A 144,179-nucleotide genomic window follows, 5' to 3' on the forward strand; every position below is an offset into this window, starting at 1 on the left:
AGGGTGGGCGAGGACAAGGAAAATCTCAGGTGGCCGGCCGTGGGGCCGGAGGCAAGACAGAGTCTCAGGTGGCCGGCCGTAGGGACCGGCAGCAGGGCAGGGTCTCAGGTGACCGGCCGTGGAAACGGAGCTGAGGCAGACGCTCCGGAGGCCGGCCGCGGGACCGGAGTCTCAGAACCTGCAGGGGCCTTGGAGGAGGACGCCGCCTCCGCTCCAGCAGGAAGCTCAGAGGAGGACGCCGCCTCCGCTCCAGCAGGAAGCTCCGAGTAGGAGGCCGCCTCCGCTCCAGCAGGAAGCTCCGAGGAGGACACAGCCTCCGCTTCTGCTGCTCTGCAACAAGCTCAGACTGGGCCGCCCACTGCGGCTCCGAATCAGGAACTGAAGAGGCCGCCGATTGCGGCTCCACATCAGGAGCAGAGCAGCCCACCGACTGTGGCTCCACAGGAACACAGGAGGCCGCCGACTGCGGCTCCACACCAGGAGCAGAGGAGGCCACCGACTGTGGCTCCACAGGAACACAGGAGGCCGCCGACTGTGGCTCCGGATCAGGAACAGAGGAGGCCACCGACTGGGGCTCCCCATCAGGAGCAGAGGAAGCCGCTGATTGCGGTTCCGAATCAGGAACTGAAGAGGCCGCCGATTTCGGCTCCACATCAGGAGCAGAGGAGGCCCCCGACTGTGGCTCCACAGGAACACAGGAGGCCGCCGACTGCGGCTCCACACCAGGAGCAGAGGAGGCCACCGACTGTGGCTCCACAGGAACACAGGAGGCCGCCGACAGCGGCTCCGGATCAGGAACAGAGGAGGCCACCGACTGGGGCTCCCCATCAGGAACTGAGGAGACCACCGACTGTGGCTCCACATCAGGAGCAGAGGAAACCACCGACTGTGGCTCCTCACCAGGAACCCCGGAAACCACCGACTGTGGCTCCGACACAGGAACTGAGGAGGCTATCGCTTGTGGTTCAGATTCAGGAGTCTCAGATGACCAACTCCTCATAATGTCGACTCAACGCCACCTGCCAGGGTGGTGTCGGACGTCTTAGAGCGGGCCTCTCCAAGAGAGCGTAGAAGGAGTCTGCTGGGCTAGTCTGTTGGCCGGATTGTTCTGTCATGATGTAGCAGGTTTACTAGCCCAGATGCAGAACTCACAGAACACACAGGCAGGATTAAAGTCCAATATTTATTGACTCACACAACCTCTGGATCCCAACATATATATATATACCAGTATATATATACAGTGTTACAAGTTACAATATTAAGCAGACGAATAAAAAAATAATTATCTTGTTATATTATTATGCTTGTATTTGTTTTTGAACAAGGACATATAAAGCCTTTCAATCAACCAAACATTACCGCCAAATATCAGACTCCATTTAAAACAACTATTTTCATCAATGCAGAAATCAGACTGGTTAACTGTTAAACTTTAAAATGGACTCTGTATCACATTATTTTGCACTACCAATGTTTCTGAAATTTTATAATGCTTTTAAAAATAAATTAATGCCCTATTGCACCATTATTTAAACGGGTTTCCTTTAGTCCTACGTTGTTACATTCAGATCACTGCTACACTTTACATTCACAATGTTTATCTTACTTCATTTGCAATATCATTACACTGTTGTAAGCCGTATGAAACATTTTCTTTTTGGATACACTCTGTCCATACAAAATGACAATAAGGTTTGTCTAAAGTGGGTGGCATCTACTGGCAGTAGAGATTCTTGCCCCAAATTAAATCCGGAGAATATAATGCATCTCATTTGTAGATAATAACATTTATGTAAGTGTTGCATATGTGTTTTTGGTTTCTCATTAAAAATTCTGAGTGATTCACCCATGACACAATAGTTCATAAATAAAGTGAAATTTCTGGGTTTGTCATTCATGTGTTGTGTGCTTGGTGTACTGAATGCTTTTTGGATATTGTGCTTGGTGTAATAAAGAGGGTGGTTTTGTTACTTCAGGTGTTTTTATTCAAGAAAAGTTTTTTTTTGCTCATTAGCAGGTCTCAAACATCTTTTTTTGGCAACCCATAATTTCAGCTCAAGTGCAGTCTTTAAAAATCCTTCTTGGGAGGAGTTAAATGTATTTAGAAAACAAGACCTATTTTCTATAGCTCTACACTTTAAGTTGAATGTAATGAAACAAAGGGTGAAAAAAAGAGATGAAATCTGTTGTTTCAAACAAGCTGGTGGAAGGGGGACTTACCAGTCACACGTGAGAGCCTTGTTGCTGCTCAGAAATTGGATTCCTCACTGGTTAAATGTTTTCCTTTCTCTGAGACAGGAGATAATAATGCTTCTTATTTTCTTGATGATGGTGTCTTGAGGTGTAAGTGGATTACTTACCCAAATGTACAAGTAACACTTTCTGATGACGGTGAATAGAGCATCACTTATCAGATTGTTATGTATGTTGGATATGTGCAAGGGATAATATATTATTCCTTGCACATGACCATCTGTTTTCAGGACATTTAGGACTTACATAAAAAATACAATAAAATACTCAAACACTTCTTTTGGCCAGGATTGAAGGTTGATGTGGTAGAGTTTTTTCGTACTTGGTTACAGGAAAGCAAAACCAACCTGTTCCAGTTGCCCCTCTTCATCCTATACCTGTCATGATTTAATTAAAGATCTGACCAAAATGCCGAAGACCAAACTGTCAGGGCTCCTGTCTGTGTGTTTGATTTTGTGTTTGTCTCCCTTCCACCAACAGGAGGCGCCTGGTTCCGGTTCAATTCCTCACACACACCTGCTGCCGGTTACCTCATTAACGGAGTGCTCTTAAGCTGCTGATTGCCACTACCTCGACGGCAGAGTGTTTGCCAGTTTTTGGTACTCTAGCCAAGGTGTGTTTTTCACTGAGTAAGACTGAGTTCTTGTCTCCCTGAGTTTTAACTTTGCTTTTTGTCTTTGCCTCTCGGCAGGAAGTCATCCTGCAAACTGGACCTTTTCGGACCTCCTCTACCAGGAGGGATCAACTGAGTCTAAACTGAGCCAGGGATTCAAACCGGAGGTTTGGATCCAGTCTCGTTTGAGGAAGTTGAAATTACTCTCTGAGCAAGGGAATCATCTTCTCCACGACCCGTTCAAGTACCGCAGGAAATCTGAGTGGCAATCAGCGTCTCCGTTCCCCAACACCGTCTGAGTTCTTTGTAAACCCTGATGCGCCCTCCACTGAGTCAGACAAACTCTGGAAAACCAACACACAGATTGGAGTCAAGGATCCTTCCCTTCACTGGAAACGTTAGTCAACAAACAAATCCTCTCCTTCAAATCAACTAATCAAATTTCCCCCTGAGCCTGAACTAATAGTCTGCCTTCCCCTCATCTTCCAGTTCCGGCTGAGCAGATTTCAGAGAAACTCTGCAACGAGCTTAACATCTTCAATCAAATCCGTCAAACTTTTCATCCGTGTCTCTCTGTTTGGTTTCACTGCATGCGGGTCCGAGCTTAGATAAATCATGACACAAACAGAGAGACCACGGAAAAGTTTAACAGGTTTATTAGTATAATGAGATGTGTCCAGTGCTGCTCTGAAGACTGTCAAACCGGAACTGGAAAGTGAGAGGAAGACACTGCGGTTAGTTCAGGCTCAAAGGGAATTTAAATTATTTTACTTGAATAGGCGGAATAGGTTGAAGACTCATGTTGGATTAATTGTACATAAGTTATTCTACTTTAATCATATTATACACATTTGTTATCTCTATCTTACTTATATTACAAAGAGTGAACTTTGCTTGCTATGATTACTAATGTTTTGCTGTCAGTTTGTGCAGGAGGATGTTGATGTAACACAACTGGAGTAAAGCTGTTGAACTTTACTTGTTGTAAGCCTGTGCAAGGAGGTTGCTGGGGTCAAAGCTGGGTTAATGTTGTGAAACAAGGAGAGCTGCGCAGAGTTGCACACACCGCAGAGTTGCACATCGGATGTGGAGAGAAGCTTTCCTTATCTTATGATGTTGTACGAAACTTCTGGTTTCAACTGGCTTCTGTTGACCCCCCTTCCCCTTAGCGGTTGAAACCACATTGTAACCAGGGCATCCCTGATCTAAATAAATAGCCTGGAGAACAGAGACTGCTTCAGAGTGGTTTGGAGGATTGTAACTGAGCAGTCTCTGATCACTCTCCTTGCAAGTAAATCATACTCAATTCTCTGTGTCTTTCTTTGTGCAGGTTGCTGAATAAGGTGTTTGGTGTTTAAACCTAACAACTCACATTTCTAGAAAAGGTGTCTTTTATTACATCCAATCTGTGTGGGATGTTCCAGTGATTGTCTTGTTTGATGGAGGAATGGACAGGGTTTACCCAGACTTCGGTTGTTCCTTGGTAAAGGAGAAGGTGACTGCAGTACTTGAACGGGTTATTGTGGAGATGAATCCCCTGCTCAGAGAGAAGCCCCAGACAATCCTTGGGGGGAAAGTAAAGACAGCCCAATGCTCCCCATGGGGTTGAGTTAAATGCAAAGAGTGTACTTGTGACAGTGTAATGACAATGAAAGCTGGAAAAAAGGGAAACCTTGTACAGATGAAGACCAAGTCCTTTCAAGAGGGAGACAGGCTTTAAAACATTGGTCTCTGATAAGATCTTGGTACTGATGACTGTCTTGACTGTTCATTCCATACACTTAACAAGCTCTGCCCAGTTTCTCATCCCTATTCATCTGTGTCACCTGCTCCAGTCTCTTTACAACCTGCCTGCTTCCTTTCATCAGTGCCAGATTATTCGAGCCTCTCAGTTCTCTAGCGTACCGGATTGTGTTCTAATTGCCTGATTCTGAGCCATTCTGCCTTTGGACCTCTGAGCCTGCCTGTTCCTCTTCTGTTCTGTTAACCTGACCTGGCGTAGGACTCCTGCTGGATTCTGCCTGTTGACCGAACCTGGATCTGCTTCCTGACAGCGACCTGGATTTCCCTTTGTAACCTCTTCGGATCTTTGATCTTTTGGAGCGGACTCCTGAACCTCTTCGACACCGGCTTTGCCACCTGGATTGTCCTACCTCTCTTCTTCTGCTTGGATTTGATCTCCTGCCAGTTCTGCAGTCTTCAAGGTTTCAGCATCTGAAACTCTCTGGGCAGCGTTTGCCACGTCGTGTTGGCAGTCATCTGACTTGCCTATACACACCTTCCTCCATTCACAGACTGAACTTTAAGACTAGGTAATCGACTCACATGGTAATTAACATCCATTCCCCAGATAGATGTGGTCTCCTACTGCAGAGGTTCCTGCCATATGTTCCTGTTCTCTGCCATTCCATCTTAAACAAACGCATTGTTAAATCTGTCCTTCCGCTTTGAATACTTGGTCCTTGTGTTCTGAGCCTGACATGTTTATGTTTAGGGACCACACCAGAACAGAGAATAAAATAGATATTGGTAAGATCAATGTGTGAAAAAAAAACAGAACTTAAAAAAATCCTGGAGGAGCAAGATTCTATGAGGAACCCGATGGTTTCAGATCTGTTACCACATCTGTTAGAAAAGAGAGAGTCACAGGCTCGAAACATCATAAAAACCACAGAGCAAGCAACTGCAAATGAAGGATCAGAGTCATGAGGTTAAATTAGAGCCCTTGTGGACAAAAACTTTTGAACAAAATAAATTAAAAAGTTTTTACTGGCCTCAACTTGTTTCCATAAAAAGAGATTAGAGGAGCTGTAAAAACAGAGTAAATAATGTTAAACAGAACACAAGGATCGTGTCTGTTTGATGAAACAAGTTCCAGAAAAGTTTTTTTTTCTTCTTTAACCGTGTTTTTGTAATGACACTAGCAAAACACCAGCAGTTCTTCATGATCTGATGGGACGTGTGCTGTTTATTTTTTCCCCCACCTTTATTTATTCACTTTTGGCAGCCCTGGTCCTCTGATCAAACCAAGGCTTAGGTTTAGACTTGAGCTGTGTTGTTTTTAAAGGAGCTTCAGATTCTAGGATTGTCTTACATGATAAGTCGAATCAAGAGATGAGCTCCTTTACTCCAGAGGCGAACACCTCAGGAAGAACAGGAAGCTGAATAAAAGCCTCAGCGCACTCCTCAGCAGAGGATGGATTAAGAGTCTGACAGCGAAGTACAAAGACACAGGGTTTACTTAAGGCTGCTTAAAATTAACATAAAATAAAATCAACATATGGTCTGAGCTGCCAGAATCATATATTTTCACATTAGACACAGGCAGATTGTAACAGCTGTAATTGTGTACTGTCCCTTTAAGATAGTGTGGTACTGCTTCTATGTAGAATGCGGGGAGCTGATGCAGAGAGATACTACGGAGCCCCTCTGATGACATGGTCAAAAAAAAATTTTAATTGTGGCCACGAAGTAGTATTTCGTGCGCACGAAGTAGTATATCGTGGCCACGCAATAAGTATAGCGTGCGCACGAAATACTACTTCGTGGCCACGCAAAAAGTTTAACATGCGCACGAAATACTATTTCGTGGCCACGCAATAAGTTTAACGTGCGCACGAAATACTTATTAATAATATTAATATCATTCCTGGACAACTGGGTAAGCAAATCGAGCACGCCTTCTCTAAGATCTAAGGCACGCTCGATTTGCTTACCCAGTCGGTCTCCGCCAGTCACGTGACATTTGTTGCTAAGACGCCATTTTAGGTGCAAAAGGCGTAGTGTAAACAACCGCAGCATAGCTAAACGAAGGACTAAAGGCCCGTTTACATAGCTGCCTGTCCAAGATCAGTCATTACAGTTAACATAAGCCTGAAAACAGGGGCGGATTTATTGATATTATTAATAAGTATTTCGTGCGCACCTTAAACTTATTGCGTGGCCGCGAAATACTACTTCGTGCGCACGAAATACTACTTCGTGTGCACAAAATACTACTTCGTGGCCACAATTAAACATTTTTTTTGACCATGTCATCAGAGGGGCTCCGTAAGATACAGGTACTCAGACGGACATATAATTTTATCTTATTTTTCTTTGTAATTTTAGGGATTGTTTGGACTCTGCCCATTTGCCATGTGTGATAATACAGCAGCCGTTCAACCGGGCTTTGTATGGTTGGTGAAGAGCGCGTTTTATTAAATTAAGACACAGTGGAATTCCAAGTAACAGTGTGGCTTTGAGTTTTTGACAGCCCTCTCCTTCCTTAAACGCAATCATAAGCATTACAAGACCATGAGACTATTACACATCTTCCCTTTTAGCTAATTTAATTCAACCTTTATTTCCTAAAAAAAAAAACAATGGAGCAATAAAAAACAGAGATATGATTAGACTTAGTTCTATCCAGTTAGATCAGCTTCTTCTAAAACAATTTCTACCATTCACCCAAAAGTGCAAACATGTTTTTAAATCTGTGAAAGACAACAGAATTTTTAACAGCCGGTTTCAGGAGTCCAATCTTTTATGTAAGAGACTAAGGGCCGGATTTATCAAGATCCAATTTTGCGTGCAGTAATTTGCGCTCGCAAACTGGAATTTTGCGCGAGGGGCTGAACCATGGTTTGCGATTGATTTAACAAGAGTGATTGCTTAACTGGTGGCAGGTGCAAAACTGTTGGAGACGCCCTATTTAAATGATGGTTTTGCGCGTTTTGTGGTTTGCGGCAAAGTAGTTTGAACAATTTTTACAGTTCAACCAGAGACACGAGGTATATTAATATAGGTATACAGGTATATATATATATATATATATATAAACAAACTTTGGCAACCTTTATTCCCTAAGGTGGTATGTGGCTGAATTTCTACTTCACTGCAGTAAAAAAAAACAAAAAACAGGTGTTTTGTATTGGCCTGTAGAAAAATGCACATACCAAATGGCTCACAAGAAGTGACTGTGGATGAGAGTACTGCGCGTACGCATCCCCGCAGCATTGGCATGTTGCTCCACAAGCGCAGCGAGTCGGGGTTCTCCAGTAGGGCGTCAGGGCGACATGGCATTTAGAACGTCGGACAGCACTTCTGAAAAATGAGATTGGGAGATCCCAGCTCTCGCTGCAACCGTACGCTGGAATGACCCAGATGCAAAAAAGTGCAATGTTGCAAGGAGTTCTGTGATGTCTGGTATTGCGTGGGTCCTCCTTGTGACTGGCTCCAAATCCATTCGGAGTTCCCCCAACAGCTCCAAAATGGCAATGCTGGATAAACGATATGTTTTGATGATCGTTTCCTCGTTCATTCCAAAAATATTCACACGGAGTGAAAAAATGCGTTCTCTGCGTCTCCTTACTTCATTTCGATGTCTCCTTCTTGCGACAATAACCGCTGCCATGTGTGCGCAATTACGCATACAGACCATTTGCACCTTCTTTTGAAACGTGTTAAATATAGAGTCAGATACCGTTAGCAAAATTGCTTTCAGGTTTGATAAATCACTTTGCGAGTGCTAAATTAATATATTTACATGTTCTCCTCCCACAAGACGCACTTTTGCGTGTAAACGCCCCATATTGCATATTCATTGCAGAAAAAGTACTAAATGGATAAGAGGCGCTATTTAGCACGTTTTAAAGACCAAATCCTTTTAGCACGCTGTTGATAGATCAGTTTGTACATTTTTTAGGGTGCGCAGTGAAATAGCTCACGTTTTTATACACGCAAACCTTTGATAGATCCGGCCCAAAGAATTATATTCTAATTATTTAATATATTAATAATCTTCTGGTAAACTTTCACAACAGTTGTTACAACAGGCTATGGCAAGCCATTTTGATGTGTAGTAGTAGTTTGACTGAATATGTATTCCTGAGATCTGAAACAAAAAAACATTTCTTCCTTGTCAAAATGACAATCTCAAACAAAATGACATTCTTCACATCTAGATTAATTTCACATCTAGATCAATATTCTGGATGTGTAGAAATTAATTTCAGGTCTCCATATTCCTATTGTTAGTGGTCTGCATCTGTATTATTTTGACTATGACCATTTTCAGTCAAGATGATAAATGTCAAAATGGCCATATGCTGCTGATTCTCAGTCATCCAGGTCATAGTCAACGCTAACTCAACTTAACGCTCTTTCTTCCTTACATTTTGAATTGAAAAAGCTTCCTGGATGGGAAGCGAAAGTCTTCAAAGTTGGAAACAATGTCCAGTGGTTTGTTCTTTAACTTTTTTGGAAAGTCAAAATGGCCACTTTGTCAAGGCTCAGAAAATCTGAACAGGAATTCAGGCAGACAGAACAGGTTTGTTTGAAAGTAAAACACTTTATTGATTGGTCTGGATTGTGTGGCTGGTGAGCTGGGACCGGCTTGCTGGATTCTCTGTAGATAAAGATTCTCAGGATAGTGACCACTAGACTCATACTAGGAACAATGACGAGCATGAGAGTCACTAACCTGGTTGTTAGTTCTGTCCGTGTCCAGAGGAAGGAGTGGGAACCAGTTGGATGACTTATCCACAGCTTGCGGCTAGAGCCGCTCAGAGATTTCCAGGTGTGAGGCAGATCAGGCTGATGAGTAAAAGCCAGCTGACGCAGAAGATGTAGAATCAAGAGCGGCTGAAGAAGCAGATGTCCAGACCAGAAGATAAGAGAGATGCAAACGTGCCAAAGGGAAAATACAAGCCGAGGTCAGGGGACAGATCCAAAGTAGTTAACAGGCATAGTCCAAACAGCAGTCCAAACATAGGAACAGGCTGAAACAGAGCGGAACAGGGGCAAGCCAAAGCTCTAGTTCCAGTGGGGTGAAATAGGCACTTCCTGTTGCCTGTCGTCATGGTGACTCGTTGAATCGGGACTCCACTGATAATGGGTTTTCATACTTGGACCAACTTAGAGTTGATTGAACTAATTCATAGCAGCCATTGTGAGCTCCGTTGTGAAAGATGTCGTGGCTCAGATGTCCGAATCTTAGGTCAGATCAATTTAGAGGTGTAGATTTGAATCTAAGTATGCTAAACCTGTTTTGCGAAATGGACCCCTGTACTCAAAGACAGAGAAACCTGTTAATGGATGTTGTTTTTTCAGTTGAAGGGTTTTGTAGAGAAAAAAACATGAATGTTGCTTCATAAAGTGAGAAGTGATAAAGAATACTTCAAGACAGAGGGCTTTGAAAAGACCAACTGAATTAACAGACTTAGTAGTATGACACCTTTTGTCTTTATCTCATCTCCAGGAGGTATGTTTTTTTTCTTTCTTTTTTTGTTTTTGTTTTAAATGAACATGTTAAGACACTTTTCTCTGTGTCACAAATATAGAAAGATAAAACAGCCCTCTCCCAAACCTGTTTTAATGTTGGTTTTATAAAACAACCTAACCTTATGTTAAGTTATTTTAATCATTAATGGCCCTTTTTTAGCCTGTAGCAATGAGGAACACAAAAACTGTAATGCTACGTTCAAACTGCACATGCTTTGGGCAGAAAAAAAGTTGCTGCTGTTTCATTTTTGTAGCTTGTACACATTAATATCAGATGAGCTTCAGGAGCACCAAAGAAGCGTCAACCATAGACTTTGCATGTAAACCAGCTGCTTCTGCTGCCCAAAGCGCATGCGGTGTGAACATAGCATTAGAAATCAAAAAAGCCTACCTGTTAGCTTATCTTAGCATTTCCCTAAAGATTAACCTATGCCAGATAATGTTAATATTTGTATATTGCATACAGTTCAGAGGATTGATGACTCTGGTCATGTGAAATTTCTTTCTGACAAGTTTTAGCTCAGCTAAGCTACTGGATCACATTCACAAATACAACATTGTAACTAAAGCCTTCTACGTGGCGATATGTGGCTGGTGTGTGTACTTTCTGCTTAAAATAAGGGAAATAATTACTAAAAGTGATTTCTTGAATATAGGTGCAGGAGCTTTACCTGTTAGCCTTAATGACTAATAGCTACATTGGAAAAATGACAAATATATACTCAACATGTTTAAAACAACATTTCTTTTTAATTAATTTAGGAAAAATGAATTCTATTGAAGGTAGTTATATGGACCCCAAGCTGACATTTGTACCATACCTTTTAGTATGCAGTACCAAAGTGTATACCTCTGGTACTGATTATTATCAGTTTATAATCAAAGCGTCCAACATGCAATCAGTATAACTTATTGCTAGGTAAAATGGACAGAATATTTTATTAGATTCCTTTAGAGACATGTTTGAACCCAGTTACAAATGTTTCAGTATCACTTGTGTAATATCCTTCATCTGCAAAGGATGACAAAATGCTAATAGTAACAATTATCACACTTAGACTTGGATGACAGAAAAAAAGTGCATTTGCAGTAATAAGACAACATAAGTTAGTACCATAGAATAACTCATTTCAACAATTTGCACATTAGTTTTCATGCTTAAGTTAAACTAGTTGTATACATTTAAGCATTTCCACAAAACTTGCAGTTCTTCAATTTGTATCCCTTCATATTGTGTAAAAACAATGAAATTTTCTTACACCCTACACTGTGTACAGGTGTCCTCCTTTACATAATAACCACAAGTGCTTTAGAATAAGGAATCTGGACTCCAGCTCTTGTTTCATGAAGACGCTTTGTACAATACATTGGCTGAATGGCTGGTAGAGGTGACTCAAGAGTTTAAATACCAGGATAGTGACTCTAACTTAGAATTAACACTTGGACAGTGTGGCTGTTCTTCTAGCGACTTACAGTATAATCCAGTTACATCCAGCTATGTTCAGAAATGAATTAGCCCTGAGCTGACAGATGAAATGTTTAAAAAAGTTATGTTGTGTTATGTTCTCCTTAAGCATCCATTAGGAAAAGCTATTGTGCGTCTTCTGTAAGCACCAACCACAAAGTTTAAACCACCTTACCCTTAGCTTCAACAACATAGAATAGAATCTAGGAAGGAAATCCTTCAACAAACCCAAGATATAAACAGAACCAACTTCTTTTCCTATACTACTATTTTCAAATGACTGATTTTGTAGGTTAAATTTCACAAAGCTCCCCCACACACCAATAACATCACTTTTATAATCCTGTTTACCATGGACCCACTCCAAATGATCCTAGAAAAAGCCAAATTAGCGGCTTTAAAAAAAACGTATAATCAACCCATGGCGATCTTCTTCTAGTTCCCCACCATGTTTGGCAGGACGCTCGCATCCTCCTCTACATCCTGGGTCACAGTCTTCCCAACCAGCTTGAAGATCTCCCCAGCTGGGATTCCAATTGGCTCAGCCGCCTTAACCCCCAACATGTCCAGAGTTAGGACCGTTCCTTTGGGGATCTTCACCTTAGCCACCACAGACTTTCCCAGCTGGAGGCACAGGAATTAAGAGGAAAGTTTGTTATTGTCTGGAACTAATACACATCAGAATGTGTCTTTTAGGCAATGCCTTTCTGTTAATCCGACCAAGTAGAAAGCTAAACTGACCTTGCTGTGCAACACCTTCTCACCGGGCAACATCTGCTTGATTCTACTTCCCATGGCCTTCTCCACCAGACGTATGGAGCGAATCAGCTCAGCCAGTTCAGAGGGTTCAAGTGATGCCCCATGATCACTGCCTTTCCAAGTTTTATCCAGCGTTACATGTCGCTCAATCACCTTAGCTCCCAGAGCTGCAGCTGCCACTGAGATTGCGATTCCAGTCTCATGACCCGAATATCCAATGGGAATATCTGGAAACTCCTTCTGATATTCCTGCAGTCAAAAGGTTGATAGTGTATGTGGTTTAAAAACAACTTATGAAAGCACTTCCAGCTGTAGCTCTGTTTCTTTATCATTCCAATGGAGGACTGCCCTATATTGATATATTGATACGCTGAATAATCATGCACAATAAGCTATTTACCGTGATCACTCTGAGGTTGACATCTTCAGGGTCCAGAGGGTATGTGCTCGTGCACTGCAAGATGGTGAAGTTTTCATTGTGCTGCTTCACTGTCTTGTACACCTGACGGATTGTCTCCATTGACTGCATCCCAGTGGACACAACCATGGGACGGCCTGATAAGAGAAAAAAGAGGGAACATACCTAATTAGTATTTTCAGTACTATATACATAAAAACTAAAACAGAGAAAATGTGTCAATTTTAAATCAATGTAACTCCTCAAGGCTCTTTACTTTTCCTTTTCTGTCACGAGTTAAAGATGGTAAATATCTTGTACTTACATAGTGCCTTTTCAAGTCAGGGGACACTTAAGAACTTTACACTACATTTAGTCATTCATCCAAACACTCACAGTATCAAGCTACATTGTAGCCACAGCTGCCCATAACTCACTGACAGAAGTGTGGCTGCTGTGCAGAGGTCAACAGTGTTGGGCATGTTACTTTGAAAAAGTATTTAGTTATATTTACTAGTTACTTCTCCCAAAAAGAAACTGAGTTACTAACTGCGTTACTCCACCATAAAAGTAACTAGTTACTAGTAAAACTAACTATTGCCTTACTTTTATGTTTCTCACCTCCTAACCCTCACCACCTGGCCCCCACCTTCTCGCCATGTGTTTCAAAAGCCAGCTGAATAGAGTGGACGACAAAGACAAGAACCTGCAGAGTTTTGCATTTATTGCAACTCATCTATCTATCTATCTATCTATCTATCTATCTATCTATCTATCTATCTATCTATCTATCTATCTATCTATCTATCTATCTATCTATCTATCTATCTATCTATCTATCTATCTATCTATCTATCTATCTATCTATCTATCCATCCATCCATCCATCCATCCATCCATCCATCCATCCATCCATCCATCCATCCATCCATCCATCCATCCATCCATCCATCCATCCATCCATCCATCTAGATTTCTCCATATAGGCTAACATTTGATCCTTCACGCTCTCCGTAGTTCCCCTTCGTAGTGGTGCGAGCACAGGGCGGCTGTTGCGCATCTTTAGCGAGCATGCGCGTTTCCTGTCGCTTGCGCGGTGAATCGTGCCGCCTGCGCTGTGCAGAGATGCAGGGGAAACCGTATCTGATTGGGAAACGCAGCTCGACGTAACATCGGTATTTCCATCTGGAAAATGCTGTGTTGCTGCTGGAGTCATCCTCACTCTCCATCTCTCTGTGTGTGCTGTACGTTAACACCCGCCAGCGGAAACACCCACCTACCCAACTGACAGACGTAATCTCACTATACATCAGCCATTCTCATCCTCCCCTCTCTCATGACAAGGCGCGCACGAGTCCTATCATGAAAAAAAGGTTAATTGTGCGACCTGAGTAACGTGCAATAAAGGACTGTCGGCAATGGTAATTGCGTTATAGTTACAGTAAGAGTAATAATTTTGATTACTCATTACTAAAAAAAGGTAACAGCGTTAGAAACACGTTACTTTCAATGGCGTTACTCCCATCACTGCAGGTGACACATAGACCTCAGACCACCATCAGGGGACAATGCAGCTGAACTGTCTTTCTGCACCAGCAATGAAAGCTGGAGCTAGGTTTTAACCATTGCAGGGCATACTACTGCATCTGATGCCATAGTTGCTCCAGATGAACAGAGCACATTTTAATATTAGTCAAAGATAACATGAGCAAATAAAGAGATGAATATTTTCTAATGGAACAAAGCTTTCCCAACCAAACTTACCTAATGTAAAAAAAAAAGGAAGTCATCATCTGAATGACAACTGTTTGTGCACCACTAGCAGCAAAAACAGCAGTCAATAACAAGTGTCCAAGAGCTGAAGACTATTCTGGCAAAGAGCAGAATTTATGTTTCCATTAATTATTCAGGTCATGGAGCAGCAAAGCGGCGCAAGACCATCTCACTACCACCACAATCATTTACTGCCTATCTAAAGGTCTACTTCTGGAATGTTGACCCCTCACACCCCCACCATTGACTGTTCTCCCTTCTGCCCTCAGGGAAGAGGCTTTGCAGCGTTCGATGCAGGTCCAGCAGATGCTGCAACAGTTTCTTCCCCACCGTCAAGCTCGGACTGGTAATCTGAGATACTGCCCCAGCGGGCCGGTCCTTATTTCAGCGTGCGCCAGCCGGCCCTCCTTTAATCATACCGGCCCCAACACTTAATAGCAGATTAGCCTTCTGCAACTGCACACATCAAATGTCACTTGGGTCTGGTCGCAAACCCCTTTTGCTGGTATGCTTATGCACAGTCGGTCTGGAATTTCTAGGGACGCATGGCAGTTTCCTGCCAAAGAGCAAGTGGAAGCCTATTCGAGAACTCGCAAGAACTTTGGCGGACGATCATGAGAACTTCGCTTTGGTAGAGACCTTGGCATCTTTATATAATTTGTCTGAGGCATCGTACAAGTGGTTGTGCTTCCGAGCCTCCTTGATTAACCATTGTACATTGTAGTTAGTCCACGGTTTTTAAGAATGGTGCGCCCCTGCACCGAATCGAGAAGGACAATCACACAGACAGCCAGAAAGGCATACCAATGACCAATCAAAGCTGCTTTTGGTCTGTGCACTTCCTCTTGAGGTCTGCACGGTTTGCAACCGTCCGACATGTAGTCAGGAGGTGCGCATTGACGGTTGCAGAACCACTGCGCGGGGGCGTGGTACCGCACAGAGACAGATTTGACAGTTCCAGAGGCTATGTGTCAGAAGCATAAATAGGCCTTAACTCTGCAGCTGAAGCACCTACCTGTGACAGTAAATAACTAAAGGAGCTCAATAAGTAATACAATATCAACTACCTAAATGATACATGCAGTATATATAGCCCTTCCTTTTCATGCACATCCTTGTGATGGTTGGCATATGGTGTCATTTTATATTTCTTCAAACTGCAAAATCCTATTTCTAGAAAACTATAAAATCCTTACAACAAACTAAATTGTAATAAAACTAAAATGCTTTCTTTAAACCAAACTACAATGATCCTCTGATATTTGGCGAATTTATGTTAGAATAATTTACAAAAATATGTTGCGGCGCATGATGAGGTTTTGCATCTAAAGGCTAACGTTTCCCATCTTACGTGCATTATTGCCAGGTTGGGCTGTTTTCCAATCTGGCAGTTTAGGATGGCCATTTATGGGTAAAAAAAAGTTTTTCTTTAGATTTATGGCCTAATAGATCAATAGACTTTGTTTCAAATTGGGCCAGATTACATATATCCAGGCGGTTTAAGAACATTTTTGGGCTGGAAAAATTGAGTTATCCATAAGTGGGCTGGTAGATGGAAAAAGGCCAGGGCCGAAAATCGTTCCCAGACTGAGCCTGCCCACAACCATCAGACAGCTGAACTGTTGAAAAAAACTCTAAATCATGTCTTTCTAAATCTCTAAACTCTAAATCATGACTCTGCCTTACACTGATAACACCAAACCAAAACACTGCATATTTGCTGTCTCTGTTTACAAAATGACAATAAAAGTTGTCTAAGTTCATGCTCTATGCAATGGGATGCACAGCTCCCATAAATTTTAGTCCTTCTTTCTTGCATGAATTCACAAAATGTTCCTGAAAAGTTTTTAAGAATCAGGGCCGCTGTTTGTCCATTTAAAGTCCAAGGATTTGGATGACCTACAGGAATTCACTGGAATTCACGTGCAGTTGTTATTACCCTTAAGGCCCACGGACTTTGAGTCTGAGATAAACTGCACTACACCTTCATTCCAGCAGGTGACAGCAAAGACAACACTAAATTGCTTTTCCCTTTAGATCCACTGCTACGTAAATACCTGAGCAAAATAAGTTAAATGTATACATTAAAAGTTAAATGTATACATTTAACTTTTTGTATAAACCTCCATCTGGCATATACCTGCATGATTTATTTACAGTAACTATTAAGAGTGATATTGTTATTTTTTGTTTATCATAATAATTTGATAAACCTCATAGCTGTGGCAAAAATGGTTGACTGTTGTCAAAATGTAATTTATTAAAGTCAGTCAACTTGCACAAGGAATTAATACCTTGATCTTAATTAATCATAAGCAAATATGTATATGGATTTAGAGGATGTAGACAGTGTTGACCATGTGAGGACGTAAAATCAACAGCATAAAATCATGAATAAAACAGACCAGCCAAGAATTTTTCTATTTGTTTGACTTCTTTATTTATATGGTTAAATCTTTCTCAGGGTAGCTTAACTTTCGCTGGCAATTATTTTTTTCCCATAAAACCACAAAATCTATTTTCACTGTGTGCTTGTATGCTCATGGCTTTTTTGTCATCCATTGTTTCTCACTCCCAAATAAAACCCTTCAGCCTAATCAAGGCATTGTGCACCTTTCCCTTGTTTTACATTGGTCACTGCAGGACATTTAAACAAAATGTAGTAAATAAATACCCCAGTACTCTTAACATATACATATACTCAGATTGATTGGAATAAATACGCATTAACTGCATAGTGTGGTCATATTTCTCTGGATAAAATGTGATTAATATAATGAGGAAATGAGAACATTTATTAAACATCTTGTGTTGATTTGCTACAAATTCAAAAACCTTGTTTTTTCTATGTCATAACATCCTTTGATGGTTTGAACGTAATTTTATCGAAAAGTAACCGCTGTAGTGACCATAATCTCAACCTTTGCTTATTTAGTAATTCAATCTCACCTTTCTTGGCTGTCTTCTCAAGATATGGAAAGTTATCAGCATCTGCAGATGCTACTTTGATAAAAGGGACATTAATTTCATGGAGAAACTCCACAGCCATCTGAAACGTACAGATACAGGTTAAAGCTCTGATCAGATAAATCATGAGCTTTTAATCGAAAGTCTGTTACCTCGTCCATCCCTGAGGCAGTGAAGAAGATCCCCACTTCTGTTGCATATTTCTGCAGCTCCCTGTACTGCTCATGGCTGAACTCTAGGTGGCGCTTATGCTCACCATAAGTTTTCCCCCAGGAGTTCTTGGAGGTGTATGGACGCTCCAAGGCCTGCTTGTTAAACCTCACCTCCAACTCACTTTTCTGGAATTTGGCACAATCAGCACCACAGTCCTATAAAAGAGGAGGCAAAACATATAAAATATATGTCGGATTTGAGATTAAGATCAACACATGCATTAACATGTTAATATGTTGTTGTAGGCCTACTTGGAATAAATCTATAACTTTGCAGTTTTTCAAAATATTATGATACTTCAGCAAACAAGATGTTAAAGAAGCAGGTACACAAAATGATGAAAGAAACATCATTTGGAGCAAAATGAAAGAAAAGTGTAGCATAAAGCAATTTAATTCACAGTAGGACCTGTTCATTTCAAACAAACCATTTAAAAAGAAAAAAAGACTGGCATAGACTTAAAATTTTATCCTGTTATTTAGGATGAAAAGTGATTAAAAAATTAAAAATCTCAGGTACTTATTAGAGGTGTGCATTGGCACTGCCCTCACGATTCGATTCGATTACGATTCACCAGGTAACGATTCGGTTCAATTCGATTCTACGATGCATTGCGATGCATCAAAATCCCATTGACTTTGTAAAATCCGAAATGTGCCCAGATATCCGCTTTCCAAGCTTTTGGTGCGTTTTTAATTAGGCCTACCCGTCTATCGCGGTCATCTCCCTCCGCCTTAACCATCTTGATTGTTGTTGGTATGCCTCCAGAAGTAATTGAAACTTCACAACTTGTCCATTTGAGGCCAGAAAATAGGCAGTGACATGATGAGGCAGTGATTGATTATGGCACGTTGCCGCATCGATGCTGAATTCACAACAATGAATTCTGCTAAATTCGCCTAAATGTAAATAAACAATTTGGCTAAATTACTACAACACATTATAGAGTTCAAGTAGAGTGTTGAAGGAATTCCAAGTCATTGCATCAAATGCAATGATTCAGTTTCAAATCAATTTATATCTATAGCGCCAGTTCACAACACGTCATCTTTACAGTTCACCAGATCATACAGTCAAATTGATTCAAAGTTTTCAATCTAAGGAAAACCAGTTGATTGTATCAACTCATTGACTCGATATAGCATTTATTATTACTCTACGGGGTAAAAAGAAGTAAATAATGGCAAATAATTGGTTCTGAACAAGATAAAATATAGGTATAAATATATTGCTAACTAATGTATATTGCCTTATGAGTTCATTTCTTATTTTAAGTGTCCCACTTTTGCAATATAATTTTAATTTGAGAGATGTTGTCAAGTGAAATTATCTTGCTGGATGGACAGATCATTTAGGCTTAGAGACTTAGATAGACTTAGACAGATTTTATTTGGTCATTTTGGACACACAAGTGCATACAAAAAGAAATGTCATTAAGTACAGCTCGCTAGACTTGATAAAGGTAAGCAGCTTTGATAAAGGTAAGCAGCAGTGATAAAAACAATTTCAGTTGTTTTCAGTATCTTTCCCCTCAGATTTTGTGTTGTTTTTTTTTCTTCTTTTAGACCCCACTTACCGTGTTAACAATTAAACTATTTCACTGTCAATTTTTCGGGATTTGGAGAAATCATAATGGAGGATATTCTTTTTCTGGGTGGATCATCAAAATAAGTGGTTCTCCTAATTGTCATCATTCTGGTGATGTGTTTAAACAGGATGCGCACAGCAACTTTTAAACAGTGCATGTGCATTTTTTTAATGGAGAGGGCGGATTTTCTCCACTCTCCCTCCACAATATCTTTAATTATTGCATTTTTCACATGCTTACACTGCAAATACGATCTAGAAATAAGTAAAAATTTCTTAAATTAGGCGTATTTACCCTTAATTTGATTTGGTAAATAAGATGATTTTCCAATGAAATTAGTATTTTTTTGTCTTAAAATAAGATAACTAGATAATATGAACGTAAAATAAGACAACGCAATAGTTTTTTCCTTTTTTAAATGTAAATTGTCTTGTTCCATTAGCACAGTGTCTCACTTTGAGTAGGCTAATAATTCAAGTTCTTGAAACTTTAAACTTTTCAGTGCTCAAATATTCTGACTATTTAGCCCTACTGAAATTATTAAGGATATCTTTAAATGATAGTTTGTTAAATACTAATGTTTTTTGTTTTTTTTTAGATAAGCTTAATGTACAGTAATTGTGAGCCTAAATTAAGTGTTTGGCATTTTCAGCATTTAGTTTAATGTATTCAGCTCAAAGACTCAGTTTTGTGATTTTCAACGATTTTAAGAGAAATTATATAAATATTTGGTCTAATTTTTTTATTCTTGTCATACATAGGCTACTAAGGCTCTAAATGACTTTTTAGACTTTACCTGACCTGCGGCAAAATGGGGTTCTTATAATCTCTTATATATAAATCTGCTAACCTTAATCCTGTCCAGACTGATTTGAAGGGCTCCTGAGTTTTTTTTTTCTCTTCATTCTGTATAGTTATGGTTTTATTCAATTATCTGAGCTTTGCAGACAGCAAAGCTCTAAAAACCTCAGGAATAAATCAAAATGATCATTATCTGTATCCATGTAAAAAAAATAAATAATCACATTTGAGATTTGAAGCTATATACAGTATTCATATTATTTAGATTTTTGAGTTTCCACACATATTTGGAAGCATGAAAAAGACAAGAACCAAGGTTTTATATTCTTAATTAAATTTTGATAGGGTTAAAGAAGGCCGTGTATTTCAGCAGGCAAAGGTTACACAAAAAAACTTGACTGCACCTGATTTAACTGCATGTTAATATTTTATCTTGATTTTCTGCTACATCCTTGTTCCGTCTGTGGGGTTTAATTGCATAATGCACCCTGGAGTTCAGCCACTCATGCATTGTTTTATTTGCAATCAACATAGGATCTGTTAATAGTTTCAAGTGTTCACTTGGAGGCGTCAGATTTCCTCCCTCTGCAATGTTTTCTGCGTTTTCTTGATCAGGCCATACTCGTGCTCAGAGGGGTGGCCAGACAATTTTTATAAGGGTAGCCAGGCAATAACCCGAAACTTGATAGACACCAGAACCTCAGGGTCAATCTGCAATAGGAAAATTAATGAGCACAACATCCATATTCTGTAAATGAAGACAAACTATACTTTCCTACAACCTTTGCTGGCAAATAGATGCATAAATATTTAAACATCTGTGCTTTCTAGATAAAAGCTATAGTGGATACAATTGTTTAAGGTTTGAGTTCTGGGGCAAACATCTCTTCCGTTGCCATTACTTACCTACTTTTATCAGTAATCATTCTGCATAAAATTGATATTTACAAGTACGGATATCAACATAAATTGATTATTTAATACATCTTATTTAAATAGTTATTTATGAATAATTTTACTGAAGACTCTTAGATGACCCGCAGACACATAATTTACCCCATAAAACAGAAAATCTACTTTTGAAAAGAGCTTGAATTCTGTACTTATTATCTTATATGTTAGCATATTTATGCGCATAATTAACCACAGTGTTTTTGTTGTCAAGTAATTGTTAATATATGAAAAATTTAAATGTTTTGAACATTCCCCTTCAGAGTATTACTGCTGCCACTATCTGTATTAAAGGGAAAAAATAGTAGGGGTGGCCAATGATTGGCTAAGCCAGCGGTCCCCAACCACATGGGTCATTTGTTACCAGGCCGCACAGAAAAAAAAAAAAAAAAAAAAAAAAAAAATATATATATATATATATATATATATATATATATATATATATATATGTATATATATATATATATATATATATATATATATATATATATATATATATATATATATATATATATATATGTAATTTATCGACGATCAGAGTCTGAGTGATGTTTTATTTTGAAAAATATAAAAAATTGCGGCATTCTCTCCCAAGTACATCAGTCGGTGCATCTGTGCCTCTTGACACAGGTTATAATTCAGTTCAAGACTCATCCTATCTATAACATCCTATCTTTGTGAAGCGGGATTTCCTAGCTTTGTTTTCTGACCAAAACAAAGCTACGGAGCAGACTGGACATCAGGAGCACACTTCGTCTGTCATTTTCTCCGATTACGCCTAGATGGGACCGGCTTGTTGTTTTATTTTTATGCTGTTTGTATTTGATTTTATGCCAGTCGTATCATTTTACTTGATCGTATCTCCCCCCCGCCGGCCGGTCCGTGAAAATATTGTCAGACATATAGCGGTCCGTGGTGCAAAAAAGGTTGGGGACCGCTGGGCTAAGCCACCCCCTGCCACCCATCTAGCTTCACCCCTGCTGCTGCTTACCCTGAACTCTGGGAACGCTGACTTCAAGTTAGCTGATTGATTATCACTTGTCTGAAATCGAAAATCCTGAAAGTCTCAAAGCTGGATTAATAAATGCTCTATGCTAAGAATAGGTTAATCCCACTTTCTGAAGCAGATTACTGGTGACAAAAAAATTTAAAAAACCCTGTCCAGACTGATTTGAAGGGCTGAGTTTTTTTTTTTTATTATTGTTATTATTATTGTCCTCTTCATTCTTAAGGTTTTATTTAATTATCTTAGCTTGGCAGACAGCAAAGCTCTAAAAAACTCACAAAAGAAATGATCATTATCTGTATCCATGTAGACAAAAATCACATTTGAGATTTGAAGCTATATATCCATATTATTTGGATTGTTGACTTTCCAGACATATTTGGAAGCCTGAAAAAGACAAGAACCAAGGTTTTATATTCTTAATTAAATTTTAATAGGGCTAAAGAAGGCCGTGTATTTCAGTAGGCAAAGGTTACACATAAAATCTGCAGATAATTTGACCGTACCTGATTTAACTGCATGTTAATATTTTATCTTGATTACCTGCTAGGCTACATCCTTGTTCCGTCTGTGGGGTTACGTCGAAAATACGCACGCATACACGCACATTATTTTCTTGTCAAACAGATGGTGTTGAGGATAAAACTTTAATTTTCTATTAAATCTCACTCATGCATTGTTTTAGTTGCAATCAACATAACCTACAGGCGCTTACCCTGCAACCTGGGTACACTGACTTCAAGTTAGATGATTGATCATTACAAAATCCCTAATGTCTCAAAGCGGAATAAATAAATGCTCTATGCTCAGATATAGGTTAATCTCTTTCTGAAGCAGATCATTGGTGATTGAAAAACAGAAATTAAGAACATTTTGTTGCCTTTTGAAGTTTGAATTTAAATATTTTTCTCATCTTCTGAAATCATGTATCCTTTTTTGTCATCAGCATATATTTTCTTCAAGTTTTCACAAATTCTCACTTTAATCCAAAAACTTTAAAGCAAAAATATTAATGCATTAAAAGGCAATGTATATAACAATAAAATACAGTTATTATTAATACAGGATTCCGTATATGAAATTATTATTAAACCTGACCTTTGCCATTTTAATCATTTTCTTGGCTATCTCGATGTCTCCCTGGTGGTTCTGTCCAATCTCAGCTATGATGAAGCATGGATGGTTCCCTCCGATCATCCGGCCGGGGCACAGCTCAAACTCCACAGGCATCCTGGTGGCAGAGGAGGAAATAAATGCTGCTGATGGATGTTAAAACAAACGGTGTGCTGGTCAAGATCTCAAAGGAAGAACGGTGTAACTGAAATAAAGGATATATCAAAAGAAATCTCCAGCTCCGCCTTTATCTGACGTGTCCCCGCTTCTCTTCGGACCATTTTCTGCCATCTGTGTGCTGATATATGCAATATGACACGTATTAAAGTATATGTCAACTTGTGCGAAATTCTACTGTTTTACTCTCTGTTTCCTTTGACTTTAGCAGCTATTTATTCTCTAGTAACTTTTAGTCTGTATTTTTATGTTGCGCATACAAATTCATATTTCTGCTGCGTCATCTTAATTTCTTTCTTTTTAATATATATATAAATGTAGGCTATTTCAGGCTGAAATTAAGTTTCAGCAAGACTCTTATATTTTGGGTGATAGTTGAGCAGGGTGACCACCAGTATAAGCGGCCGGACTGACAGGTAAATTGCATTTTATTTTCCATTTCTGATGGCAACCAAATATTCAGAGGGAGAGGCGCAAACGGTGCGCTAAATATTATTTGGATGTGGAAACAGGCTGTGTATGCGGGCAGATGAGGGTTATTTAAACTATACACAGAGATGGTTTTTGTTGCTCCAGCTGTCATTTATTTTTTTTTGTTAGTCCGACCCTGTTTGGTGTCTTTTGTCCCATTGTTCACTTGTGCTTGAGGGCGGACTAACTATTTAGTTTTTTTTCTTATCTATTTACCATTAATTAATTTTTTCCCCTGGTCACTCTCCCAAACATACTGTGAGCTGGTAGACAATATTATATCTGATCTGATGGTTTGCAGTGTTTGTTTTTCACCTGATTGCTGCGAAACCTTAATAGAAATGTGCGACTTTCTTGTTCTGGTTATGCGGGTTTGTCCACCATCCACCAATGTCCGAGTGTAAATATTATATTGTCTACCTTAAGCTATATGTTGTAGAAGGAGAGAAAAAGGATTTTGTCTAATAAAGAACATATATTTTTTTTATTATATATATATATATATATATATATATATATATATATATATATATATATATATATATATATATATATATATATATATATATATATATATATATATATATATATATATATATATATATATATATAGGCTATATAGGGGAAACAAGATTCAGCAAAAAAAAAAACATGAAACTATTTAAAACCTCTATAAAACCAGCATTCTTTATTTTTCCTTATTTATTACTTAAACTGTAGACTCTACAACAAGCAGCCAACAGCTTAAGATTTATCGACAAAAATCCCGATAAGTGCTCAGAAGAGATTCGTATCCATAGCTGCAGTGCGCGCTCCCGACACACAGGTAACAGACTTTCGCGCAAAAGCTCGACTGAGAAAAAAGTTGGCCGATTAATAATCATCAGTGCCAGGATGCAGTGATACCTGGCCACCTGGTGTTGTTGCATACAGCATTAAAAACCTTTAGATGAAAAATATCCCATTGTCTCTCTCTCAATTTCTCTCTGTCATTCATTTGCAGAGAATTTCTATTAATTATTAGTTTTTTTATGGTAAAAAATATTTATATAACCTACAACTTGATCCATGGGTTTAAATTAAATTCCTTAAATAGTAATTAAGGTACAGTATCCTTTTTTAAAAAATATTTTACTGCAAATTTCCTCTACTTTAGACCAGAGTCAACTCATGACCTTGCATTAAAGGAATAGTACACCCAAAACATGATTAGCCTTCATTTTCTACTCACCCCCATGCTGAACAACACTCTGGAGTACTTTTTTGATATCTCAAATGCATCTGGAGATCTGGGAGGCTTCTTGCTGTCTGCTGACATTCAAATAATGGAGGTCTATGGTGACCAAGACAGAAAGGTCCATAAAAGTCCACAAAAAACGTGTCAATATTCCTCCATACTGCTCGTCCAATGTATTCCAAGTGTCCTGAGTGGGTAGCATCCAGAATTTACTCGAAACGAAGTCATTTAGAATGTTTTTAGAGCATGAACAGTAGTGTATAGGATTTCCTGAAAGCGCGCACATGCACGTTCACGACGCTACGGAAGCCGGCAGACCAAACCAGCGCATTCAGCTCGGCAAAGAACTCATGCTCTTCCTCAACACTGAAGTCCTCAGACATTTGTCTTTCGTTGTTTCTTTCTTTGCACAGGTAAACGGCACATTTCTTCTTCTACGCTTGCATTATCGGCAGAGCAGACGCTGAATGCGCACTTTCATCTGGTTTGGTCTGCCGGCTTCTGTAGCGTCATGAATGCGCCGGCGCGCGCTTTCAGGAAATCCTATACACTACTGTTTATGCTCTAAAAACATTCTAAATGACTTCGTTTCGAGTAAATTATGGACGCTACCCACTCAGGACACTTGGAATACATTGGAAGAGCAGTATGGAGGAATATTGACACGTTTTTTGTGGACTTTTATGGACCTTTCTGCCTCGGGCACCATAGACCTCCATTATTTGAATGTCAGCAGACAGCAAGAAGCCTCCCAGATCTCCAGATGTATTTGAGATATCAAAAAAGTACTGCAGGGTGTTGTTCAGCATGGGGGTGAGTAGAAAATGAAGGCTAATCATGTTTTGGGTGTACTATTCCTTTAAGGTGTAAGAGACGCTTCAAAGAAGGTTGTTCAACTACAATAAAATTATTAAAACCCTCACATTCAAAGTTAGCTATCAGCTTTTTAACGTGTTTTGGTGTTTTATTGCTATTCTGGTGTTTATTGTTTTTTATTGGTGTTTGCACTCACTGCCAATACATCACTTATCCTGAGTCATTCGGCTGAACTCTCTGCTGGTTCTAAACTTTTCTTCTGAGTTGCCACTAAATTACTTTTTTTTTCATTAAAGGCCTTCAGCTTTGGTGAATGTTTCTTCTGTGTAAATAAAAACTGTCCACATGATTAATTAAGGTGCTGCAAAATGTAAAGAGAATTTGAAATAATTGTATTTATTTCTGTTAATGCTTGATGTACAACACCTTAATCTGTCTTGCTACTGAAACAAGCTAAATAAATCTATCATGCAATTATAAAGACAAGTATTCTAAATATGTTCTCAAATTTCCCTTTACCAACCCATAATGCACAGCTCTTATGCACAAAGCAGGAGGAAAAATATCTCATAATTAAACTGTTAGATGTTGAAATTACTCAAAGTACCGATTGTGTTGTTATAAGAAAAGAGAGAAAATATGATTAAGTGAAAAATGATAGATTTTTAGTATGAAAGTAGAACAGTTATATTTTTTTAAAACAGAGTAGAAAAAATTTATCATTTATTCCTTTTTTGTTAAAGGCAAAATACTTAAAAAGAGCACATTATGCTGGTTGCTATGAGTAATACACTGATGTGTAAAATATTGCTCAATACTCAATATTACTGCCAAAGCTGTTTTTGCAGACTACTTCTGTTATGTTGATGTTCCCCATGCAGTCATCAGCCACATGGACACCTAGCAGGCTCTTCATACAGACCTTGTTTATTTGCACTGGGACGTAGTCTGTTCTTTTTTTTTTTTCTACACCCGATCACTATTTCATTGCTTTTACTATTGTTTTGCAAACTATTGATGACTGAACACCATGAGAACAGTACCTAAACTTGTGTTTTGGTGGGGTGTGTGTGTTGTCTAACCCTCATTGTTTGTGAACAGTCTGTCAGGAATGTAATAATCTAGGGACAGGTGATGGCTGGGATGCACTGTCAAATTTTTGGCTATGATATTTTGCTGAATGGTGAGCTAAAGTCTAGAAAAAGTATCCTGACATAGCTCCCTTGATTTTCTTTGTGGCTTATAGCTGCAACAGCTCATGACCTATTTGCTTTAGGCAAATTGGTGTTGGTCAAAGTCCCTGAGTAGGACTAGAGGCTGGGGGATAAAACAAGCCTCTCAAAACACATTTATGAGGAAAGTACTGCCGTTCTGTAGTCATTTAAGCTGATGTTGTTTTTAGTTACAGGTATGATGGCTGTAACTGTCCAGGGGATAGTTAAGAGTTAAAAATTCTGTCTATTTTTAGGATAGTACTATGATTTATGAACATTTCTTTTAATTGATTTAGAAAAGTTAATTTACTGTTTTTTTTATTTGTATGTGAATAAAGGTTACATGACTAGTCCAGTTAGTGGATTTGAACTGAATTATGGGTAATCCAATACGGCTGCAGAGACACATGCCAGCATTGCAGAAACGTTAATGATCCACTCAAGAGGAAAAGGCACTTCTGTTCTGGTCTGAAAAAGGTGCACACGGTAATTTGTTTTGATTATTTGAATGTTTCATATTGATATTTTAGATATATATATATATATATATATATATATATATATATATATATATATATATATATATATATATATATACACATATAAGGGCTGTCAATTGATTAAAAATATTTAATTGGCATTAATCGCATTAATTGGCATTCATCGCGTGAAAATAGTTAATTGCAATTAATCGCAAATGATCTTTAATCCGCTTATTCTTTATAAAGAATAGACAAATGCTTGCTTTATCCAAAAAAACATGTTTATTTATTGCTACAATTAGAAATACTCTCAGTTCTAATCACTTTCAGGTGCAAACATCATTGTAAAATAAGATGCTGAAATCATAAACTCAAATAAATGCCCAACAAAACAATTGTGGATGTGCATGCCATTTTACTATAGTGATGTTTCCTAACACAGAAGTGTGTTGACCTTTTTTGAACAATTCTACTCATCCCCATTTTTTTTAAGCAGCCATTTAATACAAAAGAATTTCCCCCTCAATGCACTGCATTGCAATTTGGAAAATCTGCTTCCTCTTTTTCAACAGACAAAACAGTCACCGGCATCCATTTCTTCTCTTATTTCAACAGACAAATGAATATAAAGTTATTTCTTTCCACTGAGCCAGTTGTTATTGTGCGACATTTAACGACCCTATAGCATGACTATAATTAACATAGAGGCAAAGCAACTAAACCAGAATGCTCACGGGATAGAAGAATGTACATTTACAAACCAGACCAGACAACAGGAAAAGGCCTTGGTTCTCGGTCTTCAGAGGGTTTACATCAGTTGAGTGCTAGTAAATGTTTGGCAGGATATCTACTTAAAATAACTGTCCCTGATTGGCTAGTGTTGGCCTAGTGGGTTAGAGCAGTGTGCTTGTGCTCTGAAAAGGCTTCCAGTACCTGTTTTGAATCCCACTGCCTCCACTCTGGATTCCTGAGCAAGACCCTTAACCCCCCACTGCTCCCAGGGCGCCGCACATTGGCAGCCCACTGCTCCCCAAGGGGAAAGGGGAAATGCAGAGGTTCATTTCTCCAGTGTGAGATTAATAAGGTTCAATATTATTATTATCCAAAATGAGCATCAGGAAAATTAATCATCAGTGTGAACAAACTGAAATCATTCATAAAAATAAGACGTAAACCAGTCTATTGCTGTTCCTTTCATTCCTGCAAAATATTAAAGTATTTCTAAAAGAATATTATGATCAACTGCTTTAAATGCAGCACTGAGATCTAACAGGATATGTACAGATACAAGCCTATTAGCGACTTTAACCAGAGCTGTTTCAGTGCTATGATGAGCTCTAAAACCAGACTGCAACTCTTTTAAAAAGTTCATTATGGTGTAAGTGGTTGCACACTTATTTGGCAACTACTTTCTCAAGAATATTTAATAAGAAAGGAAGATTAGATATAGGTCCATAATTGACTAAGTCATCTGGGTAAAGAGATGATTTCTTAAGTAAAGGTTTAATTTCAGCTATCTTAAAAGCCTGAGGTACATATCTCTGTAACAGGGTTAGATTAATCACATCTAAAATGGAGGAGGAAATCTAAGGGAATACTTTCATAAATAACCTGGTTGGAACTGGATCATTTTGCTTCAAAGTGCACAGCTCTGCATTAAACCAGGGAGCCAGCTTTCTGTTTAAAGTTTTTTTCTTTTTCAAAGGGGTTATATTGTCTAAGGCAGAATCCAGAGAACTAGCAACTCCATCAATGAAATCAGCCTGGCGTTTCTTGTTGACATTATACATATTACTGCCTTTTATTGGTTTGAAACATATCTGTATTAGAGGCCAATGCAACCTCTGGCAAAATGTATTTTCAGGAGTTTGGAAATTCAGAAATCTTGTGACAATTCATCTTGCTTGTATGCTCGGTATGAGGGATTGCTGTAGAGTCGAGAACACAGTGCTTGCTTATTCAGAAAGAGTGTGTCCTGCAAAGTCAAACACTAGACGCATTCACCTGGGTTTCCTTAGACAAAAACGTTTAAATACACTGACTGTATGATCTGACAAATGGTGTGCTGTGAATTGGTCCAGCCTCAGGAAAGAAAGTTTCACTAGATGCCCTTTATTTATTTCAAATAAAAAAATAACCTCTCTTTCATTTTTCTAGACTCTTGAAATCCAAGAAAATAAATACTAAATACAATTTATGTTGTTGTGCCATAAACCATGATAATAATTTTGGACATTAAGAACCAGCGTCCATGTTTAACCATAAAATGTTCACTGGAGAAGAGGAAGCAGGTTTGCTCATAAAACAGCTGTAAGACCTCTTTTTTCTGCCCTGCAACCCCCTCTTAGCCAACTGGCTACACTGGACCCCTCCCGCAGAGGTGGGCCTTGGTCCCCGCGGAGCTGGGAACAGTAAAAAACCACAGCATAGAGTATTTTTCTCCCTTTCCGTGAAGCTACCCTGGAGGTTCACTTTGGAAGAGGACTTCAAGGCTGCACTATTGTAATTCTTTACCATCAGGAAGTCCACAAACTGTAGTTAAAAGCCTTCAGCTGATCCAAAATGCTGCAGCCAGAGTTCTGATGAAAATTAAAAAGAGAGATCATATCTCTCCTATCCTAGCTTCTCTTCATTGGCTTCCTGTTAAATCCAGAATAGAATTTAAAATCCTCCTTCTCACATCTAAAGCCTTAAATGGCCAAGCTCCATCTTATATCAGAGATCTGATTGTTCCTTATGTTCCTAACAGAGCATTTCGCTCTCAATCTGCAGGTTTACTAGTGGTTCCTAGAATTTCTAAAAGTAGAATGGGAGGCAGATCTTTTAGTTATCAGGCTCCTCTCCTGTGGAACCAACTACCAGTTTTAGTCCGTGAGGCAGACACCCTGTCTACTTTTAAGGCTAGGCTTAAAACTTTCCTTTTTAATAAAGCTTATAGTTAGAGTGGCTCAGGCTATCCTGAGCTATCTCTATAGTTATGCTGCTATAGGCTTAGACTTTTGGAGGACATAGGGACCCCCATTTCATCATTCTGCTTCATTCTCTCTCTATTCTCCTATTCTGCAGAATCTGTTCAATCTCTAATGTTCTGCTCTCTCTGCTTTTCCTCAGAGTAGCTTTGCCTCGTCTGTTCCTGTTTGGCTGTGACGCCATCCTGGAGAGAAACATCAGCTGTGCTGCTTCCATCAACACCCTTGTTTATAGATGCTGGAGATCGGCCTGTATTCCAGTGTGGTCCTGTTTCTCTGACCGTGACTGGCTGGATGTGCTCTCTTCGTCCTCTGGCATGGGAGCTGGCTCGGAGCTCGTCTGCCTGGCTGTGTGTTTCCTGGAGGGGGCCGCCTTTTGCAGCTGCTTTTTGTGTCTCTGCTTCTGTCTCCTTGAACCCCAGTCGGCCTCAGCAGATGGCCGCTCACACTGAGCCTGGTTCTGCTGGATGTTTCTTCCTGTTAAAAGGAAGTTTTTCCTCTCCACTGTCGCTACAAGCATGCTTAGTGTGAGGGATTGTATTCGAGTCAATGAGTCAATGCAATCAACTGGTTTTCCTTAGATAGAAAACCATGTATCAATTTGACTGTATGATCTGGTTGAACTGTAAAGTGCCTTGAGATGACATCTGTTGTGAATTTGGCGCTATATAAATAAACTGAATTGAAAATTTAATTGACACCACCATGGAGACCCAGGCTCAAGGCGCAGATCTTAAGAATGAACATGGCAAAGTCATGATGATTCATATTCCATAACTGAACTCACGCAAAACAGACCATTTGTAACACATTTCTCTGAGTTTCAGAACTTACAGAGCCGGACTGGAGGTGAAAGCCACCTAAAGTAGCCTTTTCCTATGTGCAAGCTGCATGGGACAAATGGCAACCCCCAATGTCAGCCTGCCAAGCTGCTAAGTGCTAGGGGAAACTCAAACCTTCCAAAACGGACATGGACAGAGGTTTGCAGGTCTGGCGCAATTAGGGACAGAACAAACAATTATGTATTTTGATGATTTTGATCATTTCATGTGTTTACTGATGAGTAAAGACAAGCTAATAGGATAGATTGCATGCTACGCCATGCTACAGTAATATGTTTTCAGCTGTTGTTGAAGCTTGGACGACCTTTATTTCACTAAGGGTTTAAACACTTGTATAAAATTAATGTTTATGTGTTCCTCATATGCTCATTACACTTCAATTACCAGGTATGACCAAAGGTCATTTAGTAGAATGCTCATGTCTATTCGCTGCCAGCTATTTCAAAGAGGGTAAAGAATCATTAACTAAAGGTTATTAATTCCTGATAAAGCTGAACATTTCATAAAACATTATTTAGCCAAATAATGTTTTATTCACCATGAGGTGAATAAAACATTACTATTGTGGTAAATTACTATTGCAACAACACATTATCAGTAGGGTAAAACTAACCGTCTCACGACGGTCTAATCCAACTCACGTTCCCTATTGGTGGGTGAACAATCCAATGCATTTGCATTGTGAATTGGGCTGAAAACATTCCAATTTCTCTAAATTAGTAAAAAGCTAATTTTATCATATCCCAAATTCTTCCAAATAAACTTTGGTTTTCAAACACAAGATCCCTCTTAAACTGTAATATGGTTTTCAACCATGCTTCCCCTTCCTCTACGTACATAGCAGTTTAGTTTAGTTGGGTTTCACTAGTTTTAGCCAAGAGTTTTTAACTGAAATATGTTTGACTTGGTGCTGAATGATTTTGTTAATAAACTCTTATATTTTGAATGAAAGTTCTGCTGAACTTATTCCATGTATGTGCAGAATTATATGTTTGACCATGATTAGAGCTCGATTCACACTTTCATTTATTGTTCTAACATACAGCCAATAGGGTGTTGAAATACAATATATTAGAGTCTGAATAATATCTGATTAAAAAAAATATTTGCCACTGCTTCCGGGGAGGGAAATACACATCTTAAAGTATCACAACATAATATGGTGCACCGTGCGAGGGTATTGAATTTAACAATTATTCGCAACAATGTCTATATTCTATATAAGTGCATCTGAAAAGATGCACATACACAATGTTCAATCCCAAACATTTTGCATTTTCTTCACACATCATTTTACCATTATTGGGTCTGTTCAAAAATAGCATTTAGAGATTGGATGATAAATGTCCCGTACTTGTAAAGCACTGTTTCAAGTCAGGAGGCTTGACCAAAGTGTTTAATTTACTTTACATTTTTGATTTCTGTGTAGTTGTGACAACTTTGTTCTTATTTATGTTATGGCCTTCTGCATGGACAATAACACAGGTCTTCAATCGAATTTGAAACAAGTCAGTGTAAAGAGATATAGGAATAGAATGTTGCCTTTTTTTGATAGTGGGGATCTTCTTTTCCATCAAGACAGACGTCAACAAGTATTGAATCAAATCTCTTCTTTTAATTATCAGTATATAAGTATGGTTACCAATGACCCAAGATTTTATCCTGTCCTGCTAAAAACTAAAGATGAAGAGAGCCTCATTTTATATGCTTCTTAAGTCTGTTGCACAATAATTCTGCAGCTTATATCTGTGGTAGTCCACACGTTTTTGGTTTCAAGAGAGTCATATTAATACAGTACAAACCTAAAGGTTAATTTTACTCAGAAAGGGAGACTGTTGTTTTTCTAATTCTTAATAATACCATAGAATCACTTATGTAAAGTTTGAATTTAAGGGGTTCTGTCAAGAAGAGATCTGCTTCCATGATTATTTCTACAATTCATATAATAAGAAGAGCAACCAATATGTTTCTTTGCAATTGAGAAGGAAAAACTTTTTTTCATATTGTTTAGTCTTGCATATACAGTAAGTCTTGTGTATTTTGTCTATTTCTTTGTATAACAATGTCACATCCAAATTAACAGTGGCAAAGACAGGAATGTCTTTATGTGAATTTTGAACCATAAAAATTAAATCTTATCTTATCTGAAATCATTTTACGTGGTAGTCATCAAAAGACACAATAAAGTGTTATAGTGGCCTTAGCAGTACACATTTATTCTGGGTGTGCCTCAGCTTTCATCTTTCATGAAATGATCATGGTAAATTATGTCTTATGTGAGCCGTCAGATGAAAAAACCCGACCCGGAATATTTAAACACAAATCAAAGAAATGAAGCTTGTGTTATTTAAATCCAGGAAATAAATCAAACAGTGTCACTTAAATGAAAAAAAAGCACAAGCTTTTTGTCATAAAAGAGCAATAAGTCAAACTGAATTCCTGAATATGAAATATAGTTCTAAATTCTCAAAATGAATAGGCCTAACATTTCAATGCAAAAGTAAACTTGTCAACACCCATTGATTTATAGAGCAAAGTTACATAGAGCCTTTGTGATTTTGTATATTTGTCAGATAGGGAGTCTTACATTGTGTGAAACATAAATCCATAATATGAGTACTGTTAGAACTCTTTGATCTCAATTAGCCATCCCTTTGAAATTTAATAGAAGACATTGATAATAACACTAAATACACAAAATATTTAACTAATAATAATATTTAACCTGATCTATTCATAAAATGCTGAATATAATTTAAAACACAGTCATAAACAGAAACTGACACAATAAAGGAGTCCTGCAGCTGGTTGAGAAACAGGCCAACTTAACAATTAAGGTAAGGTACTGATAGTGATTTTACACGATCTGTTAGTTTACCTGACAGTAGGAAAATTTCATATAAAAAAACTGTTTCAGTTACAATCTTTGTTTTTCATAAGGAGGTAAATTGTGGCTGTGATTTGATGATGTTTCATATGGTTTCAAATGTAACAAGTTATAGTTTTTTAATTGCTTCTCTTAAAAAGTAACTGAGTTATTAAACTCACTCACTGCACCAATAATGTAGCAAGTTACTAGAGAAAGTACCTACAGTTACCTTTCAAGATCTAAAATGATAAATTTTGATAACTTTTCTGTTATCTGAACATTAAATACAAATTTGATTTCATCAATGAAATATAAGATGTATCAATATACATTAATACAAAAATATATAAGCCTTATATATCTTAAACCTTTCTTTCCCTACGTCATACATTTTTTATTTAAGTAGTGTGTCATGATTCTGCACTTTGTGGACTTCTGTTGAAGTTTCTTTATAAGTTTTCAGTTACACCTTGATTTATGTGTTTCTGTGTTTTCTTGGTTTCTTTTCCTTTTTGTGTTATATTTAAGCAGTGTTGTATTTTTTTTAATTAACTTTCTGTTTTCCCCTTGTGCCAGTTTCCTTTCCTGTAGCTCCATTCTAATTACTTCTATCCACACCTGCTCCTTATGAGCTGATTAGCCCATTCTTTGCATTGCATCCCATATATACACCTCCTGTGTAGGTGATGTCTGTCAAACTGTGAAATACTGTAGAATATACTCCAAGGTTAATCAGCATGTACATGCCAAGATGCCAAGATAACTCTCAGCTTGTCTGAATCACCTTTCACACTTCAGGCCTTAATGCTTATTTCTGATTTTATTGTTAGATCCCATTGTTTTTTGTGCCACTGTTCATATCACCGTCTCAAATAGTGGCCCTGAAGTGACCTCCATGCACAGAAGATCAAAAGCAAGACTTGTCAGACATGTCTTTAAAGATGGCTAGCTTTGAACTCAGTGTCTATCAATAGCTTTTAAAGATGTTACGCAGTGGAAGTAGCCAGATAATACAGCATGTTTGCTCACAAAATCAACTGAGCTGTCAAGCATCTCGAAGGGCCGACAGCTAGATTTACCTCCCAGTATTTTCTCGAGGTCCTTGTAAAAGGGAAAAGTAATCCGTTCCTGACCACTTTGTTGTTTGGAATCTTTCGCCACCTTACTGTATATTTTTAGGCTGTTGATCTTTTTCCTGCCTTTTTAAGCAAGACCTATTGGTGTCCCCTTTCCAAAATTTCAAAGAGAATATTTTCTTAAACTGATGGTATGACTCCTCAAGTTTCTTTGGGGTCATTGTTTTAGCCCAAATATTTATTAATTCCAAAATTGTGTTGGTTCTCCACTGCACATCCCCCACTAAGCTGTTCTTAGTTGACCTTAAGTTGCTTCTGTATACTCCTCATTAATTCCCTGTCTCCCTTCTTAAAGGCTTGTTTTTCCTTGTTAAGCAGTTGCTTCAAATCATTTGTGATCCATGGTTTATTATTTGGGAAGCATTTCACTGATGTAGTAGGGATGGTGTTATCTTCACAGAAGCTATGTGGTCATTCAGAAACTCAGTTACTGCATTGCTCTCCTCTCTTTGTGGCTGACGCAGTGCATCCCAGTCTTTGGCTTTAAAACAACCTTATAGGGCTTCTTCATCTTCCTTTGACTATCTCCTTACAGTTATTTTTAATGCCGGTTGTCTCTTATAAAATGGCTTATAACCTGAGCAGAGAAAGACAAGATTCTGATGTGATTTCCCAAGAGGAGGTCTTACTTCAGAGATGTAGGAGTGCTTGACATTTGCATTAAATATTTTTGCATAAAAGGTTTGGTTTTCTCTGCTACAGCAGTTGACACACTATTGCATCGTTGGCATTTTCGCAGAGAGTGAGTCGTGATTAAAATCCCCAGTTGCCACAAATGCATTTGGCTGTTGTGCCTGTAGCTTAACAATCATTGAACTGATTACCTCACATTCAGTGTCGGCAACAGCAGAAGGTGGAATGTAGATGGTTATCAACATAACACTGGTAAACTCTCTGGGTAAATAGTATGGTCAGAACCCATATGTCAACAGTTCAATATCTTGGCTGCAGTGATAAATCTTCACAGTAACATGGCTTAGATGTCACCATATGTTGTTCACAACACCGCTAACCCACCAATTTTCCAGTCTTCTTTAAATGGATGACACACTGCAGTCTGTCCTTGTCCTTGGCGGTGGCACCAGCATACCAGATGATGATGGAAGAGGATCACCATCTGGTGATGGAAGAGGATGGACTCAATGATGGAGAAGTAGAACTGCACCATCTTTGTCTTTGGCAGGTTGTATTTTTTCAGTCGTAGCAATAAGTACATCCTCTGCTGGGCTTTCTTGGTGAGGGACTTGATGTTCAGCTCCCACTTTAGGTCCTGTGAGATGATAATTTACAGGAAGCGGAAAGACCCCACAGTGTCAATTGTGGAGTCACAGAGGGTGACGGCGATAGCTGGGGCTGAGTTCTTTAAAATCATCAAGGGCTATAACTAAAGAGTCTGGATTGCTATGCTCCACTCTCAGTATCTGGTCTGCAAGGGAACGCTGTGTGACCTGCACATTTGCCTGTGGCGCCATGTAGAGTCTGACCAGAATTAATGAAGAAAACTTGTGGGGTGAATAAAAAGGTTTGCAGTTTATGATGAAGGATTCCAGGTCGGGATTTTTTCAAAGTTCGAGAGTTTTGTTATTTATGCAGACTCATAGTGAATGAGTGTGTGTTTGGTAAGTAATTTATTGAATATCCATCTATTATTAAATCAAACTCAAAAATAGGGAAAGATTCTGTTTTATCACTTGGTTACAACAATTATGGTCAGTAGTGAAACGAGATATCTCTTTTGACAGCCTGCTTCTCTTCGTGTAGAAGGCCTTTTTTCTGTATCTCTGCTTTTGTCTCCTTGAACCCCAGTCGGCCTCGCCAGATGGCCGCTCACACTGAGTCTGGTTCTGCTGAAGGTTTCTTCCTTTTAAAAGGGAGTTTTTCTCTCCACCGTTGTTACATGCATGCTTGGTGTGAAGGATTGCTGTGGAGTCAATGAGTCGATGCAAATAGCCGGTTTTTCCTTACATACAAAACTTTTAACCAATGTAACTGCATGATCTGATTGAATTATCTCTGTAAAGGGCCTCGAGATGACAGATGTGTTGTGAATTGGCGCAATATAAATAAATAAACTGAATTGAACAGAAAAGGCCTTCCTTATTCTTGAGCTACCAGGTGCTTAATGCTAGTGGTGATCACAGGAACTTTTTGCTCTGACTAAAATAAGAGCGAAAGAAAAGTAAGGTACCTTGCCATTATCAATAATTCCAATAATTGTTTTAAAACCAGTGTTAATAAAGTGTGTATTAAAGATTGTTTGTACTGCAGAGCTTTCAGGAAATAGATAGACTTACTAATGGAAATAAATGAAAATGACTGCATTTGTTAAGTACTTTTAAATTCCTATACACTTCCGCCATAGTACCATGCAGAAACATATTTTGTGCATAATTACTATCATTATATCCATATTGCATTATCTCACTCGATGGCCTGAACACTACAGGTAAATTTGTACAAGGCACATTGTTGGACACAATGTCCAGGTCCATGTCCTTCTTCTGGAGCTGTTGGGACATGATGTCGAAATGAGGAGTGGTTTAAAACCACTGCAGGATAATCTTTTGCCTGCAGCAATCCTCAGGAAGCACGATGCCTCCTTCACGGTGGCGTAGATGGTATGTGCTGGATTTAATGCTCGTATGCTTGTATGCTGTGAATTCATTTAACTTCATGTAGACATATTAACATATGTAGATAATGAATTATTATCATCATTATTATTTTTACTTTAGGATGTGTGTCTAAGGATGGAAAAGTAATGTAGGATGTATTCTCTTCAACTCCAACTCCTCTGAGTTTTATGACCCATTGAGGGACTTCACTACCAGGCAGCTGTGGGTTTTATGGCCGCCTGCTTTATAGCTCGACAGAGGTTCAGATATAGGGTATGTTTGCAAAGATTATCTTTGCTTTACATGAAACGAAGGCGTGGAACACATAGGACATGTTTTTTTTTTTTTTACAATTCTTTCCAACTTCGGTACCTTGTTCTGCTTGTTCTTTCATCTTATCTCAGTGACACCATCGTAAGCTTGCGCAAGAAGTTTACACTTATTATACTGATCTGCTGTTCAGACCTCTCTTAAACTGCATCGTCAATAAAGCCGGCTGTAGTAGACAAGCTGAGAATGAATTCCAAGAATTGTTCTTCCACTGCGTGTTTTCTGTCTATATATACCATCAAAAGCACTGAGTCTGTGTAGAAATGCCTGGTTTCATATGATTAGATTGCTAAAATCATAGTCAATTTATCTTCCTCCATGATGTGTCTTCTGATGATGGATGCTACGCAATGCAGCAGTTCATTCTATATATATCGTCTTTGACATGCCTTTAAATGCTATAGCCAGTCCTAAGTGCACCTTTAAGACCTCGTCCAGTTATACCACAAAATATACCAGTCTACAAAAACTCCCAAGGTGTACAGAATGCCTTCATCCTTGCCTTGCAAAATGGACTCAAAACCAACATAAAACTTTACACAGACAATAAGTAAGCATAGGATATGGCGATTCTTGTTTACCTGATTGTCCTGTCAAAGCATAACTGTCCTGTAGCTCTCATACAACTGTGTTGAACTTTTTTTCTCCCAGAGGCTGCCTGTATTTGGCAGTTGTCCATATAGATCTTTAAGGTTAATTTTTCTTAATCTTTTCTGAAAGATGACGCATATGAATGTCACCTGTCTTTGTAAAGACAGGCTCCATGTTGGAATAGGACACAGGCGTGGCAGAAGTGGGCGTTAGCCCCGGGTGACCAGATGTCCCAGATTTCTGGGGAGAGTCCCCGTTTTGGAAAACTCAGACAAGATCTGCATGATCTCAACATGATGGAGTAAGAGAAAACCACCTATCTAATGTTTGTTTATTATGATGTTATTGATTCTAGCCCCAAATATTATCCAAAATAAAAATTAATTACCATTTTTAGTATTTAATCAGATGAGATAATAGTCATATGCTTTCCTGTTATACATTCTAATGTTGTTGGAAGTGATTTTGATTAATGTCTCTGTTTTACGAATAGCGTAAGACTGATAGAAGAGGAGAGAGAAAAAGAGACATCTTCAACATTCAGTTTTTTTTTATTTGTCCCCACACAAAATATTTCTTACATATACATTGCACGTTTGTTAAATTTTCCATCAAGAAAAGTTTTTTTTTTCCCAGGGTGTAATCAACTCTGTCCTATTACTTCTTATTCGTCCTTTTTGATCTGTTATGGTTTGATAAATGTGTATTGCTAAGGTGCAAAACTCTGGCAGAATCGCTTAGCAGTTAATAAGGCTTTACATTTTGGCACATTTTTACTGTGTACTGAAAAATTAGAGGCAGGTGAGATTAGTGAAGAGACGAAGCGCTGCCTTTAACATCCAGAATGCAGCCGTTTCTCAATATGTGTACTTGTGGGTTCTCATGTGCTTGTGTACTCGAAAAACATCATCAACCTCAGCCCTAGTACTGTTCCAATTCATGACCAAGAACAGACAAAGTTCCCAGATGTTGTTTTCGCCCCTCATTCTTAACTGAGTATGCATCAGAGCAGACTTGTCCATTCTCGAGATTGACAGCTGCTCCAGCATGCGCCGCAGGAGCAGCAGCTTCCAGGGGAGCACCCTCAGAGCTCAGAGTGTTTAGTTAAAAGATGTGTTGCCCTGGATCTGTTGCCGTGGTTCTATAAATGTACGTTTTAAGATCATTTAAGGCAATAACATTACACTTTTAAGTGCCACTATATGGCGCATTTACTGATTTAGTGCATAATTTCAAAAAAGTTCAGATGTTGAGAGGACCGCTGCAACCAGTGGACCTCCAAGACTAACCGCAGCCACGGCTAATTTTAGCCCATCTGCAGCAGCCCTCATCGACATAACTGTGTATGAAGGACTATTCAATTCAATTCAGTTTATTTCTATAGTGCCAATTTACAACACATGTCATCTCACGGCACTTGACTTTTCACCAGATCATACAGTCAGATTGATTCAAAGTTTTCTATCTAAGGAAAACTGGTTGATTGCATCGACTCATTGATACAAAGGCAATCCCTCACACTAAGCATGCTAGGAAGAAACCTCCAGCAGAACCAGGTTCAGTGTGAGGACTGGGGTTCAAGGAGACAGAAGGAGAGATACAAAAAGCAGCTGTAAAAGGCGGCCCTGTCCAGGAAACACACATCCAGGCAGACGAGCTCCGTCGGAGGATGAGGAGAGCACATCCAGCCAGTCACAGTCAGAGAAACAGGACTACACTGGAAAAACAGGCCGTTCTCAAACACTAATAAAACAAAGGTGTTGATGGCAGCAACACAGCTGATATTTCTCCCCATGATGGTTTCACAGCCAACAGGAACAGGCGAGGCAAAGCTACTAAGAGAAAAAGCAGAGAGAGCAGTTAGAGATTAAACTAACTGATTCTGCAGAGTGGGAGAATAGAGATAGAATGAAGCAGAATGATGAAATGGGGGTCCCTATGTCCTCCAGAAGTCTAAACCCATAGCAGCATAACTATAGAGTTAGCTCAGAATAACCTGAGCCACTCTAACTATAAGCTTTATCATAAAGGAAAGTTTTAAGCCTACCCTTAAAAGTAGACAGGATCATCAGAGTCAGGGTTTACCACTGACTCTGATGCTGTTTATTTTTATTTTTATTTTTTGGCAAAATGTTTATTTGATTTGTGTTTATCTGACTGTGTTCTAGAGACTGACACAGGAGTGGATTTTCACTCCTGTCCCGTCCCACTCCCACAGAAAAATATTGTGTCCCGTCCTGGTCCCGGGCCAGAGTAGAAATCTAAATCCTGTCCCATCCCACTCCTGGTGAAATTACTCCCGCTCCCATTCAGAATGACTCCCGCTCCTGCACCACTCCCATTCTTGTTGTCTTCAATAAGATTTCTGCCAATACATTGAATCTGAATTTCTATGAAGGGTCAGTTAAGTTCCTGTTTCTATCTGTAGTAACTTTTGGTCCCTCCATTGTTGTTTTTGCGCGCGGGTGAAAAACTCAGAGCGGAAGCACTGTTGGTTTTTGGGTTGTGTAGTTTTTTTGACTCGCATTATAGTGTAGGCTTCAAGGAAAAAAACTACAAAATGGCGGCGCCAGTACTGGATTTTTTTTCTTTTTATTTTATTTTATTTTTTGGCATCGATCCTAGTTATTTTTAGTTACTATTGGTTTGCTCCCGCTCCCGTCTGCTCCTGTTAATGTTTAATCCTGTACCGTCCCAATCACGTGATCATTACTAATACTGACTCCCATCCCACGGGATTCCTGAAAAAATGTCAGTCTCTACTATGTTCACTATTATTATTCCCCCACTAAATGAAAAAAGTAAGAACTTATTTATATCTAGACACTATTAATAACAGGAGGTGAAATGCAGCTCCAGACGAGCTGAGCGTGTGGTGACATCAAAAGTATGCTTCTGGGCCAATTGACCAATATTTATCCTGTGTGCTCCCGTTCCCCTAGAGTCCATACTTTCCTGTGTTCTTTTCAAGAACAGACTTGGCGAGGACCATACTCGCATTCTTGTGAATTGAGAAGCCACCTGCATTTGAGAAAGACCAGATGTTTGCTACAAAGCCAACCTGAAGAAATGACTCACAAAAAAAGGTTCCGCCCCCCAACCCTGCAGCTTCCCCAACCCATTAAATCCAGGAAACACTAAATACAGGTGAAGTAATGTAGTTGGAGTAGTTGGAGTATTATAAAATAAAATTTTACCTTTGAGAACATTTAATAAAACAAATACAAAAAACTTACAACTAAGAAAAAAAACAATCTGGTGTAATTTCAAGGTACATCACACTAGCTATCCTACCCATTCATACCATCTCCAGGAAGGTCCGGAACTGTGTGATCTTCCTGCTTTAGTTAACACCTACTTGATACTTAAATTTGGTTTGGTGGTCTCAATTCTTTAATAGCGAATTAATCAAACTCACTTCATCAATGGCATGGTAGTTCTCTCAAAGAGACAACAGAATTTCAGTTACCAGTATTAATCAAGCCCTCAGCAGTGCTTGTGACAAAATCTCATTGGGGCAGGCCTTCCCAGAGCCCATAGAAATAAACTGCTGTATCCAAAGTTTGAGGAAAAGACACTTGACATGATAGTGTATAGAGACACATTTCAATTCAACTGAAATCACCCTAAGAGGTCAGGGCATGTGGTTGGAAGTCACAGTAACACACTCAGCAAAAGAAGTACCAAATTGTACCTTCTGTCATGGTCTTGGCACTGATGGTTGGCTTTTTCATTTGCTACTGCTCACCTGTCTAATTGGTCAGGTGGCTTATTAACGCAAATCGTTTACACCTGGTTCCCTCATCTTCTTATGTTGTTTGCCTGCCTAAAACCAGTGCCCTATTATTTGAGCTGTGGTGAGAGTAACTCTAGCATCAAATGAGTTTTGTCTGCAATACTGATTCTGACTTGTTTCTCATTTTGGATATTTGAGTTTTTGCCTTGCCCTTGTCTGCTCTGTGTGTTGTTATTTTGTTCCGTTTTCCTAGTTTCTGCTGGTTACCGATCCTGGACTGTTTCACTGACCTCGGTTTGGATTGCCCTCACTGACACCGTTGCTCCTTCAGCGTCGGCTGGCATCAGCTCATCATCACTAGGGGCTCTGGAAGAGGCCATGGCTGCAAATGGTGGACAATCTCCCTCCCAGATTCTTCCCTCTACTCCGGGAATAACGGCTGCCGAGAATTCGGTTATCTGCCCTGCTGATGCCCAGTTGCTTGCTGTGTTCTTTTGTTAAAAATAAAGCTTGTTGAAAATTGTCCTGGTCTGCCTGTCTGAATATTGGATCCAAGTTTATGAGGTTATTACACCTTCTGGGTACAAGGGCTTGTCACTTGGTTAGTACCCTCCAACCTCCTACTTTGGAACCCTCAACTGTTGGTACTTACTGCATCTGTACCCCTATAAATTGTACCTCATAAGTTAGACTTGTACCTTTGGTGGTCATCGTGTACCCTATTAGAAAAATAAAAAAACATATATAAATTCATCTATCCATCTTCTCCCTCTTACTTCCCCAGAGTAAGGTGCCTGTCTGCGATAGTCTATGTGCAAAAGGCAGGGTATACTGTGGACAGGTCGTCAGTCCATCACAAAGCAGCAAAGAGACACACAACCATGGACACACACTCACACCTAAGGACAATTTAAGGATGCCAACTAACCTAACACTCCATTTTATAACTGTGAGTAAAAATTGCCAGGTCCCGGACTCAGTGATCACGAAGAAAAACATTGCTTTTATTTTTTTACAGATTAATTGCATATTCATTAAAGCACCGCAAACTTATTAGTTTTAGGTATATAATGACCCCCCACACCTGTGGCTTGTTTGGTCATTACCTCCAGAGGAGTATATAAGCAGCGGACTGTCATCACCTTGACGCCAGAGTGTTTGCCAGTATTGGGTACCTCTCTAAGTTAAGCTGAGTCTAACCTTCTGAGTTTTTGTCTCTCCGGGTTTAAGGATTTAACCTTTTGTCTTGTTTGTGATTCTCCGGCAGGATAACTTCCTGATCCACTGGATAAGCCTGGTCCTTCTACCCCTTGGAAGGAAATATTCTTCTCTTTGAGCAAGGGGAAATCTTCATCTGATCAGTTCAAGCCCTCCTCAAAAAAAAAATTGATACAGTCCGGTCCACTGCTCCTCTGGACCCACCAAAAGTCTGCCTGTCTGCCCTCCAACTAAGTAACCTCCATTTCTGGACATCCTCTCCACAAACTGGACCTAAGGATCAACCAAAGACAATTTTCAGTCAGTCAAATGAAGCTAATCATCTTCTTCGGCCGATTTTCCTATGGACCATGAACTCACCATTTCTGATCTACCTCTAGAGTTTCCGGTTCCGGTTCACCAGTCCGCTGCATACTTCCTAGCTGACTTCCCTCCTGTATTATCTCTCTCTGAGTTTTGTCACATTCAATAAATTGTTAACTTTTCCCATGCCGTGAGTAGTTTTCTGCATGGGGGCAAGACATCTGAAACCCAACACGACAACAGTCTTATTTTTGTCTATCATTTTTCTATTTTCACTTTGTCCATCTTCTTAAAGCATAACCTAAAAGTATAAATAAAGAGTAGGTATATGTACCATTTACTACTTGGGAACCAAAATGTACCTTTCAGGCCCATAAAAAGGACAGATATGTGCCTTTAAGTTCATGTGCCCTATAGGGGTACAGATGTACCTCAGGGAACAGAATTGCACTCATCCTGCACCCTGTGGGCATTTCTCAATATGCGTTCTTGAGCGTTCTCGTGTGCTCGTGTACTCGTGACACGTCATCAGCCTCAGCCAGAGTACCGTTTCAATTCTCGAGAACGCAACAAATCCCCGGATGTTGTTCTCGCCCCGCCCTCTTTATCGAGCATGCATCAGAGCAGACTTATGCGTTCTTCATACTGACCGCTTCCCCAGAATGCCCCGCGGCCACAGCTTGATTCGAGACAGCGCTCACAGTGTTAAGTTAAACATTCCCTTTTCTGCTGCTGTTGTTCTTCAAAAGTACGTTTTTAAATCGTTTGAGGTGATAACATTATACATTGAAGCCTCCCTGTGTGGTCTGTTTACAGAGTTAGTGCGAAATTAAAAAAAAAAGACGTTGACCGGACCAGAGTGACCAGCAGACCTCCGAGGGTAACCGCAGCCAGGGCTAAATTTACCCCGTCTGTAGTGCACTTCTCTCGGTCTAGTTATGTGTGAACTACCGCTCGTTCTGATGGCGGTTTTTCGTTCGGTAATTTTTTTTTATGTTTTTTAAGCTTTAAAAATTAAAAATATTGTTTTCAAAATGTTTTGTGTAGGGAATAAATAGTTTTGACTGTTAAAGAAATGCTAAAGAACGTTGCATGTGATGACGTCACGAGTACGCTTCTGTTCCAATACACATACGTGCTTGCGTGCTCGCGTTCTCGTCAAGTCAGATCTTCCTGTGTTCTCGCCAAGAACGGACTTCACGAGAACGCGAGTACGTACTCGCGTTCTTGTGAATTGAGAAACGCCCCGTGTTTAGAGTGAGGCTCATATATGTCACAGCAATATTCAGGTTGTATAATGGAGCATGTTATTAAGACTTAAAAAAGCGAGATAGACTTCATTCTGTACCTTTTTCCCCCGATTATGTCTATAAGCTTATGTTTCTTTATTCTTGCAAGTACGATGATAAAGCTGACAAGGTGAATCCTTATTGATCAGTTCTTGATATGTATTTAATATCCAATAATATTTGCATTCAGGTAAGTAATTAAATTCAGTGTAGAGTGAGTTACTGTGGATGCCTTATCTGTTTAAGAAAACCCGACTTAAATCTTTAGACCTGTTTCTATGGGTCCATCCTTCCATCCTTCCATTTTCCTTTATGCTTATCCCTGCTGGGGTCGCGAGGGGCACCGGTGCCTATCTCCAACTGTTAATGGGCAAGAGTGTACACCCTGGACTAGGGGTGTCAATCACATCCATCATGGCGATTCAATTCAGTATCGATTTCCTACTACTGTATACTCAAGAATACACCACGATACGATTCGATTCAATTAATTGGCTCATTTTTTTTTTTTTATTACAAAAAATTTGTAATAAATCAATGAAAGCTGTAATATCGTTATGCATTTTTTTTTAGAAACAACAGCAAATAACAGAAGTAGAAAAGTTGCACTCAACCTATTCCTATTAAAACCTCATTTACTGAAAAATAATAATGCCCCTGCATTATAGATTCTGAAAGGCCTTCATCACAAAATACTGCACAAATCAGTGCAATGTGTGCAATTCAATAACTCGGCTCCAGACGTCCCGTCCCCTCCACAGACGCTCCGCTGCAACTCTCCCAAATTGTAGCTGACCGCAAACAGTGCCGCAGACAGGAGGCCGGCTTGTTTTGTTTTTATGACCTAAATTGCGGAAAACAACTCGTGAAGTTTGACCCGCTAGAAGAGCGAGGTGCGCGAGAACGCTGGGACCCTTTTTCCACCTGGATCTTCGCTCTTTTTGGCCCTCATGTCCCTCCGTTGTTGGACTAAACTCTCCCCCACTTCCTCACCGCCTCGGCCATATCTAGACCCACAGTGTGTAGCACAGACCACGCTTCAATATTGAGCATAATTTAAAAATGTCTGTGTCAAGCTTGCTGCAACACACTGCTGTAAGTGTATAACCAGGAAGCGAGGTAGGAGGGCTCCCTCCCGTGCTGCGCCACCACAGCACGGGAGGGAGAATTACGTCCAGGAGCAAATCGATAAAAATAGACCGGAGGGAAAAAAAACATGAATCGATACTCTTGCGGACGTATCGATGTATCGGATCGTGGGCTGTTGGATCGATGCATCGATACAAAAAGATTATTATTTACACCCCTACCCTGGACAGGTCGCCAGTCCCTCGCAGTGCAACACAGAGACAAACAGGACAAGCAAGCATTCACGGGCACACCCTTGCCTAAGGAGAATTTTGAGAAGTCAATTCACCTCACAGTCATGTTTTTGGACTGTGGGAGGAAGCCGGAGTGCCCGGAGAAAACCCATGTATGCTCAAGGAGAACATGCAAACTCCATGCAGAAAGACCCACTGCTCCACTGTGCAGCCCAGTTCTACGGGTACAAAATGTAATGTTATAAACATATTTAAGATTTTCTAATCCCCTTTACCAAACAACTTATTCTTGTCATCTTTCATATGTTTCCATAAACCAAAACTCTCTCTGAAAGTAACACCAATTCCCCCTAATTTGATTTATATGAAAGAATAATGACTCAGGCTTTAAATAACCATTTTTTATTGAACAGATTATATTATCGATATAATGACATTTTAATATAAATCAAAGTGTTTTTTTGGATTAATAGCCCCCAACCAAATGTAGTTCCACACAAATCCCTCAAAATTATCCTCCTGTTTTCAGCAGGGGGCAGGATGCAGACTCTTCATTACCTGTAAACCTGAAAAGAAAAGTAATAGAAATCGTTTTAAGGACCACATGTGGGATAGGTGTTACATTTGATCTACTGCTTGTGTCCCATTCTTTATGATGCTGCTATGACTACAGGTCATATTGCCAATGCCAATGAGTACACTGTAGATTGCCATCTTTATAGGTTATCATTACATTGTAAAAGTAAACATCCTGTTTTGACAAACTCTATTTTACAACTCTCTGCTATATTGAAATGTTTCTCTTATAAATATTTATCATTAGATTTCATATTTAATGATTTTCATGAATCAATAATTCCACACTTTAGAAGTTGTTACGGTCAATCCTGTCTTGCTTCATCTGGGTTTTGGCCTTCTCTTTCTGCAGGAGCACGTGTTCAGCAAACTCCCTCACTGCTCCCATCCCACCAGCTTGGCGGCAGGTGTACTTGGCAGCATCAGTGGCATCCCTCGGAGCATCAGCGGGTACTCCGCTCAGACCTGCCAGGTTAAGACAGGCTGCATCTGCTGTGTCATTACCTGACAGGAAAGGGGGGGATGAATTCAATTAAGATGCTTTCTTATAGAACGCAGACTTGCAATATTTTAAGTTATTCAGCCGGTACAGAATAAAACTTCTTCACTTAAAAACCACATTATTTTATATTTTTTTGACTCACTGAAATAGTGGCTCAAATTTTTCCTTTGACTAGGCCATTCCATTAAAGGAGAAGTTCACTTTTTAACACTTTAAGCCCATTTTCTATAGTGTCCAGGATGAAATCGAATGATCGACACCAAAATTTTGACAATTGCTCCTGTCTCTGCTTTTTGGCTCATTTAGAATCCACCCCTGGCTGCTTTAGAATGGCTTCCATAGAGCATGTCCGATAATGTCCTTAAAACAACCTTAAACGTTCTTTTTTTAAAATATGCTACTCACCGGGTCGTCAGCGCTGTTCAATGACGTTCCAAAAAAAGTTTCGTGAAGAAAAAACGTTCCTGTAGTGTTTTATTTAGCATTTTGTAAATCCCATTGAGTTCTGTTGGAATAGTCAATATTCCCCTGCCACCGGAAACGGAAATGGGGCCTGTTTACACAGTTGTAGTCTTTTCGCTTCACTCTGTGTACTCCGACGTCGAGGTGCTAACGTCTCTGTTAAACACTTTAAAAAACTCTGAAAATGGAATACGAAAGGTGGATTCTTGATTCTCGACGTCGGAGTACACAGAGTGAAGCGAAAAGACTACAACTGTGTAAACGGCCCCATTTCCGTTTCCGGTGGCAGGGGAATATTGACTATTCCAACAGAACTCAATGGGATTTACAAAATGCTTAATAAAACACTACAGGAACGTTTTTTCTTTACGATACTTTTTTTGGAACGTCATTGAACAGCGCTGACGACCCGGTGAGTAGCATATTTAAAAAAAAGAACGTTTAAGGTTGTTTTAAGGACATTATCGGACATGCTCTATGGAAGCCATTCTAAAGCAGCCAGGGGTGGATTCTAAATGAGCCAAAAAGCAGAGACAGGACCAATTGTCAAAATTTTGGTGTCGATCATTCGATTTCATCCTGGACACTACAGAAAATGGGCTTAAAGTGTTAAAAAGTGAACTTCTCCTTTAAATGACAGCTTGGTTTGAGCCATTCTACGTTAGTTCAAGTTAATTGTCCTGCTGCGAAGTAAAACTTACGGAGCCCCTCTGATGACATGGTCAAAAAAAAATGTTTTATTGTGGCCGCGAAGTAGTATTTCGTACGCACGAAATACTACTTTGTGGCCACGCAGTAAGTATAACGTGTGCACAAATTACTAAGGTCTTCTCTAAGGTCTAAGGCGCGCTCGATTTGCTTACCCAGTTGTCCAGGAATGATATTAATATTATTAATAAGTATTTCGTGAGCACGTTAAACTTATTGCGTGGCCACGAAGTAGTATTTCGTGCGCACGAAATACTACTTCGTGGCCACAAATAAATTTTTTTTTGACCATGTCATCAGAGGGGCTCCGTAAAAACTCCTACCAATGCTGTCCCAAGTCAATTTCTATGTCCCACCTATGGAGAGGTGTGTTCAGGAGTGACTAAACAATCTGTGATGCAAAAGACATGCTTCAAGGGCACATTTGGAAATCAAAGCAAAGCAGTAATGCGAGTATATTTGCCATGGAGAAAAACAGCAAAAGTTTGTTGTGGAAAAATCGGAACCTCTCTACAGGGTGTGTGACTGGATGTGGTTATAACGGGGGATTAATTAGTGCACCTGAGACTAAGCTTTTTTAAATCAAAACCTAACCAGAGTTGTCAGTCCAGTGGAGTAGCTAGTTTTAATAAGGGAGGCCACGAAGCAGGGAAAGCAGACAGAGTCAAGAACCGAGTCAGGGTCAATCTACACTGTACCGTTAGGAAAATGAGCCAAACATCCCTATTTTCTGAATAAAGACACACTGAGTTTTCTTGAAGTCCTTGCTAATTTATAAACACATATTTACAGTTTTGTGCTGTTTGAATGTAAATATGACTATTTCTTTCACCTTTAAGTTATGGGGGGACCGTCTTATATTATAATTTGGCCTGCTCTTCCTGTGTATTTGCTCTACTAGTGTTTGAATATCCACAAAACTTTGGTTTTATTTAGTTCCAGATCTCATTTTATACTTTAAAAATGGCTGAGAGTTGCAAGAAGCTGTCTTGCAAGTCTAAGAGGAAGGCTTCAGAGGAAAGAAGTGTATTTGGGCGACTTTGTATGTTATAGTGTTATTAAATTATGCTTTTGAATAGCAGGTAGGATGATCTTGCACATACACTATTATAAAAAATATAAAAAAAAGGCTTGGCATTACATTTCTGGAACAATATCCACGTTTATCAATACATTTTCTGCATAATATTAATATTTACAAATTAACATAATTCCTATATTGAATAGGTTTAGTAATTATTTATTTCTAATTACATTGAAGACTCTAGATGACTTAGAGACACATTTTTTTCTGTTCAACCCCATAAAATACAAAAACTAGAGAAGCATGAATTCTGTATCTATCATATTGAATATTAGTATATTGATATTACCAATTAATTAGTGTATTTTTTTTATCTTTTATTTTTAATATGCAAAGAATAAAAATGTAAAACTATTTTCCTTGACAGTATCACTGCTGCTCCCTCTTTTTAAGAACAGAAATACGTGATAGTTTTGTCCACATGGGATTGTCTGCCAGGTGTGGCAAATGATTGACCAAGGATGACCTTGGGCACCCCTGGCCCACCATCTAGCTCCGCCCATAGATAAGTCTTCCTGCAGCAGCAAAGCACTTCCTGATACTTAATCCTGTACAAGGGGAAGTACTGCTGGAATGGATGATCTATTGCAGTTCCTGGAGCAGCTGGTGGTTACTGGTCATACTGGGAGTAGATCTAGTGTACCCAGGAAGGAGGGTGCTTAATGACTTATCATATAACCAGAACACAGGGCAAATGCCAAACAATGCGAATGTGGCAATTCAAGAAATGTTATTAGGCTGAACAGAACTTACAGTATTCACAGCATACGAAACCCATGGTTGTCGACAACTGATGTTAGCTGGAGTTCAAAAATCTAAACCTTTCTGTTGTGATTTAGGGTGAGGGCGTCATAACCACAACTTTTTTTTTATGTGACACAAAATTCCTTCTTTATATTCCCATGGCTGAGTGAAGAAAAGCAGAGGATAACGATCATGGCCGCAATGTCTACCTGGCTGCAACTGGAGCAGACTTGAATTCTAACAGCAACACTTTAAACAGTCCTCACTACACAAGTTAAAGGAGGTCAGACTCATCTCCATAAATCAAAATGATATATACTTAACATACAAAACAACTAAAAGCGACTTGCTCACCCATGTAGGCCACATCCTTCCAGTCAAGCCTTTTCCGCTCCACGACTGACTGCACCTCCTTGAGTGGCTCCTCCCCTACATCCATAACCTCACACCCCATCACCTCCTTCAGTTTGTCAGCCATTGACTGGGTCACAGGGTCTTCACTGGAGGTCAGCAGCACCACCTGAACAACAGAGTCAGAACACTATGAAGTGCTAAATGATCATCCAACAATAAGACTGGAGCAACTGAGTAATCCAACCTCAACTCCATCTTTTTGCAGCATCCTGAGCCCTGTTGTGTCTTTAGTTTGGATAGACACCATGTCCTCTCCAGATGCAGACAGAAACACCCTTCCATCTGTCAAACATCTGGAAACCCTACAGAACATTATAGACACTCCCCGACCAAAGTAACCAAACCTGGTGAAAGAAGCGCAGAACAAACAAACAAAAAAAAAACTATAAAGAGATTCATTATTTTCTGATTTCTAACCAGTCCAGGCTGTCTTCCACATCTATCCTTGGTATTTTTTAATACAAATGAACATTTTAATATCACTTATTTATAAAACACTTTAAAACACTAATACTTTGCTCATGGTTGTCATTACAGGTAAACAATACAGCATGGGAATTCAGTCAGTTTGAATCTTTTTTTTTTGTCCCTGTATTGAAAATCACATGCAGTAAGGACAGAGGCAATCTCCATAAGCCAGCGAAGAAAAGTGTATCGTAGTAATTGGTTTTATAATATGAAATAAAGATAGAGTACATTTATGAACAAAGAACCTGAGGTGTTCTTTTTTCTTCAAAATGGAAATAGATGGGGATAGATGCTGCTGAGTATGAGTTATGTATTACTATAAATACAACATTTAGGAATCACAAATGAAAAAAGGTTAATGAAGGTAGATTCAAATTGGATAAGAGAAAGGTACTTTTGGGAACGACGTTTTCCCAATTTTTTTATTTTATTTTGTTTTCTCTAGTCTGATGAAGAATATAATTCTTTCAATTACAAAAATATTGTAAATGATATCATACCGGGCCTTGATGAATGGGCTGCATGGCCTAAAGCCATTTCTTACTGATTGCTATTCTGGCTGCAACAATTAAAACCAGAACAAGTGAAAATGATTGGCTTCCTCGGAACCACATTTCCCCAAATAATTGGATAAATGCAATTTTTGGGATTTCCTAGCTAACATAATAAATGTTTGCTTAGACGAGGTTAAGTTCTCAATCTTCCATAGAGATTCACAATATTTAAGCAATGTCTGTTCTAAAAATACACTGTCTCTTTACCGCACAATCTTGAAATAAATTAGAGTCCAGAATTAGTTTTATATGCACCATTAAACACTTTCAGAAGCTCATTATACAACATCCTCTCAGCATCAGGGATTAGATTGTTTATATGTCATACTTGCTTAATCTGTAGAAATCCTTATTTTTTAATCTATCCTGAGTCTTCACAGATTGAAAGTTACTTAGTACGGTACATCCTGACTAAAAAGGTACAACATTATGAAAGGCCCTGTGCCATCCACCTTGTATAGGTTGCATTGATATAAATCATATAAACACAATCTTAAAATCTTAATGTATTCTAGCCAACCTCCCTTAAAAGTTACATCTAGCCAGATCTTTAGAGGTAAATTGATGTATTTGTGACCTACTTTAATTGCTTTCTAAATTAGTGTTTTTATCCATTTGAAAGGCCTGAATTGGCATTGCCCCAAAATTTTTTTCTTCTATTCCTTTCCACCTAGCACAGTAATCATGGTTGTACCAATAAAACAAGATTCTTGTATAAAATATAAAATAAAACAATGAAATTTTGTGTTCTCTGCCTAGAATTTTGATGCCAGCTATGTTAGTATCCTGGTTGATCGTTGGACTTAGTGCTTCAGTGAATATTACAAAGGGCCGGATTTATCAAGATCCAATTTTGCGTGCAGTAATTTGCGCTCGCAAACTGGAATTTTGCGCGAGGGGCTGAACCATGGTTTGCGGGTGATTTAACAAGAGTGATTGCGTAACTGGTGGCAGGTGCAAAACTGTTGGAGACGCCCTATTTAAATGATAGTTTTGCGCGTTTTGTGGTTTGCGGCAAAGTAGTTTGTACAAACTAGTGCATTAAGAAATTTAAATCTTACAGTGACACCCCCACCCCCTCCAATATATATATATATATATATATATATATATATATATATATATATATATATATATATATATATATATATATAAAACTTTGGCAACCTTTATTCCCTAAGGTGGTATATGGCTGATTTTCTACTTCACTGCAGTAAAAAAAAACAAAAAACAGGTGTTTTGTATTGGCCTGTAGAAAAATGCACATCCCAAATGGCTCACAAGAAGTGACTGTGGATGAGATTACTGCGCATACGCATCCCCGCAGCATTGGCATGTTGCTCCACAGGCGCAGGGGGGAGGTCGTGGTTCTCCGGTAGGGCGTCAGGGCGACATGGCATTTAGAACGTCGGACAGCACTTCTCGCTGCAACCGTACGCTGGAATGACCCAGATGCAAAAAAGTGCAATGTTGCAAGGAGTTTTGTGATATCTGGTATTGCGTGGGTCCTCCTTGTGGCTGGCTCCAAATCCATTCGGAGTTCCCCCAACAGCTCCAAAATGGCAATGCTGGATAAACGATATGTTTTGATGATCGTTTCCTCATTCATTCCAAAAATATTCACAGGGAGTGAAAAAATGCGTTCTCTGCGTCTCCTTGCTTCATTTCGATGTCTCCTTCTTGCGACAATAACCGCTGCCATGTGTGCGCAATTACGCATACAGACCATTTGCACCTTCTTTTGAAATGTGTTAAATATAGAGTCAGATACCGTTAGCAAAATTGCTTTCAGTTTTGATAAATCACTTTGCGAGTGCTAAATTAATATATTTACATGTTCTCCTCCCACAAGACGCACTTTTGCGTGTAAACGCCCCATATTGCATATTCATTGCAGAAAAAGTACTAAATGGATAAGAGGCGCTATTTAGCATGTTTTAAAGACCAAATCCTTTTAGCACGCTGTCGATAGATCAGTTTGTACATTTTTTAGCGTGCGCAGTGAAATAGCTCACGTTTTTATACACGCAAACCTTTGAAAGATCCGGCCCAAAGAGTAGTGGACTCATAAGACAGCCCTCCCTAATCCACCCAAACATATTTGAAATTGTGCCATTTATTTTCATTGTTGCCTTTGTAGTCCTATACACTATTTGTATGATTCTAATCAATACGTGATGGAATCCGTGTTTATAGCATTCTGTCTTTCTGCATCCAGGCTCAGCAGTTCAGCCTAAAATGCATGTAAATATATTATTATCTTGGTTAAACACACTTTTCAGCCAGTCTTACCTGAGAACTCTCTCCTCAGCCACAGGCCAGTCAATGTCCACATCTATGTCCACACTGTGCTCTGGCTCCATCTCAAAGTAGGCCACTTTTCTCCCCTAAAGAGACACTAACTTTAACATCAGAATATCTACACAGCAAGAACATATTTGATCCCTCTATCCACTATAGTCAAAAGATGATACTGTTGCAATACCTGTGTTGAATTTTCTTTTAAAATGAGATCCCTGGTTCCAATGTAGAATGAGCCATTCTCATACAACTCTCCATCCCAGTCCTGACGCCGGGGGCGCTTTGCAGGAATGATATTTAAGGGCTCAGTGTATTCACCACCTGATAGGACAAAGGATCCATTCGTTTTAGTAGAAATGCATCACCTTGTCCTTAACACGCTTCAGTATTATATGCATTCTCTCACATGAGCAAAAACCCTTTAAAATGTCTCCCCTATTTTTATTTATTTAGCAGAAGCAAGAATCAGGTACTTCCTTTGACATTTCCTTTATTTTTGATATTCCCACAAACTTAAGCTAATGACCAGAGTCTTCCTGTAAGGTCTAGGCTTTGCTCCGATGTTTCCCATGGCCTCTCCAGAAATCAGGTTCTTTTTGTTCTGGGATCTTTTGGGCATTGCAGTTTGATTATAATAATGTTGTCCTGGAGCCTTTGTTTTTTTAAGGCATTCTACTACCTTCTAGGGAGCACAATACATTTGCATTACTGTAATCTCTGTATTGATGGTACTTTCTAAACATATGTGTAGCTCCAAAGTGAATATGTTCATATATCGCAAACCAATTTCATTTTCTCTTTGTTTCAGTGAACATATATATTTACCTTAAATATTGGTGATTTGATGTTATATCACTATCAATATTGAATACTAAAACTTGCCAGAGTTTCATATTAGTGCATCCATACTTTTACTAGGATAGAGGGAGGTAGACTTACTTCCTTCTTTAACCTCCTTCCAGCGGAACTGGTGTCTCCGGACCACAGAGAAGACGGAGTCATAGCCGTCCTCTATGATCTTCTTTAGGGCCTGCTGTAAGTGGGAGGGATGGAGACATGGAGATGTGCACTGGATGTGACAGACCACGTCTACCTCTGTAAAGATGAAGAGGTTTCCGTATTGCAGGTTGTGTAATGTTGAGATTCTTTAGACAGTTTGCTGAAGGTCTGGAATGATTTTCATACCTGGGTTTTTCCTTAGAAATTCCTGGATGGTTTCCACTGATGAGGAGCAGTCTCTGGAGACTTCAGGGCTTCTCCGGTGGACCTTGGCACCCCAGGATTTGGCCACTTTTTCAATTTCATCGTGATCTGTTGAAACCCAGACACTGGAAAAAAAGAGAGCTATAGCTGACTTCTACTATCAATGTGTTCTATTATAAGAGAAGTTTTTTTTTATTCTTTTTTCTTATCAAATATTTAATGTTTCAATTTGCTTTTTTTTTATTTGTTCTGTTTTCTAAAAATTAAATGACATGGATTAAACAAATTGTAAAATGAATTAAATATAACATAAGTCAATAGCATAGTTCAAAAAGAGTATAAAATTTATTTTTAGGCAAAAAAGGTGATAAATGGATCGATGGAATGACTTATGGAGAGAAAGATTGCTTACATTGATAATGATTTAGTGTTTTTTTTCTAATTAAATACTTCAGCAAGTTTCTTTTTATCCATCCATCCATCCATTATCTGACACACTTGTCCTAATTGGGGTCGCGAGGGGTGCTGGTGCCTATCTCCAGCAGTCAATGGACAGGTCACCAGTCCATCGCAGAAGTTTCTTTTTATTTATTTTCAATATATCATTATTTATATATATATATATATATATATATATATATATATATATATATATATATATATATACACTCACCGGCCACTTTATTAGGTACACCAGTCCAACTGCTCGCTAACACTTAATTTCTAAGCAGCCAATCACATGGCAGCAACTCAGTGCATTTAGGCATGTAGACATGGTCAAGACAATCTCCTGCAGTTCAAACCGAGCATCAGTATGGGGAAGAAAGGTGATTTGAGTGACTTTGAACGTGGCATGATTGTTGGTGCCAGAAGGGCTGGTCTGAGAATTTCAGAAACTGCTGATCTACTGGGATTTTCACGCACAACCATCTCTAGGGTTTACAGAGAATGGTCCGAAAAAGAAAAAACATCCAGTGAGCCGCAGTTCTGTGGGCGGAAATGCCTTGTTGATGCCAGAGGTCAGAGGAGAATGGCCAGACTGGTACAAGCTGATAGAAGGGCAACAGTGACTCAAATAACCACCCCTTACAACCAAGGTGGGCAGAAGAGCATCTCTGAACGCACAGTACGTCGAACTTTGAGGCAGATGGGCTACAGCAGCAGAAGACCACACCGGGTGCCACTCCTTTCAGCTAAGAACAGGAAACTGAGGCTAAAATTTGCACAAGCTTATCGAAATTGGACAATAGAAGATTGGAAAAACGTTGCCTGGTCTTATGAGTCTCGATTTCTGCTGCGACATTCCGATGGTAGGGTCAGAATTTGGCGTCTACAACATGAAAGCATGGATCCATCCTGCCTTGTATCAACGGTTCAGGCTGGTGGTGGTGGTGTCATGGTGTGGGGAATATTTTCTTGGCACTCTTTGGGCCCCTTGGTACCAATTGAGCATCGTTGCAACGCCACAGCCTACCTGAATATTGTTGCTGACCATGTCCATCCCTTTATGACCACAATGTACCCAACTTCTGATGGCTACTTTCAGCAGGATAATGCGCCATGTCATAAAGCTGGAATCATCTCAGACTGGTTTCTTGAACATGACAATGAGTTCACTGTACCCAAATGGCCTCCACAGTCACCAGATCTCAATCCAATAGAGCATCTTTGGGATGTGGTGGAACCGGAGATTCGCATCATGGATGTGCAGCCGACAAATCTGCAGCAACTGTGTGATGCCATCATGTCAATATGGACCAAACTCCCTGAGGAATGCTTCCAGCACCTTGTTGAATCTATGCCACCAAGAATTGAGGCAGTTCTGAAGGCAAAAGGGGGTCCAACCCGTTACTAGCATGGGGGACCTAATAAAGTGGCCGGTGAGTGTATATATATATACATATATATATATATATATATATATATATACATATATATACATACATATATACATATATATACATACATATATACATATATATATATATTTATAAATGTGTGTTTTTTTCTAATTAAATACTTCAAAAATTCTCTTTTTAGCATTTTTTGTATTTATTTGTAATATATTAATCAAAGAGTTGTATTCAGTTGTTATCATGTCAGGTAGAATTAGCTGTGGTTCACACCCTAAGGTGGCCACTAAAGCTATACATTCGAATAAATCAGACAACTCATCACATTTCAAATTAATATTTACATCATGCAATTAATTAATACTCAGGAGCCAAACTTCTTTATTGTTTTTACACTGTAGTAAACAAACGTAATTTAAAACTATATTATAAAGTACAGCTGGTATTTGTTCTTTTAGGCAACTGACAAAACTGCTTTGTGCCCACACAGGATATGAAAAAACATGTCACTTCTTTAAGCACCCTGGGGCCACTCCCAAAAACTGCTATAAACAATAATAATTTGCCCAAATTTGTATTAATTTTAAAGTGACATGATTACAATGAATGAGTTTGGTTAACCTAAATTGAATGAAATTGTATCGCCCTAATTACATGAGGACAATTTCATTTTATCATCAAGTCTTTTTGTTGTTTCCTTTCTCATTATGGCCAAAAAAAGAGCTTTGGGTATTTGTCTAAGTTTCCAGACGTTTTGGTTTATTTACATAGATTTAAACAAGTCAAGAGGGCAGAGAGGCCATGTGGGAAGGGATCAGTCAGAGAGGAAGGTGGAACAAAGGGGCGTGCGCACAGATAGTAGAGTGCACACAGAAAGCAAAACACGCACGAGAAGAAAGAAAGAAAGAAAACAAGTTAATGTGATTTGTGCTTAAAGAAAGAAAGAAAGAAAGAAAGAAAGAAAGAAAGAAAGAAAGAAAGAAAGAAAGAAAGAAAGAAAGAAAGAAAGAAAGAAAGAAAGAAAGAAAGAAAGAAAGAAAGAAAGAAAGAAAGAAAGAAAGAAAGAAAGAAAGAAAGAAAGAAAGAAAGAAAGAAAGAACATCTTCATGAAGCCACTCCCATCTCTGCACAAAACTGTCACCTTTGGAGAATAGCTGCTCATTTTGTATGTGGACTCGAAGATTGATTTCCTTTTTTTTTTATGCAGGTGTCTGCTGCGTTTCTTTTTTCTTCTTTTTCTCGTGCAACCAACCGTGCGCTCAGGTTGGCGGCACAAAAATGAAAAAAAAAACCCGCCATATCAACTAGTCATATTGAACAAAGAGCACTAAAGCAAGTAAACATTGAAAAAATATTATGGAAGTTTATACTTTACTCAAGTTCCTGTCAATTAAACCAGGAATGGGTTTGACACAAACTCGATTATAGTTAATTAGTTATATCTCTGTATTTATTGAATAACTTTTCTAAAGCAACAATGAATGATGGCATTGTGAATTCATTTTACCTGTCGAACATCTCTGAGTCAGTGGCAGCTCTCAGCACCCATCCAAGGAGGGGGACCCCAGCCAGTATCTTGATGTTCTTCAGTGGGATCCCTTTGCTCCCCCCTCTAGCCAGAACCAGGGCGGCAAAGTGCCTCCTGTCAGATGTTTTGGAGCTGCTCCCATGCTGGCGTTCAGCTTTTTCCCCCGAGGGGCCTCGATGTCTTGCAGCCATTGGTAGCTTTAGTGTGTTTAAATAAAAACGTGTTCTCTGGGAGCTCGCAGACGCACACTTATCTCACTGAATGGCTCTGTGCAGTAAATGATCCAAATAATGAGAACAGGTGTTATTTCATGTGCGCACCTATCAGGTGAACTTATCTTGCCCCGTGACACGTTACACAATCACTCATCTCTTGCATGGATTCAACTGTAACTTCCTTCTCTGGGAACAGTTTGCATGGAACAGTTTCCAAAGCCTCTGGCTTTTATCAGACATAGAGGAGTTCTTATTTAGTTAAACTTTGTTGTGCTGAATGTAGGATTAACAATAACAACAGAAAACTGTCACATATCTGTCATTTAGCTCATTTCCTTCACATTTAGTGCTTTTATTGTAACGTTTAGGGGTAAACTGCAAAATATGAATGTTAATATATCTAATTGCTGCCTACTGTATATGTTTAATTTACTGTAATTTATATGCTAATTTTAAATGTATGTACAAGTATTTAAAAGTATATGTTTAATATAGGTTATGGCTACAGTGGTAGAGCGGAGTGGTCTACTAGCATATCTTCTAAAGTTTGAAGTCTGAAATAAATATTTAAATTAGTGTTATAATATATATTTTTAGATTTAAGATTTAATATTTATCTGTCTCTCTATATAGGCTTACGTATAGCTTTAGGATTTAGATTTAACATACATAGTCTACTTATTTAAGATATATATTTAGATTTAATGTCTTTTTAAAATCTTGTTTTTGTTTAATAACTTGTCGAGATTTAAATTCAACATTTAAATTAAATATATATATATAAATATTGAGATTAAAAGTATAATTCCATATATTTAAAAATTACATATATATAAATTACGGCGTCCTTCTGGCACGGTATTTGTCATGTCTTTGGTCTTGTTCTAGTTTTATTTTGAGTTTTCATTGGTCTTATTTCGATTCTTGTGTTCTAGATATTTTTGATTGTATTTGAGTTCTTGGATATTTCCTGTTTGCCCTTTTGTGTCAGTCTCCTTTTTCATAGCTCCCATCTTGCCTCTGTTCACACCTGCTCCCAATCTGCCAATTAGCCTGGTCTTTGTTTCTCTCTCCCATATATTCTCCTCCTGTTCAGTCACTCTTTGCTGGTTTGTCGTCATTAGTTTGTCCCCTTCTTGTTGTGAGTATTCTTGGTTTTAAGGTTTTTGGGATTTTTGCTTCTATTACCCTTTTTTGTTATATAAAACATTCAACTAACCCACTCAAGCTTTTGTCTGCATTGGATCCTGTCAAACCACCTTCACTGTGACAGTACTTGTTATTTTTCGCCTTTAGTTTTGCTCAAACCAAACTAATATGAAGGTAATTTTGAATCATAGATATTACGCATTGTAATTGTGACTTTGAGGTTGTAGAGAGATATAAAATGTTTTTTTTTTGTTGTGTTTTTTTTTTTTGTCTAAAATTGCAAAAAAGTTGCACAACTTCAAAATGCTGTGTTCAAGTACACAAACTGTGTTCTGTGATCCACAAATCAAAAACCTCTTAAATTCTCAGTTTTGCACCAGCTGGTCCAAAAGTATATTTGCACTGTATATTTGGAGATTTTATAGCTGTATATTATGTTCTATGTTTTACGATTACAAAAAAAAGTTACACCTCTTCAAATTCTGGTGTACAAGTACAGAAATTGTGTTCTGTTAGTAATACATGAAACATTTCTTGCACACCCAGTTTTGCCAGTTGATCTAAAACAAATGGTGTACAAGTATATAAAATACAAACACCTTTATTAAAATGCTCTTTTTTTTTTATTATGTATTTTCTTTCTTAGCACTTCTACAAATTAGTTATACAGCTGCTGGAAACTGCTGCTGTGAGTCAGGAATACAGTTTTACAAGTTATAGCTTTCACTTTTACTACAAATGTTACGCTGAAGTAGAGCAAAAGATATCTATGACTATTTGGGTAGTGCACAGAGATAAGCAACAGAGGCTATACCATCATAACGCCTGACAGGAAAACCCATACTTAGCTATTGCCACTAAATGTTAGAAACAAATGTGAAAAAATACACTAGACAACAAAAATATGACTTTTTTTTTTTTCATGCTGCTCTCATAAGCTCCACATGCCACTTTTACTTCAGGTTGGCTCTTCATATCTTAAGTCCTTGACTACTTGGTTGCAGGAGGTCAGCTATGAAGCCATAAAACACTTTGTCTTCATGAAAGACTAAATATAATCAAAGACAGTTTTGTGGATGTATAGAAGTTTGTCAGGCCGCCTGTGTCACAATGACTCCTGAATATGAACAGATCAACATAATTACACTTCATGGAAATGGAATGTTAATAACACAAAGTAAAACAGGCTAGCCTTTCTTGATTTTGAAAAAAAACAACAAAAAAAAACATGATGGCCATTATGTTGGCAGCTATAGATTTATACTTTATAGAATCATTGCATCTACCTGTGATACTCTGATTACACAACTTCACTGGAGAAGCATTTACTTTGGATCAAAATGAGATAAATACCTTATTGCTTGAAGTTGAACACATATACATGTGCATGAAGTAAACAGTAAAGAAATAATGTATTTGTTAAAGGTATAGTGGAGGATTTATTGTGAATTTTTGAAAAGACCTGCACTCTCCGCACATGCACATGCACAAACCTTTACCTGTACCTTTTTATAGCCGTCCCACCTAGTTTCAGCGCAGTAACCTGACTTCTACATAAGAGAAACTTTAATTGTTTAAGCATTGTGACTCTGACCTATGGGAAACAAACTTAAGATGCAATATGGGAAAACTGAGATATTGAAGAGGATTAGGGCCACTGAAAAAATAAAAAAAGTTAACTGATTTTTACAGTTTATTTAAGATTAATATGCGATAAAATCTGAATTCGGACTTTTTTGTCAGAATTCTGACTTTTTTCTGAGAATTCTGACTTTTTTTCTCGGAATTCTGACTTTTTTTCCCGATATTAAACATAGATAAAATTTAAAAATCAGTTAACTTTTCTTTGTTTTCCAGTGGCCCTAATCCTCTTCCGTAGAGATATGATTTATGTTATACTATCAAAGTATTAATTGATGGATAATAGGAAATATAGGGGGAAAAATACCATGTCTGTTTATATGTTTTATTAGAATTTTTTTCGTAGATTATGTAGATAAAACAATGCTTCATAGAAAGAGAGAAAGGGAGTGGGGCCACCACACAAGCTATCACACCTCTGTGTAGAAAAGGTCATTTAAATGCTGAGAGAGTGTCTCAAAGCCATTTAATTTAAGTAGACATTTCTTCCATATCTTTAGTGAAGGACACTTGGCCTACACTGAAAATCTTATTTCCAAAATGCTTCTAGACGAGTAGATGTCTACTATTTGGATTCATGTCTTTTCTGATCTTGAAGGGGTTCAGATTTTCTAAAACTCTCTTGTTTTTATTTTTCCCTCTTTCATCTCAGTCTGTTGGTGCTAAACAGACATTTGAAAATCAACTTCTGACTAGGGTTGAAATTTAAAATCATGTTAGTTTAGGATTAAATGACCGTTTGCTGACATCTGCTGTAATATAAGCAGATCTACAAATTGATAAACATTTTTTAATGTAACTTTTGTCATCTTAAACATACAGTGACCAAAGCATAAGCCAAAGTGTAATAGAACATAAATAAAAATATAAACAAACTGCAGTAGTGGACTAAATAAAGTCAGTTTTTCTGTAGACTTTGTATGTGTAATCATATGTTACTATCTTTTTTAATTGATTGTTAATTGCTTGTTAATCAGAAACCTTTTTGTTGCACAATATATATATTTGTTTATAGAACTATATTAGAGTAAAACAATAGCAGAAGGACAGATGCCTTTACCTTTTGCTTCTCTCAAAGGATCAGTAATCTCCTGGTTGTTTCCTTCCCTTGCAGTCAGCTACATACATAAAATTTCCTAAAATGTAGTGGCTCAGTAATTAATGGACAGCCTTTTGATGAAGAAATATGCATGAGCCCCACTCCAAGTTATGTTATTGGATGCATTGTTTATCCTGCATGTCATTATTAATTAGAACTACACGTTAATGGACAGATGATTGTTGATACGTACAAAGGGCTTGCCAGAGAGGCTAATGGTGGACATACAGTATTAATGGCTCACTTGACCATAGTGGATGGAAAGCCAAAAGTGATATAAAACACCACTCCACTTTGACAACACATTTGGTCAAATAGCAATTAAAAAATTGGGATTGATGCACACATATAATCTCAGTTTTTTGAAAAAACAACAAAATGAATGCTTTGGACATAAAAAAACAGCATTCAATGAAGAGGAAAACACTGTTTCGGGATACAGCAAGTGCCCTTAAAAACCTGCACTAAATGCCTCTTCAGTGGCATTTCAGATGTATTTTATGGCATTGTGACTCACTAAAGTGTGTTTTCTGCATCACTTTTTAACCTATATAACACTTGATAAAAGTAGTGTTTTATGGCATTTCTGAAGATCTAGATAATATATTACAAGCTACATTATAAATGCTTGGGGTTATTTAAATAGTAATTTGACTTTTTGGGTTTGGTGAACCTGGTCTTAGCTAATGCTAATTAATCTTTCATTTGTTGTCAGCTTTATTTAACATTAATTGGAGACGGTGAGTCCCCTGGTCACTCAAGAGCTTTTAAACTAGACTTCATGTAATAAAAACGGTTTAATGTTTATTTGTTTCAATAGGCTCTATGCACAGCTCCACTACTTCCTGAATTTAATGCAGTTCTTTTGTTTCCTGTCTTTCATGATTGGATGCACTGATTAATCCAGGTGTGTATGACCTAAGTAACTGGCCAGACACACCTGGATTAATCAGTTCGTCCAGTAATGAAAGACAGGAAACAAAGGAGCTGCATTAAATTCAGGAAGTAGTGGAGCTGTGCATAGAGCCCATTCTTCCTTTATAGATGGCCTCAACAATGGAGAGTTTCATGGGATAATGCTTTCTTTGCCTGCATTTTTCTGAATTATTTTCTTTCCTCCCCCCATATATATATATATATATATATATATATATATATATATATATATATATATATATATATATATATATATATACATATAGTGCCAATTGTAAAGTTAATGAATGTGTATGTACATATACATACATAAACATATGCATAAATTAAAAAAGTGCTAAAAAGATATATACTGCCATTTGTAAAGTTAAGCTGTAAAAAATTAGGAGCAATATTTATGGTTATCATGGTTATATACAGCGTGCCTTAAGAGAAAAATAAAGGGGTTATTTTTTCAATTTTTTTATTTTATTATTTTTTTTAAAGTTGAGAAGAGATGAAGATAATCACTTTTTTGTGATTTAATATAACTGGAACAAAACAAATGTAAGGAGATGAGTGCTTCATTTGTGTTGTGGGTTCTTCAATAAACACACAGGTACTTGAAGAGAACAGGCTTTATCTATTAAACACTCATATTACAGGCGTACACAACTGTGTTCATACTACACTACATACTACATACATGTTCCAATACTAAGTTTTTTATACGCTGCACTTGCGCCACCTTTCTAGGCTATGGGGAATTACATATTTCAGGCTGACCAATAAATTGTTCATATTCCCTTCCGCAGTTCTGCTTTCCATCATTTCAATAATTCTTGTTCGTTCTTCTTGTGTCCTGAATGGCGATGCTTTTATTTTGAAAGTAGTTCCGGTTGCTACGTGGAACACGTCTGTCTCCAAAGGCGGAAGTAGTTCCTGCATTCATTCAGTCCGGTTAGTCTGATATCCCAACTGAAACCGCTTTCTTCAGTAATTTTTTTCTTCGAAAACCTCTTCTTTTGGTCACACTAGTCCTTCCTCTGCCACCAAGATGCCTCTGGAGTTTGAGCTGTGCCCCGGCCGGATGATCGGAGGGAACCATCCATGCTTCATCATAGCTGAGATTGGACAGAACCACCAGGGAGACATCGAGATAGCCAAGAAAATGATTAAAATGGCAAAGGTGAATGAAACTTTGGTTTATTTATGTGGCTTCGTGGTATATTAATATCAGTTTCCCCACGCCTCAGTTTTTACTGTTTTATTAATAAAAATGGGGCAAAGTTCAGTTCAGGTGTCAAACTAGTGGGAACTGCATATAAAATACTGTTTAATTAACAGATACATTTGGTCGAAATGCATTTAGCAGCACTAATTACTTATCATGCCAAACAATCCTGTAAGTTTTTATCATTACTCAGAGCAAACGTAATTCATTATTCAGACTGGGTGCAGTTGACTGATCCAAACGAACCAGTTTAAGTGTTACACATCACTAGGTTAACCAGGTTAACCAGTTTCAGGTTAACCTTTTGTCTTTGTGTGGTTTCTCTGATATGACTTTTTCTTTTTAAAGAGGAACAATAAACAAGGGAAGGAAAACACGGAAGGATTTCTCTTTATTCCATCTTCCTTTGAGCAAAGGGATACAATTAATCAATGAGTCATGAACTATCTATCTGTCTGTCTGTCTGGGCTCAAACAATTAGTTGGATTAATCGTGATTAATCAATTATTGAAATAATGGTAAACTAATTTAGTAACCTATTAATCATTAACTGGAGTATAGAAACTCTGAAACATGCCTATAACTGAGAGTGAACCACTTAAATCAGTAATTATACCAACATTTTGAAGAAAATATAAATATTTTGCATTTGAAATAAAAAGAACAACTTTTTCTCCTGTCAATATGATCTATCTAAAACTCCACAAGTTGAAAAGTTTTAATTTCACCTGGTTTAATTCAGAAAAAAATCTTTTAAGGAACCGATTATTTGGAAAAAATAATCTACAGATGAATCAATTAGCAAAATAATCCTTAGTTGCAGCCCTATTATATATATAAATGTTCATTATAGTGTTAATAGTTTTCTCTAATTTTAGCTTTTAGGATTATTTTAGTGTTTATAAAAAGTATGTCATTGTCCTACTTTCATAACCCTGGGTTGAAGCACACTAATTATTACTATTTATATATATATTTTTTTTATTTATATCTAATGTATTTCTAATGCACATATTTTCATCCACAGGACTGCGGTGCTGATTGTGCCAAATTCCAGAAGAGTGAGCTGGAGTACAAATTCAACAAGAGAGCCTTGGAGCGTCCATACACCTCCAAACACTCCTGGGGAAAAACCTATGGTGAGCACAAGCGCCACTTGGAGTTCAACCACGATCAGTACAGGGAGCTGCAGAAATACGCAGAGGAGGTGGGGATCTTCTTCACAGCCTCAGGGATGGACGAGGTAAGACGGGCTCTGATTCAGAGTTTCTCAATGATTTAATCAGCTCAGTGAATTAACTACAGTCCTCGCTTACTTCCCGTAGATGGCAGTGGAATTTCTCCATGAGCTCAATGTGCCTTTTTTCAAAGTGGGATCCGGAGACACCAACAACTTTCCTTATCTGGAGAAAACAGCCAAGAAGGGTGAGACCAAAGTACTGCTTGTGAGTTGTTTCAGGTTGTGGCTTTGGGTGTGTTTTTAATAAAGAAAGACAAACATTTACACTGTGTCAGAGACACATTTAGAGCAGTTGGTTCTGGCAGTGTGTGCACAGTATCCAGGTGGAAGAAAGCAAACTAGCTAAAATGGAAAAAAACAACAAAAAAAAAACACTGGAGCAATGTTAATTCAATGGCTAAATTTCTAAAAGACAAGATTTGTGGGGTGATATGTGCCTTTTAATGAAAGACTAGCTTTGACTGGGTGGGCTGCAGAGGCTGCATTGAGGTGAGATTCTGTCTGTGGAATCCCTCATCACCAGAACAGCTCTGGTTTGATTTGTTTGTTTTTTCCATACGTTCATCATCTTGTTAAATATAAGATGATGCAGACTTACCGGTAATATAAAGGATTACAATAACCTCAGGCTTCTTATAAGCAAACTAGAGCGTAATCAGAAGCTTCTCTGCAGTCATCTAGGCAACAAAGAGGAGTTCTTCTGATGTTTTATTAGCAGATTTATAATATAGTTCGGATTATTGCTCCATATTTTGGAGGAAATCAAATGTCTGGATCTAAACTGCCCGGCAACATAAACTCTCCTGGATATTCTATCCGTCATGATGTTCCTTTTGTCTTTGTCTCAGGCCGTCCCATGGTGGTGTCCAGCGGGATGCAGACTATGGAGACAATGCGTCAGGTCTACAAGACTGTGAAACAGCACAATAAAAACTTTGCCATCCTTCAGTGCACCAGTGCGTATCCTCTGGAGGCTGAAGATGTCAACCTCAAAGTGATCGCGGTGAATTGCTTATTTAAACTTTTTTTTTTTTTTTTATGCATTCAGCTTAAACGAGTTAAAACATGATCTTTTCCACATGTCGTCATTGCAACCATAGATGTGAATACATAGACGCCTCTTTGGGTGGGTTGGCCTGATGCTGGGATAAGTTAAGGCGTCCGCCATTTTGGATGTACACTCAGACACTCGGTATTAGACTGACTTTAATCTCATGTATTTTATGTTCATAATAGAAAACATGTATTTTTGTAATTCATTAGTTTATTGTCGTGTTGTTTTGCCTTTATTACCATTTCAGGACTCCGAAATGGTTCCGCAGTTGACTGTGTGACTTTTCTCCTAAACTTCTGACTTTATTCTCATGTTTTTCTCGTAATATAACCACTTCATTCTTGCAATATTACCACTTTCATCTCATTAGATTTTTACTCTATTCTCCTGACTATTCTTGTAATATTAGTAATTTAACCCCCTTATACCCTAGAAGTAATATGTCCTCAAAACTCCAACATAGATCGGTGTCTATACCAACTGTTGAAATGTTCACAAATGACATTTTAAAAAAAGTTAAAGACTAGAAATGTTTAGATTGAATTAATTCCAAAAAAGAAAATTAAATACGATCCACTGGACTTTGTTTCCAAATTTGAAGACGTTTTGCTTCCCATCCTGAGAACCTTCACCAGCGTAAATTAATTAACCCTTTTCTTCTCACTGCAATTTCCCGCTGCTTTCTTAAAGCTTTATCCAGAGTATATAACTCTAGTATGTAGATTAGAACATAACAGAGATGGTGGTGACTTTCACGCAGAGATGAGGGATCTGGAGTGAACAAGTCAACTCGATGTCGTGTATTGACCTTCCCAGCCACTGAACCAGGTGCGTCCAATCTACACACTGGTAAATTGACTAGTGATTGGACTCACCTGCAGCTAGGCAGAACAAATAAATTACATAGAGATTACTTGTTGACTCCAGATCTCTGTGTTCAAGCCAGCACACAAATGGGTGTCACAGTATGCATGTCTATGGTTACAACTGTGTTTTATGCTGTTGTTTTTACGATTCGGTGATCCAACAGCATAAATCTGTTAAGTGTAAGGTCTGGTTTGGTTTTCATTCTGTTGACTAAAATCTAATAAATTTGGTTTGCTTTTTTAAAATTTCTTTAATTTTACTTGGCCACATAATGTCAATACTTTATACAGTCTTTTGCAGTTACAGCTGCAGGTCTTGTAGGTTTTGCATCCACCAGCTTTGCAGATCTGAAGACGGACATTTTTGACCCTTCTTGTTTGCAAAGCAGCTTCAGCTCAATCAGTTTAACAGAAGAGAATCTGAAGATGCCAGACATTAGTTCAAATATTGGATAGATAGCTAAGGGTCCCTGACTTGCTGGGAGTTTAGGATAGCCTCTCTTTCAACAGCTAAAGAAAAATTATTTAATGATGCGAGCATCACCATGTTTCTTTTTTGTGTGATGCCAACTTTATTTTGGACCGTCTATGACTTTCCTTGTGCCAGTCTTCAAAGGAGGCCAGACTTGTGGAATGCATGGATGATGGTTGACATCTTCTCTCACCCGAGCGCTGCCGCCCCTCCAGAATTACCATGCATCCTTTAACTGCTTTATGCCAGTAAAACGGATTTACGTTCATGCTTCTAACCTGAAAGAAAGTGAGGAAGTTGCTGAGGCATGAACACACTTTCAAGCAGGACATACACCAGAAAAGGAAGACTCTATCAATGTTATCAGCAGTCTTCTAGGATAGTAATGTATTTGTTCTTATCCCTGCAGGAATACCAGAAAGAGTTTCCTGATATTCCAATCGGGTATTCAGGTCACGAGTCTGGAATCACTATTTCTGTGGGAGCCGTAGCTCTGGGAGCGAAGGTCCTGGAGCGTCACATAACCTTGGACAAGTCTTGGAAAGGAAGCGACCATGAGGCCTCGTTGATACCGTCTGAACTGGCTGAGCTGGTCCGCTCTGTTCGTCTGATGGAGAGGGCACTGGGAAATGGCATCAAGCAGATGTTGCCCTGTGAGAAGGCCTGCCATGACAAAGTTAGTGAAACTTTCCCCCTAGATGGAATATCTAATCTCACTACCTATAGTAACCATTCTCCCTGTCATTGCTTTTGCTCTAGCTTGGCAAATCTGTGGTGGCGAAGGTGAAGATCCCCAAAGGAACAGTCCTAACTCTGGACATGTTGGGGGTGAAGGTGGCTGAGCCGATGGGTGTCCCGGCAGAGGACATCTTCCAGCTGGTTGGGAAGACTGTGAAGGAGGAGGTGGAGGAGGATGAGAGCGTTCAGCCTGAAGTGGTGGACCGCTATGGCAAGAAGGCCAAGTGTTAGCGACAGCAACAGCTTCAGGATTGTTTAAAATAAAAAGGCACTTATTTCCAGAGGTGTTTTTTGTTTATTTCATTAAGGGATATAATGGATACTGAAATGTTTATAATAGGGGGTATTTTTTCTCAAAATGGCAAAATTGTTTCATTAACCTCATCATTATTCAGCAATTTATCAAATGGTTGGAAAGTTGGACTGAAGTAGCTTAAATCTTTATTGAATTACTTCTTTTTTACCAGGGAAAAAAAAAAAAATCAGAAAGTGGCCTTAAAGTGAGATTTTTCAGGGCAATCTTCAGGTCTGCTGTAAATGTGTTCAGAGGCGGCACGACCACCAGGTGGAGCTCTTTGGTGGGGGGGGAACATTCTTTGCACTGAACTTGAACTATCCACTACAAGAGGAAACTAAAACCAAATAAATGGAGAAACTTTGTTTAATTCATCCTGCTGAGATCAGAGCCAGTTAACTGCACTGTTTGTACAGCTGCTCCAGGGTGTGACCTAATAACCAATCGCACTGCAGAATTTGCTTTCTTTGTGCATCCCTGGCTCTCCTGTGATAGATCTCAGAGGAAAGCATTCATGATTTTTTTTTTTGACAATTTTACCTAAGATGTAATGTTCTTAATGAAAAGGTTTGAATAAAAAAGAAAATATTGGTTTTGTTGATATCAAGCCTATCAGCCAATCAATATGAACACTAAACATATGAGATAGTACGTATAAAGTATATTTTGTTTAATGCTTACAGTGTTTGGAAAATAAAATAAAAGGTTTACTAAATTTTAGCATGAAATCATGTATATAATGTGTTTGATCTTGTATACCGTTCTTTCAACTATGGGGCTCAATTTATAAACCTTTGTCCATCTTTTTTCATTTCTTTTTTATAAACAGTCCTGTCTGGCAATTTTGCAATAAGAATAATTATCTTGATGCCAAAAAGAGCCCAACCGATTTTACTTTCACAAGTGGTGCAGTACGGCTATCGCCATAGTGTTCCGCTTGATTTATGAATATAAATAGCTTTAGTATTACAGATTACACTCACCGACCACTTTATTAGGTACCCCATGCTAGTAACGGGTTGGACCCCCTTTTGCCTTCAGAACTGCCTCAATTCTTCGTTGTATTGATTCAACAAGGTGCTGGAAGCATTCCTCAGGGAGTTTGGTCCATATTGACATGATGGCATCACACAGTTGCCGCAGATTTGTCGGCTGCACATCCATGATACGAATCTCCCGTTCCACCACATCCCAAAGATGCTCTATTGGATTGAGATCTGGTGACTGTGGAGGCCATTTGAGTACAGTGAACTCATTGTCATGTTCAAGAAACCAGTCTGAGATGATTCCGGCTTTATGACATGGCGCATTATCCTGCTGAAAGTAGCCATCAGAAGTTGGGTACATTGTGGTCATAAAGGGATGGACATGGTCAGCAACAATACTCAGGTAGGCTGTGGCGTTGCAACAATGCTCAATTGGTACCAAGGGGCCCAAAGAGTGCCAAGAAAATATTCCCCACACCATGACACCACCGCCACCAGCCTGAGCCGTTCTGACCCTACCATCCGAATGTCGCAGCAGAAATCGAGACTCATCAAACCAGGCAACGTTTTTCCAATCTTCTATTGTCCAATTTCGATGAGCTTGTGCAAATTGTAGCCTCAGCTTCCTGTTCTTAGCTGAAAGGAGTGGAACCCGGTGTGGTCTTCTGCAGCTGTAGCCCATCTGCCTCAAAGTTCCACGTACTGTGCGTTCAGAGATGCTCTTCTGCCCACCTTGGTTGTAACGTGTGGTTATCAGTTCGAACCAGTCTGCCCATTCTCCTCTAACCTCTGGCATCAACAAGGCATTTCCTCCCACAGAACTGCCGCTCACTGGATGTTTTTTCCTTTTCGGACCATTCTCTGTAAACCCTAGAGATGGTTGTGCGTGAAAATCCCAGTAGATCAGCAGTTTCTGAAATACTCAGACCAGCCCTTCTGGCACCAACAATCATGCCACGTTCAAAGTCACTCAAATCACCTTTCTTCCCCATACCGATGCTCGGTTTTAACTGCAGGAAATTGTCTTGACCATGTCTACATGCCAAAATGCACTGAGTTACCGTCATGTGATTGGCTGCTTAGGATTAAGTGTTAACGAGCAGTTGGACAGGTGTATCTAATAAAGTGGCCGGTGAGTGTATATGGATACTGCAATGTAAGTAGAACCGGAAAAGAAAAACAGAAAAAAAGGAGAAAAGATGAAAGAGGAGATAAAAGGGAGATAATGATAAAACATTTTCAGTCTGCTTCATCACCTGCAAAGAGATGTAAAAACAGCACAACCAAGGGATATAGTATAAGAGATATAATAAAGAAACACCTTGATGCTATCGCTGAAGTATAAGTAGTATTATTTAATCTGACTTGGATACTGTGGTAGCTGAAGATAAGAACATGGGCTTTCTGTATGGAAGTAACCTCCGTCCATCTTCTGCCGCCTTTCCAGCAGCGTACTGAGGCCCTTACCATGAAGGGAGCTCAATGTAGTGGGATTACTCCCAGCCTGTCCAGCTAAACCGATCCATAACAATGATAATCAGCATCAGCGTTACAAAACTGGTTATCAAATCACTAACTCAATCATGATTTGATTGATCATTAATCTGTGAATGTACAAAGGGGTGGGTTCATGGTAGCAGACCAATAACAATCATAAGGGCAGAACAGAGAGCGCCATATTTCACCTGTGAGGAACAAAAACTCATCTTACAGAAATATGAAGATCATTGGCAGTTCTAGGATTTTTTTTTTTTACTGGGGTGGCCAAAGGATTTCCAGAGGTGGCCATCTTAGCATGGAGCCTGACCAGTGGTGGTTCCAGAAAATCTTTATAGGGATGGTCAGGCAGGGGCCAATGTGCACTGAGGGATAACCGATAAACGGATAGGTGGCAAAAACATCTTATGGACAATCTATACTGATTAATATAAAGCAACAGGAAAATGAACACGAACAATATCTACATTTTCCAAATAAATCACTGAATGCATGTTTATTTATTAGTGCTGTTTAAATTAATTTATGGTTCTACATAATATATTCATTATATGGGTTGAGCAATGATCTTTATCTTTAGAGAATACTGTTAGGTGACAGAAGAGACAACTCTGCAGTCACCTGAAACCTAAAAACTCATTTATAAAAGATCAAACATTCTTTATCAGTCCTCGTTATTTGTAGTATATCGTTATGAAGGATTTTTTTTCTGCAGTTCTGTATTCAGTTTTTGGTCAATATACCAGCGTTAAAATGTCAAAGATGGAAATTCCACATGATGGGATCACTGCTGCCACATCAGGCTTAGCGGAGAACTGCTTGTTCTCTGGGCTATTGAATCATATCCCAGGGAGAACAACAAATCACCTGGTAGGGGGGCTACAGGGGTGGTCCACTCTAGATCTGCTCCTTAAGAAGAGGAAAAGAAAGTACCAATGAAAAGTTAAACAAGATGGCAGCATGAAAAAGACACCAAATGACCTGGTAAAGGGTTGCTGACTGAAAAAAAACTAACTAAAACATAACAGAAAAACATAATTTGATCTGGTTAGTTGGACTTTTTAATTCAATAATGTTTGCGCTAGAATAAAGCTGGAAGCAATGCCACGATTGCATCATATAAATACAAGAAGTGATCAGTCTGAGTGAAGCTATCCTGGGTTTTACCCTTAGCCACAGTTCAGCAGACGAGGTGAAACTTTGTAGTGTTTCTGTTTCCGTCTCATACAGGATCTTTGATTTCCATGATCAATGTTTCATTCCACAGAAACATTACAGCCCTTTTCTAAGTGTTTTGTTTTTTCTTCACCTTGCGGTTTAATCGCCCATCGATTCAGCTTCAGTGTAACATTTCCCCTTCTCATCTATACTGTTACAGCAAACAAGAAAAAGAATATACAGTACGTATATGTATATATACATGTGTTAATCCAATACTTTATTCACTTTTCCAGTTCAACATTAACCATCATAAGCATTTTATTCTGATTATAGAAATTGCATTTTTTCCTGGTTTATTCAAAATATACATTTATTAATTGTCAAATAAATTTATTAACATATTTAACATATTTACTAACAAGAAATTGGGCAAACAAAGAGCAATACATGCTCTAACTCTAATACTGATCAAACATTTCAGTGGATTGGCTTAAGCAACAAATGTAAGCATTTTTTAGTTAAACAGCGTGAACCGTTTGATCTGTGACCTTTTATAATTTCTCTTTACACCTGTTGAAAGATCTCCTTGTGTTTCCTGTTCATTTGCTAACTCCCAAAAAGAGCAAAATGATGTGAAGGAAGGGTAAACAGACGCGGTCCATCCCAGGAGCTACTCTTCAATCTCACTCTGGACATTTATAAGCTGAAAAGATAGACTCCAAAATACTTTTTCCACAGCAGAAAAAAGTGGTTCTACAAAAAACAAAACAATTTATACTTTTATACTTTTTACTCTTTTTTTGTTATATAATTACACTACAATTTCATTAAAAGATTGAAATCTGTCAGTTTAATTTTCTAAATTATAACCAAGCACAGAGCTAAAAATGAATTCGCAGAGGAAGTGTAAGGGATTTCAGTTTTTAGATTTAGGTACATCCTTTATCATTAGACTCATTGTGATTCTACCTTCTTGATTTGAAGTGATTTATAAAGTTCTTAAAGGGCACATGTGCGTCACTGGTCAACCACATACATCCTGAGAATTATTATTATTATTATTATTTTTTTTTAAGGTAAGTAAGTAAGGTTTATTTATATAGAACCTTTCTCAGATAAGCTTAACAAAGTGCTGTGTAATATGAGGAATAAAATACAAAACAGCACCATGTAAAATACATATAGATAAAATAAATCCAATTATCAATAAAGGCAAAAAAGGAATGCATTTCATTAAATTTCTATATAATGCATTTTGCTTTCTATTTTGAAAATAATGAAATGTTTCATATTGTTTTCATTTTTTTTTTTCTAATCACTTTACAATGCACAGCACTGCTGGTAAAAAAATATCCTGCACTGATTTATTTTATTTTTTTTACTGTTTCCTGTCTGGCAATGTGGCAATAAGAATAATTGTCTTTATGCCAAAAAGAGCCCAACATCCTGAGAATTATTTAGGTCATCGCCATCTGTGAGTCGCTTACTTACCGGAGCAACATGTGAGAAGAAGCCTATCAGCCGAGAGGTCAAATCTCTTTAAGAACCGACAGAGGAAGTTCCGTTGCCTTCTGCTGATGTATTTTGTAAGAGCTGTTTGCAGGAAGTATTAAGAGAGAGACAAGTTAACGGTTTGCAAGGAGAGGTTTCGTCACTTTCTATCTTTCTGTAATGTTGCATAGAAGCAACAAAGCTACAGTTCCCAACATTTTGTGCAAAATAATCAGTCCAGCATAGTTTGGTGTGGATCAGATAAAAGCAGTGCTGCCTCTCAACGTAAAAATCTGCAGCTTCTTTGAAAGCAGAGTGATAGTAATATAGAGGGATGAGCTCAGTTACTAGTCAGTCCTGCTAAAGACCCATTATATTGATCTATCTGATTACCTGAGCAAGCCCTCCTCACAGAAATAAGGTCCCACTCTGTCTCCCTATTACTTAGTAGCCATTTAAAGCAGAAGCTTTGGTCAGTAAGCTGCTGCTGATCCCAGTTTCTCAAAGGAGCATCTTTCTTTTTGGACTTTCTCTTTTTGGGACCCCAAAATCAAAATGCAGTGTTGAATTATTATATTTTTCAACTGATCTAAATCAGGGGGCCTGGATTTACATTATAATTTTATTGGTTAAAGCTAAATAATTTTGTATTGTATTGTAATTTCACAATTATCTAAAGTCAGTATTTAATAATGCAGCAGAGAATGATGTGGACTAAATTAGTTAGTGAGGCACTTGTGAGCTTTCCTTTGCTTTGATAACATGAAGTTTGCCACAGATTCACCTCAGCCGTAACCAGCATGAGGTTTAGGTCAGCTTCTTAGCTTGTGTAACTAGTTTAGCCCGTTCAGAACAGTACATGGTGCTTAACATAGCAGATTACAACCTAGATTCATGGCTGAGGTAAAACTCTTGTGTCCCCAAGCAGTCGTCTCTTAGGTCATGTCCCGTTATTTCACAGTAGCAAAGGGGGTCAATTAAATTCAGAAATGGGGAAAAGACAGAAATTTGGGTGTTTTTTTGCACATTTGCATTAGTATATGCTCACAGATAAAAAAAGCCAAATTCTTCATGCATGAATTTATAAAACTGTGTACCTTTCTAGACAGTCATGAAGTGTTGGATGACATAGCCGAGAACTGTCCCACTGCAGCAAGAAGCCCCAGTATTGCCATCACTTTCCTGTGCAGAGTTTGCAGAGGTGTCAACTAACAAAGAACAAATACTCTGTTACCTTTCTTAAGTAGAAGTTTTGGCTATCTATCATTTACTGCAGTAATTATTTTTTAGACAACTTTTTACTTCTACTTCTTACATTTTTTTGTTTTACCAACTATCTCTATTTTCTACTCATTTCTACTCACATTTAAAAAATAGACTATTTAATTTGTGCCATTTAAGCTGTATGAGTTGTAACCTTTGGTATTAAAAAAATAAAAACAACCAAAATAATTTGTTACATCCAGACAATTTATTTGTGTTTGGACTTGGTGCTGCACCAACATGTTTGCCACATAACAAATTAAAAAGTTTTTCAAATGATGTAAAAGTATTTTTGACACTGTTACCACTAGTTATAAAACTAAGAAATGGATGTTTGAAGAAGTTATCATCCAGAATTGTAGAAAAATTTTCCTTTAATAGGGTAGTGCAGTCACCAGTATAAGGTTTAAAGCATCAAACATTTTTACTTTTATACTTTAAAAATGACACTTTTACACTTTCAATTTAATTTTCAAACCATCCAGCAGGTTCTCTGGTCTATTGTCATTGAAGATCAACCCTACCGACATTGAAGAAATTGGCACATATAGAAGATGATCTTTTTCTTTTCCGTTTTCAAAAACTTGTTTTCCTGTTTTTCACAACTCTGGTTCACCTTTTCTTCAATATGCTGACTTCAGAAACCCACCACAGATAAATCACTAAAGCAAAGCCTATGAAAACAAGAGCTCACATGTAACGTGTTTAGCTCCTGGCTTTTCTAGTTTATAAAATCATTTATAAGCTCCTAAACATCATCTCCATGGAGACATTCGTGTAGCTTTTATTTGCCCAAGACAGGGAATAAGCATAAATACTAGGGGAAACTAAATATTGTTGAAGCACTCAAGAGGTAACTTCTTATTAATAAGAATGAGAATCTACTGTAGATGGAATGAGGCTGTAATAGGAAAAAACTAAGCAAACAAAATAATAAAGAATTCTAACCCCTCTGTTAAATTGCCAGCTTAATATAGCAAAGAGGTTGGTGTTCCCAATGCTCTCTTGAAATGTTGTGGGGCTTACTGGTTGGTTCCTGGTAGTGGATGAAAATGTTCATACAGTGATAAAAATTACTGACAAGCCTAAAATCTTATTTGCCAGACTCTCGTTACAAAATAAAGGGCTTGACCTTCAAAGATTCAAAATGGGAGTGCTAAACTGTACGTCAAAAAATACATTTGTACATGTCATGACTCATGAGTGGGTGTTTTTCTGGTGATCTACAAAGGTTTTTTGCTTGGTTTTATCTTACTGAAATAAGCTTATTGGATTTGCTACTGTCAGTTTAAAAAATGGGCCATAAAATAAAGATGAGGTTCTAAACCACATAGTCAGAGGGAATAAGGACAATACGTTTTTTTTTAATGTATAAAGTACTTCGAATAGGTAGCCTATTTGAATGTGCTAAAAAAAAAATATTGTCATGGCCCCAGTTAACTAACTTGTATCTGTTCTTGTCCTGTTAGATCTTATTGCAGCATTTGATACAGTTGATCATAATCTTCTTCAGAAAGACTTGAATAGTATGTGGTCTGCTCAGTGGCACAGTGGGACTGGCGACCTGTCCACTGTCCATATATATATATTTATATATATATATATATATATATATATATATATATATATATATATATATATATATATATATATATATATATATCCGTCCATCTCCTCCTAATCAGTAGAATTATTAGACAGAACGTGATTAATTTCCACTGTTATGCTGATGATACCCAGTTATATCTGTCTATAAATCCAGATAGAGCTAACCCGTTACATAGATTACAGGCATGTCTTGAAAACATAAAAACCTGGATGACTCTAAACTTTCTGCTTATGAATGCAGAGTAAACAGAAGTTATAGTCTTTGGATCAGAGGGTAGACTTAAAACTTTCCTTTTTGATAAAGCTTATAGTTAGAGTGGCTCAGGTTATCCTGAGCTATCTCTATAGTTATGCTGCTATAGGCTTAGACTGCTGGAGGACATAGAGACCCCTTTTCATCATTCTGCTTCATTCTCTCTATTCTCCTACTCTGCAGAATCTGTTAGTTCAATCTCTAACGTTATGCTCTTTCTGCTTTTTCTCATAGTAACTTTACTTCGTCTGTTCCTGTTTGGCTGTGACACCATCCTGGAGAGAAATGTCAGCTCTGCTACTGCAATCAACAACTTTGTTTATAGATGTTGGAGCTTGGCCTGTTTTCCAGTGTGGTCCTGTTTCTCTGACTCTGACTAACTGGATGTGCTCTCTTCATCCTCTGACATGGGAGTCGGCTCGGAGCTCGTCTGCCTAGCCCTGTGTTTCCTGGATGGGGCCGCCTTTTTCAGCTGCTTTTGTATGTCTGCTTCTGTCTCGTTGAACCCCAGTCTGCCTCAGAAGGTGGCCGCTCACACTGAGCCTGGTTTTGCTGGAGGTTTCTTCCTGTTAAAAGGGAGTTTTTCCTCTCCACTGTCGCTACAAGCATGCTTAGCGTGACGGATTGCCTTCGAGTCAATGAGTCAATGCAAATTTTAAACTTTAATACTTTGAATTAATTTGACTGTATAATCTGGTTGGATTGTAAAGTGACTTGAGATAAGATGTGTTGTGAATTGAAGCTATATAAAAAAAAACTTAATTGAACTTAATTGAATTGATAAAGATAAAACAGCATAAAAAAGGGTTTGCAAACGTGAATAACTTTGCTCCATCATTGAGGATCTGTCTTTAAAGACAAAGTAGCCCAGTAAATATATATATATATATATATATATATATATATATATATATATATATATATATATATCCATATATATATCCATATATATATGGATAGTGGATTGTCTGCAGAGAGCAGGTGTTGCCCTCATAGCCAATTACAGACCAGAGGGAGAAAAAGGCGGAGTGATGTCACTCAGAAGCTTGATATTTTTAGGTAACATATAGCACTATCATGGCACTGTCTGAGCAAATTAGGCAGAACAAAGTTCATATTTATTTTAGAGAGCAAGGGTGAGTTTGAGTTTTTTGTTTTAGTTTTTTTAATTTGTTGTTTGTTTAACTTGCTCGCTTTTGGGTTGTTTGGCTCAAGCAGCTTTTGGCTCATGTTTTGTTTTTTTTTTTTGTTTTTTTTTCCAAAATGTGTTTGCTAAACGCTGTTGGTTATTTACTACACTAAGACTTCATTAGATCATGTGGAACATTTCCAAACATATCAGAATTTGTACATTAGCACCAGTTGATCCTGTCAAAGAGGAGGAACATGAAAGGAGGGTGTGTCTTGCTTTGAGCTGCAGTCTCTGAGCTCCACCTCTGCTCACAGATGAAAATCCACTATGGATTAAGTGTTGGGACCTTCAGATTGAACACTTGACATTTGGGGTTGATCTGTTCTCGGAGTCAATTTAGAGGAATATTCCTTAAAAAACTGGATTTGACGGAGCGGTGCCTGCTGGAATCCTTCCTGCAGTCCAGGGACCATCCGAAAGGGGTATGACACTCTAATTTGATCTAATCTTAATGCTTCAAATGGTTAATTTTTAATTTACCAAGACTTTCTTCAACATCAGATATTTATAAGATCCTCTGAGAAAACTACAAATAGTTTCAAACTGCTTTTACCATTAGTGATGAAAACATTGCACTTCACCTCAAAATTGTAAAGATATCTGCTTTATATTTTTTTAATGCAAACATTACTTATTTGGAGCACACATTAAGTTTAGCTTTTTTTAATGGTTGCGTAGAGATTATTTTGTTGGTGTCTGCTTTTTGACTTGGTGTATCGACACCAATGTGCACAGCCTCAGGCTTATCTAAGTATATCTTCTCAGGGATTAAACTGTGTCTTAATGAGCTTTCGCTAATGTCCAAGCTACAGTTAAAGGACAGCTCTCCAATAAAGATTCTCAGTATAAACACTTTGTCACTTTATCAGAACTTTAGTTAATAATACTTTCAATTCATCTTATTCTGTGGTCTACTTGCAGAATCTCAGATTTAAGTATAATTGAAAAGTTCAAATATAAATTCCTTTGTTTGGCAATGACCATGTCTATAAAATAGCATTTTTAATAATTGAAATAGCTGGGACATTTCCATGAGCTCTTAAATCTGAAGTCTTAATTTAGGATTACATTTTAGTGGCAGCACCTCATAATTCGATGTATCTGAATATTTTTTTCCACAAAGTATTTTGATTTATTGTATAAAGCATGGCGCAGTTGCCTCTGAGCTTTTTGTCACCAAGCTTTATTTCTAAACTGAAACATTTACATATTTGCAGAATATATTAATCTGTAAATCTAACAAATATCAAATGTCTAAACCAAGTTTTTTTTTTTTTAAGATTGAAGGAGCGAATGGTCCACTGAACTACTCTATATCTATAGGCACTTTAAACACCAAAATTGACGCAAGTGCTGAACAGATATCACACACAAACATTAATACAAAAATACAAGAAGATGCATAAAAGATGTTAGAAAGCAATTTATACTGTAAATCTTAAACAAGTCAAAAACCAATGAAAAAAGACGATTTTTCAGTGCACATTTCTAATTACAGTGAAGAGGCCTGTCTAATGTGCACTGGCAGTGGATTTCAGAGCCTTTGAGCTGCAACAGAAAAAGCTCTGTCCCCTTTGAACTTTTGTAGTGCTCTGCACTTCCAGAAAAAGCTAGGCCGCTGTCTTGAGTGAACGTGATGGGGGCTGGGGGGCCAGCATAACTGTAAAAGGTTTGAGACATTTGCAAAACATCCTAATGTCCAAACTGTTGATGTTATGATGTTGTGTAGAAATGTAGCTATTTTTAACTGAAGCAGACAAGGTCACTTTATATTAAAGAATAATGTTGCCCTGCCATATTAAAGTCAGCAAGTTCACCGGAACATCTGGAGGATGCAAGTCTCCAAGATTGGTTTATAATTGTTTTCAAATTGTGGAAGCTTTAAAATGACAATAATGCAAGAAACTTTGTCATATTGTGCACAGAAACATTAATCTTAAGTTTGAGTGCTTCGTGTTGACTTTACTGAGAGAGAACCCCCTCCTAAACCATCAGACCTTATGGTTCTGGTGGACCATCAAGGGGCTTAACTGCAATTTAAAGTATGTAGAGGCAAAGCTGTTTGTTATTTATCTGTAATACAACATGTCTGGTAAAACTCTTGTAAATTATATGAAACCACCATCCTATTTAGAATATCCTCACCGTGAAGTTTCTCATTTGTCCCTTTGGCTACAAGACTGAGTAACTCCTCTAAGCTTTGACAAGGATGCAGTAATGCTTTGAACTAAACTATTTTTATCTCAGTCCAATCTATCTATCTATCTATCTAGCTATCTATCTATCTATCTATCTATCTATCTATCTATCTATCTATCTATCTATCTATCTATCTATCTATCTGTCTGTCTGTCTGTCTGTCTGTCTGTCTGTCTGTCTGTCTGTCTGTCTGTCTGTCTGTCTGTCTGTCTGTCTGTCTGTCTGTCTGTCTGTCCGTCCGTCCGTCCGTCCGTCCGTCCGTCCGTCCGTCCGTCCGTCCGTCCGTCCAACATTTTTATGATGCAAAACCCAAAAATGTTTGTTGCAAGGTTTAGATTTTCATAAAAATTACGAAATGCTGTAACAAGTCCATTTTAGCAGCAAGTCATAATTTGAGGGGAGCAGATTTCAAACGTTGCAAATCAGGGCAAAGCGTGAAAACTGAACTGAAATTATCTCAAATTGTTGCCAACTAGGTAAGTGAAAAGAAAAGCAAACCACCCAGTGATTAGAGTTGGTAAGAACTGCAACATACAATTCAAAGAAAAGACTTTATTAATATTTATTGATATGTTTGAAATTTTAGGAAAGTTTTCTGACATAATGTGCTCTAATGCAGGCATCAATCCTATGCTCTTTTCTCTGTCTTGCAGTGAGTAATATGAGGAAGCCTTTGAATGTGCTTGATCCTGGGATAAGACTACGGGACCTTCAGGGTGTTTAGACCAGGGAGCAGCATGCAAATCAACCGGTGAACCGCTGCTGCCCACTGAACCCCTGACTTGAAGCTGCCAGCACCACCAGCTCAACTTCTGGGGCAGGAATTCCAGACACTCCAGCTCTGTCTGCCAGCCTGCACCTAAACACCATGGATTTCATGCTACCCATAAGAAGTCAAGAAATGATAGCTTTCTCCTGCTCTGATCCTTTCCTGGATCCCGACGGCATCAACACCCGAATCCAGCACCAGGTCGTAAAGAGAAAGCTCCGGCCTGGACGGATTCTCGGCTTCATCATCAGCCTGGTGGCTGTCTGCACAGTTTGTTCACTGAGTGCCTTGTCGTTGGCCACTGTAGTGGCCACTGACCTCAAATCAGTTGCAGAGACCTCAGAAGATGCAGCAGTGCCCCAAAGAACTCTCCTACAGCACCAGAACCTCTCAGCAGCCACAGAGGACACACCGGTGGCCATGAAGTCATCAGATTTGGAGATGAATCAAGGAGACTACCCAACAGACTACTTCAGCGTGGAGGACAGGCGCCAGGGCTATGTGCTTCTTCATATGTTTGGAATGTTATATATGTTCATAGCCTTAGCCATCGTTTGCGATGAGTTTTTCGTCCCTGCACTCACTGTCATAACAGAGAAGCTGGAGATCTCGGATGACGTAGCTGGGGCCACCTTCATGGCGGCAGGTGGTTCAGCCCCAGAGCTCTTCACTTCTGTCATAGGGGTGTTCGTGTCTCACAGCAATGTGGGCATAGGTACCATTGTGGGATCTGCAGTCTTCAACATCTTGTTTGTGATTGGGATGTGCGCCCTGTTTTCCAAAGAGGTGCTGAACCTCACCTGGTGGCCTCTGTTTAGAGACGTCTCTTTTTATATCATCGGGTTGCTCTTGCTCATCTATTTTTTCCTGGATAATCAAATCACCGTTTCGGAAAGTATCAGTCTGTTATTGTGCTACACTTGCTACGTGACATTTATGAAGTACAATGCTGAGGTGGAAAATTTCATCAAAACCAGGCTGAGCAGAAACCAGGTGGACGAGCTGGAAACTGCTCCAAAGGTAAACCCCATCCATCCATCCATCCATCCATCCATCCATCCATCCATCCATCCATCCATCCATCCATCCATCCATCCATCCATCCATCCATCCATCCATCCATCCATCCATCCATCCATCCATCCATCCATCCAACACTTTCACCTTTTCTTGTTGATCAAAATGAAATTTTGCATGATGGGTTATTTTTTTTTGGTGTAGTGCAGTTTAAATCATCTCAAGTTGACCAAAGAGTTTTATATATAAGCCAAAGAACCAAACAGCAGTAAAAACTGAGCATATTTTGTGATAAATGGAATACCATTGTTTCTGTCCTGGAAATCTAAAGGACTTTTTAAAGGGGATAAAGAGCAGGTTGGAATAAATGTTGATAGAATCTGATTCAAAACTGAACCTGGGTGGTTTATTAAAAAAGACTTAACAGAACAGAGCTGCAGATTCTTGATGCTGACTAAGCCTCTACACAGACCGCCTCTCCAGTCTCTTCTTTTTTTGACCTTGTTCAGTCCAGAGACTAATAAGGCTCTTAAGACTGAGGTGATGTAATAGTTCTTGGCCGTCTTCAAGTAAATCCGATTAAGATTCTGGAGACTTTTGGGCTAGAACACAACCTTATAAAATGGAGGAAAATATAAGTATTTCATCAAGGTAATGTATGCTTCAGGAAACATGATTATCTCTAATATTTTATCAACAGAAACATGCATATATAATTCACATTTAAAGGAAGAGAATTTTAACATTGTAGTTTTTTAGGGGTCAGCTGCTGCTTGCTTCTGCTTACAATATGAAATTCTGCCCCAACTGTCTGTTTACAAAGAGAAAGAACTGCCAAAATGACTATAAAGAATATTTATTATACAGTACACAGGCAATAAAGCAATAAAAAATAAAAAAAATACACACATGCAGTATTTGCAGCATGTGTGCTATTCAGCATTACATGTTGAATAGTAAACAAACAGATCAGGAACAACTCCACCTTGTTTGAAGCTAATGTAGTTGATTGGAATTTTCTTCCTGCAGTAATATATATATATATATATATATATATATATATATATATATATATATATATATATATATATATATATATATATATATATATATATATATATATATATATATATATATGTACTGCTTTACTGATGGTAACTTTTGAAAGCTACAATTAAATGAAAGTAGTTTGGATCATAATTTTTTATTAATAAACGTTGTTCTAAGGGTTAGGATATTTAAAAAGTAGACAATGAACTGTTCATAAGATTTTAAGGGATTTAACAAAACACAAATCCATATATACATTTAAGGAATACAAAAATTATGAAAGTAATCATTATAATTTATTCAGCTTGGAAATGATTGTTCATGAGAGTTTTAAAGAGCTTCTTTTCTAACTCAGCTGGCTGTAGTACAGCCCAAATGTTTCATGTGAATAAGAGGAAAAGGAAAGATTTAGTTTATGTGTTTTAAATAGAAATAGAACATTTCTCTCTATATATATTACAGATTAAACATCAATAAACATATAATTCTGTTGCAATACTTTTCAAATTCATGAGTTATCTAGCTGTGCTGCATCTGGGTCTCTGAGCAAGACCCTTAACCCCACACTGCTCCCCGGGGCGCCACACAATGGCAGCCCACTGCTCCCCAAGGGGATGGGTTAAATGCAGGGGTACATCTCTCCACTCTGAGATCAATAAAGTTTAGTTATGAACATGAATAACAGACAGATATCTGGTTTCAGATGTGCTATTTTGGTTTCTCTCCTCTTTATAACATCAGCTAAAGCAATAAAACATAAAGTTTAAATTTCTTGAAATTTTCTCTTAATTAGAGAGAATTAGAAAATAAATTCCTTGGTTTTGAATATGTCAGCTATAGTCTCTGGTAAGCAAAGTTGATATTTCATTCAGTACACCCACTAGAGGGTTTGTCTTTCCAAGAAACAAACAATCAGATTGGAGAGCCAAACATCCACTCTGGACAGACGCTCTTATAAATTGATTTTTACAAAGAAACATTATTACTGCCTGTTTAATCGATGCATTACATAAATGTCTCCATACGTCCACAAACAGTTCTTTTTCAGATAAGAAAATAAGAATCCTGGATCTTTCCGATTATCTTCGATCTCATCATCATACATTGGAGTTTATACCAGAATATTAGAAACTATAAAAAGTTGTCCTTTAAATGTTTCATTATTTACAATCGTTTGTTTGCTTTATTTTTGGGAATTAAACCTCCTTCCATCCATCCGTTTTCACTGCTTAATCCCAGTTGGGGTCGCGAGGTGTGCTGGTGCCTATCTCCAGCTGTCTAAGTCTCCAGTCCATCGCAGGGCAACACAGAGACAAATAATCATTCACACACACACCCAAGGAAAATTTAGGGGAGCCAATTAACTGGACTGTGGGAGGAAGCCGGAGTAGCTGAACAGAACCCATGCATGCACAGGGAGAACATGCAAACTCCATGTAGAAAGACCCTGGGCCAGGAATCAAGCCCAGAACCTTCTTGCTGCAAGGGTGCAGTGCTACCCACTGCACCACTGAGCTGCCCAAGAGAGTGAAACCTTTATGTTCATAATGGGGAAAAAGCTAATTCTTAATAGGCCATACGTACTTATGGGATTTTAATGAGGCATTCAATCTGCAGAGCTGCAGAAAAAAAAAGCTGTTGATAAAGTAATTAAGATGGCATTATAACTGCTGCACCAGGACACCACTGGAAAACTCATTAGAGCATAAAAAAATCATAAACAACCTCTCCGACCCTAATCATTGCCTATTTAACCTACTGGAAAAAAACCAGAGCAGTCGAAGCATCAATATCCAAGCTCTGAAATATTTATCTGCCATTAGCACACCAAATATATCTTCTTTCTGACTTTCCACTTGCTGTTATATTATGGTTTTTTACACTATAAGTGCATTTATTCTTATTAACATCAGTAGTACATTTCTTAAAATTTTCTAAATTTGTCATTTTTTTGTCGTTTGAGCAAAGATTCTAAAATCTGACAAAGAAGACTGTTTCTAACGTTATATGAAGTTAAAAAAATCGACCTTAAAAAAGTGAAACAGTTCTGTAGTATCTAAGGTTATAGCTCCCCACACAAACAATGCCCTGACATCTAAAAATTCCTTACATCTGTTTAGATTTATATGAACCATAAATTACATAATTCAAGAACTATTTAAATGTGGCATGATTGCCCCATAATATTCAATTTCTTCATATTTTTTGGCAGTAAAATGAAATAAAATAAAATAAAAATTAGGAAGAATTGAGCAAAAAAAAAAGCAGTTACAGTTTATTATGTTGTAACATTTTTAACTAAACAAGAGACTTCCTTAGAGAATGTCAAATATACAAACACAACTACTTGATCTCCATTCTTATTTTCCTAAAATGTATACTGCAGCTGCTTATACAAGGCTTAGAATTTTATTTCCAAGTTTTTGATGTAATAATAAAATCAAAGTCAATTTCTGTTTTAATATTCACTTAAATTCGGGTATGCAGAATGGCTTCAGTTAATGACTAGAACAAAAATACATAACATACATGCAGTCATAGAGAAAAATATTAAAGCCTGTTGGGTTCTCTATTCTTGTAAATTTTTCTTTTTTAGATTCTTTAGTTAATAATAAACAAGAAATTGAAGAATACAAGGGTGGTCTGATATTATTTCCATGACTGTATATACAATTCATAGAGCAAATTATTTCAGTTGTCAAAATTATCTTTATTATATTGATTACATTTAAAGAATACTATCTGGGGAGTACATAATAAACACATAATAAACTGAAGACCCATTTTTTTATTTCTCTTATGTGTTCAGAAGATGCTGAGTAGTAAACCTTTCATATTTAGATTTAAATAAAAAAGCATCAGAAACTCTCTGTGACATTTCTGTCCTTCTGGGAATCAGCTGTTCTCCAGCTCGTCTCTCTTCAGCCCTGAGAGCAGCTTTTCTCCTCCCGTTGTCCCAGCACTTGATGTCCAGATGCCTTGCCCTCATGTGTCAGTGGCTGCTAAATAATCCCTCAGGTTAATTCTTCCCAATCTCATTAGAGTCACTAATAATAGCCAGATGCTCCCTGAGGAAGAAGGAATCATCAGATCTTCTGTGTGTTCTATTCGTCTGTCTGCAGTCTTGCTCGAGTCACAGGTTTTTTTTCCAACTTTTGGCATCTGCAGATGATATTTTCAGAAAGCTGTCACTGCTATCAGTGATGCTAATGGCTTCTTTATGGTAGAAGGCAATAGAGATACCTGCAGGTTTGCTCTTTGCTGGCTGTAGAGTCAGCAATCCTCTCTGATCCCCTGATCAACTGCTTACCGGCAGTGACGACAGCAAACAGTCCACCACATCGCAGTTAGATAAGGCAAATCACAAACTGTTTGATATATTTATGAAATTTAGATTGTACGAAAAAAGTTTGCATTGCCTTTGCTTAAGTTCAGTATGGGTTTCATATATGTACCCAAGGTCATCAATAAGTCCAAGGAAACCAAAAGCCACTGGTTTAAAAATAAAACATTTTTTTTATATAAAAACGCAAAAACAAACTAGATGAATATGAATTGCAGGCAGATGATGGTAAGTTGTTTAACAGCTTGGTTACCTGAAGGGGGAGTGGATGCTAGAGTTCACACGCAGGCTTGAATATTAGCAATCTAAAAGTGGCGATCCCCGCGGATTAATCCTGGATAAGTCGCACAGCTCGACAGTGAGCTGGAGGGGCAAGAAGAGACAGAGAGAGAAAGTTGATCTGATTGCACCTCAGCGGCCTGATGGTAATTAGGATGAAGGGAAAGTGTGGTGTAAATCTGCTGACCCCCGGTCAGCACTTTTCACCCTGCTGGAGCGGTTATAGAGCATCCTGGCTGCAGAGGCAAGACCACCAGTATGAAATGAGAGCTCGGTGGAGAAAAGGGAAACAAATTGGACGTTTGCCTTGTTCATTGCAATTACTGATGGGATTTACAAGATTCAACTGATTATACAATGGGCATACTCATCCGCTTCTAAAGGGGCTTTCTTATGTAATTTTCTTTTTCATTTATGACATATATGATTAAAAGTTGAGTTCTTTCTTAATAACCTTTAAGTTAGCTGAGTTCTTTATTTATTTCTATTACTGTAGAACAGAATGTAATAGAATGTAATAGAATAGAATAGAATAGAATAGAATAGAATAGAATAGAATAGAATAGAATAGAATAGAATAGAATAGAATAGAATAGAATAGAAATATCCTTAATTTTTCTATAAGTGGGAAATCCGGTCAGTGGCAAAGTAAATAGGCAACTGAGAGCATCAGGGTACATACAAAATAAAATATATTAGAAAAAAGAAAATTAAATTGTTAAAATTTATTGCAAATGAAGAAAAAGCATAAACAGCAAATGAAAAAAAAAATATCTGTATAAAAAACGGTGCAGTTAATAAAATTGCAGATATCATATTGAATGAAAAACTTTTAAAGATAAAAGAAAATACCAGAAATTCACAAGACAAATGGGAAAAAAATGATGCAGATACTTTTTGAAACTTTGCAACCGGTATTTATCTTAAAAAAAAAAAACTGCAAAACTACAGAGTTTACATAAAAACTGTCTCTCACCTTTTAACCTAATACAGAATCCCTGAAATCCTGTAAGATAATAACAGAATCAATACAATCCACCCTCAGCTATCCTTCTCAAAAATAATATGTTTTAATTCATCATTTTTGTTTGTCCTTCAAAAGCATCTTAACTTTTGCATATTTCATTAGGTTATAGCCACAAACTTCACTGGATTTTATTATGATTTTTAAGGGATAAAAAAAGCTAAAACAATAGAGAGATCGCATAATTTTAAAGTGGAAAGTAACTAATGGTGACAGATATTTGTATTTAGCCATCTGTCTAAAGACTGTCAAGCTTTACTCACATCTCCCAACTACCAAGTCATCTAGATCTGCCGCTGCCATTCTCTTCCTGCAGCCAAAAAGCATCCTGTATGTCGCCTCATCCATGGCAGCCCACCTCCAGCCCCACCTCCACCTACCTTTGACTCCATTTAGATTCCATTCCACCACCAGTGTTCAGTACTGGAAGGATAGATGGCTCTATGCTTATAAATCTGCCCATTTTTTTTTATCATGAGCATTGCTCAGGTCTGAGTCTTCTGCCTGGGAACACATATTTATATTCATTCATGTCAGAAAACTGTCTCCTTGACAGTCTCTCCAGAATAAAATATAAGTGCAACCAATTTCAGAAATCCAATAAGTTTGTACAGTGGAATCGCCTTTGTGTAATTAAATCTGATAATTAAAGCTGCTCTTTCTACAAGTAAAATCTATTTACAAGATAACTGCTTGTTATACACTCCACTAAGAAAAATGGCCCAGGATTGAAGGCCATGAGGTGTAAATTGGTACTTTGGTCAGATGTGACTAAAATGCCATACATGCTAAATAGTATGTCAAGTGAATCACTAACACTGAACATAAACCTCAACACGGTGGCGGTGGGATCATTTGCTAGGGATTTTCTCCTTCTTCTACGGGGATTAGGAGGCTGCTCAGAGATAATGAGACCATAGATTATATAAATGTAGAACAACCCTGGGAAAGGGTCTGTTGAGTGATGAGAAATGTTTGACACTGGAGTAGAGGTTCTCTTTCCAGCAGGACAGAACAAGCTAGCCAGAGCCTCTATGTCAGAGGTCATGGATTAGCGGACTGGGGTCCGGATCCAGACCCACCTGCTGGCGAATCTGGACCCAATCTGATTTAAAACATTTTTAAATAACTGCATGTTGTCTGTTGACAGTGTCTAACTTCACTTGCACCGCTTCTTCTGTTATATGGTAAAGACTTCCAGAGCGCCGGGACCAGAGTACCCAAAGAGCTGCTGTCAGTCTGGGTTGCTGCTGCTGCTACTTTTAGACACAGCAGGCAAACCTGTGGCAAGCCAGGCGATGTGAAAGTAGGAGAAGATGATGAGAAAAATAGAGCAGAGAAAGTGTGGACTGCTGGAAAGAAAAGTGAAATGGTGTGCTCAGAGATGACCCTGCACATTTTGAGTATGTTTGGCTCAACCTGCTGCTGTGAAGCAGGATTTTCCAAGATGAACATAATATAAAATACATATCATTCCAGTCTCAAAATGATCATGTTGATATGTGCTTGAGAATGGCTTTGTCTGCATTTAAACCCAGGTTTAAAGCCTTGCAGGGCAGCATAAAGCCCACTGCTCTTATTAAGACAGAAAAAAGAAAAACAAAAATGGTCAGTTCAGGTGTTTTATAAAATATGTGAATCAGGAAATTGTCTGTATACCAAACTGAAAGATTGTTGTTCTCTACTTCAAAAAAACAAAAACAAATAAAAAACACTTTCGATTTTAAAATGGAAAAATGTTGAAAAATGCCAGATCTACTCTACTTCTTATACCTGTAGATGCACTCCAGCTACTTATTTTTTTCCTTCATCTTTAAATAAAAAAATGTTTCACATAATATTTTTGATCTCTGGTTGAAGACGAAGATATTTTTTGTGCCTTACATAAAATTATAGAGCTAAAGGTGTCATAAGCCAGTATTTTACTGCAGCTTTCTCTGTCTTATGTACACAGCAGCCACATTAGAATTAGAAGCCTGGTTTGATTAAAATGATGAACCATCACAGCAGAGGGACTGCAGCTTTAGGACTTTCTGATTCCCTCTGGTGCAAAAATTTCTACATTTTAACTTGAAGTGCTTGAAACCTTAGACTTCTTGTCTAAATATATCTTTTTCTAAAGGACATTTGTTAATATTTTTAGAATCTGATTATTGCCAAGTCATGTTTGTTTTGGTGATAAGCTACAAAAAGAGGCAGACACACAGCTGACAAATATGACTATAATTATATGAGTTAGAGCAAACAAAGGCAAGGATTATAAAATATTATGAGGAAAGAGATGAATAGTGCAGTTTGGCAGAGTAGCAACATGGCAGATATAAGAATCAGAATCACTTTATGAATCCGTTGCGGGAAATTCTTTTCTTGCAGTGCATCCGCTTACATTAGAGAGAAAATAAGATTGTAAGTACAGTATAATAGAGCAAAATGAAATATAATATAATAAGACAAAATAAAAAGTCAAGTTACAACCCATACAGTAAAATTACACCCTTTCTATATAAACATTGTAAAATAAAGTATAAGAATTAAATAAGGAATATTATTTTGCATGACCATGAATACAATAATATAATGTAATGTAATGTTAGAGGTTGATGACTTTATTTTTCACAACCATTTATCAAAAAGTCATATTCAGGCTTTCATGAATTCAGATGGATCCATTTTTACTTTATACATGAAGGCTGTGCTAAATTTTAAATTTAAATACATTATTGATGACTATATTAATATCAAAGCGTTTGGATAAGTTGTTTTCTAGCTGTTTTTTTTTTCTGTTTTACTGTTCTTAGATATATTTTCCCCTACCAAGACATTTTTAGACTCTCTAATGGATTTATAATCAGTTGTGTTTTACCGAGGAAATAGCTTAAGTCTAAATGTTTTTTTTTTTAAAGGAATAAGATAATATCACATTTTAATTTCTTTTACCAACCTGTCATATCTGGTGGACTGAATGTATCTGGTTAGTAAAAAGTATTCATTGAAAAACTGATTGTTCTAAATATAAAATTTATTTTTCCTACGGAATTAGCATAGTGTTTTTAAATTGTACTGATTTGATCGCAGATGATCACAAATACTGTTAATATTTCAGTCCTGATTTACTTCCACTTTAGTTTTTATATATTTTATAAAATAAGTTCTATGAATATTTCAACCTTTAAAACACTAGATTTTTCTATAAATGCCTTCTCTTTGTTTTCAAAGCATGTGCCTACAATTTTAGAAGCATATAGTTTTGTTTTAATTTTAGGTGTAATAATTAAATATAATTTTTTTTTAGACATTTTTAATTTCAGATCTTAAATTTGATGCTGGTTTTACTTTCATATTAAAAGATAAAAATATAAATTATATAAAATAAAAATATCTTCAATAACAGGAGTATCTTCAATAACAGCAGTAGTTTTTTCTAAGGAGCTCTGATTTTGTCTGATTTTAAACAGTGTTTTAAAATTTGTTTATAGCCTGAAAAAATAATTGAAGCAGTTTGACCTTCATATTGTAAGTTTAAAAGACTAAGATTATACCGGGGCCCATTTCAAGCTTGCTCTCTGTCACATCACAGTGTTTCTCTAGTTGCATAATTATCGTATGAAGCTTTTCAGATGAAAAGTTGTGCCAACAATGGATCCCCAAAGAAGGAACTTTAAATATAGCACTATATTGGCAGCACTGAACTTCTGTGGAGTTTTTATTATGTACTTTATTAGGGAATCGGATTTCTCACCTACTGGTAAATCAGGGTGTACAGTCTACCATCTTGAAATAGCTGCACCCTGAAATGCTCCAAGAAGTTTGATAAGAACTCTATGTAATAAATATCTAACCTTTAAACCAGCATATTTTCAATCTGTCCTTTGATTTTAAACCCAAGATCATTGTTTTATTTCCTCTGCATTTATCGTTTAACTGGGTGTAGTAATGTTTTAGAGAAGGCCTGATAGATGCATAGCTTGAATCTGATGGAGAATCTGTGAAAAAGGTAAAAGATTAGGGTAATGTTAAAGAAGCCTCCCAAACTCAAAGGCTCAGAGTTTATATTTAGTTGCTTTATTATTATTTTTTTTTACAGCTTCTTTATAAGGCAATAAAATAAATTGAAAAAAACGTTTAATTGATCAAAATTAAAAAAAGAGTAGCGTTTTTTTTTTCTAAATTGATACCTCCTGAATATTCCTTTATCCTCTTTTGAGAGATTCCTGTGAACCAGGGAATGAAGAAATTTGCAATGAACACTGTTCATCTCAGGTTTTTTTTATTTTCTATTATTGACTGCAGAAATGTGACGGTATCCATAGTCCACAGTGTGTGGCAGGAATTAATTAAAATGCTTGATGATTTTATTTTTGTTGTATGATAATTAAAAGTTCTTTTTTCAAGTTGTGAAGAGGTGATGAAGTATTAGGGCAAAAGGTTTCGGGGTTTGTTTTTTTTACATTAGTGTTTTGTATTAAGTCTATTTCTATCTATTTTTCCAGCTGTAAAAAAAAAACTAAATTTGAACCAGCTGTTCTGCTCACTGCTTTAGATGTCTTCTTTTTCCTGTATTCTTTCCGTCTTACCATTTAGATGAAACACATATGTGTAATAAAAACTAACAAAGAGAAAATAAGGTAATAAAAACAGTGTAGTAAGAATAACAAATGTTTCATAACCATAACTTACTGCTGTGTTTTTCAAATATTTTTTTAACACTTTATAGATAAAATGTATCATAAGCACAGATACATCATGCATACAGCATCAATAAGTAAAAAAATATATTATTGGATATTTTAACCCTTGATAGAGTCTCATTATTATTTTAATCCTCTGCTAACCTGTGTGAGCTACATCTGCGAGGAACGACTTCTAAAATGCATTAACACACATTTCCTCTATTTTAATTCTAAAGGTAAACGCACCAGGAGACGATGAGAACAAGTTGACAGTGAGTTTGCTTTGCATGTTTCTATTAGAGTATAATCTGGGTTTTAGATGAAAACTGTTCATTTCAAAGACATATGTATTTTTTTTTCTATAAATAATGTGAGATATATAAAGAATATATGTATATTAATTCTAATCTGTTTCTTTGTTTTATTGCTTATTTTACAGGCCAAACCCCGGCTGCAGAGGGAAGGCAGCTGTGCATCGCTGCACAACTCCCTGATGAGAAACAGCATCTTCCAGCTCATGATTCACACACTGGACCCCCTCAGTAATGAAGGTACACAACGAGAATAAATTTAACATATTAGGTCTGTTACAGGTGCTATAAATCAATTTAATCTGAAAAAGAACTACGGTAACATTAAAGGTATAGTGGAGAATTTTAACACATTTTTTTAAAAGACCCGCCCTTTTCACTTAAAATAAATGCACATGCACAAATCTTGACCCGCTCCCTCTATTAAATGCAAGAGCATGGATGAGCCCATTTCTCCTCGTGCACGCTCTGTTTAAAAGTTGCTGTTCTCATCGCTCATACACGCTTACTTCCCAAAAGAAGATCTGCAATTTTTCCACTATGTCAGACTCACAACCGGTAAGTGAAAATGGGGACGAGCATGTAGGACGGCCTTACGTAAAAGCATCCCCAGAATGATTGACAATTAGGAGGACCATTTACTTTGATGATCCACCAGGAAAAAGAACATCCTCCACTATACCGTTAACTAAGTAGACGCTGTGAATTATACATGTATTTAATAGTTTACTCAAGTAAAGAAAATATAGGTGACATTTGTTGTGTACATGTGTAAATAAAAACAACTCTTTGATTTTGTTGTTGATTAAAAATAAACTTTCTTCCCTAAATCCACCTCTCTTGCATGGCTCACACTCCTCATTCTGATCTGACAGAAGCATCTGTGTCCTCCCCTGCAGGACAGTTTAAAGAGAAGGCATCCATCCTCCACAAAATGGCCAAAAAGAAGTGCAAAGAAGATGCTGCCACTGCCAATGGTGTAGGTGTGTAACGGAACAAAAAGACACACTAGCTGATTTATTTGTTACTTAAAAAAACTCACTAGTTTGTTTTTTGTTTTGTTTTTTTCTCCTTAAAGTTGATAAAGCCTCCCAAAAAAGTTCAAAGGTTGCTGTGGAGGTGACGCCCCCCATGAATGGAGTGGCAGTAGGAGACCTGGTATGCTGTTTTTCTACATCTGTCTTTACACATTGATTCAAATCTGCATGACGTCTTTGAATAAATGAAATCTATACCTACAAACCTTGCAATGGGGATATTTGCTTAGAAGATGGAAAAAAATGTTTATCCATCATACAGTGTCAGACATTTACCTTCTCCTTAGGAGGGGGAGGAAGAGGAAGATGAAGACCAGCCTCTGAGCTTGGCCTGGCCTGATACCCTCAGAAAACAGATCACCTATCTCTTAATCCTTCCCATCATCCTTCCCCTTTGGCTCACATTGCCAGATGTCAGGAGAGAGGTGAGTAAAACCACATTTTTCCTACCAAATTCAATCTTACACAATAAGAAATTATACTTAGCGTAATCCCTTATTTTCTAAGTTACACTTTTTGGTAACTTGTCTATAAACACCACTTTGAAGCAAACAAGGCAAACATGTGAGGTCAAATGTGATCAGGGCATCTGCAAGTTTTACTTCTGTTTAAAGCTGAGTTTAACAGATTCATATATATATACCGGTACATATATATAAATTATGTAATGTTGCCTTGCTTTTTTTTATATGTTGCCGACTGAAATAGTTGTAATAAAAAGTCAATTAGTTAAATTAATAAAAAGTTCTTAAGTTGATAAGCTAAGTATAACAGTAGGCTAATTAAAAAAGTTAAAAGCTATAAAAAAAAAAGATGATAAGCTAATTTTAAAAGTACAAAAAGTCTAATTCCTGTATCAGCATTACTGTTCTGAGCAGTGTTAAAGGGTTGATGTATTGAGATGATCCAGCACCTAACACTAATTGGAAAATTTTAACTTTTCAAGGACAATTGAAATCATGAAATGATTTGAATTGCGCAACCCTGTACCTGCTCCCAGGGGTGAATGCCAATTAAAACTAGTGCGAGAGCGTGCACGTGCCCATTTCTCCTCGCACATGCTCTGTTTAAAAGTTGCTTTTCTCATAGCTCATTCAAGCTTACTGTGACCGAATGTCCGCCCTAACCCATAAAATCCCTCAATCACTTTATAGAGCGGGGACAATATAGTGAACTTTATAGTGAACGCAGTTGACTGTTCGGACAAATGATCACTTTGATTTGACAAATGATTACTTTTTGCTCCGTTGGTCACGTAACTCCTCCTCCACTGCGCAGTTCCTGCACTATGGGCCGGATCTATCAAAGGTTTGCGTGTATTAAAACGTGAGCTATTTCACTGCGCACGCTAAAAAATGTATAAACTGATCTATCAACAGCGTGCTAAAAGGATTTGGTCTTTAAAACGTGCTAAATAGCGCCTCTTATCCATTTAGTACTTTTTCTGCAATGAATATGCAATATGGGGCGTTTACACGCTAAAGTGCGTCTTGTGGGAGGAGAACATGTAAATATATTAATTTAGCACTCGCAAAGTGATTTATCAAACCTGAACGCAATTTTGCTAACGGTATCTGACTCTATATTTAACATGTTTCAAAAGAAGGTGCAAATGGTCTGTATGCGTAATTGCGCACACATGGCAGCGGTTATTGTCGCAAGAAGGAGACATGGAAATAAAGCAAGGAGACGCAGAGAACGCATTTTTTCACTCCGTGTGAATATTTTTGGAATGAAGGAGGAAACGATCATCCAAACATATCGTTTATCCAGCATTGCCATTTTGGAGCTGTTGGGGGAACTCCGAATGGATTTGAAGCCAGCCACAAGGAGGACCCACGCAATACCAGATATCACAAAACTCCTTGCAACATTGCACTTTTTTGCATCTGGGTCATTCCAGCGTACGGTTGCAGCGTGAGCTGGGATCTCCCAATCTCGTTTTTCAGAAGTGCTGTCCGACGGGGTCGGGGTTCTCCCCCTGCGCCTGTGGAGCAACATGCCAAATGCTGCGGGGATCTCATCCACAGTCACAGGCCAATACAAAACACCTGTTTTTTTGTTGTTGTTTTTTTTACTGCAGCACATACCACCTTAGGGAATAAAGGTTGCCAATTTATATATATATATATATATATATATACATATATATATATATATATTTATTTATTTATTTATTTATTTACTTATTTATTTTTTTTGTTGGGGGTCACTGTAAGATCTAAATTTCTTAATGCACTAGTTTGTACAGACTACAAACTACTTTGCCGCAAACCACAAAACGCGCAAAACCATCATTTAAATAGGGCGTCTCCAACAGTTTTGCACCTGCCACCAGTTACGCAATCACTCTTGTTAAATCACCCGCAAACCATAGTTCAGCCCCTCGCGCAAAATTCCAGTTTGCGAGCGCAAATTACTGCACGCAAAATTGGATCTTGATAAATCCGGCCCTATCTCTGTTATTAGTCGCCGCTGTCAGGTAGCAACAGCCTATGGTTACAGCGGGCGCTGTAACTGCAAATCCTATAATGTTTTACACTTTCTTTCTCTCTGAACCACGGTTAGAAAGGTGAGCTTCAATGGCTGTCTGAAACCGTAGCTCACCACAGATATACACCTGAAAGTACGCATGCGTAGAAAAAGATAGCTAATGGGACAAACACGTAGGACGGTGTTACGTAAATATATCACCAGAATGATTGACAATTAGGAGGACCACTTATTTAGATGATCCACTCAGTAATAAAAGATTGTCCTCTATACCTTTAAATGTGTCCAGATATACATCTGGAAACATATAGTGGTTCATATGTTTAGAGTTGGAGTGATAAGAGCTGAACCACCTGGAGGTGGAAGAAGGAGGAACAACACTTGCCATTAGGTTGACAGTTTACATCAGTAATAAAATTACAATTCAGTTTCATGTATCATTATTTAAGCATTTTCTTTTCTTTTCTGCATAAAACAGCATTGGAATTTGATAAGCCTAATATTTTCACCAAAAAAGCAGAGATATGGTTAAAAAAAAAAAAAAACTTGAATAAATAAACTGATTTACATTTAAACCAATACTTGTTTGACAACAGATATAGGAAATCAAGTTAAACATTTACAGCATTTTAACTGTTAAATGCTTTAAATAATATCTTATACCTACTCTAAGAGCTATGGTTTGTCAAAAATAAGACATAAGAAAAACAATTTAAAAAAGAAAGGCTTTTTGAAAACAATATAATTGTTTTCAAAAATATTAAAAATAAATCAAAAAGAGCTTCTGTGCATTTCAGGACAGATAGACTATGTTGAATTAAGCTGAATTCCCCATAAACATTTGAGGAGCGGTTTTCTGATGTATGGCTATGAAATAAATAAATAAAATCATAGGCCTTGATTTTCACAGCTCCAAGCTTTTTTTTGTTGTTGTTGTTGTTGATACTCAGTTAAAGTTAGAAATAAAATTACAATAAAACAAAAGTTCAGTTGAAGTTATAGAAATTCTGAATGTTTTTTCTAAGTGGTGGCGCCAAATATTTTTGCTGCAAAAACAGCCTATTGAATGAGCTGTTGTTGCTATGGTGATATTTTACAGTCATCAGTAAAGACAAAATTTCTGTAACATGCTAAGAATAAAATCATGACAACTTTTTTTAATATCCTGGATTGTTTCTCATTTGTATGATCATACTCATGACACTGACTTTAAACAATACAGGCAGTTCAAAGAGACACATTAGAGTCTCTTTACACATTGAAACGACCTGGAAATAAGTAAAAATGTCTTACATCAAGTGTATTTACTTATAATTTCAACAGGTAAATAAGATGATTTGCCAATAGATTACTCTTAAAATAAGATAATTAGATGATATGCACTTAAAATAAGACAATGCAATGTTTTTTTTCTTATTTTAAATGTAAATTGTCTTGTTCCATTGGCAAAGTGTCTCACTTACCTCCTCGATTCAAGAAAACATGCATTTATTTTAAGAAAAAAAAAAAAAAGTAAATTTTTTTTTTACAGTGTATGGTAAAAAAAAAACCAAATGCTATAGATGTTCAAGTACTTTGACCAAACTATTACTGTTCCAGCAAATACAATAAATATATTAACACATGAAATATGTGATGCTGATGGTAGAGGAACTATAATAAGCGTGAGATAAATGTAAAATACAAAATGTTTTAAGTTATAGACCTTCATTCAAATGTTAAGTTTGCATTATTTAAAATCCTGAAATATTTTAATTCCTTTTCTATAAAAGCTTCAGAAATAATCACGAATCAGTCAGGTTCCGTTTCCTGCAGCTTAAAGGTTTTAAAGTTATTGTTTTTTTTTTTTTTTCTAGACATCTCAGAGGTTCTTTCCAATCACTTTCATTGGCTCCATCTGCTGGATTGCTTTCTTCTCATACCTGATGGTGTGGTGGGCTCACCAGGTAACTGATCAGCACAAACACACTCAAACATCAATAGCAGAAGGTATTGGTCTCACACACACATCACATCACTTCTCTGCTGCATTACTCTAGCAGCTTATTCTGATTAAACAAAAATACTATAGATCAGCCAGAAAATTATAGATTGATGCACAAATAGAAGGAGAGAATTGTTTAAAAGATTGTCAGCTGAAAAGATCAGCTGTAGATGCAGAACATCTTAGCAAAAGTTTTTCATTTATGATTATAAAGTAGAGGGAGTAATTACAGATTTAACATTGCAGCCACAGCAGGATGGAAGAATTCAGTATATGTTCTAGATGTTCTTAGGGAGAGAATTGCAGATAACATCATGAAAATAGAAATTTGTCCTTGTATTGCATTAACCGGATAAAAGTTACTGTGCTTTAGGAGGAATGGCATCCTGCATCAGATTAGAATGAGCCAAATAACTCCGAGAAAACATTACCATGCCAACACAGTCCTTCATGGGGAGGAATTTTGTACTTTTTAAATAATTATTGCTTTACATATATATGCTATTTTATTCTGTTTATTCTCGGTTTACAAAAAGAAACTGCAATATAGCATCAATGCCCAAACTGTAATGTGAAGAAAAACAAGCCTTATCTCTACTTGTGCCACAGGGAAAGTTTGCAAACTATTGTGCAGTTATTTAAGATACCGACATAGTTTATTTGTTTAAAAAAGCTTAATAATAATAATAATAATACATTTTATTTGAAAGCGCCTTATCACAACACCCAAGGACAATGTACAGGCAGATAAAAACATTAAACACAGGAAGCTAAAAAGTACAAGCATAAAGATGCCACAGAAAACAAAACAGCAGGAAGTAAAATAAAACCAAAGGAAGAAAAGGAAGAGAACAATATTGGAGTGATGCGTAAGAACTAGATGGGATAAGACTGTCTGAACAGGAAAGTTTTGAGTCTGGATTTGAAAAGAGGGAAGGAGTCCAAAGTACGGAGATCTGGAGGGATCTCCATACTCTAAACAATATTAGTATAGTGGTCATATTGATTGTCATTCCTAGGGATCGAAGGAACTGAAAGTCTTTTTTGAGTCCTGTAATTATTTAGTATAAACTCATTAAGTTGTATTCTTTAAATCAACTGTCCAAAGAGTTTATTCAGTTAAAAAAATGTTCCCACAAATTACTCCAAAAGGAATCCCAAAGGCAAATAAAGTGTTCTAAAAATTCTAATTAAATGTGAACCTGTACAGACTGTTTTTAATGCTGAGCTACTGATTGAAAGTGTGAAAAAAGAATAGCACTGATGATTTAATACAGGAACGTTAAGAAAAATGTTTTCATCTTTGCTTTATTCAAGGTTGGAGAAACTTTCTGGATCACAGAGGAAATCATGGGTTTGACCATTTTAGCAGCAGGCACATCCATCCCTGACCTGATCACAAGTGTGATTGTGGCAAGAAAAGGCCTGGGTGACATGGCAGTGTCCAGCTCCGTGGGCTCAAACATCTTCGATATCACTGTTGGGTACGTCCCCCATTGAACATTGTCTAATAGATACTAATTAAATCTCTGTGAATACCTGAGCATCTATATTCTTCTCTCTTCCACCAGCCTGCCTTTCCCATGGCTCCTCTACAACATCATCAACGACTTCAAGCCTGTGGAAGTGAGCAGCAACGGCCTGTTCTGTGCCATCGTCCTCCTTTTCCTTATGCTCCTCTTTGTCATCATTTCCATCGCGGCTTGCAAGTGGAGGATGAGCAAGATCCTGGGCTTCCTAATGTTCCTGCTCTACTTCGTCTTCCTGGTGGTCAGCGTCATGCTGGAGGACAGAGTTATCGTGTGCCCAATCACCATCTAAATGAGGAACTCCTGCTGATGAACTGAAAGCTGAAATTTGCTCTTTAACAGTGCAATAACATACGACCAGTTGTATGTTATTACAACATGCTCATCATAAATAACTTTACTGCATACACACAAACACTATATATATATATATATATATATATATATATATATATACATATATATGTACACATGTACACACTTACAAGCTGATGTGGTTCAAACAGAAGTTTTCTTTTAAATGAATGCTGCTGGTTCAAGCTGTTGCATCATAGCAGTTTCACAAAGCCATGTAGGCCTATTGTTTAGGCCTCCCAATGAGGAGACACTTTGCACTGTGTGAAACATCCAGTCAGGACTGTCTGAGACCTGCTGAAACAATAAATGGAGAGACAATGGAAACTGGATGATGGGGAAAAACTTTTCTTTCAGAATGAATGACAAAAACTGCAACAGTGAAAAAAGAAACTCTACCAGTCAGTGAAGTCATTACGAATATAAATGATATGGACACTCGAAGAGACATGTTATCGTTTCAATGCCAGAGGAGCTTTGGCTTTGAGATCAAGGAAAGTGTCATAGAACAAAAAAAAAAAAAAAAAAAAAAAAAAGAATGGCCAAGGGAACTTATTTTTGATAGCTGCTTTTTTAGACTTTGAGATGTAAAGAGTATACAAAACTTCAGATTTTGGTTTGCAATATGATAGACTAATACAGTTGATTGTCAATGATTTGACGTTGGTTTCAGATAACGCTTCATGTTCACCCCATTCATGATTTACTATGCATTAAATATTGAATAGCTTAACACACCTTGGTTTTCTTTACATCTGCTTCTGAGTGCTAAAAATGGTTGGAACATAGCTCTCCATTCTGGCTGCCTTTAAGTGCACCACTGTAGAAAGGGAAACACGTCAATATCCTGGTTTTACTGAAAATACTTGATGGCAGAGATGTTTGTTCATTTGTTGTTGTTTTTGTATGTGCTGACCCCCACAGATGCTATTTAAATCGGGGGTGGGTTGGCCACCGCAAGTCTTGTCAGTGGGGAGTGGGTGCGCCCCCGTGAAGCTACAGTCCAAGCAGCTGGTTGGATACTGGTTGTTCACTACTGGAGGGTAAAAATATATTGTATTTTTTATCTTAGCTGATTGAAGGGGTCTCTTTTTTTAAGGAATCTGGATTATATTTCATCATATTATTCTTCACTTAATAGAGTTCCTCAGAAACATAGTTTAACATTTATGAAACATTTAATCTATATCTAAAACCTCAGAAATGTCATTTTCTTTGTTTTTTGGCTTCATAACCGGTCAAACCTGGACTGAAATATTTTTCTATGATTAAATATTCTTTATATCACAGTTTTAAATTGTGAGATCTGTAAAACATTGTGAAAAAACTGTTCTTCGGGTGCAGAAGGAGGTGCTCGCCTACGGTGCCCTTCTTCCAAGAACTGCCCCTGAGTGAGGGACCAAAGATTAGCCCCATTTTTTGTGTCATTCTTGTTTAATTGTTTAAATTTTCTTTTTTTTTATTAAGGATTCATAAAAAAAATTGAAGAGTTTCATATGAGCGAGTAATTCGGATTTTTTGTTGCTAATTACTTATGTTAAACAGAATATACGTACTGTAATTTATCTCCGGTGTTGTTCACTATGACTTCATTGCCATCTGAAAGAGGAGGTTGTTTTCTTTTGTGCACGTTAAGTCAGAAATATCCCTACAGTCAGTCTGTGACCCAGCTCTGATTCTGGGACTAGAGTTTAATGCGGTGAAACAATGTGTGCACGTAGAAAATCTCTGTCTTTTTCATCTTTTTCTTTTTAAATGTATACAGACTTTCAAAAGAGACTTAATAACAGCAACAATTGCAAATACTTTAAGCATGTACTGATGTTAATAAAAAATATGTTGATGTTCTACAATAAAATAATCCCTCTCTTTAAGTGCATTGTTTCTGGGATTTTTTTTTTATTAGGTTTGTGTTTTTATAAAGCCAGGAAAAACTAATCATGATATGATAACAAATAATTAATAAATAAATGCACTTGAATGAAACACATGCTCGGATTGTTTCCATATAAAAGCTTTAAGCACCGCTGATTTTCAGCAGTTTCTGGTTAAAAAGTATATATATATAGATATATATATATATATATATATATCTATATATATATAGATATATATATATATATATATACAATACATCAAGAGAATGTCAAGAGTGTGCGAAGCAGTAATCAAAGCAAAAGGTGGCTACTTTGAAGAACCTACAATATAAGACATATTTTCAGTTGTTTCACACTTTTTTTGTTAAGTATATAATTCCACATGTGTTAATTCATAGTTTTGATGCCTTCAGTGTGAATCTTAAGTTTGCATAGTCATGAAAATAAAGAAAAAGTTGAATGAGACTTTTGAATGAGAAAGTGTCCAAAAATAAAACTGGAGCAGAATCTGTTCAGATAGAGATACCCTCAAATTAATTGTAAGAAAAAACGTAGGCCCTTATATGATCTGATATTTATGGAAATGTCTAGAATGTTAAATTATATGAACCCTGGGATGAAAGTCATCAAAAATTCTGTTTAATGGCTGAATAAGACTTTTTTATTTTTATATTTGTGTTTTCCTACCACACTGCAAACTGATCTGTTTTATACACACTTAAAATTTTTGTTTTTGAACAAAATTGGACAATAGGCATTTATCATGCTTTTTCTTTACTGAATATGTTTTATTAACAAATAGAATAAACAGTAATTAATGTAATCACTGTTCTACCCATTTATATTCCACCCAATTTTTACATTTCCACACAGTTTAATAAGTCATGCTCGATCTAAGCAGATGTATAATCTAAATACCGGTAGGTATAAATACTGGTTTACTGTACATAAGTAGCTCTTTATGGTGAATATTTATTTTCAGAGGACTTTTACATTCACTCACTACATTTGATCATAAATATCTGTACTTTCTACTCCTTATTTTCTCAAAGTAGTCATCTTGCTAAAAGTATTTAACTGCTCATGCAGGATGTCAGTCCAGTCGGGTCTATATTCTCCTACCTGAAATTTTAATTCAGAACAAAACCTGTCAGTTTTTGATGTTCTGTCTACCAACACAGAGAGCAAAATAGAAAAAGATTGAATCCATTTTCTGAGCATATTTTTTCAGGAAGATATAATGTTTAGAAGTTATTTTGTATAACTTAAGACCAAAGTGTGTTGTAGAAAGTGTACTTCTTTAAAATTCAGTAAAGGAGTTCATTCTTTACTTTTACCAGTCTTTGTTTTTAAACAGGTATCTGTACTTTTACCTAAACAAGGATTGTAAGCATGTTTGACACCTTTGGATTTTAGGCCAATATTAAGGAAAGCATTTGTTAACTGAGTTTCAGGGTTTTAAGCTAATTGATTAGTTTATTCTGCAGTTTAGGCTGTTTTTCTACAACCCATTTCTCTTTATATATGAATCACTTGAATACAAGAAACAGTCATATGAAAGGGTGATAATGGGATCCCCGTTGTTCTTATCTATTAAAAACATATGGAAGCATATTTATGTAGTGTTAAAATCCTACTGTAAAAATAAATGTCTTATTTCGCTAAAATATATTAAAATAAAAAAAAAACGAAATTGCAGACAATTTATCCATTTATTGCATGAATCATGTCACCTGCCTTTAAACAGGATCTAAGATTAATTTAGCCCTGGCACCTGTGAAACTGCTGTATCTGTAGCATTGCATACCTAAAGTATAAAGTAAACATTAAGCTTCCTTTTAACATCAGTCAGATTTGCAGTGTCATCTACCAGTTTTCTGCAGGGCTTTACTTTGACACAAGCTCCTTACAGAGTTATAAGTGGCCTGCTGCCATAATGGGCACGATGGGGCAGAGATTAACTGGACATCTGAGGACAGCAAGAATACTCACCTGTTCACCTTTTTATCCACATGCCTTTTCCGTGACATCTGAGGGCATGTGCTGTCCTTGTCGTCTAATGGACGACATAACAACACAGAGGTTGTTACTGTGTGGGTTATTTTCTCAGGGGAAAGACCATTAGTTAAGACCATCTTCCCTAATATATTAATACAAAGGTTCTCATTAGCTCCCTGACAGATTAACTATTCCAAATAGGTCTGTAAATAATTACTGGTGCATATTCAGTTGGATTTTTCATTGTTTACAAAGAAGATTAGACTTAAAGTGCCTTATAAATTTCTTTTAGGAACATTAACATTTCCATATTTTTGATTATGGCTAAAATAATATTATTAAATAGATTGCACTTAAAATAAGATAATGGAGATGTTTTACCCTCTTTTTAAGTGCACAGATCATTTTACTTTACCTACTAAAATCAAGTGCACTTATTTAAAGAAAAACTTAAATAAGACAACACTTGGGTCACTTTTTACAGTGTATCTGAAACTTACAGCAAGACCAACAATCATAAGAAAAGTTACCAATAAACTTGTAACTCTGGAGGAGCTGCAGAGATCAACAGGTCAGGTGGGAGGATCTACAGACAGGGAAACCGTTAACTGTGAATATCAAATAATTTACCTCTATAGATATCAAGGAATATGAAAGCTATTGTAAAGATAAAGCCTCCTTTCTGTTTAAGCATATCACAGGGCATGTAGGCAACAGCAAATGGACAGAAGAATGTGCAGTTGTAAGGAAGCACAACTGATATATTTTCAAATATACTAGGTCTGACATTGTTATTGCAGGTCATTCTGAGCAAACTGTTGGTCAGGGTGGCTGCATTGTGCTGTGAAAAAGATTTTCTCAGATGGCACTGGAAGAATTGCCCAGAGTTCAGAGAAAGCTGCAGCATTACAGCCCTGTTTAGGTATTTTAGTTAACATACACTCTGTAAGACTTGTTCTATCAAGTTTTAGATTCAAAACTTAACCATGAATGATTGTGGGAGGTAAAGTTACAGTGTTAAAGTCTTCTCTTTGACAATTTTATAATATCAACCCTCATTTATTTAACCGAAAGAGTTAAGTAAAGTGGGGGTTTTAAGTTAGCAGTGAAAAAAAGAAGAAAAATACAGGAATGGGAAATGAATAAAGTCCGTAAGCTTTAATACCAATACTACAATATGTAGAGAACATCATCGATTAACATTAAATAAAAACTTCTCACTAAAATTTTCAGATTTCAAAACAAAAGTTCTTCAATTTGAAATGAAAAATTCCTTCCTTGGATATTCTGCCAAACCAAGGATGTTCTTCTGAGAAGTTTTTGTGTTTTGAGGCTTCTGTTAGCAAATTTACCATTTAATTGTTTAATCGTTTATTCCTTCTCATGTCTTTTTACAGATAGAGATGCAGGAAAGGCAGCGTTACATGGGGACAATTCTGCACCCTAAGCTAAATGTGTGATCTGTTTGGTCAGATTTTAATGTTGTGAACTCATTCTATTTTATTAAGACAAACAGTTCAGTCAAGAATTTTATGCAAGTTTTAACACAGGTTCCCTCATAATATGTTTAGTATAACCTATGGAGATATTGTTAACTTAAATTCAACAATTGCTTTGATACAGCTGTTAGGATGTAGTTGTCAGGTAAAAGGTGTGTTTGTATGTTTACTGTGACATAAATACTTACCTTACAGTTTAAAACTGAACAACTTGTAATTCTAAGTTAATCTTTAAGGACTTAAGCAAACAATCTTTGGGAAGCGTTTATCTTGCTGTCATTTTAACTTAAACAACTTAAATGTCTGTGTTTAAACACAGAAAGTACTCTAGTTTACATCAAGTTATTGAGGTAATGGGGGAAATATTATCTAAAGGTTAAGCTTCCTTCAAGAAATTAGCAGGACTGAACTAAACAGAGATGGATCTTGAAGAAAATCTTTAGGAAACTTAAAATACTGATGGGTCAGAAAACTTACACCACAAAAATAGTACATATTTCTTGAGAGAAGTTTATTTCCCCTGATTTGAGTAGGTAAGTAAGACAATTTCCAAATGGAATAAGATGGTTAAGGACTAAAATAGGGAGAGAAAAAAAACACAATATATATTTATCTCATTTTAAGAGCAAAAATAAATATTCCTTCAAAAGCTAATTACATTTATCTGCTCAAATCGAGGGCGAGTACACTTTTTTTCTAAAGAAAATCACTGTTTGATCTGTTTTTGTTGTGTAATGCAAAATAAATGTATGATGTGCTGTCAGATTGTAACTGATTTGTCCCTTGAAACAATTTTAATATTTCATCTTTACAATTTACTTTTTAAAATTATTTTAAAATTCCAGTTAGCTTTAAACTAGTACCACGATAGGATCACAGTTTTCATCTGTTACACCAGGGGTCTGCAACCATTTTTTTGGCTCACTTGATGCACTAAATGATGCACTCTTGGCCAGTTTCTTGCGTTGTTTTTCTTGTGCACCCGTTAAAATAATACTGGCCCAGCTTGTACATTTTTAGAACCATCTCTGTACAAAACCCAAAGAAACTGGAATAAATTCATTTGATCTTGTTTGCCAAGAACAATTTACAGTCTCTTAATTTGAAAAATCATCAAATTCTTGCTGATGCATTTTTAGTGAAAAGCTTATATTAATATATAAATCAATCGCAATGATATTTGTGTTACTGTAATAAAATATAGAAATGTTTTTTTTGTTTTTTTTAACCACTGTATCCTGACCTTGCATAAGTTTGCTGTGCTGTTCTCACTCCGAGTCGGCAGGTGGCAGCATTACATCTAAACTAAAACGGAAAAGAAAAAAAACAACGGAAGCCTCTAGCTGTCAATTATAAAACAACAAGATGCTGCACTGAAACTAAGCCGAAAACCTCTTTTCCAGGAGCAGCATGGATCCGTCCCAGTCAGAGGGGGTCTCCGCTGCTGCCCCTCCGGTAGATCAGAGCTCCAAACCGGAGCTTTCTGCCGCCATGCGCGCTAAAATCGAGAGGAACCGCCAGCGGGCTTTGATGCTCCGCCAAGCACGACTGGCGAGCCGTCCTTTCTCCTCCCTGGAGGGGGCAACCACGGCCAAAGTTTCCAAGACGATCGACTCGGGTGCTGGTTTCTTTATCGACGAAGAGGAGGACGGAGAGGAAGAGCAGAAAGCCAAGAATGTGGTTCATCAGCCAGGTGTGGTTGTGGAGGCAGCTGTCTGTCTGATCAGGTTGTTTCTCCCTAACATCTCCTTTTGTTTTTCTGTTCTCAGCCCCGGTGATTGAACCAGACTACCTGCTCTGTGATGACTGCCAGAAACCCTTCATGGATTCTTTCCTCAGCAACAGCTTTGACTTGTCTGTATGCGATAAATGCAGGTAGAAACACTGATATTTTAACAACACACAGTTCTTCAAATATTGTTCCAGCAGATCTGATGGAGAACAACACTAATGTTTTGGATCAAGGGCCGGACTTTGACTAGGCCATTCTAACATATATATTTGCTTTGGTTTGCTCTTCCCACTCTAACATGTCTGGGAAGGTTTGCAGTTGTTCCATAATCCTTATATTTCTAATAATCCATCAATAAAGCTTTTTGCCAGATGTTCAGGTTGGGGCACAGTTTTATGTAAATCTAAACCCCTCTGCATTAAACCCATCCCCCTGGGAAGCAGCTGCCACTGTTGGCGCCCAGGGAGCAGTGTAAGGTTAAGGGTCTTGCTCAGGGACCCAGAGTGGCAGTCCATGGGAGTGTTCGGGACTTGAACTCAGAGCCTCTTGGACCCAAAGGAAATGCTCTAACCACTAGGCGACCACTCCCCCTAATTGTAAACTGTGTGCAGAATAATTAGGCAAGTTGTATTTTTCAGGATTGTTTTTATTATTGGGCCACAAGTGTGTTGTGGATCAACCCAAAAGTCTCCTTAATATCAAAGTGTCATATTTTTGGAAGTTGTTTTGTTTTTTGTTTTTTATTTGGCCATTTTATGAGTATGTCTGTGTGTGCAGGTAAAAATTACTGTGCAGAATTATTAGGCAACTTAATAAAAAAAACAAATATATACCCATCTCACTTGTTTATTTTCACCAGGTAAACCAATATAACACCTCAAAATTCTGAAATAAACATTTGCAACATTCAAAAACCAAAAATAAAACAAATCAGTGACCAATAGAGCCACCTTTCTTCACCATGATGCTCAAAAGCCTTCCATCCATAGATTCTGTCAGTGTCTTGATCTGTTTGCGATCCACATTGCGTGCAGCAGCCACCACAGCCTCCCAGATACTGTTCAGAGAGGTGGACTGTTTTCCCTCCCTGTATATCTCACATTTCATGAAGGACCACAGGTTCTCAATGGGGTTCAGACAAGGTAAACAAGGGGGGGGGGCATGTCATTTTTTCCCCTTTTAGAGTTTTTCTGGCCAGTCAGATGCACACCACCTGATTTACTTAATTGGTAGCTGGCTTTCAAGCCTAAACAGCTTTGAGTAGGACATGTATGAAAAGGATGATGTGATCGAAATACTCATTTGCCTAATAATTCTGCACAAAGTGTTTTATAAGCTAATTGCTTTAAACGTCTGAGATGTCTGAAAGGCTGTGTTTCATATTTGTATAAGCAAAAATACGCCAATATTTTATTTGAGCCTTTAGTTTGTTGAAAACCTCGTGTCATGAGCTTTGGAGTTTTGGATGACTTTGCATTTGATCCTACAAAGTGAAGATGAAAGACTTTGTTCTCAGCAGAGACAATGAGGAAAAACACAAGCTGATCTCCAGAACGGAGGCCAAGCAGCACTACCTGCTGAAGGACGTGGACTTTGACAAGAGAGAGCCCCCTCTGAGGTTTATACTGAAGAAAAACCCTCACAACCCACGCTGGGGGGATATGAAGCTCTACCTTCTGCTGCAGGTGATCAGCTTCCTCAGGGGAGATTCACACTCTAGAATTACCAGAACTGCTCCTAATGTATTTATTCTTTAGCTCTTAGGATCCAAACAGTCTGTAGAACTTAAAGTGGTTTTTGATGAGAGAAGTAAGGCATTTATATATCTTTATGATGGACAGATCAGCAAAAGGAAGAAACAAAAAAACGAGCTGAATGTTGCGCTGTTTAAAGGAGCAACATTTTGATTGAATTAAAATGTTAGTAATGTATAACACTTTTCTTACAGAAATTCCAAGTATGGATTAGCATTAGGGCTTAACCAATTAATCAGATTAATCCATAATTGAAATAATCTTCAACTAATTTAGTAATTGATTAATCATTAACCAGAGTATAGAGACTCTAAAAACACGCCTTTAGCTGACAGAGTGACCAACTTGGAGCAGAAATTATACCAAAATTGTAAAAAAAATATATATTTTGCATTCAAGACAGAAAAATATTGTTCGTCTGTCAATACGCTCTATCCAGATCTCTTAAAGTGGAAAAGGTTTTAGTTTCACCTGGTGAAATTTAGTAAAAAGTATTTAAGTAAGCTTTGGCAATCTGATTATTAATCAAAGAAATAATCAACATAATTTGTTTGCAAAAATTCTTTATTTGCAGCCCAAATTAGCATTAAGGGTGCACTGACTGGTCGGCCGACAGGCCTCGATTTTGGTCTTTTCTGAGAGATTGTGATCGGCCAAGACTTACATGTGAAACTGATCTGTTCACCAAATCTAACCTACCTTTGTAAAGCTCTGAAAACCACCCACTCAATGCCTGAAACTTTATATTTTAGAGCAGTTATTTCAGAAGTTGTTTTTTCAGTAAGATGGGATTGGAATATCTTGTCTTCTGATCTTACAACTAACAGTGTCTTTTATAAGAAATCTATAACAGTGAAAATTTGAATCTGTATGTCAGGATGATCAGCAAGATACTTGTAATCAGCTGACCCCTAATTAGCATCGGATAGAGAATTTAAATTTTTCAATTTCTAGGCTTACTTTCAGCCAAACCATCCATCCTACTTATTTATCTCATCCTTTTCCAACACTCACTTATCCTGCAGGTTCTACATTTAAAGCAAGATTGCTAAAAATGTTCCATGCATTTATTATAGTCTTCTTTTAAAACAAGCAAACAGTATTTCGATTATTCCTCATAGTTTATCTTTGGGTGTACCTCAGGTCCAGAAAAGGTGTATGGAGGTTTGGGGCTCAGAGGAGGCGCTGGAAGAGGCCAGAGAGACGAGGGAGGAGAACAAAGAGGTCCAGAAACAAAAGCGCTTCAACAAAAAAGTCAAAGGTTGGATTTTCCGTTTTAGTGGAAAATCCCTCAGGAGTCGAGCCGTTTCACATTACGTGATGCTAAATATTTATGCGTTGTGTGTCAGATCTGCGCAGGGCCGTTAGAAGCAGCATGTGGACCAAAAAAACCACCGCTCACCAACACGAGTACGGACCAGAGGAGGTGGTGGACCCAGAGGAGGACCTTTACAAGAAAACCTGCACTACCTGTGGACATGAACTCACTTATGAGAAGATGTAGACATCTTCACTCTCTAAATAACAAATGGACCACGATATCTGGTGCTTTTTCAAAGAACAGTGTCATATTTATAACTCTTGAGTACAGCATTAAAAATATCCTGATTGGAAATATGCAAGATTTATATACTTTTATTAAACAAGGCTTGCAATCCACATATGGAATGTCAACCAGGACAAAAATAATGAATGCATGAATTTGAATCTAAAGAAACCCAAAATCTTTACATCAACCTGCTCCAAATTTATCAGTTTTTATATATATATATATATATATATATATATATATATAAATAAAAAATGCAGTTCTCTAAACCTCTAGAGCTACATTAATGAGATCAGATAAGCAGGTTGACTTTACCATCTATTTGACTGAAGGTAGTTTTTGGATTCAATTTAAATGAGTTGGATCACAGGATGGCTGGATTTAAATCCATGCCACTTTTTAGATAATGTGCATTAATGAAAAGCTTGACAGAAGAGGATTAGGTGTGCAGAAGTCCAACCAGTAGCCTCCATGTTGCTCCTACTCCACCACTGAGCCCATACCTTAATTGGTAAAAGTCTTAACTGCATTTCTTTACTGCCACTTCAACTATGCACTCCTTTGTCTATTACTATAAAATAAATGAACACTACAGTTTAATATAATATAGATTTAAGCAAAATCCCAACTGAATAATAAAACAGAATGTTGCAAAAGATTCTTTTTTTTTTTTAACATGCAAACTTAAATATTTTATCCAATAGACCAGGCATCCCCAAACTCGGTCCTCAAGGCCCCCTGTCCTACAGGTTTCCTTGCTCCAGCACAGCTGATTTTAATTGACAGCTGATTAACAGGCTTTTGGTCTACTGCAATCATAACCAGCTGTGCTGAAGCAGAGAAACCTCTAAAACCTGCAGGACGGGGGGCCTTGAGGACCGAGTTTGGAGACGCCTGGTCTATTGGATAAAATCTTTTGAAGTTTGCATGTAAAAAATGTAATTGTGAATCTTTTGCAATATTCTGTTCGATAATTATTCAGTTGGGATTTTGCCTAACAAATCTATATTATAATAAACTGTAGTGTTGGTCATTTATTTTATAGCTCTAAAGCAGGCATACTCAAAGTCGCTCCTCCAGGGCCGCTGTCCTTTAGGTTTTAGAGGTTGTCCTGCTTGAGTACAGCCGATTCTGATTGTGGTTCAGCAAAAGTCCAGCTATGCCATGGTGGGGAAACCTCTAAAACCTGCAGACATCAGCCCTGGAGGAGCGACTTTGGTCATTCCTGGTCTAAAAGTAAGGTTGCTATAAATTTAATGGTCAGTTTTTTGAATAAAAATGAATTTTTTCTTTGAAATAAATTTAATATAAACTTTTTAATACTGGCTTTTTGTACTTTGTTTTAGTTCAACTGATCAATTCCTTCAGAGCATTTGAGCAAACAGTAGGTAATGCCAACATCTCTGCAGTGTGGGGACTACAAATTTGACATTTGTGATAAGGGTACTGCTGCTGCACCTCCCCAAATGGACTTGTCACAGTAGTAGTGAGAAGTTCAGCATCCATTCTTTGCCTGCTTTGTGCGTCAGCCGTCAGTTGCAGACGGAGCATACAGGCAGTAGAAGCTGGAGAAATCTGGACCCGTTTGAATCCATAGCCAAAACTTGTCCAACTTATCTCCTCCCCCCCTGGCCACAGAAATCTAATTGTTTGTGTTCAGTCATACCGAGGCTACTTGAATGTTTAAATTTTTATTTTTTTGGTGCATTTGAACTTTAGATTTCCAAGCTTAGCTGCCTTAAAAATTAGAGTTCCAGGGTTTGTTTGTTAGAACAGAAAAACTGATTTTTTTTATAAGATTTGAGAAATTAAATGAAATAAATTTGTATTAGTTTACAAAGATGAGCTGCAGAAAACCTTGATTTTACGCAGCATTTTTTGGCCTACACAATCATGCTGGAAGCCATCAATTTGGCAGATTCTAGTTCTGAAAAAAATGGAAGATTGGGATGACAAATGAAAAAACTGATGCAAAAAACATGCTAGAGAAGATTCACAACATGTACAGGACACACAAGTAGGCATCTCAGACCCATCCAGGACATTATAGACTATCCTAAAGAAAATAGGTTGATTGTTGCCCTATGGTTCAATGTTTAAACAGTAAAAGTTGGATCTTATATCCTACATTAAGTTTCCAGTCTGCTGATTTGGAGACTGAAGGTGAGTTTTCTAATTTCAATAGTGCAGCAGGGGTCCTTCTGCAAATGTACTACTCGTCTCAGATGATTACAAACCTTTTTCATAGCGTTATAGTTAACCATGTAAGACTTTACTTTATAGGTCAGAAAGGTACCCCTATCCAAACAGTTTATATTGCCACTCACCATCTTCCTACCATGATGCAAAGGAGCCTCAAGAACAGATATAGTATATATCCACTTTAGAATTTGTTGCATGCGACATTCTACTTCTAAGAAATTAAACTACAGTTGCCATGATTGAAATTAATTCCTTAAATATCAAAGGGTGTTAATCAAGTTGCACCTTTATGCTGGTTTTCCCCAAACATTAGCTGGAGAACATAAGAATTTCCCCTCCAACAATTAAGCCCTTTGATCCACTCGAGCTGTATGAATCTATCCAGAATCAGCACCATAAGCTACAGTTTATATGCACAACTTTATTTACTTTTTCAAATTTATCAAAAAGAATTTAAAATTCAAAGGTTTTCTTTACATCAGAAGTCTGAAATAGATTCTGTGTTGCATCAACCTGGACTTCCTCAACATCATCCTAAAATAGAAGTGAAACAGAATTACTTAATACAGTACTGTCAGAATTTTTCAAGTTTCCTGTACAGAGACCTACATCGTTGAAGTACTTCTGGATGAGGTCATGTGCAGCCTGGTACACCATCTCATTGGGATGGTTCTGCAGCACCTCAAGCCGTTCCAGTCCTCCCAGCTCTTCTATCAACAGACAAAGCTTTTCGGTTTCTCCAAGCTTCTCTGCAGCCTGATGAGACAAATCAAGGCTGATTAAACATGTTGATTTTATGTACACATGTTGATTTTATGTATACACATGCATATTTTTATCCTGTGCTGGCAGTGCTTTTATTTTATTTTATTACTTTTATTTATTTTAGTTATTTTATCTTTTTGTGCAGCACTTTGGAAACCTTGTGTTTATTTAAACCGTGCTATATAAATAAAGTGGATTGGATTGATTTGCTTCTGATCTTCTGTATCACAGGAGTTCCCACTCACCATGAATATGTTGTTGACAGCTTCCAGTAGGACCAGGATGACTTTGGCATCCTTGACCTGTAGTAGGTTGATTATGGCTTCCAAGGCTCCACTCTGCACCAGCTTGACCACCTGCTCTACAGTGCCCCCACTGGTAAAGTTAGTCACTGCCCAAACAGCTTCCTTTTGAGTCTTGAAGTCACCCTTTAAAGAGCAAAGTCATAATTTGAGATTGTGGATAGTTTAATTGCACAAGAAAAACCTTTGAAGACTTGTGGGACTGTAGAAAAACGTTATCGCTTTATTAATCTCATTCACGATACATCTATTGAAAACTAAAAGGATAAGTCAACAATGTTATGAGAGAGTCATTGGGAGTTAATTTGACAATTTTCTCCATTGTGTTAAAGTGAAATCATTAAAGCTATAGGGGACAGGTAACTAAAAATCAGTGGGGTCTGAAGGAAAAAAAAAAAAAAAAAAAAACAGTAAATGTTTGGAGACATTTTTAATTATAATCTTACTTTAAACAGAATTTAACACTGAATTAAAATGAGGTGTTTAGGCATTTTGTTATACACTGACTTTTTAAATAAAAAAAATTTTCCATTTTAAAATGTAGAGTGTTTATTGAAATGGAGAACAATCGTTCAGTTTGGTATATAGACAATTTCCTGATTCACATCTTTTATAAAACACCTGAATTGACCAAATGTTATTTTTTTATCGTTTAATGAAAGCAGTGGCAACAAAGCCAATCTCAAGCACATTTTAAGGTGCTTGTTTTGAGCCTGGATTGATATTTTTGATAATGTTCATGGTGGCGAATCCTGCTTCACAGCAGCAGGTTGAGCCAAACATACTCAAAAAGGAGCAGGGTCATCTTTGAGGACGCCGTTTCACTTTCGCTAGTTCCCTGCAGTTCTTCCAGCAGTCCACACTTTCTCTGCTCTTTCCTCATCTTCTCTTCCTTTCCCCATCACCAGGCTTGCCACAGGTTTGCCTGTCGCGTCTAAAAATGTCTCACCACAGTGACCCAAACCGACAGCTCATTGGCCAATTCGTATCACATAGCCTTGTCCCAGACTATCCAGAGGGCTTTACCATATTAACAGGAGAAGCAGCACAGGTGAAGTTATACACAGTCATCAGACAACATGCAGTAATTTATAAATGTTTTAAATCAGGTTGGGTCTGGATTAGCCAGCAGGTGGGTCCACTAATCTGTGACCTCTGCTATAGGGTATCCACATTTAGCATAAATAGTCTTCCACTTGATCTTTCAGATATTATGGTACCAACAAGCCAATTTCTCCACTGTAGTAGAGCAGTGATTGGACATTTTGAAATGGCCAAAAAAAAAAAAAATCTTTACGACCACCAAAACAATAAGTGTGCACATTACTTACATTTCTGAGCACTTCTACAAGAGGAGGAAGCAGGCCACAAGTGATGAGCTGCTGGATTTGCTTACACGGTCCTGCTGCAATGTTTGACAAAGCCCATGCTGCCTCCTTCTGCACAGTGGGTTTTGGGTGCCTCAGCAAATTTGGTAGGACATTAAGAGCACCAGCGTCTATGGCCATCTGGGTGTGCAGGTTAGAGCCGCTCACTATGTTTCCAATGGAGCGAAGCGCTGGGGTCTAGAGATCAAAATAAGAGCAAGAAAATTCCATCTGGCACATTTATTAAGCAAAGTTAATCACTCCTCAGGCTTGGACTGTTACCACAATGCTGAGCTCCTTGCTGTTCATAAGTTGCACGAGTCGTGGGACGATGCCAGTCTTCACGACTACATCAATACGATCATTACTGCCATCTGAGAGATAAGAGATTGCCCAGCATGCATCAGACAATATGTCTTTGTCACTAAGGTGGAGCAGCTGGATAAGAGCTGGAAGCATCTGCAAGAAATACAGCAAGTCTCTTAAATACAAATTTCACACTGTAAGCAAATAAAGAACACCCCCCCCACACACACACACACACACACACCTGCTGAACTGCAGACAGTGGTGGACAAGGGTTCTTGTTTCGGCATAAGTTTGACAACGTCCAAGTGAGGTTCCGCACGTAGCCAACCTGCAGATAGCCATAGTTTTGAACCATTAGAGCTCTTGCCATCAAGTTGTTTTTAATACACTTTAAATGCGAATCCCAACTGAGTGACAATTATGAACAGAAAGTTGCATTAAGGATGATGCCTTTTAATATATATATATATAAATAAAAAAAGGCATCTAAAACATGGCTAAGATTGTTCTAATTTCCGTAATGATATAAGGAACAAGAAATATGAACATATACCTCTTAACCCTTTAAAGCCAAGTGCATCATGTCATACCTGAGTTTTTGTGACTTCTGCATAATCAGTGTGAAATTTTTGCTTTTGAAAACCCTGACTTGCAAAATCAGACACATTTAGTAAACAGCAAAAATTATACAGAAAGACTTAATGTAGCAAAATTGATGCAAATAATGCTCCAATTTAACCAATTCAAGAGGTACGTTTCTTTATTTCATATTTGAGAAAGTTTCTCAATTATTTCACAGTCCAGGCTTTAAAGGGTTAAGATGCCAAGCAAGAGATTACAATTGCAAGTTACCAAGCTATTGAATACTCTATGCAAATTAAATCAATTTCATGTTTACCTGCTTCCTTCAGTTAATTACATCCATCAGATGTGTCTGGGTCGTGTTTAACAGTTTAGACTAAAGGTAGTTAGACTTTAAATGGCGCAGACAAAAAAACTGGACTGTGTGTTAATGAAAGGTAAACATGCACAGCAGTTTTACATTTCACGCACCGACTCAAAGTTTTGAAACATTACAGGAGAACAACGCATGCAGCTTGATTTAAACAATGTTTTCTCACAAGCATCTTAGAGACTGACTCACTGGTGTGTCTGGGCAGATGCGTGCCAGCAGTGCCGGGATAACATTGCACTCGATGAGGATATCTCTATACGCTGCTCCATCACCTGTAAGCAAGAGTTTTAGAATTTTAGTTAGCCACCTCTACATTTCTTCAACACTTCACACATGATGGCAAACATTTGACCTGCAATGTTTCCCAGGGCCCAGACTGCCTGTTCACTGATGTGCAAAACTGGTGAAGCCAACAAGTTGATAAAAGCTGGAACAGCTCCATGTTCCACCACCTGAGGAGGAAAATGTAGATTGGTTTACAGGACAAATTATTTCTTTAGGATTACGGCCTCTGATTTTATTTGGTACAGACACCTGCTGTGTGTGCCAGGATGTTCCAGAGGCGATGTTTGTGAGAGCCCAGGCTGCTTCAAACTGCAGCGTCGGCTCATCATCCATCGCCAGGAAAGATACAAACGGAGAAAGTAGACCAGCATCAATGATCTCCTTTAGGGGAGGATCACGGCCCTTTGAGAGCAGCTTCCTGTGGGAAGATCAAAAAGTTACCTGACCTGCAGAGGCTGGACAGGGTGAAGAAAGTCCCCTCTAAACACCACCAGGCCAAATTATAAATTATGGCAACATTGTGCCCTTTCCTTTTTGTTGCCTGGTCTGGTCATTAAATATGGGCACCAACGAAAAGTTGTAATGGACATTCCATTAAGGCAGTGGTTCCCAAAGATTTTCTTCTGGGCCCCCCTTTGGATTACAATAAAATTTCCACGCCCCCCCCATCCCCCCCTTTGGCCATCCGTGCCATCCTAAGATGCTGATCTTTAAGTTCTTGATGCCCCAATGTAGTTTTTATTTCATTTATGCATTCATTTATGTATTTTATTTCATTTATGCACATAAGAAACGATAGGTAAGAGATACTCAAAGGGTGTAAAAAGAAAGGATAACGGTTGGACCGGGGGTTTCAACCACTTGCAGCTGCATAAATTAAACAACTTCATTGGAAAAAGAACCATTTTCTCCAATATTACATATTTACTTCCATTTATTTCACAGTTTTAGCCACTTTAAAACAACATCTCTACATTATGACATTTTGGCTCTTAAGGGAGCCGATTCAGCCTGTGGGCCTCGATGATCTCAGGTGAACAAAGCCAATATGGTCATGAGAACATCGAATAAAAACAAGCAGGTTTTTTTTAACATCTACACCCTACAGAAGCTCTGAGTAATTTAGTAATTTTTGTTTTCACTAATTAAGTTTAATCTTTACATCTACTCGGTCTTCTAGTTTTTTAAAAGATACTTTGACAAAAAAGTAAACTTGCTGCTGAATATGTCCATTCAGCCAACCAGTGGACCCAGTTGGTTTGATTGTGTTAAGGTTTTATTGGTAATACAGGTAACCCACCTGGCTGCCTGACAGCCTCTGGTTTGGGCTTCCCGGTCCTTGCTGTTCACGTCTCGGATTATATCCTCAATCCTGTAGCTCACCTACATGATCAAAGTGGTTAAAAAAACTCTCCTGGTTTAGGACTTTGAGGAATAATTACTGCAAACCGACCGTGTCGTTTTCAGGTGAGAGGGCCTCCTCATCAGGAAGAGAAGACAGTGTGATGTTTCTCCTCTTAAGGAAGTTCTCATTCTTCTGAGCTTTGCGCAGCTCAACACACTCACTGATCCGCTTCTCTCTGAGTTTCTACATTTTATTGTAAAAACATATTCAAAAGAAATACAATTTTAGAGAAAACCACCACCTTAAACAACATGAATAATGACTTACTGCTAAATCTTTCCCCTTGTTTTTAAACTTGGAGATGCGCTGGTCCACAACATTGTTGGTGGGCATGTTGGCTGCTGTGTCAGAAGAGTTGGGTTCAGTTCACATTTGGAAACAAAAGGATTTATAACCAGCATCACCAGCACAGGTGAGTCCAATTAAAAGTTGATTATCATCCAGATTTACTTTTAGTCTCCCTTAGATTTCCTTTAAACAAGTTTTAACGTGGTGACATTTTTTTTATACACACAAATGTATAAACAGTTGCTTCACATGAAATAGTTTGATGTATATTCTGGTCTCATTCACAAAAGTATTGGTGCAATACTGGTCCAGTAATGCAGTGATTATGCTGTGCCCCCTCCTGATCAACAGATGGCAGCACAGCATAAATAACTGCAACTTATCTGTTCTCTATAAGGTGTGTACTAACCTGACAACAGCCAGATGCATCTGGCTGTTGTCAGGTTAGGTGTGTACAGCATTTTTTTCTGAATCTAAGTTCCTACCAAATTCATGGGTTTAAATGAATCTTGTAGACAGGATACAGTTTATGTTTTGATTTTAATATTTCAATCCGAGTACACAGTAGAAGAGAGCTTAAAGGCTTTATTTTATTTACAAAAGGAAATAAGCAAACAAGAATAAAATTAGCAAAACACACAAAATTTATATATATATATATATATATATATATATATATATATATATATATATATATATATATATATATATATATATAGAGATTGTGAAAAGTTGAGGCGACTGATGCTTACAGGTTAATTTGTTGTGTGCTCACCCTTTAACCTGGAAGTGCTCATGGTTCCTCTGGGACACACTGGAGGGTGTAACCTGGTTCTGTTGATTGCCTAATCTGAACAATGTGAGGTGCATGCAGGAAATTCCATGGTGTAGGTTTATGGCATCTCAAAAAACCTCCCACCTACATGCAAAAACAGACTCCGAGGACAAGAATGTGATGTAAAATGATTAATTCTTAGTCATTTCAAAGTTTGCCTTAATATGAAGATTTTAATATTTTGTTTATTTTTTTATTTATTTGTTGTTGATTTCATAAGCTGTTTTCCAAATCTATGTTACCAGGATCTAATAATCCTCACATAATGTTAAGAGAAGTTTGGGTCCTTTAGGTCTCACATGGATCTTTAATGAGGAGGCAGCGCCGTCGAATGCAGAGATGATATAAAGCCATGTGAAGCTGTGTTTATGAGTATCCACCGAACTTCTTCTTCTATTAAAGCTGGTCCAGCTCTGTGTGGTTTCACCTTCAACTCAAAAATTTTAATGCAACTTGAATCTTTGAGAGCGTTTGATTTCCAAATATTTTTCTGTGAACCCCTATTTTGTTTTTCGATTAACATAGTGGCAATAGAGTGGTGGATTTGAAAAAAAAGCAAGTTAGGGACATGAAATCTGGAATTGTCACAAATCAATCTACGTTTTATATTAACATTATTCCACTTCAGTTATCCAGGTTGGCCGTCCAAAAACAAAAACAAAAAAACAACCCATCACATTTCTAATGAAAGGAAGAGCATGGTAGCTTTTAGGACTTACCTTCCCGTTAAACCTTGATTTCAACATTATTGTGGTTCCTGCATAAACACATAAGGGCAAAGAGGGATTTCACATCAGTTATCACAATTTTAAATTAATTTACCAATTATCATTTATCACCATACACCCTTCAAGGGCCTGTGGAGCTTGACAGTTTGCATCTTAGGCTCCATCTTGCAAAATTCTCTGCAAAGCAAACTCAAAACTTGTGCTTACTTCAGTATTATGACTTAAATGAATGGTATCAAATGATATGTTTGTACTTTCAAGATAAGTATAGTTTAATTGTCAAGCCTCTGCCTTTATCTATATGCACTTTTTTTGCTTGTGTTATCTTAATAAGTGCGATTCACTTATATTAATTCATCTATTTTAACAAGTACTTTTTTGTGGCATTTTCAGTACTTCAATCTGAAAAACTCACACGAAGAGAAAAGACAATTGGGAGAAATTTATTGATACAATAACTTTGTCTTTGGCACTCAGACTTCGGCAGGAAACACAGCGCTTGATTTTGATAGATATGCATGAACAGGAGCAAAGAATAGGGCTGTTTCCTCCCAGGCCTGAAACTGGTGGTGGAGATAGAGGAAGTTGGTCAGTCTGTAGACTGCTGGTTAGCGAGACGGTATGCTGAGCTTTATGGGGAGATCCAGTGAACTGCGTGAGCTGATAATAGAGCTTCACTCAGGGACCTGGAACATGGAAATCCAGTTGGATAACACAGGTTGAGAGAACCTGTTCATGATAAGCAAGCATGAAGCAATAGTGGAGAGGAAAAACTCCCAGTTGGGAAGAAACCTCTGGCTGATCAGGCTCAACATGGCGGTCTTCTGCCAGACCAGTTAAAATGAAAGAGAACGCAGTAAGAGTCTGGGAGGAATGACACTCTGATGAAGCTTTAGCTACAAAGGTGGAGGAGGGGCTGGAGGTGGGTTGAAAAGGGGTCATCTAAATGAAGTCACAGCGCATTCGCCGCCTGCGCACAGGAGCAGACAGGTGCGGATTGGAAGCAGACAGTTGTGGTTCAAAGCTGATTCGCTGTGTCGCAGGAGAGCAATTAGTTTCTTCAGTTGAACTTCTGCCTAGGCTCCATTTGTGTTTAATGCTGCTTCTTGTAATCATTGCAATTAAGAGATGGTCATTAATAACGAAATAAATAAATGGCTACTAACTAAAAATAAGTGACCATATCAACGCTTTGGTCTGTTACTTTTTCACGACAGAGCCGTTTCAATACAGCAAAGATATCCTTAGGTGTTTGCCAGATTTAAATTCATTCTGGGTTACAAAAAAAACAACAAAACAAAACACTAAACTACATTTTTTTGTTGTTTTCTTCATCTGAAAGGGTGTTTTTCCACCTGGCGCTCTGTAAATACTTCCTTAGTACATTAAGAAACTGTGCTGGAACTTCTTAATAACAAATACAGTGTGGTTATCCCATGATTTTTGGTTACTTTTAGGTTTTTAAGGTTTACTTTTTTATATTCCTATTTTTTTTTTTTTTTGTCAAATCAATGTGCCATGAAGTCATTTTTTACTCATTTAAAGTTTCTAGACTTTCATATCAACTTAAATCAGCACTGTACAACTTTTAGCTACTAGGGATGGTAGACCTGTAACTTCTGGGTTTAGGGCACTTAAAGGAACTGAAAGAAAACAGTTCTGTTGCAGAACTAAACCATCTCCCTCTGAGTATCATGATCTGACAAAAAAAAAACAAGCACTTTGGACCAGCAGATTGAGAAGTCATTGGAGTTGCTGGTAAAGACGGCCCATGTACATGTACAATAATGTTGCTTTTGATATAGAAATAAACAAGATCCGGAAACAAGCTTCTCTTACAGTATATTTAAAGATAAAAACTTGGAATTGGAAAATGACAATAAAGTTTGTTTTGTAATTTCTGATCATTGTCCATGACTTTCACTGGGCTTGACATGGAAAGTGTCCTTGTAACTACAAATTGTGTGCCTACATATGAAACCATTTCTAACACAGAAGAAATTTAGCATTAACCTGTCAAATGAATGACTCTTCAATGCAGAAACAATGACTTTCTATGGCTTTTCTGGTTTTATAAAGTTATAAAAGTATTAATGTAATGAATACTATTGTCTAAGAACAGTTTTTGGGGGTTATGACCAGCGAAATTCATGGACAGTAAATCCAAAATTAAAAATCAATCCTTGTCATCGTTTTACATCTTGAAATAAACTGTCAGAAAATATATTACACTTTGTTCTTTGTTTTCCATTTTTGATTTAGAATTTGGTCCCGACGTAATGGCTGCATTTTCTATGGTGGGAGACTCTTATTGCTTCACCATGTCCTAAATAGAAAGAGCTCCTACTTGCACCTTTAACTTAGAACTGCTGACATAGGCTTTACTGAGCAAGTCGTAATGCTTCATATTTGAGTCCCAGAGTCCACCAGCTCCTCCAGAGATGCTTCCCGTTCAGGTAGCCCAGTTCAGGGTCACTTTTCACAGTGCTGGCGTCTGACCAGGACCTGAAACTCTCCTATTTTAGGGGATGATCACCTGGACACCAGAGGTAAGGCGAGGCAGCATTCTGGAGATCAGTCAGGAGCAGCAGGAGATCAGAGCAAGAACCCTGGCAAAGAGTGCACCAGAGTGGGGCAGAGGCAGCCTGCCAGGACCTTCCCTGGAGCTAAGAGAGGAGGACAAATGCTAAATGATTTTAAAAGTCCTTGTAGGGAAATTTCAAAATGGCTTTCTCCAAAGATACCATCAAACCTTTTAATAGGATTACTTACTAAATCCTATATCAATATTATTTTTTCTGTCTTCTATTTGGATTGATAAAAAGCTTTGTTTCCACTGACTCATAGCCTCATCCAGTCCCTGATTGATTGTCTACATGCGACAAGACAACTCCAACTCCAGCAACTGTTGCTTCATATCCATCGCAGGTGTCGCATTACTGCAGCGTCCCTATGATCACCGAAATTGGGCCTGCTGCATTGCTGCCTGTTGCATTGCTCATCTGTTGCATAGCTCCTGAACGCATCTCTACATAAGAATGACATGAAGATCTGACACTCCTGTCACTATGGTTTGAACACACCATTTATTAGCTCTCATGTTTAAGAGGAGCTCAAAGTCCTATAAAGCTGTGCTGTGGGTCACATGACTCATTCATCCAACAGATCCGACCTTCTCAAGTTAAATAGGTGAGTTTTTAAGAGGGGAAGCTTGCACAGAAAAATTTTTTGTGAATCTCAAATCAATCAAATACTAAGAGTTATGCAGTGATGCTTTAACTAAGTATAAAATGCATTACCATAAACTATCCGGAAAGAACTGAAAAAGAATTAAATAAATCAGATGCTGTTCTTAACTCTTGGGAGGGTCTAGCCTTCCATTAAAACCACTGTAATGGTGGACAGTAGTCCTATTGTGGCAGCATGAGGCTGCAAATTTGGAGACACCATCTCTAGCCCTCAGATGAGACGTGACAGTTAATGGCTGACAGATCTATGGTGGTGATTTCATAGAATGTACCTGCTAAAAACAGAATTCTAATGTTTGGATTATCGCTACTCTCCAATTGCATATAATATTAAATAATATAAAGTTTTTCTTACACAGTCAGATGTTTGGTAGGTGCTCCAGCTGTATAGTTATTTCAGATCTCTTTCCGCTTGTTATTTTTTTTCTGTTTCAGCTTTTAAATTTAGCTCACATAAAAAATACATATATATATAATTTTGTGCTTATTTGCATAAGGTATTAAAAAGGTCACTAAGGTATTAATGTGATTTATAGGCTGTAAATTATGCAAGTTTCTTCCTTTGATCCTTTCCAGCCCCCCTTTCCTGCAATCCCCTCCTCTGTGGTTCACACACCAACCTAAGGTGTCCAAAGGAAATCATTAGTATAGATTCTCCTTCAGTCAATATGTGCATCCGCACATGCGTGCACACACATACACACAAAAAAAAAAAAACCCACACTAATCTGAGCTGAGGGATGCTTCGAACATCCTTTCTGTGGAAAGTGCATTACTGAGACTAAATTCTTGGCAAGAATTCACCGTGTTCTAGTGTGTGTGTGTGTGTGTGTGTGGGTTGAGGAAAAATGGAAAGACAAACTCACTCTGATTTACAAAAACGATGATGTGGTGTGGCAAAGACAAAGGTAGGCCTTGTCTGTCTGCAGGAGTCAGCGGTTCTCAGGTATCAAAGGAGAGAACCAGAATGACAACAGGATGTGGGCTGGAGTAACAAAAGGAGAATGATGGAGAGATCTTAATTTGTGTTGGAGTTCCCGTGTATCAAACTTGTTAGACATTTTGTTTTAGAATAATAATAGATTCCATGGGTATGAGTGTGTTTTTGGATTCTGGGGGCAGACTTGCTCCTTTATTGGCCTCTTACATTTCAAACATCTTTCTCTTTCTTTGACCTTCTCGCCAGTTGTTACAGCATCGTTTAGCTCTGGTCAATTAATATTTCATACTACTTCTCCAATACGTGGCTGTCGATAACTGAGACAAGACTCACCGCAGGTCCAATCCATCATAATCACCCCTGACGGGACTTCAGAGCTGTGTTAGGCCTGTGTGCGTTGATAGATCATTTGTTTGTGCTGACAAAGCCATAGTGGCTTAGATAAATGGTCTCAACAGCTTGGAGATCGAAACAAGCCATTCATCATTTCCTCACACAGTCAGATGTCCAAGTCATGTGAAAAAGCAGGGGCACTCCATGAAGTATTCACTTTTTTCAGAAGGAAGGTTTACCTGCAATGTATTATTTTATTCGGCTTTGGAAAATAAGGAGGTTGAATCATTAAATGATAAAAAGTTTGTTTTATTCAATGAAAAAATAAAAACCAGCGAAAAAAGAATGATTTAGGACACCAACTAAAATGTTGGAGGGGTTTCTTGCACGTAAAGTTTATAACAGCATCTTAATGAACTGTTTAACGACCCAGCCCAAGAATTAAAAATCATCTTCAGTCCTTTCTGGATTGAGAGCTGTGTTTTAGATTGCTATCATGTTCCAAGGTCCATTTCTGCTTTAGTTTGACTTCTTTTACTGACAATCTCACAATGTTGGCATAAAATATATGAAAGAAAAGCTTTAAAAGGTGTTTTATAGTTTTTTTTTTTTATATCATTTGACTTTTTCAGCATGAGTAGATTTGATGTTAGATGTCCAAATATTTTGAAAACCTAATTATTATTTAAGTGATAAACTAATGGGCAGGTGCTGCTAAACACATGCAGTTAATTCACCAAGCATTCTGTACATGTTTGCTATAATGCAAATAAATAAGTAGTGACGTAAAAGAAGCTACTTTTGCGGCTTATCTTAGAATAGGTATCCCACCATTTATAGATAATTTGAAATCCACTATTGTAGAGATTATTGTAGAGGTTTAAACTCAGCCTAGTCTGAATGATTAGGAGGACAATGACCCCAAACACATCAGAAGAGCCAGGTGTTTGTTTTATTACCTCAACCATTTTCTGTACTTGGTTCCTCCTCCAAACTCAACATGGCTAAGTCAAGAATGCCATAGCCTGTTTTCCTCTGAATTATTAAACAATGGGAGAAAAAGTTTAAGTCCCACAGACACCAAATCCCACAAGTCATTGCTTTCAAAGTTTGGACTACAAGCTCTCAAATCTTTTCCACTGCCGCTCTTAAGCCTGGGGCTTCTCAAAGGACCCAGGCTTTGCAATCATGCTCTGCTTTTCTTTACAGAATTTCCCGACTAAATTAACTGCTCTTTCCTTTGACAGGGCTTTTTGAAATTCTAACTGAATCTGGTCCCACTATTTTGCTCTGCTTATATGGGCTGTTGGAGGGTGCTGGTTTTCAAGGAGCAATGATTGGTGAACTGTCTGGGTTCTTTTTTGTTAAATCCGCCTATCTAGCCATCTTCAAACCAACATGTTTGTTTTCTTACGACATGCACAGTTTTTTTTTTTCTACCATTGTCTAATTTCTTCAATGATAGATGGAGCAGCAGAGGAAAAACTACGACTGCTGGATGGATAATGAGGTCCAGGCTTTTTTAAAGATTTATGCTGATGATATTTAGCAGGAGTCGGCGAAGCACAATGATCACATCTATACCACGATTGCAGCACGACTGGCCGAAATAAATGTTCAGCACTCAACAAAGCAGGTGCAGAAAAAGCTCAAGAATATGAAGCAGGATTACAAGAGGCTGAAGAACTATAACAATTATAGGGGAACAGACCGCCAGACTGGTATGAACACTGCATGCGATCCTGTGACACAGGCGTGCATACATGGTCACCAGAACCACAAAAGACTGGTCGGCGGCTGGGCTGGAAGCTGTTGAGGTCTTTGACATGGACAGTAGTCGAGATAATGGGCCCGTTCTCGCATGTTCCCATTATATCTTGCAGCAGGGAGGGAAAGTTTGTACCGAAACATATCTGGCGTGCCCACAGTGTGTTACGCTGCATTCATGAATGTGCTCTAACAATTGGTATTGTTTATCTTAATCTTTTTTGGCAAGAATATCGCCATGTTGATTTGCATGATTGTCCCAGGGCCTTTCTAAGTAATGGAAAAAGAACCAGGTAAATTAGTCAGGATTCCTGTTAGCCGGGTAATACCAAGCCTGGAGCTATAAAGCCTATGGCTTTCAGTAGAAAAGGGGTTATTGTATATTCTTAGGTTTGTTTTGGTTTTGTTGTTTTTTTGCATGACTTTTGTAAAACATATGTCAAATATTTTTTTTAATAAGAACAGCAATCTTTCTCACTTAAGACCAAATCCTCCAAATCCCTTCTTTGAGTAAGTTTCTGCTCTTGACAATCTCCTTGTTGTCCAAACGGCCATATTTTTTGTCTTTATGTAGTCATGTTTATTAAGAGGAAGGCTGGTTCATGTTAAGCACTTCAAATTGTTTATTTACTGAATTATGCTACACAAATAAACTTGTCTTGTTTGTTAGATCAAAAACATCTTCTGAAATTAACAACCTTTAAGCAGGTTTGAAAAATGCTTTAATAGAGCCGACATTTCTGTGTTAAAATATATTTTTTATTGGTCTGATATAGAAATCTGTTCTTAAATGTTATTTATTTATGAAGCCTACATTCAAAATTACCATAAATAACATAAAGGCTTTTTAACATCAGCCTGTATTCCACTAAGTCAATTCAGTTAGAGAAAATATTGACAAAAATATTCTAATTTAAGGAATAAGTTTATAGTATGCACACAAGTTTAATTTATTAATAACTTTCTTTTTTTTTTTGTAGAAATAGGTTTAAATTTTTGCTCTTTTCTGTTAATCTCTTTTGTTAAGCTCTTTTCGATTATCTGCCTGTTTTGTGGTAAAGATAACAGTCAGTTTTCAGTTTTGAAACCTCATGCTTTACATGCTATGAAGGTTTCCAGAAAAAAATTTTATTCTTTAAAATAACAAACAGTTTTAGTGATGAAACCCACTTCTCAACATACAGAATGTTAGACTTCTTTGACTGAAAGAAAATCCTTCTGTAAATGTTATTCAAGCTCTGGGTAAGAATAAGCAACTTGGAAATGTTATTTTACAACAGATCTTTAACAGGTATTGACATTAAGTCTATAAAAGTCACCTCCTCACACCATGACACTGATGTGTGGTTGTGAACTGTCGTGAAACTGCAGCTATTTGCGAATGCTGTAAAAGCAAATGAAAAGTTTTCCTTGTATTGTCCTTGAGCTTGTCTGGTCAGACTCCCATCTGCATGCAAACGTTAAGCTGTTCTTAATCCACCTGTGTCTCTGTAAAGCGACAGTGTTACTTCAGCACATAGGTGACATGCAGTAAAAAGTGAAAGCAGTTTTAAAATAAGCTGCGAGAACCAGTCCGTTGTTTGTTTTTACTTTATGCTGTTTTGCTTTGCTTTTCTTTGTAACGGTACAATATGTATAACAAAATGATTAATTCTTATTTAAACTTTTTTTTACTGTTTCATTTTTTCACATTACTGATACAAACTTCAGGGTTTCATGGGTTTTTATGCAACCAGAGGTTTGAGGTAAACAGGCCAATTTACATCACTGCATTGATTAAGTAATCAGAATCTGTACTTTAAAGAATTTCTTTTTTAATCCAGACTTTTAGTATTATTTAGTTACATCGAACGCATAAAATGGCAATTTAATTTCTCTGCTTAAAAATACGAGACACTGATAAACATTAAAATATTGTCATAATTTGTCATGAAAGGATTTGCTGATGTTTTTTTCCCTCTCCTGTCAGAAAAAAAAAGAAAAAAACAGAACAAAATTGTGTAATTATAGAAAGACAAAATCAAACAAAAATAACTACTTGATCAAATGAAGAACCTTTGCAGCTTGTTTGTAAACACCATTGAGATTCTTGGAAGCAGCCATGATTGTAGTGTAAAAACTGCTGGAGAGAAGGATCTGTGGAAGCGCTCCTTTGTGCATCAAGGTGGCATAATGTTATTTTTCTTACAGTCTTACAGCGATGGCAGATGCCATTGCAGAGTTAAAAGGGTACTTAGGACCTGTTTGTTGCAAGTACTGACATTTGCATATCCTCTACCCATACATTTGGTCATTTAGCCATTGCACAGAAAGATTACTTTGCACCATTCGGTGGGGATCCACTCGGTGTGTCTGCCTATGTTTTGATACTGAAAAACCTTTTGAAGTTCAAAAGTCAAAGTCATGGCCCAAAGCCTAGGACATCAACACCTGTGCTGAGGACAGCACTTGGCAGAGTCATCTGTGAAGTTGTGTAGATGGAGGACTGGGGAATCGCTGGGGAAGAAGAGGGTGAATAGGAAGGGTGAACCCTCCTCGAGTGCTGCAGATATGCAACTCCCTGTCACATACTGAAGGCGGTGAATTAGGTCATCCAGTATCCACTCTCAGTTTGGGTGGCCACCATGTTTAGGCTGGTTTGCGCCAGTTTGTGCTAGTTTTTTCATTTTTTTTTTATGATGGCCTAAACATTGCAGCACTAGATGTTTAGAGCTTCCAATGCAGTTTTTAGCTTACCTGCCTTTGAATCTTACACCAACTTTCTCCTTTCTGCTGTGTTCTTTAATATTCATGTGTCTTCTAATGTTATCTAACAAGCCTCTGAGGCCATCCCAACACAATTGGATTTATACAAAGATCATATCACAAACAAACTCTAATTAAGTGACTTCTGAAGGCACTAGATTCTCTAGTTATCAGTGAATGTTATACAGCTAAAAAGAAGTAAAAAGGGGCTAAAATTCAATGTAGTTTACAAAAATTTTGTTCATACATATAGACTGCTTTTCATTGGTCATAAATACAAAATCTCCATAAAATAACAGAGTAAAGTTTGGGGTTATCATATGAAAGAATGTTTAAAGATAAAAGGTAAAGAGTTACATTTTGGATAACCAAAATAAATTCTAACTCTGTTCGGTATTTATTTGAACCTTTTAGTTCAGCGATATTCAGATCTTGGAGTTGGATTATCTGTGAATCAGCTAAGTCCAAATCAAAGGGAATCAAAGTGGTGGGAGAAGTTGGGAGAGGCTGTAGAGATACACGGCTGGGAACTTCAAAGGTGAGCACGGAGTTCAGACAAATATGAAGCTCAGACAACAGCCAAGAGCCCACATCTACACTACAAAAGAGATGGAAAGAGGGTATAACCGAGAGCACAGTCCAAAACAACATCCTTCATTCTTGACTTTGCACACAAAAAAAAAAAAAAGAAAAAAAAACGCCAGCTGGAAAGTAGACATGCAGAGTGGGGGGCTTACGGCGTTCAGGCAGGACATTAGAGGGTGAGTGGATGATAGTGTGGGGGTGCATGAGACGGGTATCAGGTGTATCTGAGCAGAGAGGCCCCTGACATGGGCATCCTTTATTCAGTCAGCTCCCCGGCCTGGACAAAGACTGGATCTCTGGAGCTTCGCAGTGTCACAGACAGTCCAGGTAATATTAGAAGGACTTAATGGCTCCAAGATAAAGGGAAGGTGCTTAAAAAAGATTGTAACATGGGAAAATGCTGGGTTAAAAAATAGTTTCCTGATGTTGTGAGCTGCTGTCAGAAACTCAGGACATTCTTCCCACCAATTAAAACGCTTGTTCTCAAAAACACACATTAATTGATGGGGATGTTTACCCATTAAATTTGGATTTTTACTGATCTTTTCACTAACCAAGAAGCCAATAATAAATGTAATTATTTAGCTTTTTAAAGGCAACACAATTCACAATACATGGACTAATCTATATAAGTACTCTAACCTAATTGTATTATTTAGAAGGTCACTATAAACCTCAGGTAAATTACAATATTTAAACACTTTGTTATTCTCTCTATATATAATATTATAATGATTACTTTTGCATAAACATTTTGGTTGGTATGAAATCAGAAATAAACAAAGAATTGTTTACTTCACACATTTATTCTGTGAATTTAAGTGACATCTGATCCATAAGTTTTTATGTGATGGAAAAGGTTATTATGCATTTTTTCTATTTTTTTGGGCAGGGGCTGAAATAAACCAAAATAAGGGCCCTTTTTACTCTCTAAATGGAAAAAAGTTGAACAGTAAACATTAAAAAGACAGGGTAGTCTCTTTAATTAACTGAAGAGCATCATCATCTTATCCATAAGGTCACAGGATCTCCTGAACTACTGCAGACATTACAGTACTTGTCCTACATAAGGTCAGTGAGGAGGATTTAACCGTAACAATAAATAATTTTGGTTGAATCTTAGATTCCAAATAAGGAGTGCTAAATTTGCCATACAAAATATTTTTGCATATGCAATAACTGAGCATGTTGCAAGTGAATTATAAAGATAGCTGCGGGAAACGATATAGCACGAAACTGGTTTGTGTTCACCCTATTTAAATAAACAGATGACATCTTCTACTGACAGTTCTTAAGGGGCTGTAAAAGAAAGACGAAGTTCTAAGCCATGTAGTTAGAGGAAACAATGACAATGATTTTCTAAAATATATAATAACCAAGTACTAAAAATACCAAATACTATTGATAGAGCATCTAACAAGGTATCTTTTCCAGTTAGGTATGAACATAAGGAGAAAATAAATTCTAAAATTAATGATAAAACATATTTGGCAGTATATGCACACAGACTCTCCATTATCTGTCATTGTACCAAAGCCTCTTTTATGGCAACAGTGACTGCAGAAAGTTTATAGATTGTAAATTAATTTCATAAGTGCTTCAAAAGATGACGTCTCTGGCCACAGTTAGTTCCAAGTCTCAAAACTTGCTTTGCATGCTTTTGTAAATATTTTTAAATTTTCAAACTTCCACCCATTGCACTGTTTTTTCACTGGAATATAGCCTGCATGAGGGTACAAATGCACTGCCTACTGAATTTTATGCACAAATCACATGCTACTTTACAGAAATGCTCTTCATGTGTTTTATTCTGCAAAGCCTTTTAAAGATCAGCCCCTTTATGTAACCTTCGAAGCATTATGAAAGAAAAAAAACAACTGTGACCAAAAAGAACACAAGGTGCAGTGTTACAAAAATAAAAACCCGAAAAAAACCTAATCATCCTTTGTAAAATTTCTTCTGTTATTGAAAAGCCTAGAGCAATATTGGGGGTGTACATAGCTACATTACAACAAAATTTGAGTCTAGAAATAGTTTTAATATTTTCGCCAGTTAAAAGTTCTGAAAAAAAAATGAAAAAGAAGCCTATAAAGATCAGATTGTGGTAGAATATCAGAAAGCTTCTCATTTTTAAACTGTGTGCCAGATTTGTGATATTCAGAGGAATCCAAAGTATTATTTTAAAAAGAAAAAAAGAAAGAAAGAATATGTGGATTAAGGTTTTAGCCAAAATAGTCAGTATATTTAACTCCACCTCAGCCTTGTATAAATACTTTAAATACTCACTGGTCTTTAAATGGCGGGGGGAAAGGTTGAACACAGTTCAGCAATTTTACTTAGTATGAGTTCCTGACAGGGATAAAAGTTATCATATGAAACTGATCCCTGCTTTATTCCACAGTATCTGTGCACAACAAAGCAACATTATTAAAATTTACGGAAGAAAAGACAATTTTCTTCATTGTTCTGATGAGTTTGCAGCAGAGACACTGAGCCAAATCTAAACAATAATTATCATACTTAGCAGACATGAGGATACGTTTGTGACTGTGCACTTGCAAATTTTTTTTAATATTTGCTATAACTTGTAAATATTTTTTTTTTTTGTACAATGTTCATTTGATCTGGCGGATGCCATTTTCACATACTGTTACTGTTCATGCAGTGTGGAACATTTGGTAAGCTACAAAAGGTGTAACACCCATAAAAATGACTAAACATGTTAACAAAAATTCCCTGTAGCCATTTGTAAACCAAAATAAAAACCATATAATAACAAATGCCCAGTTTGAATTAGTCCTCTTATGGACTAATTGAAACTGGGTTATGACATTAAGAACAAGAGGTGCACCAAAAAAATTATTAAATATTTTAACCCAAAGCAAAATGTTCCCACAGTTCACTCCGTTAATATTACAGTGTCTTTCAAATGTCTAGTTGAACATTTTTACAAGTAAAAATCTAAAAAATTCAGATTGGGATTTGTCGTTCTGGTTACCATGAGTCACAAATGTTTGTTGGACCACTTTATGCTGCTATAACAGCAGAAAGTGTTTCAGGGCCCCTTACAGATGGAGACCGAAAATTCTACTCACAAATATTTTAATATAATGCAACTTGGTTTGCAGAGAAAGACCACCATGGCAAATTATAAAAAGATATGCAGGAACATCATGAAATGAGATGAAATAGCATTTTCATTTCTAAAGCGACAGTGTTAGTGAGGAAAACCAGATTCTGCAGCCTATAACTATGTTTTCTCACCATGTTTTTTCCCAATCCACGTTTTAATTACCAGCTCCTGCCTCTCTGCTTAAGAATAGCTTCCAAACATGATGCTGTTGTCTTCATAATTTACCACTTAATGGGTATGTGATGATCTGTAAATGTTTTACTTACTGTAATATGTTTTTTTATGTACCTGTCGTTTTATTTAATGTATCCATTATGTAACTTTGCTGCCTCTTAGCTAGGACTCCCTTCAAAAAGAGGTTTCTCATCTCAATGGGATTTTTTCCTAGTTAAATAAAGGTTAAATAAAAATAGATAACAATGTGCAAACTGAATGAAAAGTTTGATTTTGGACCCACCTGTTCAGAGGAAATGGTCTGAACTTGCCCTTTATGAATTCCAAGGACTCTGGACGACACAACACACACTGCATTCAGTCATTCACCCATTCACACACAGGTTCATACACTGATAGTGGTTAGCTACACTGCAGCCATGGCTGCCCTGGGGCAGATTTACTAAAGCAAGGCTACTATACAATTGGTATTATAACCAGATAACTTACTTATGGGCCTATATACCTTCTGCTAGCTGTCTCCACTACATGGCTTCTGGTAAACTGCAAAAAGGACTTATTGCTGTTTTTGTTTCAATAATGAGCCTCCTTCATACAGTAGAAAGCACATTTGTGAAACATACAACTCACTAGTGCTTGTGACGGATCACACCTAAACTATTGATCTAGAGTATTCAGCTCTTCCAAAATTACAATTTCTCCCTGTCATTTAGTGGAGATTAATCCCCCAGAGGCTTTGGTTGATGACTTGACCTGTATACAATATTGCCTTATAACCTTATACTGCATTAATGTTTCCATAATTTCTCCCTGACTTATTTGCTCTGTTTCTTGGTCTTTGTGATGCTGTTGGTTCAATAATGTTCTCCAACTAACCTCTGTTGGTAAAAAGCTGGTTGTGATTCAAACATTTTACTTCATGTTTTCCCCAAAGCAAATGTGTTTTACTTTGTCACTGGTCTGTTTTCCTGTCTAAGTCTTGCCATTCCTATTAAAATGCTGCATAGATAAAAATAGACCAGCTCAGTTGGAGCTGTTCAAGCACAGTTGCAGAGAATGGTGTTTTAACCAGCCCCATGTATTTCAATGAGATGTGATTGCTACGACTTCATAAGATCCAATTTTACATCAGCTTCGACACTTCTTCTCTGCACTTCAGAGAAGTTGTGCAAACTAAGATCTAAGATCAGAGTACTGCTACAACCAAGCAGCAGAACAGTATTTTATTTTATCCTATAAATGCTGGTTTTACACATCCTGCCATATTTCTAAACTGTTCATAACTGATGTTTGTACAATGAATTAAACTAGAGTTCCGGTTGACTTTGGATTATTGAATTTTAACAAAGCACTGTCTCTATTTTGTGTAACACTTGTCTCTCCAATTACATCTTTAATCACAATATAGTTTTAGATATTGGCCATTTTTTTCAGTATCAAAATATTTTTATTCCACTACCTGCCTTTTTTCAGGTTTGTTTACTGTTATTACACTGTCACAAGTACAGAGCAACAAAATGAGCTCTCTGCATTTAACTCATCCACTTGGGCAGCAGTAGCCTGCCATTGTGCGGTGCCTGGAGAGCAGCATGGGGGTCTTGCTCAGGTACCTAGAGTGTTAGACCTTGAGAGTAAGGCTTGAACTGAGAATTTCCAAGTGCAATGCTCTAACCACTTGGCCACCACTTACCTACCAGGCCACACTCCCCTAAAATACTACCTAGATGGGCCTCAAACCAACAACCTCTAGCTCCGGAGGCTGAGATCTTATCCTTTAGGCCACTGGGTCATGTGTGGAAAAATGTCTATCAAAGTAAACAGTGGTAAACACCAATGTACCCCACGCTAGTCATATTTTGTAACATTCCTTGGTAATCCTGTATTACTTTTGCTGGTTAGAAACAAACTTCCCGTACAAATCATGGAGGCTTGTGGTTACACCACGACCCATTGTTGCAGAGATAATGAATATAGTGTATGTGCATCAGATTAAAGTCTGTCCCATTGAAATCTGGTTTGCACAGTTTTATCTTTTGCGGGTTTTAGTCCCATTTATGCTACGCTTTTGCATGAAAGATGCTATCTTTATCTGAATCATTTTTATCTGTCAGCTATATTGTCTAAAAGGTCACATATGACAATAAGCATAAAAAACACTGCATGAACTGACAGTTTTTCTTTAATTGTCAAAGAAAAAACCTTTCTCTGTAACAGTAAAATCTGCACATACAACTGTGTAACTTCGTTTGCAGTCTTATTCATTTCGTTTTTGGAAAGCAGCATGGATATCTGCAGTTTTTGTCAACAAAACGTCTTTGTGGAAAAACAGAGATTATTTCAGAATTTTTCAGAAATGTTTTTCTATCTCTTGTATTATTAGAGAATGAAGATTTATGAAGCTATAGTAAAAACAAGGACACAGAGCTGCTACTTTGGTGCAAAAAGCAGAGACATCAAAGAGAAGTGGAAGAGAGAAACAGCTGGTCAGTGCATGAGTGTCTGTCTGTGTACATGAACACACCTTCAAAGGGGTCCCTGGTGGTGCTGGCCCACCTGACTTCAAGCACCAATGTGCGACACACACACAGTCTCTCTCAGATGCAATGTATATGCTCAGCCCACCTGTCATTGAGCCTTGGCGTGTGCCTGCATGCATGAGTTTCTTCTGAGCGATTAAATCCCACAAAGTCACACAGAGATAAATCACAAGCTCTGTGGATGCTCAGAGGTTGCGCTTGTGCTAACATGTCCAGGGCTCAACACAGATAAGCAGTGATTTCACCCCTTCTACTGGAGAGTTGGGAACTTTAAAGAGGAAACCAATGGCATGTCTATTTGATGCAGCTTTGTAAAAAAAAATCTACTTCTCATCTTTGTTTTTCTGGAGTAGAAAAAGTTGTTTTTATGTGCAGCTCTCCCAGCTGTCATATGTTGAGGCCTCTTCAAATTGTTGCTTCAGCTTATCAAGGTTTGTGGGCCTTCACTTGAACAATAATGAGATCTTGACCTTTACAGCACTTCAATTCTTTCCTTTTGTAACCCTTCTGTCACCATCCTGCAGAGAAATATAAGTTGGACTGCTGCCATCAACACATGTTTTTCAGTGTTTAGTCCTGTTTTTCTACTAGACATAGCAACGGGTTCAGCTTCTACTCTAACTGTCTGACTCTGTGTCCTCACTTTCATCCCTTGACATGCAAACAGACTTATTGCTTGTCTCCTTACCTATTTTTTTCTTATACCCATTTTTCACTGGCCTAAAAACCCGTTTGAACCCAGGAACAATCAGCTTTAGTGGCAGTGACAACAGCTCACTGACGTTTGTCTATCCGCGTCAAACGAACCGGCAAGCAACCGCATTACCACATACCACACGGATGTCAACACATCGCATCAGTCGCGTCTGATCTAACAAGCTGAAACAATTCTGTTTATATTCGGTAAACATGGCGCAGCTCTGGTGAGAGGGATTCTGACAGATAATAGAGCGAAGCAATAAAGCACACTTACTATGCTTTGGCATCCTTACATGTTGTTCACCATTGTTTACTTTCTCGATTTTAGTCTCGCTGCTGACATCATCAATGCTAACTGTCCGTGATGAGGTCACCAGACACACAGCTGCAGGGGAACAGAGGCCAACCAGATTGCCAGCGAGGGGTTAGACCCAGAATCTTTACCAGTGGGAAGGAAGTCAAATACCGATGTTAGCGGGTTGCACCATGTTTGAAAATAAATGGGTTAACGGGCTAATTCAGTGGGAAAGAAGCTTTAGCCACACCCCCTGTGGAGCTAGTTTAATGTTACCTGTTTTATCTCTGCTCTTGTTTCCTTGAAACCCACTTTTGCAGTAGACCCGTCCTACTGAGCGTGGCTCTGCTGGAGGTTTTTTCCTTTTAAAAGGGAGTTTTTCTCTCCATGTTTGCTACATGCATGCTCGGTGAGGGATTTGATGTAGAGTCAATGACAAAATGCAAGTGAATATCATGTCTTGCAAGTCAATGTCTCAATGCAATTAGTTGGTTTTCCTTATATAGAAACCTTTTTACCAATCTCACTGTAAAATATGATTGATTTGTCACTTTAAAGTGCCTTGAGATGATGTGCTGTGAATTGGCGCTATATAAATAACCGAACTGAATTGCTTAGGTGACTGTGGAATGCTCTTGTAAGATTAACTGGATCATGTTGACGGGATGTAAATCAGATGAGAATCCTAGAGAGGAAAAGCAGCTACTGATGAGTCACACTGCACCCTTTTAAACTGATTGACAGCTGCAAAGTCTGTGCAGATTTACTGCAAGAGACAGAAAGTTCAAGCTGATTAGGAATAAAACAGTTGCTACATCATAAAAATTACCACAATATGATTATATTGAAAAACAGGCTTTGGCATATTTAAATGTTAGCTTTTTTATAGAGATATATATCCATAAAATCTATAAATACAATAATATTTAAAAAAGATCCTTTGGGAAGCAATTGAATTATTGATTTATCTCTATCTACCATATTTGAACAAAACCCATTGACACAATTTAAGTTAACTTTAAGAAACCCTGATATAGCTTACAAATAAATGGATTTTTTTTTATCTATTAACTCAAAGATAAAACAAAAACAAAAATTGTGGAGGATTTTCATGAGACCTACCCTCTCCACTTTAAAAAAATGCACACTCACAACCCTGTTCCCGCTCCTAATAAATGCATGCGAGAGCGTGTACGAGCCTATTTCTCCTCATGCACGTTCTTTTTAAAAGTTGCTCTTCTCATAGCTTATACAAGCTTACTGTGACTAAACATCTGCCCTAACCTCTAAATCCCTCATTCACTATATAGAGTGGGGAATATATAGAGGACTTTATAGTAAACTCAGTTGAATGAGTTCAGACCATTCAGACAGATGATCACTGCTTTTTGCTCCCAGTTGGTCACATTACTCCTCCTGCACCGCGCAGTGCCTGCGCCACCTTTATTATTAGTCGCCGCTCTCGGGTAGCGACAGCCTAAGGCGACAGCCGGCCACTGTGACAAGAAATCCCATAATGCTTTGCGAGAAGAGCTCTCTGTGCAAAGCAGTCTGGGATATGTCTCCCTCTTCTGAGGCCTTTCTTTTTTTCACATACACTTTCTCCTCCAACCTCTGCAATTTTCTAAGAACCATAGTGAGAATGGTGAGCTTCAATGACTGTCTGAAGCTGTAGTTCACCACAGATATAAGCCTGAAAGTGCGCATGTGCAAAAAAGGATAGCTAAATGGATGAGCACGTAGGACGGTCTTACGTAAACATATCACCAGAATGATTGACAATTAGGAGGACCACTTATTTTGATGATCCAACCGCAAAGAAAATCATCCTCTATACTTTTAACTATTTGCATGGTTTAAGAACACATTCAAATCATGTCAAACTGATCCTTCTAGAAGCATAAAACTATTTGAAGAAGGAAAAAACTAAATGTCAGGAAGATATCCGAGGAACAACATGACCTGACACCTGACACTGTTAAAACCTCTCAGATGTGGCAGGATGAACAATCCCCCACCCCACGCCCCCAATACACACACACACACACACACACACACACACACACACACACACACACACACACACACACACACACACACACACACACACACACACACACACACATTAATACAGTAATTTAGCATAGCAGCAGCCAGGAAAGGAAACTCCCTGGCTTGAAAATGCAGCCATCCTTTACATCCTGATCTTCTGATAACAGATTGTGCCTGTGTGTGTTTGTCGGTGTGTGTGTGTTTTCTTGTGAAAACTCAAATACATTGCTAAGACTTAGTTGCTGTATGTATAAGACATCATTTGATGGTTCTCCTATCAACTGTTCTGCAAACACACACATTCAGACAGTGATGCTTTTCCAAATACTGTGTGTCATCTCCGCATGCCGTAACTCCTCAGGTATGGATGCTGTCATCACTAGAGACACCTAAGGTTCCTTCCTCAAATCTCTCTCCATTTTAGCAGATACTTTTGGTAACATAATAAGACATGACCAAACACTATACATCTGTGTGTGACCATTTTAGTTTTCCAGTTTGGTAACAAGATTCTTAAGAGTAAAGATCATAGTCAGAAGAAGGATGCATTAGACAAGAGAGATGCCTAACAGCAAAGAAAAATATTTAACAGACATGAAAAAAATTCTATTTATGCGGATGATACAAATATGGTATTTGACCTAAACGTGTTCCAAACCCGATTTAGCAACTTCATAAAATGCAGTGACCAGTGCGTACTAACATATCTATGAAGATTCACCCTCATCCAGGTCATGGTTAAGCTTGAAAAAGTTCAGTCTAGGGCAACTGGATGTGAAGTTTTCTACAAGATGTTTCACCTCAAATCCAAGAGGCTCCTTCTTACAATGATCAGTGTCAGAACAAAAGGTTACAAAAATGAGATTTAAAAAAATATTTAAATTTTTTATATAATTTTCATTGGCATCACATCAATCAAAGCTGTCTAGTATTTTTATCAGTTCTTTGCATGCTTTTTATATTCATTATTTCTATTCAGAGACGAACTAGGATTCTCTCTAGATTATTGACATCAAAGAAACTTGAGGATAGAGTGAAGAAATGTAAAAGATTGCTTTAATCTTAAATTTGCCATAGCTTTGAGTAATTTATCACTCAGCTATTTCCATGACACTGAATTTATTAACTTCGTTGGTTCGCTGTTACTCAGTGTCATCAACTACAAAATCCCAAATTGCTTATTCTGGTAGCAGGGGAAAGCAAACTAAAACCAGACATACACAAAAATTACTGTAAATAATTACAACGAATAAAGGATGAAGTTAGCAATTGATTCAGGTGCTGAAATTAAAGCTACTTTCTTACAGTATTTTATTGTTTTGACAGCCTGTCCAGGGTCTAATAGGCTCTAACTTTTCTTGTCCCAATGCAAAGAAACTGGGTATAGCAAATAAAGGAGAGCAAATCTGGTTAAAAAAGAATTTACTGGGTCTGAGCTCTGATGATCTCAGCGTGTATGAGGAGTCGTCCCTCTTGTTCTTGTGTCGGAAAAGACGTGTGCCCTGAGGAGGCCCAGGTTGCTGTTGTTGTGAAGTCGTGTTTTGCTTTTAAAAACTTGGCAGGTTTTCAGCCTGACCGCTGTCTACACCTCTCTGAAAAGAACAGTCACACACACACACTCATAAACACCGACACACACAAACACATGCATTCCCACAGTTGCTTTGAGGTGAGGTTTGGTTAAAAACTTCCCTGCCTGTCTTTCATGTGTGAGGCTTAAGAGCTGTCACAGTAACAGCAGGAAACCGCGATGCTTTGATAGGCCCTCCACACTGGGCAGAAACCTGTCAACGGCAGGTCTGGACCTGTCTCTGTGAGCCTGTGTCGATGCATCTGGGTCTGGGTCAGGTGCTGCCTTTTAAGACGGATGGATCATTTAGAGATGTGGGACATTGTGATCTGAGTTCAATCTAGATGCTAGTTTGAAGTTGAGGCAAAGTGAAGCTACAGGTGGGATCAAGCCTGACGATACTAAAGTGGCCGTGGTGCAGTTATAATCTAAATAGAGATACACTCTTCATGAAAACTTTAATTTGACGAAGGAAGGATTTTGTTATGTACATATCTAGCACTTAGGATGTAAATTAGTCTCTGTGATGATGAGTTCCTTATGACCCACCTTCTGGATTCACTTTTAAAGTATAGGCAGGTAACAAGCCTTTACATTTCTTTGAACCAAGTCTTTGTTCTCTTTCTACCTATAGATGAGCATTAACATGGATTTACAGACTTTAGATATTCAAACCAGAGTTACAACACCCTTCACATTTATCCCCTTAAAATAAAAGCAAGATACAGTAGATTTCAATCTGAACTTTTAGGTTTACTTAAACTGATGTGTGCTAAACTAAGCTTAGGCTTTGCAGAAAACCATCCAGCTGTTAAGTATGGTTAAGTAACTGTGATGCTGTGGGCCCTTTTCTCTTCATATAGCCTTGCTAAGGTGCATGGCACACAAGCCTTCTCTCCACACACCTTGAAAACTGGGTCAGCCTTTGTGGAACAGCCCTGGACAGCCCCCTAACCCTGATTATAATAAACAACATCATGAATTACAATAACACACATACCTGAACATTACTAGGTCACCAGGTGACTATGAACCCATTCAATTGCAAGGTATTTGCATTCAAGAAATCAAAGAATAGATGTGTCAAAAATTTATTCAGCTGATTTAAAACATTACTAAAGTAATATTTTTTTGGACCAAAATGAAGAATGCTCAAAAATTACCACACAGCTTCAGTTTGTACTGCTTAAAAGCAGCAATCAGGCTCTAAATCCGGTTCAGAGAGGAATCTTTAGATGCTTAGAAAGACAGTAAAAATTGGTCTTTTATGACGTAAACAATACATTGAGAATTAAGGAGTATCATCTCAGCAGAACCTTGAAAAAACTAATTCATGCATTCCTGTTTAGTCGAAAGGTTCATCACAATTATGTTTTTACCAATGTGCCCCAAACCATTCAGTGTCCTCACTAAAACTAAGAAAGTGGAACACGTCATCCCAGTTTCTAAGATCTTACTGTCAGGAATCCAGTTTTTGTGGGTTGTTTTGTGTTTCCTTTTCTCCTCCATCAGGTGGTGCCCCGTCCTCATTGGGCCTCCCTGCACACCTGCAGCTCATTGTCTCATTACCTGAGGTATCTTAAGCTGCTGACTGCCACTACGTCGGCGCCAGAGTGTTTGCCAATTTGGGGTACTCTAGCCATGCTTAGTTTAGCAGAGTCTAACCTGAGTTTTTTGTTTTGCCAAGTTTGGGTACTCTAGCCAAGCTGAGTTTTGCTGAGTCAAACTGAGTTTTTGTCTACCTGAGTTTTAACATTGCTTTTTGTCTTTGCCTCTCGGCAGGAAGTCATCCTGCAAACTGGATGTTTTGGACCTTCGCCCTGGAAGGATTCTCTGAGCACCAAACTGAGCTGAGGATTCAAGCTTGTGGTTTGGATCTACTTTTCCCCAAGGATTGTTTGGGCATCTCTCTGAGCAGGGGATTCATCTCCACAAGAAACCATTCAAGTAGGAACAGTTTCTTGTGGAGAAAACTAAGTGGCAGGAAAACTAAGTGGCAGTTATCTCCTCCTCCTCCAAGGACCGACCAAGGATAGACCGCAATCTGGGTAAACCCTGTCCGCCCTCCAACGAGCAAGTCATTCACTGGAACAACCCACACTGACTGGATTCAACAAGAGACACCCTTTTCTGAAAACTGGATCCGCAGCCTTAATTCCCTTCTTCAAATCTAAGACACAAATTTCCCACTGAGCCTGAACTAAACGCAGGGTCTTCCCCTTCACTTTTCGGTCCCGGTTCGACAGTGTTCAGAGCAGCACTGTACTCTTCTCAACCAACTCCCAATAAAAACTGTAAAACTTTTCCCTGGTCTCTCTGTTTGGCCTTCTGCATTTGGGTCAGATCTTTAGACAAAATCATGACACTTACACTACTTTTGAAATTCTTAGGTAACAGACTATTAAATACTTCTAATATCCCTTGAATCCTAGATTAGTTAAACACCAGAATGCATTACAGACTTGCTTTGAGTATGTAAACCACCCAGATCTATCGGGTCTTCTGGCTAAAATCTACTCTGCATACCTAGAACCAGAACCAATCATGGAGAAGCTTTTAGAATTTATGCTACACTGATGTGGAACAAACTCCCAATTCAATTCAATTCAGTTTATTTATATAGCGCCAAATTCACAACACATGT

General features: G+C 37.7%; 6 protein-coding genes and 1 long non-coding RNA gene across 9 annotated transcripts; 4 read left to right on the forward strand and 3 right to left on the reverse strand.

The window, feature by feature from the left end:
• Positions 1-11,216: 11,216 nt before the first annotated feature.
• On the reverse strand, positions 11,217-23,362 carry LOC119787154 (sialic acid synthase-like). Its single transcript, XM_038290805.1, has 6 exons — positions 23,151-23,362; positions 17,646-17,861; positions 17,476-17,575; positions 12,757-12,911; positions 12,339-12,605; positions 11,217-12,221 (listed from the first exon to the last, which is right to left on the reverse strand). Exons 1-6 carry the CDS (start codon positions 23,280-23,282, stop codon positions 12,033-12,035), a joined length of 1,059 nt encoding a protein of 352 aa, XP_038146733.1. The 5' UTR covers positions 23,283-23,362; the 3' UTR covers positions 11,217-12,032.
• Positions 23,363-43,027: 19,665 nt separating this feature from the next.
• Positions 43,028-44,024, forward strand: LOC119787040. Its single transcript, XR_005281275.1, has 3 exons — positions 43,028-43,294; positions 43,435-43,599; positions 43,918-44,024. It is a non-coding gene; the product is annotated as an uncharacterized LOC119787040 (long non-coding RNA).
• A 3,144-nt stretch (positions 44,025-47,168) lies between these two features.
• On the reverse strand, positions 47,169-59,482 carry LOC119787166 (N-acylneuraminate cytidylyltransferase-like). 2 transcript variants are annotated; one of them, XM_038290825.1, is made up of 9 exons: positions 59,159-59,482; positions 55,781-55,923; positions 55,535-55,690; positions 54,780-54,916; positions 54,587-54,681; positions 51,457-51,616; positions 51,213-51,378; positions 47,647-47,862; positions 47,169-47,340 (listed from the first exon to the last, which is right to left on the reverse strand). In XM_038290825.1, exons 1-8 carry the CDS (start codon positions 59,368-59,370, stop codon positions 47,648-47,650), a joined length of 1,284 nt encoding a protein of 427 aa, XP_038146753.1. In that variant the 5' UTR covers positions 59,371-59,482; the 3' UTR covers positions 47,169-47,340; position 47,647. The 2 variants fall into 2 exon arrangements, with proteins under 2 accessions (XP_038146753.1, XP_038146743.1); XM_038290815.1 differs by having other exon boundaries at positions 47,169-47,348; positions 59,159-59,481.
• Positions 59,483-65,100: 5,618 nt separating this feature from the next.
• On the forward strand, positions 65,101-70,313 carry LOC119787177 (sialic acid synthase-like). The gene is made up of 6 exons (XM_038290838.1): positions 65,101-65,387; positions 66,460-66,675; positions 66,758-66,857; positions 67,521-67,675; positions 69,474-69,740; positions 69,824-70,313. Exons 1-6 carry the CDS (start codon positions 65,256-65,258, stop codon positions 70,031-70,033), a joined length of 1,080 nt encoding a protein of 359 aa, XP_038146766.1. The 5' UTR covers positions 65,101-65,255; the 3' UTR covers positions 70,034-70,313.
• Positions 70,314-79,786: 9,473 nt separating this feature from the next.
• Positions 79,787-103,481, forward strand: LOC119787185 (sodium/potassium/calcium exchanger 2-like). Of its 2 annotated transcripts, none has more exons than XM_038290849.1 (10): positions 79,787-79,970; positions 82,401-83,536; positions 94,136-94,171; positions 94,339-94,450; positions 95,086-95,193; positions 95,289-95,368; positions 95,535-95,672; positions 99,597-99,686; positions 101,042-101,208; positions 101,296-103,481. In XM_038290849.1, the coding sequence occupies exons 2-10, from the start codon at positions 82,616-82,618 to the stop codon at positions 101,543-101,545; spliced, it is 1,902 nt and encodes a 633-aa protein (XP_038146777.1). In that variant the 5' UTR covers positions 79,787-79,970; positions 82,401-82,615; the 3' UTR covers positions 101,546-103,481. The 2 variants fall into 2 exon arrangements, with proteins under 2 accessions (XP_038146777.1, XP_038146786.1); XM_038290858.1 differs by having other exon boundaries at positions 79,789-79,970; positions 95,110-95,193.
• A 4,814-nt stretch (positions 103,482-108,295) lies between these two features.
• Positions 108,296-112,159, forward strand: xpa (xeroderma pigmentosum, complementation group A). The gene is made up of 5 exons (XM_038290870.1): positions 108,296-108,674; positions 108,751-108,856; positions 110,233-110,398; positions 111,611-111,728; positions 111,817-112,159. The coding sequence occupies exons 1-5, from the start codon at positions 108,392-108,394 to the stop codon at positions 111,969-111,971; spliced, it is 828 nt and encodes a 275-aa protein (XP_038146798.1). The 5' UTR covers positions 108,296-108,391; the 3' UTR covers positions 111,972-112,159.
• Positions 112,160-114,623: 2,464 nt separating this feature from the next.
• kpna7 (karyopherin alpha 7 (importin alpha 8)) lies at positions 114,624-119,953 on the reverse strand. The gene is made up of 12 exons (XM_038290669.1): positions 119,874-119,953; positions 119,655-119,789; positions 119,502-119,584; positions 118,451-118,619; positions 118,269-118,368; positions 118,106-118,188; positions 117,203-117,289; positions 116,935-117,111; positions 116,617-116,850; positions 115,229-115,411; positions 114,828-114,974; positions 114,624-114,752 (listed from the first exon to the last, which is right to left on the reverse strand). Exons 1-12 carry the CDS (start codon positions 119,937-119,939, stop codon positions 114,672-114,674), a joined length of 1,545 nt encoding a protein of 514 aa, XP_038146597.1. The 5' UTR covers positions 119,940-119,953; the 3' UTR covers positions 114,624-114,671.
• Between the last annotated feature and the right edge of the window lie 24,226 nt (positions 119,954-144,179).

The sequence above is a fragment of the Cyprinodon tularosa genome, unplaced genomic scaffold, assembly GCF_016077235.1.
Source record: "Cyprinodon tularosa strain WSP-4 unplaced genomic scaffold, ASM1607723v1 ctg108, whole genome shotgun sequence".
Taxonomy (NCBI): domain Eukaryota; kingdom Metazoa; phylum Chordata; class Actinopteri; order Cyprinodontiformes; family Cyprinodontidae; genus Cyprinodon; species Cyprinodon tularosa.

What these genes read in the sequence shown, in the direction of transcription:
- LOC119787177 (XM_038290838.1), top strand. Translation starts at nt 65,256, where the DNA reads ATGCCTCTGGAGTTTGAGCTGTGCCCCGGCCGGATGATCGGAGGGAAC. An exon ending in AAATGATTAAAATGGCAAAG is followed by an intron (nt 65,388 to 66,459) that starts GTGAATGAAACT and finishes TTTCATCCACAG; the next exon opens with GACTGCGGTGCTGATTGTGC. An exon ending in CAGCCTCAGGGATGGACGAG is followed by an intron (nt 66,676 to 66,757) that starts GTAAGACGGGCT and finishes TACTTCCCGTAG; the next exon opens with ATGGCAGTGGAATTTCTCCA.
- xpa (XM_038290870.1), top strand. Translation starts at nt 108,392, where the DNA reads ATGGATCCGTCCCAGTCAGAGGGGGTCTCCGCTGCTGCCCCTCCGGTA. An exon ending in TCTGTATGCGATAAATGCAG is followed by an intron (nt 108,857 to 110,232) that starts GTAGAAACACTG and finishes TGTTCTCAGCAG; the next exon opens with AGACAATGAGGAAAAACACA. An exon ending in CTTCAACAAAAAAGTCAAAG is followed by an intron (nt 111,729 to 111,816) that starts GTTGGATTTTCC and finishes GTTGTGTGTCAG; the next exon opens with ATCTGCGCAGGGCCGTTAGA.
- LOC119787166 (XM_038290825.1), bottom strand. Translation starts at nt 59,370, where the DNA reads ATGGCTGCAAGACATCGAGGCCCCTCGGGGGAAAAAGCTGAACGCCAG. An exon ending in GAAGGAGGTTAAAGAAGGAA is followed by an intron (nt 54,917 to 55,534) that starts GTAAGTCTACCT and finishes TTGTCCTATCAG; the next exon opens with GTGGTGAATACACTGAGCCC. An exon ending in GCTGAGGAGAGAGTTCTCAG is followed by an intron (nt 51,617 to 54,586) that starts GTAAGACTGGCT and finishes TTCTTTCACCAG; the next exon opens with GTTTGGTTACTTTGGTCGGG.
- LOC119787185 (XM_038290849.1), top strand. Translation starts at nt 82,616, where the DNA reads ATGGATTTCATGCTACCCATAAGAAGTCAAGAAATGATAGCTTTCTCC. An exon ending in AGCTGGAAACTGCTCCAAAG is followed by an intron (nt 83,537 to 94,135) that starts GTAAACCCCATC and finishes TTAATTCTAAAG; the next exon opens with GTAAACGCACCAGGAGACGA. An exon ending in ACGATGAGAACAAGTTGACA is followed by an intron (nt 94,172 to 94,338) that starts GTGAGTTTGCTT and finishes CTTATTTTACAG; the next exon opens with GCCAAACCCCGGCTGCAGAG.
- LOC119787154 (XM_038290805.1), bottom strand. Translation starts at nt 23,282, where the DNA reads ATGCCTGTGGAGTTTGAGCTGTGCCCCGGCCGGATGATCGGAGGGAAC. An exon ending in TGAGAAGACAGCCAAGAAAG is followed by an intron (nt 12,912 to 17,475) that starts GTGAGATTGAAT and finishes TTCTCTTATCAG; the next exon opens with GCCGTCCCATGGTTGTGTCC. An exon ending in AGAAGGTGTTGCACAGCAAG is followed by an intron (nt 12,222 to 12,338) that starts GTCAGTTTAGCT and finishes CTGTGCCTCCAG; the next exon opens with CTGGGAAAGTCTGTGGTGGC.
- kpna7 (XM_038290669.1), bottom strand. Translation starts at nt 119,939, where the DNA reads ATGCCCACCAACAATGTTGTGGACCAGCGCATCTCCAAGTTTAAAAAC. An exon ending in TCTCACCTGAAAACGACACG is followed by an intron (nt 119,585 to 119,654) that starts GTCGGTTTGCAG and finishes TTGATCATGTAG; the next exon opens with GTGAGCTACAGGATTGAGGA. An exon ending in TTGTAGAAGTGCTCAGAAAT is followed by an intron (nt 115,412 to 116,616) that starts GTAAGTAATGTG and finishes TGCTCTTTAAAG; the next exon opens with GGTGACTTCAAGACTCAAAA.